Raw genomic sequence first — 112,191 nt, 5'->3', positions numbered from 1 at the left:
GGCTAATAACTAACCCCAAAGCAGTTATTGAGAGTCAAATGAGTCAGTAAAGTATTGGGATTGCTACTTGGCACAGTGACAACTTAAACATTTGCTTTTTTCCTTTCTATCATTCTTAATAGCACCATTTCCAGTTAAGTGCTGGGCAGTGAGTATACTGTGATGACGGACCAGGTCCCTCACAGAACCCATAGTCCCTTGGGGGACACCTAGCATCGCAGTTGGTAATAAAGGGGTGACTAGAGCCAATGCCCAGAGTGGTGGGGTGGTGACCTTGAGAACTGAGGAAAGTGGCCTTTAAGGAGCCTGCAATTCCACATCGACTGGAACAGTGTGCTAAGACGAGGGAACAGCCAGGGCACAAAGCCTGAGAAGGGAAGAAAAACGAGGGAGGCCTATGAGGCTGGAGGGGAGGGAGGGCGGAAGACAGCAGTGAATTTGGGAGGGGCCGAGTGCCTCAAGCAGAGTCCCTGTAGCCTTGGGATGGAATTTGGATTTTAGTCTCATTTAGCTGGGGCTTTTGGCAAGGGAATGGCAGTTTCATTTTTTTAAACAAAGCAGTCACAGAATGCACAGAGTCACACACAACATCTGTACGAATATACAGAAGGAGCTGGAATCCACAGTCACCGCCGAGGAGAGAAGGCAGCAGACTGGGGGCGGGGAGGGCAGTAGCGGGGGGGTGGGGAGCAGTGGAAAGGAGACGCAGTGTACTATTTTAAACTATTTGGAATTTGAACCATATGTAAGTGTTGCCTGTTGAAAAATAACTGGCAACATTTCAAACTTTTTTCAGGGCCCCCTCTGGCTGCTGTGTTGAAAATAAGATTATAGACAACAAGAGGAAGCAGGAAGGCAGAAAGCAGACAGGGGCAATAATCCAGGCAAGAGGCCTCATGGCTTGGGCCACAGGCAGGGTGGCCGCAGCAGGGGACATGGTCATTTTCACAATGTATTTTCAAGCTAGAGCTCAAAGGACTTACGTAGAGATGGGGGGGAGGGGTGAGGGATGATACCAAGGTTCTTGCCTGTTCACAGGTGCCATTTAGTGAGAGGGAGCTGACCAGAGGAGGAACAGGTTGAGGAGGCTGGGAGGCAGAGAGCCCTACTTCCGTTCAAGATGTTGATGAAGCAATGTAGCTAGAAGAGTGTGGAGAGAAAACTTCAGGAGTCCTCAGCTTTGCAATCAGTGGGAAAGCATGAGATTACGAAGAACGTGGGTGTGGATGGGGACTGGGACACTCCATCCCCTCAGGCCTTGAGGGGCCACCAGAAAATGAAACAGGGGTGACCAGTAAAAGTCAAGAAGACCTTCGCTGGGTCATATTTCCCATCTTTGTTCCATCAATTAAGCCGCGTGTCCAAGGACTTCCCGGGGCTGACTGGAGCCCAGCCCTGAGCCCCAGATGTGCCCCAGATCATGACCAAATAAGACGTCAGTGCTCTCTAGACCCCGGCTGCAGGTTAGATATCCACAGGTACCTCCAGAGCCCTGATAACCACCCCTGTCAGGACACCCAACTGCTGGCTGCAGGAAGGAGAAAACCACAGGGACAGAAGCCTCCGTACTCCAGAAACCCTCATTTCCCATCATTTTCTTTGGTCCAAGTCATCAAGATCTCTTGCCAGGAAGAATCTCCTAACTCTTGCCACCTTGTTTCTCGTTCCACTCACCAAAAGAATCCAATGGCTCCCCAGTGCCCTTAGATTTAAATACCTCACTGTGGCCTTGAATGCCAAGATCATGCAGCCCCTTCGGCTGTCTGCAGACTGATCACCTTCCTGTTCTCCACCTAGTCAATGCCTTTTCATCCTTCAGATCCCATCAGGACACATATGTGGGTATGAATTCCCAAGACCATCTAAGCATGGAGAAAGGTGGACCAGGATACGCTCCAGCATGAGCAAAATGAAAACATGTCAGAATGTGTAATGAACACGTAGGCTGAAATTCTATTAGGAACACTACAGTACAGCTCTCTGAGGACATCCTGCTAACCCAGTGTGCCAGTTGGTTCACAGGCCGGAGCTCAATCCAGTGAACCACACCAGCCAGGGCTTTGGTGTGCCAGCCGGAAAGACACCATTCATGTCCTCTGTGACACCTGCTGTCCAGGCTGGCAGGCTATTATGATGTGGTTCTGCTCCCATCTGTTAGGCTGCACACTTGCTCAGAAGTAGCTGTTACCAAACCTGTGTATGTCAGTTATTCCTAAGTTAATAACTTAGTCCTGCCAAACTAACGAAATATTAATGCAAGAGAGTTGCTTATATGCAAAGCAGGTGGCCTGCATTGGAAAAAATAAAGGTGAGCTGCTTTTAAAAAAAAAATGCTGCCACCCTGGCTGGTGTTGGTCAGTGGACTGACTGCCAGTCTGCAAACCAAAGGGTCGCTGGTTCAATCCCCAGTCAGGGCACATGCCCTGTAGGTACACCCTACAGTAGGAGGTGTATGAGAGGCAACCACACATTGATGTTTCTCTTCCTCTCTTTCTCCCTCCCTTCCCCTTTCTCTAAAAATAAATTTAAAAATCTTTTTTAAAAATGTTGCTAAATTAGTTGCAAGCAAAGCAACTGTAAATGATTGAACAGAAAAGTTCATAAAAACCTAGGAAGACCCGGTCTTTTGTTTGCTTCCTAAGTGTCTTTAGGTTTTCAGGTCACTTAAAAGTAAAACTGGAAATGATAGATGATTCGTTGTGATTTGTGAGTACAGTTTATATAAGAATATGTTGCATGATAACTGGGAAAAGTTCTTGATGTTCTTAGTGAAAATAAAAACACTTCCAGTGTGTAGCTAGTCACCAGCACTACCTGCCACATATTTCTAACTCCCCACTTGCTCAGCAACGGGCAGGATTCCACTTCCTGATGCCATTATGGGGGAGTAGGGTCATGTGATTCAACCTAGCCAGTGAGATCTGAGCAACAGTGACACGTGAATTCAATCTGGAGCATTTACCATGCTACTTGGCAATATTTGAGATCTTTGGGCATGAGTGAGATCTCTATTAAGCAAGAGTGAGAAAACCCTCCTTTGCCACTCCAAGCCACTGCAATGTGGGGGTTGTTATTGGAACATAACTCAGCCTACCCTGAGATAGATGTATGTCCTCAAATAATCCTGTTTAGCCAATCAACTACTGGCCTCACCAACTTCACTAAAAGGGCAAACCGGGAGTACGTATGGATTGGATGTGTATGTGACACAGACAAGGATGTGATAATACGGACTAAATGGGAATAAGGCAGTCTGTCTTGAGTTTTGTTTTTTGCAATGACAAAATAATGTCTACAAACAAAAATCTATCTGATGCAGGCTCTCCAAGTGCTATATAGCCTTTCTTCCACTTTCTCGTTGTAATTTGGAGTTGTGTGTCTCCCATATTAGACGGGAAGCAAGGGCCACGACGAGCTTCCTCACAGCTCTATCCCAAGAGGCCGGCACAGGACTCTGGAGGTCTAACCTACTCCACGCCTCGACAGAGGGCCTGGGATGCACTCACACCCCAGGAAAGCTCTTGCCCCCGCTCTCCCCGTAGGAGGCTGGGACGATGGACTTCTCCCTGCGGGGGAGCGAGCCTGAGCGTCCTACCTCACCAGCATCACTTCCGGTCCCAGGCAGCTGCGGGCCCTCGTGCGCTCCTTCCCAGCAATAGGGACCAAGGCCCCCTAAATGGAGGGGCTGTTTACAGGATGCAAGCACGAGACCCCTCCATCACTGCTGGAGGAGAGCTGGCAGGACACATCAGACTGTCACGTTGCAGGTGGGGCGAAGAAAGACAATCCTTTGTTAAGTCACTGAGATGTATGGATTTGTTAACACAATGATGGGACCACACACACACTCCCACCGCTTTAATCTACTCTATCTACCCCCTCTAGCTGGACCTGTCAAAGAACAAACTGCTGCCCTGGCTGGTGTGGCTCAGTGGATCGAGTGTCAGCCTGGGAACCAAAGGGTCGCCAGTTTGATCCCCAGTGCATACGCCTGGGTTGCAGGCCAGCTCCCCAGTAGGGGGCATACGCGAGGCAACCCCACATTGATGTTTCTCTCCCTCTCTTCTCCTCTGTCTAAAATAAATAAATAAGGAACTATTATGGGGAATACATGGACAAAACCAAGGGGTAAGGGGGAAGCAAGGGAGGGAGGTGGATTTGGAAGGGGTTGGAGGGGGTGGGGTGGGGAGAAAATACAGACAACTATAATTGAACAATAAAATAATTTAAATTAAATTAAATCTTTAAAAAATGAAAGAATGAATAAGAGAATGGCCTGTATAGTTGAGCGTGTAGTACTTATTAAGCATGAAACTGTGAGTCCTCATTTAATTCTCCAAGGCCCTTCAAGGTCTGCTCACCAGAGCTGAGCCAGGGGAGCTCAGTTCTCGATGGTGAGCTGTCTGGCCATGTCTTCCTTCTAGGGGGGCGGGAACCAAGCCCGCCTTTGCCCTGTTGGAAGCCCAGCCCCTATCAGGCGTCCAGTCAATATTTCCCAAACAAATGAACTGCAAACATGACCTCCCGGGCCACCTGGGCCCCTGCTGCTGTTTGCTGTTACTCTGTCAGTTTCCCTGACTACCTCCCAGAGATTGGTTCCACCTCCTCCACCCTACTCAAGGTTCCCAGCGAGGATCGCCTGGTTGCCCGCTGCCGCATGCACTAGAATGGGTCAGACTGGTCATGAAGAGTTGAAGTCAACCTGTATCACTTAATTTTAAAAGTTATCATTCTTGGACACTGACTCTGTGAATTGAGTGCTGGGCTTTGAAACAAAGGGTTGAAGTTCAATTCCCAGTCAGGCCATGTGCTTGGGTTGCGGGCCAGGTCCCCAGTAGGTGGCATATGAGAAGCAACCAGGCATTTGTGCTTCTCTCCTTCTTTTTCTCCCTCCCTTCCCCCTCTCTAAAAATAAATAAATAAATATTTTTTAAAAAGAAAAGAAATTGGTAGTTCCCAGAGGGAGCTGGGACTGTGTGTTGGGTCGATTTTGGAAACTCTTATTAAAGTGTGAACCATATGAAGGTTTTAAATATGCAAAAAATAAATTCCCTTTTCAAAGTCAAATAAACAACAATGAAATTGATGTACTCCTCAATCCTGAAAACTGGCTGCTGGGAATGCATCACATAGGAATTGCTGCACAAGGGAGGAGACTTTACATATCTCCTCGGCAGCATCTTTAATGACAGGGACGAATTGCACAGCTGGCCAAATGCCCACGCAGTGTGCAAGCCGTCTCCAAGATGGCCCATGGTCCCCACCTCCTGGCACCACACCCTTAACCCCTCGGCGTCCACGTGGGCCAGATCTGCACAGGATAAGGCCCAAGTGACGGCACTGCCCCTCCAAGACTTGGTCATGAAAAGCCTGGAGCTGCACCTTGGCTGCCCTGTCTGCCCTCCAGAGAAGCCAGCTTACCCAGAGAAGCCAGCTGTCCTTTGTGGAGGGGGGGGGGGGGGGCTCCTGTTGAGATCAGGAGGGAGGCCCTGAGGCCCTGAGTCCAGCTGGGAAAGAGGAAATGAACCCTGCCCACAAGCTGGTGGGTGAGCTTGGAAGTGGGCCCTCCCCCCAGTGGAGCTTCGACTGTAACCTTGAGAGACCTTGAACCAGAGGCACCCAGCGAAGCTGTGCCTGGCTTCCTGACCCAGAGCAACCAGGAGGTGATTCACACCGGTTGTTTTCAGCCACTGAGTGGTGGGGCCTGTTAAACAGCGACAGAGAGCTCATCCACTTGGGACGGTCTGTGCAACTGGAGCGTGTCCATGTGCCCATTTAATGGACGGTGGACGGCAACCGTTGAAAATCGGGACAGCCACACATCAGGAATGGTGTGGGCAGCTGGCCAGGACTCAAGCGAGAAAAAGCAGCAGGATGAGGGATGGCATATAGACACCAGCCCTGCCGATGCAAATATTTAAGAAACTGACATTCATTCCAGCAAATGTATTTGATGAATTGAAAAAAGAGACAATAAATGTGTCTACAACCACAGGCATGTAAATTCAAACGGCAAACTGATGTACCTGCCCCTGGGGGGAGGGCGGTTTGCTCCGTGTGTGTTTGCAGTGGGGGCAGGGCTGGGGGCAGGTGAGGGATGGGGCAAAGGGGTCCTTCACTTTTTTTTCTATACACTTCAGGGCTTTCTCACCTGTACAGAACTATAAAAGTGTGTGTAACTCTAATACGTTTTTAAAATTAATTTTATTTTTTAAAAGATTTTATTTATTTATTTATTAGAGAGGGGGGAGGGAGGGAGTAAGAGAGAGTAACATCAATGTGTGGTTGCTTCTCATGTGGCCCCCACTGGGGACCTGGCCTACAACCCAGGAATGTGCCCTGACTGGGAATCAAACCTGTGATGCTTTGGTTCACAGCCCAAGCTCAACCCGCTGAGCTATGCCAGCCTGGGCTAAAATTAATTTTAAAAGATGGTGGACTGCCCTGGCTGGTGTGAGTCAGTGGATTGAGCGCTGGCCTGTGAACCAAAGGGTCACAGGTTCGATTCCCAGTCAGGGCACGTGCCTGAGTCGCACGCCGGGTCCCCAGTAGGGACACTTGAGAAGCAACCACAGATTGATGGTTTTTTTTTTCTTTTCTTCTCCCTCCCTTCCTCTAAAAATAAATTTAAAAAAATAAAAGATAGTGGAAAACCTCTGTTGGCGAGTTTTGTGGACCTTGAGACAAACCCATTTTTTAGGTGTCACTTTCCTTCTAACTTTTCCTTAAAGAGGCCGTAGTGGGCATGTCTTCTCATCCCTGAGAGGCTCGCAACTATTCATGTGCTGGTGTTTTGACAGTTTTGTCTTAATTCTTTTTTTCATTTTATGTTCCGCCACTTTTGCCAGACCTGCTCTTTGGGGAGAAATCCCACGCACTGCCCAGTCTTGCTCCAGCTCCAGAAGCAAAGTCCGAAAGCCCACTGCTCAAAAATGAAGTATTTCCAACCGCTCACTCACCCTCCTACCACCCTCAGGGACACTGTGGTGATTTTGGCCAGTTTTGCTCACCACGCCCGCCTCCAGAGAGTCCGGGGCCAGAGAGGACGGCAGCGGCTAACAGCAGCGCTCTGGGTGGAGGGCTGTGCTGAGCCTGCCAGGTGCCCAGTCCCGTGGGGAAGCCACTCCACGACGTATGGGGACACTGGGGTTCAGAGATGCATGGGGACCCGCCTGCCCCAAGCCACAGAGCAAGTCAGCGCTGGGGCTGGAGTGTAGCGCCTGCTGTCCCGAGGTCTTCACTACGTGCTGCACTCACGCAGCTTCAACCTGGCACTCAGAGGGCAACGTCCCGAAGCTGCGCCTGGCTGGCATCAGCTGGTCCGTTTAACAGGCAGGCTAAGTGCTGCTGCCTGTCGCCTTTTACCTGGACTTGGCGGGGGGGTGAGTTCTGTGTCTAGATCTTTCCTCGCTCTTGGGGCAACCCAGACGCCCTGGGCTTTTCCTGCCTCACCTGTGAATAGGCAGGCACCTGCAAGCAACCAGAGCGTGGCAGGTTCTTAGGTTCTTCTACCTGGGTGTTGAGGTCAGGGAACCTCACTAGCCTACACCGGGCAAGCCAGCGGCTGGAAACACTGATTTTCCCGCCCGCCTGTCCCGGACCCAAGCAGTGTTTCCCCGAAGAGTCATTCCCACCCCGGTGGGACCAGCACTGGCTCCTTGCCCTTGCAGCAGCTTGGGACACAGTCGGCCACCCTCTCCTCAAAAACACTCTGGCTTCCAGAACACGCTTGCCGGGTCGTCCCCCACCCCCCCATCCTCTGGCTGCCTGCCCACCCAGCCCTCACATGCGGGGCTTTCCTCAGGACTCTGGACTGGTCCTCACTTCTTCTCCTCCTCCTTGAGGTCGCAAAATGGCAGCCCCAGGCCTCATCGGACCCACCAGTGGATTTTTGTTTGGTCCTCACGGTGTTTTGTCTTTAATTTGAACACCTTTGGGCGGGGCAAGCACTCTCCGAGTTCGCCACAGTCCCCATCACGCCCTGCTGTCTTACACCCGTCCGCTTCACACATTTCCATCACCTGCCTGGCCCGTGAAGCCATCTGAGTTTTCAGGAGGCCCTGCTGCGCTCGCTGCCCGAGAAACCCCGCCCGTGTCCCCTCCAGCTGCCGCCAGTGAGACCCGCTCCCTGTTCTGCTGGTGTGAGAATCACCCAGGGGGCTGTTTGAAGCTTCCCCCCGCCCCCAGACTGGACTCAACCACTGTAGGGCGGGAAGGACGGGAAACTCAAATGCCTCCAGGAGCCAGGCAGGCCACATAAATGAGTGAACTAGCCAGGTATGAGAAAAGTCGACGGCCAGAAACATCGTCAAACTGCATCTTTACTGAACTACGGTGAACGCACGGAACACAACAAGCATGGTTGGTACTGGAGTTCATATCTCAAATTCCAAGTTGAAAAAATACAAATTGAAAAATAGAGAGATTTCCTTATTAAAATTTTCTCTTTTCGTAATTTCTTGCGCTCCTCTGAGGTGGGACTGAGGGCATCCCGCGGCCCCCGAGACGTCAGCGTCGGGCCCGGGGGTGGGGGCTGCAGCAGGATGGGCACTTGAGAACTCAGCCTGGAATCCCGGGAGCGCTGTGGACTGTGACTCGGTTTCCCAACAGAGAGCTCCAGACTCGGAGGTTCCGGGCGACCACCGCAGAGCGCAGGGGTGAGACCCCCAGCAGGGCCCCGCGGGGAGAGAGCGCCCACTGCGCCGCAGTCAGTAACTACTCGGTGCGGTCTGTGCTCCCACTGCCGCCACCTGCCGACAAAGGCAAACTGGACAGTACTGGTGCGTCGTCATGGAGTCTGGACGCCGAAAGCCCTCGGGGGAACTTGGGTAAACACGGTCTGAGCCGTGAGTTCTGTTTGGGGAAACCAGCTGCGGCAAAGGAAATGGAGTCTGGATATTCCTTGCCAATGGCTTCCCGTTTTCGCCAGGTCTGGGCAAACTCGTACATTCAAGTAGCTGTTTGTGAGTGTCCTTGCGGAAAAACAACAGTGTTCGGAAGGGTCATAACCCTGACCTGAAGTCTTTGACCGACCATCTCAGGGGAACCAAGGAGTGGCTTTTGCCTCATGTGAAATGAACCCAGCAGATGGGTTTCAGCAGGTCCAACTTCTTCCACACCATCACGTGACAACCAGGTCACAGAGCTTCTGTGGGTCAAGTTCACCATTGACCTGCCCTTGATTCAAGTACAGAAGCCCATCCAGGATATTCACAGCGTGTTCCATGAACTTTCTCAGAACAGTGCAATTCCAGGCAATGGACACAATCACCAAACTTGTGTCCTCTCCAAATGCTGCCACCTAGGCTTGCGGCACACCAACAAGTTCCCCTGAGACAGATCACAGGGTCACAGAGACCGTCGGCAGCTGGGCTCCGGCATTCTGACCTATGCACAACGTTCTTGCCAGAGCACACACACACCGGTGCCGGGCCTGCCTGGGCACGGCATCACAGGCTGCTTCGGTCACATGGGAATCCTCAACCTCACAAATAAATAAAGCTAGCTGTGGGAATGGTTCGTGCTCAGGGACAGAAAAGGCCACGACCAACGTGCCGCTTCCGAGCAGCCGGCCTTGCCAGTCTCCTGCTCTCTCCTCCACACGCAGTGCAGCGCACAGCAGGCCTGAGGTCACAGCCTGAACAGGTGTGTGTCTGCATCCAGGGCCGCCGTTCTGCTGCTCTGTCAACTCCCCATCCTCGGGAGGTCTTAGCGCTGGGGAAGTCTCTCCGCGCCATCTCGAGACTGTGTGTGGCAGCTATGTGGCTTCCCCGCTGGCCACCGGGCCCTACTGAGCCTTCAGGTTCTTCTTCAGCTCATCTAGGAGCGCATCCCGCATCTGCTCCGTGTATTGGTCGAAGCTCTTACTGTGCTTTGATTCATAGTGGCGCTTCAGGTTGTACTCTTTCAACACAGACATGATTTTTCTGCATATTAAACACGTAGGCATGCTCTTCACTTCCACAAAGAAATAGTCTCGCTCCCATTTTTTCCGAAACACGGGGCCCTCTCGTTCTCTCTTTGGCTGTGCCACTTGTGGTAGAGACATAGGTACAAGAAAGGTTTCACTTTCCCCGCACGCCACTGCGAGGACAGAGGCGGGGGAGCGAGAGGGAGTGGTGGGGACTGTGGCGAACAACAGGGCAGGCGCCCCGTCAAAAGGGGCGGCTCCGGCCCGCTGCTGCGAGGCGCAAGGGGAGGCCCGGGAAGCCAGGTCTCCTGACTTGTCAAGAGAAGCCAGGAAGACAGGTTTTGTGTGTGTGCGAGCGTGAGAATTCTCCTGATTTTTACCACTAACTCATCAGGAAGAAACACCACGGAGGCTAACACAGAGAAGGCCAAACAAAACTCATCTGCAGCGTGGCCCATGGGCCACCACATTGCAACCTCTCTCCTGGGATGGGGCCTGCCCGGGATTCTGGTGTCAGCCACCGTCCCACCCACGAGGACGCTGGTGGTCTGGATGTGGACCACGCGGTGAGCAACACTGGTCTGCACTCTGACAGTAGACGGTTGACTCTCCGCCTCCAGGGAGCCCACCTGCAGGGCCCGCACCTGTGCCTGTATCCAGACAGCCATCCCCGGACAGCTCCCTGAGGACGTCCTTCAGGACCCCTGCTCCCCACACCCCCAACCCGCTCCCTGCAGGCTTTCCCATCTCAGGGACAGCCCCCCCACCACCCACTGATCCAAAGCCCCAGAAGGCAGGTCTCTTGAGTGGGACCTGGGCCCCCCACTTTCCAGGTGTGATGTTGTCCACTCATGACTTTGACTACCAAACATAAACCATCACCTAAGGATGCAGCGTGAGCTCGACACGGCAGCTGTCACTTGCACATACCTTGAACCATCAGCATCCACTACCGGCTCCTTCTCCCAGTTGCCTAAGTCAGGGAAGCCCCGCCATCTACCAGCACTCAGAACAGGCCCTGGGGGCCGACCTCAACGCCCCCACACCCCCAACTTCCTCCACGTGGTATACCAGTCCCAGCCTCGCCCCTCCTGTCCCCAACTCGACCCCAGCTCCCCCTCTGGACTCTCCTCTTCCCAGAGCCACCGCCTCAGCCTCCTCCCCATTTTTCCGACTCCTGGCAGACCAAGGTCAGCCCCCTGCTCGTGGCCTCCTGTGGTTCTGGTGTCCCCACGACAAACCTCGAGCTGCTGCTTGCAGCCCAAGCCCCTCCCTCACATTCACGCTCTAGAGGCACCCACCTGCTCCTTGAGCACCCCCACTCTCTCCTGCCCTCGCACGTTTCTGCTTTCTGCACACCGGGTGGCCTGCCTGGCTCAGAGGCCACTTCCGAGTCCCCTCAGCACCCTCTCTGCTTCCACGAGCACAGGGTCCTGTGAGCCCTGCCCGCCTGCCTTCATGTCTCCCTGGGCCAGGCTGCAGCAGACTGCCTGACTCCCTGCCGAGGCCCGGTGTCACCGGCCCAGGGCCTCGGGGATGTCTGCTGAGGCGAGAACAAGGACAGAGACATCTGTCTCCCCCGGCCTCCTCCTGCCTGGTCCTGGGGACGCCAGTGACGGGAGCCGGGGCGTGTGTTGAAAGGAACTTTATTGGGTGTCGGGGGTTCAGATGAGATCCATGAGGATGTCGTCCTCCATGACACTGGGCTGCAGGCCCGGCTGGGGGACCGGTCCCCGGGGACCCCCGCTCAGCAGCATCTGACCTGGGGGGCAGTGGGGAAGGGACTGCATCTCCCAGTAGCCCCTGGGGCCCTGAAGGGCCCTGGGGCTGCTTTCTTCCTCCTTCTCCGGGAGTCCAAGGCACTAAGCCCCCTGGGAAGTCCTGGGGGACCTATCAGAGGCCCCTTCTGGCCCCATCTGGATGTAAGTGTGTTGTCTCCCACAGACCTTTGGGAGCCCGTCCCCCCCCCAAGATACCTCTCTGGCCCTAAGACTCTGCTTCCCCGAGAACCCGGAGGTCAGGCAGGAAAGGAGTCGCAGGGACCAAGAGCTCCTGGGTCCTCGGTCCCCAGGCCCCCACAACCCCCCAAAGCCAAGGTGGGACCCGCTGCTCCTACACACCAGGACTTTACTTCCCAGGAGCCCTTGGTCTCAGCGCTCCAGCCCCGGGGATGCTGGGACCCTCTGTCCAGACCCCCAGCCCCTCCCAGACCTCCTTACCTGGCAGAGGCGCCCGCGGGGGAAGCTGAGCAGGCCAGGACTGGGTGGGTGGCGGGTGCAGGAGTGGGGGACCCAGCTGGGGCTGCCCCAGGCCCTGATGCGGTGGCGGCAGCAGTGGGGGGGCCCCTGGTGGCTGGAGGTGGTGGAGGGAGGTCTGTGGTGGGGGCACCCCGGTCTGGGGCTAGGGAAGCAAAACATACAGCTCAGAGGCCCCCAGCAGGAGCTCCGCCCTGCCCGGCAGCCTCTGGCACAGAAGCTGCTCAGAGGTCTGGTCTAGTCATTTATGTGGGGCCTTTCTTCAAAGGAGTCTTAGCAGAAGCCCACCCAGGGGGGACGCACAAGGAGCTGGTGGGCCTGGGGCCTTCGGTGGGGCTCCACTCCCACCCTCTGACCAAGCCAACGTCCCCCTCCCAGACAGATAGCCTAGAACTGCCACTGCCCAAGACCCGAGTTCTCAGCCGCCCTCGTCCCGGATCTCACCGGCGGTGGGTTGAGGAGGAGGCTCCGCAGTTGGGGGTTGGCCCCGGGATTCTGGGGCCGAAGGATGGATCCAGAAGGGGATGGGCCAGGAGGTGCTCCGGGAGGGCCTTGGGCAGCGCCCGGGGGGGCCTGGGCAGTGCCCTGGGGCTGGGGCTGCCCTGCTGCGGCAGGGGCCCCCACGGCACCCTGTGGCTGGGGCTGCGGTGGGCGGAGCTGGAGCTGGTAGGAAGAGATGGGGGCAAGGAACAGAGGCTCTAGACCGGGGGTCCCCCACCCCAGGCCACAAACCGGTATCAGTCCGTGACCTGCCAGGAACCAGCTGCACAGCAGGAGGTGAGTGGCGGGCAAGCAAGTGAAGCTTCACATGTATTTGCAAAAGCTTCTCAGTGCCCACAGCACCGCCCGAGCTCCGCCTCCTGTCAGATCAGGGGCAGCATTCGATTCTCAGAGGAGCCGAACCCCACTGCTACTGCGAACTACGCATGTGAGGGATCTGGGCTGCACTCCTTCTGAGAATGGAATGCCTGAAGATCCAAGAAGGAGCTAAGGCGGAGATGCTGGTGCTGGGGAGGGGCTGCAAACAGATTATCGTTAGCAGAGAGCCCTGACTGCACAGAGGCCAGAAGGAATCAGCTGTTGGCAGACCCGTATCAGAACCCTATCCGTGAGTGGCAAGTGACAATTAAGCTGCATCTGGTGGCAGGCTGTAAAGCCACTCCCCACACCCTGTCCCCGGTAAGTGGGAAAGCTGTCTTCCATGAAACCAATCCCTGGTACCGAAACGGTTGGGGACCCCCGCTCTAGACCCCTGGGCCTCCACGGCTGGGTCAGAACAACGGCATCTTCTGGGGCCTCCCCCGCCCTGGCCCTGACCCTGACCCTGCTGGCCTTGTCCTCACCAGATTCTGCGAGGGCCTTGCCGGGTCCTCCAGAATGGGGCCCAGCCCAGGGGGTGCCTGCTGTGGCCCCATCTGCACAGGGAGAGAGGGAGCAGGTCAGCGATGGGGTGTAGCTGGGCCTGAGAGGCTCTGAGCCCTGAAGGGGAACCTGTGAGGGGCTGGGAACACTTCCCTGGGGGCAGGGGATCGGGCGAGTACACTCTACACCCCCAGGTCCCCGAGCAGAAGAGGCTGTGTCTCAGAGAGCCTGTGAGGACGCCAAAAAGGGAAAGCGCGAGGACAGGTGGGGATGGGACTGAACCTGGGTGGCCACGCCTTAGGAAAGGAGCCCGTGCCTGGCACTGGAGCCCCGGGGGGGCCCCTGGGGCATCTGGCCGTGCATGCTGGGGTCCAGGTGGGCGGGTGCTAGGAGGGGCAGGGATGGTCGGGGGCCCACGTCACTCACCCCACGCTGCTGCTCCAGCTTCTGCTGCTGAACCTGCTTGTGGTTGGTGATGACCTGCCGGATGCCGTTGACAAAGCCGCTCTGGTCGTAGGGGATGAGGCCCATGAAGATCTTCTTCTTGGACGAGTACAGCAGCATGAGCACGCGCACCTCGCAGGGGGCCGTGTGGGGGAAGTGCACGCAGCCGGCCTGGGGGAGAACGTCAGACGGTCAAGTCCTGGGGGAGGACGCAGGATGCATCCCGCCCCACCTGGTTTAGATGACCCAGTCGAGAAGCAGCACCGAGGCTTCTGGGTGAAAGGTGGAGGAGGCTGAGGTTTTGCCCGAGGCTGCTCCAGAAACCACCTGAGGCCTTAGAAGAGAGCTCAGTGCCCAGAGAGACAGGGCAAGGCTGGAGCGCTCGCTGACGGTGGAGGGGAGTGGACAGGAAGTACCCCAAACAGAAGGTTCGATCTGGCTCTCCAACCTGGACCCTTCGCCCGCCCCCTGGGAGGCTGCCCTCCTAAGGGCTCTCACAGCTGAGGAGCGTCTTCAGCACTGAGCGGGTAGCTGAAGCATGTGATCAGTGGCATTGACGGTTACGACTGACCCGGGGGATCTGAGACCCTCAGGGGGCACTCACACCCTCCCTGGCCCCAGGGAGAACTGATGACAGGAGTGCTAACACCATGGGTTGCTATGACTACAGGACTCAGCGGTACACCTCCGGCACCTCGCCTGCACCTGGACACACGGTAGTGCCCAGGAAACGTCAGCAAACAATAAGCGGAGCCGTAGTACACGGTAGCTCGAACAGGAGCGCTTGAGAGAGCAGGGGCTGATGAGCCAAGGTCTCGCCTCTGGGACCTCGGCCAAGCGAGTTTACTACTCTAAGCCTTGGTTTCTCACAGGAGGCAGACCCTGCTAGCCGTCCCCTCAAGGTCCACCTGCCCTTCTCCCTTGTGTCGAGAACCCGACTCTGCTTGGGGTAGCCATGTCCCCAGTGCCCTGGACCGGGCCCAGGAGATGAAGGGGGAGCCTGTTTGGGGGTGTGGGGGAGCGTCTGCTCCCCCGAAAAGACAGAACTACGTGACGGACACTGCACTTCCTCCTTGCCTTCCTGCATCCGGCCCCACCAGAAGCCTGGGGCCTTGGTGGCTATCTTGCGAACACGAGTGTGTCTGGGAGGGTCCTGGCCCTGATGTCACTGAACTACAAAACCAACCCAACAGCGGCCCCTTGGGACAGCCCGTCGTGTCAAAAACAGATGTCTGCCACCCTGACCAGTGGAATTTGGGGGGCTGGGTGTCCTCTGGCACACCAAAGGGTCAGGGCACAGGTCTGGTCCAGGTCCCTAGTTGGGGTGCATCCGACAGGCACCTAATCGATGTTTCTCTTCCTTTGTTTTCCCACCCTTCCTGTCTCTCCAACAAATAATAAAATCTTTAAAAAAAAATAAGTAAATGCCTGCCAGCACAGCATTCACTTTGGGGACACACTGCTCAGAAGAGCTGCGGAGCCACCGCTCCTACGACCAGGCTGGGTGGAGCCCCGGCTGACAGCCCGCACCACCTGGCTCTGAGTCCTGAGAGTCCTGCACCTCCAGGCCATTCAGACTTTTAGACGACCAGTCTCAGCCGGCAGCCGACGGGCTACTCCCACAAAGGTTCCCAATCTAGACTAGCCCAGCTGGGCCCATCTGACCCACAAAACCTTGAGAGATAATAAATTGCTGCGTTAGGGCCTGGCTGGTGTGGCTCAGAGGATTGAGTGCCGGTCTGAGAAGCCAGGGGTCGCCGGTTCAATTCCCAGTCAGGACACATGCCTGGGTTGCAGCCAGGTCCCAGTGGGAAACGTGTGAGAGGCAATCACACATTGATGTTTCCCTCTCCTTCTCCCTCCCTTCACCTCTCTTGAAAAACAAATAAAATCTTTTTAAAAATTTAAATAAACTGCTGTTTTAAGCTCCCTCACTCCATCATCTATTTGTTCAAAAAAACTCTGCTGGTTGGGTTTATGTTACTTGCAGCCAAAAGCACTCCTGACTCTCAGGATCACTGTTCTCCGCAGAATGTCCCTGAGGACCCCACGAGGTGAGCCACGACTAGTCCCCTGTCCTAGAAAGGCGCCAGGCCCACAGGATGTCCTGCGTAACTGGACCTGTTCCTATTTGGGGAGACTCTGCCTCAGTGTGATGAGGTGAACTGTCTTGCCGTTATACACGTTGAAGTTCTAACCCCAGCATCTGGGAACGTGACTTCACTGGGGAGTAAGGTCCTTGCCGATGTACCAAGGTGTGATCAAGTCAGTTGAGGGACCCTGGTCCAATGACTGGCGGCCTCAGAAGCCAGCAGACACCCCACAGGGAGTAGAGTGCCTCGCCCTGTGGAGGTGCAGACATGGGGTCGGGGGGGGGGGTGGGGGCGGCCATGGGAGGAGAGAGGCGGAGACCACGTTTTACTGCCCGAAGCCCCAGCTCCAAGGCTGCCGGCTGCAGGAGGCCGCACCGGCCTTACCTGGTGTGTTCAGAGAGCTCGGCCCTGCTGGCCGGCCCCTGCTTTGGACTGCATGCTCCCAGAGCCGGGAGGGAGCGCCCTGCTGTTCTCAGTCCCAGAAAACCGATCCACCCGGTACACCTGGGTCACAGCCACCTCCTTCCCAAGTGCTCCCGTCACCCCAGTCACAGACGACCACAGAACAGACTTCCCTCTGATGTGCATTTTCACTACAAACCAAGCTAGAGCTCTGGGAGAAAGGGGAGGAGCCCAGGAGGACAGAGGAGACAGCTCCCCCAGGGTCCCGCCTGCCCAGGACTCACAAAACCGTTGCCCATGATGCGGTAGAGGCCTTTGAGGGACTCCAGGTCCTTGTTGGTAAAATGGAACTGGACCATCCTCGAGTTCCGGAACAAAGGGCCCAGTGTGGTCTGGGGAGACACAGAGGCCGGCCAGCGTGTTGAGTAGGGGAGTGAGGAGGGAAGGACTGAGGGGGAGGGGCAGGGAAGGAGTGAGGGAAGAGAGAAAGGTCAGGGGCTGGGGCTGCTCCCGCCTGCCGCTCACCAGCAGCTGCTGAGGGATGAGCTGCATGATCAGCTTCTGGGGCCACTGCTCCGTTTTCCTGGGGGCAATGAGGAGAGAGGTGTCAGGAGGAGGGGAGCCCGGACCCACCCCACCCCCGACAGTGACTTACAGGTTCTCGCCATGATTCACGTAGACCTGGCAAGGCAGTGACCGAGTCAGCTTGGTGTTGGCGTCCACAGAGGCAGGTTTGGGCTTCTGAGGGGGAAAAGGGGCTTATTACAAGAGGGGCCCGAGTCTCAGTCCTGTCGACCCCTCCTGCTCGACCCTGGGAACTCTAAAGCTCTGGATCTCCACCCCCGCTAGCACCCCTTTAAGTCTGAGAGCCCTCAGCCCCTCCTCCATAACACCAATCCCACAATCTTCTAATCTCCCATAATCGTTGAGCTCTTCCTCTTCCCCCCAAATCCTATAACCCTCTGTCTCCTAGATGCCCCAATCTCCTGGGCTGTCTGGACCCCGAGTCTGAGACTTGTGAGATCTTCACTGGCAATACAATTCTCACTACCTGCTCAGCCCCGAATCTGGGCTCACATCCCTGCTCCCTGCTCTGTGAGGCCCACACACCCAGCAGATCCTCCCACCGACTCACCTCCTGCCACTCAAGGACACCGCTCCAGGCCAAGAGTTTGTTGGAGACTGACTGCTGCCCACCCAGCGCCGAGGCCCCCAGCTGTGCAGCGGACGGGCCGCTCACCCCTCCCTGAGCCACAGTGCCTGCCTGTGAGCGGGGAGGAAAGAGAGCGCCAGGGCGGGTCGGGCCATCTCCTGGGAGAGAGGGCCAGGCCAGCAAGGAGAAGAGAAAGCCTCTTCCCCGAGACCAGAAAAGCCTGTCCCTGGGACACAGATGCTGTGATGCAGTCAGATTCCAGGACTCTCAGAACAGGAATCCATGGGCCCCACGGGCCCCACAGTCCCACCCCCACCCCCGGCTCCTAGCCTCAGGGTTGTCTGTAGCATCAGCCCCAGAGGACCCACAACCCCAAGACCCGTACCCGTGGGCCCTCTTTGTCCCCCACACAGTGCCACCCCAGGGCAGTCGGGGGAGCGGTGGGGCAGGGAGCGGGAGGCATGCAGGCACCTACCATGGACGGTGCCCCTGGCTGCGCAGTAGGGGCCAGGCCCTGACCGGGGGCCACTGTGGAGACCAGGCTGGGCTGGGAAGCGGGGGACGGCTTGGGGGCACCTGGGGGCCCCTGGGGCAGCGAAGGGGCCTGGGCCTGGCTGAAGGGAGGACCCACACCTGGAGGCGCTTGCTGGAGAGGGTTGATGGGCGAGACTGTGGGAGAGACCAGGGGAGGAGGTGGGGCAGGTATGCATGGGGAGAGGCCCGGCTGACCCCCGCTTGCCCTGTATCTTCGCCCTGGGACTCACAGCGAGGGCCCAGCCCGGCCTTCTGGTTCTTGGCAGCCTCCACTGCATTCTGGGCAGCCACCTGAGCTGCGCTCAGGTTCCCGGGGACCTGGAGACGGAGGGAAGGGGCCGATGAGGACCATGCCCCCAGCCCTGAGCCCTGGTGTGGCATGGGGCCGCACCACCCACACCCCTAACAAGGCACAGGCACCCTGACCCCGACACCATGGGGGCTCACGACTCCTACCGCCCCACAGGAACGTGGCTCCTGGGCCCCAGAGTCCCACCCTCCTCGAGTCTCAGCGGAGACACCCATCACGCCACAAGCCCGAGCACTGAACTAGGTCTCCTCCCAGGGGCCAGGGCCCCACCAGGCCGCAGGGGTGTGCCCCCTCCTGGTGATGTCTGCACCTGGTACTGCTGGGGCACGGGAGGCAGAGGCTGCTGGGGCGCTGCTGAGAGCGCAGTGCCTGAGGCTGGAGCTGGTGGCAGGGGGACAGGCTGCTTTGGCTGGAGAGGGCCTGGGGTGGAGCCACCCCCGACTAAGAGCCGAGGATGGACACCCGAGCCCCCGTGGGAAGGGGTTTGAGAAGGAAAGAAAATCTAGGTCAGAGGGCGGTAGCCGGAGAGAACCTCCCCCGCCACCCCCCACCACGCACCAGCGCGCGGGCCTCACCCGGCAGCACAAGCCCCCGCACCAGCACCATGTGCCGGGGGTCCTGGCTCACGTCGGCGGGCGGCTGCAGCGGCTCCAGCATGGCAGGGGGCGCAGCCTTTTCAAACAGAAGCCGCAGGGCAGGCAGCTTCCGAGGAGACACAATGGAGAAGTGGATGCCCCGCTGTAGGGGGCAGAGCGAGCAGTCAGAACGGGCCACAGGGGCCGCCACCCCCCCCCCCCGGCCCCCACCCCTATTGGACCCATCTGCTTGGCAGCTAGGCCCCAAACCCAGTTCCCATCAGACTCTGGTCAGGGGACTCCAAGACCTGCATTAGCTGCCCTAGAGGGGCTCTGGGTTACAATTTTTCCTGCAGGAGGAAGCAGATCTAGCCGCCAAGCCTGTGCCCGCTCTGTGACCGGAAGCCCAGCCCACCCCCGGCCCTCAGAGCTGGAGCCCTCACCTCCCCGATCTTCTGCACGAGGCTCTCCGTTGTGCACCCGGAGTAGGTAGTGCTCTCAACCGCTGGCAGCAGGTACGGCGGCGAGTTGCAGATGAGGAGGCACACGCGGTGGGTCTGGCCTCTGCAGGGACGAGGGAAGTTGCAGAGCGGGGGGGGGGGGGGGGGGGGGGGGAGCACAGCCCTGAAAGGGGACCCAGACCCGGCACAGCAGGGGTGCAAGTCCTGGGCCCCAACGGGAAACCAGAGGAGGAAGGGGCCCATTTTGCAGCTGAGAACACCGAGGCCCTGTGGTTCCTCACACACTCCAAGCCGCCCAGCAGGCAGGTGAGACAGGAGCCAGACACCCCTTCCTGGTGAGGGCGCCGCCTGACCCCCGCCCCAATTCCCCAGAGTGAGGCAGCAGGCGGGACCCCACGACAGGCAAAGTGGGGTCTGAGCCCACTCCCCCCAGGAGCCCCCCGCCCCCGGGGGCCGCACTCACATCTGCTCCCGCATCTTCTTGAAGTCGTCGAACAGCTGCAGGGCCGTGCTGAGGCCTTCCGCGATGAGGCTGCAGCTCTCGCCGCCGCCACCCATGAACCTGCACCAGGCCAGGCTGGCTGTCAGCCCCTGGGGGTCCCCGTGGCTCCCTGCGCTGCTACCTCCCAGTCCCCCGGTGACATCGGAAGAACCTGCACCCATGCCACCCCCTACCCTGCCCTGGACGCTGTGCCTTGGGGTGCAGGGACACTGCCGAGTTCCCCACTGTATCCCAGTGCTGGTGTGGTGAGGGGCCCAGAGAACGAGGACAGGGGACATTTGTCATCTCCTGCGAGGGAGTCCCTCAGGTACGAGGCCCCACGAGAGCACGGAACAGGGAAGGGCCTGGGATCCTGGGCTGTGTCCCAGTCCCTGTGTCCCTCCCTCCTCTGGGCCACCTCGGCCTCACCTTCCCAGCCTGGTGCAGGGACCTCCTCTCCTTCCAGTGTGGTGGGCTGCACTGCGTCCCCAAGAAAAGATACATCGAAGACCTATCCCCTAGCACCTCAGAACGCAAACTTACTGGAAATCGGACCTTTACAGAGGCAACCGGGCTACAGTGAGGCCATTGGGATGGGCCCTCAGCCAACATGACCCATGTCCTTGGAATACAAGGGGGACGTGGGACACGGGGGCAGATACGCTCAGGGGAAAAGACGGCACGGAGACCAGGGTGCTGATGCCGCCAAGCAAGGATTCTCCAGGCGACAAGAACTTGGAAGGGGCAGGAAAACTCCTCCCCTCCAGGTTCCAGAGGAGCCAGGCCCTGCCCGCCCCGGAGCTGGGCCTCTCGGGTGCTGGCCTGCGTGACACCACAGTCCTGCTGTCCCGGGCTGCTCTGTTGGTATGGCTTTGCAATGGCAGCCCCCGGGGAAGGCCACCAAGTGGTCTGAGCCACCATTAGGATGTGCCTGAGGACACCCAGGGTCCGAGAAACACCTGCTGGACATGGGAGCACGCTGGCAGCCTGGCCGGGGGTCACCACAGCCGAGCTCTTCCAAGTTTTTCCCACTTGCAGAATTTTGCCCTCTGCTCCCAATCCACCCTGCGAGCTCAGTGCCCCTGTCCCCTCAGGGCACTCAGCCACCCCACTGCTCACCACTCCCAGCCTTCCTCTTCGGCACCATGAGGAAGACCCTGTTTTACACGGGAGCTTTATCACTGCCCAGCTGGGGCAGACCAGAGTGAATGAGCTGACTCTGAGTCCAGCTAACTGCCAGCTTGCTGTTCTGAAAGTAGCCACACCAGGTAGCTCCGCTGCTTAGAGCATGGTCCCAATACGCTAAGATTGTGGGCTCGGTCCCTGGTCAGGACCCATACAAGAATCAACCAGTGAGTGTATAATCAAGTGGAACAATGTTTCTCTCTCCCTCTCATTCCCTAAAATAATCAATCAATATATATATTTTTAAATTAAAGTAGTCACACCACTGTTTCGTAGGTCTGAGACTTCAGCCAAAATTGCCCTGGCTGGCGCTGGGGGAAAGGGTGGGAGTTGGAGGAAGACCTAGGAAATGACCCCTTTCTGCGCATGGGCTCTCCTTTCATGTGATGAAAATGTTCTGGAACTAGATAGAGGCAGAGGTTGCGCATGATGAATGCGCTTCAATGTCACTGAATTGTTCACTTTAAAGTGATTACTTTTGCCCTGGCTGGTGTGGCTCAGTGGATTGAGTGTTGGCCTATGAACCAAAGAGTCACTGGTTCGATCCCCAGTCAGAGCACATGCCTGGGATGTGGGCCAGGTCCCCAGAAGGGAATGCACATGAGGCAACTACACACTGGTGTTTCTCTCCCTCTCTCCTTCCCTTCCCCTCTCTCTGAAAACAAATAAAATCTTAAAAAATAGTTACTTTTGTAATATGAATTTCACCTCTAGTCAAAAAGGTCAGTTATGCAGGAAAGTGGGGCTGACCCACCGCACTGAGATCCTAAAACTTGCTCCTTCCTGAACACCGAGCATCAGCCATCTGTCACCAGCTCAGAGAGAGACATGTAACAAATATTTTGTCCGAGAAGTGCAAAAAACTTGAAAACGAAGATGAGGGAAAACCATATGGTCAGAAGAAAAATATGGTTTAAATGTCTTAAAACTAACGATACACCTTGGCTCCAAGCAAGCCCTTTGACGTCACGAAGTAAAACAAAGATGACTGCAAAGTGGTCTGGCTGCTCTGACCCCCGTTTGTCCAGCCCGGCGTCACACCCTCCCACCTTCATTGCCCACCGTCCTGGGCTCATAGGTCCCTGGAGGCCCTGAGGGACTGGCCCGATGAGTGAATGGTGAATGTGATCAGCAGCCAGCCCCAACGGGAGGGGGGGGGCTGTCCTGTGCCACGTCCCTGGCCTGCCTATCACCCCAGCTGCCAGGGGGTGGGGACCTTGCCCATCTTGTGTTCCTGACTCCTCCATGCCTAGGACACTTTGCTCCACAAATGCCTGTTCAGTGAATGAATGAATGAATGAATGGACTGCCACAATGCCATGAGGAAGGCTCACTGGGCCCTCTTCCCTCTACCTTCGATTTCTGACCCGAGTCACTAGACTTGGGGGTAGGGGAGCGGGGCGGGGGGGGGGGGGGTTTTTTTTTTTTTGTAAGACAGGAAAGGTAAAGTCAGAAGTGAACCTTCCCTAAGCAAGGCCGTTTCGCAAGCCACACTGCCTGCTCTGTTCTCTAATCCCGGACATTCCCGGGGAAGCTGAGATTTCTGCAAGTGTGAACAGAACTTGCTGATGTGCTTTTTGATCTGTTACAGGCCTGCCTGGCACGTCACAGGAACTAAGTTTAGATGGTTACACAGGACTTGATAAAATCAAGGACAACCATGGATGTAAAACAGTAGCTAAAATGTTTATCAGCTGACTGGGAGGATTCCACAGCCTGCACACAGCTTACACACTGTTTCAGCTGCTTAAAGACACAGTGTATGAGGAGGAGGGTAAACATGTGACAAAGGTATTCACAAAGCATTTCCCTCTCAGCCTCCTACTGCTGCTGAAATGACTTGCTGAGGGGATTTGATGGCTTCTCCCAGTATTCCCAGCTTCTCCCAATACCCCCATTGGATGATTTGTTTTTTTGGTGATTACCTCCCCTATAGCTTTCACTCCTTCATTTACTTGGCCAAGGTTTCTGGAGGCCTCCTGGGTGCCAGGCCCCAGCTGGAGCAAACATCCAGGGTCTGGACATTCAAGTCCAAAGGTGTGGGGCTGTGACAGGCAAAAACCCTGGAGTGACGGGGGCAGAGCAGGGAACACCTAGCTGCATGCCGGGGCAGGGAAGGGACCCTGGAGCCGGGTCCTGAAGCGTACACAGGGGCTCACCGGGGGAATTAGAGTGTGAAGTGCCTCCTGGGCATTCGCTCACTGACTGGTTCAACGAAGTTTTCCTTCTGCCTTCTTTGTGCCGGACCTCCCCCGAGGGGTGCCTGGGATTGAGGGACGTCGGCCCTGGACCTGGACCTCAGGGAGCCCCCACTCAACACTGTTCAAGCCGACCAATCACCGTCTATCCCAGCCAGTCTCAACTTGGGTTGATTCTGGCCCCCCGCACCCTGTTAGGGGACATCTAACACCGTCTGGTGGCATTTGTGTTTGTCACCATTTGGGAGGGAAGTGGCTACTGACATCTGGTGGGTAGAGGCCAAGGATGCTACTGACCTACGCACAGGACAGCGCCGTCACAAAGAGTTCTCTTTTGCAACGGTGCAGAGCTTGAGAAACCCTGCTCTCCGCTGACCACTAATTATAATGATCGCGAGGGGGACACTGGGTGTCACCTTTCCACTGGACCTTCAGCACCCAGGGCAGCACACACAGCTGGAACACGGCAGGCACTCAACAAACACTCTCGGAGGGAGCGGACAAAGGTAACAGCTGTCAGGAAAGGGCACTGTTTAGCGAGCTCTGACCACCCAACAGACCCGCGCTTCACACAGGGTGAAGGTCAGCTTCTGTGACCCCCCACCCCCACCAGAGCACTGACAGAGGGACCCCCGTCTTCCATTTGTGCAGACCAAGAAATGGAAACAGGAAATAACAGCAAACACTCAGGGAGCACTTAACACATGCCAGGCACTGTGTCAGATCGTCAGCTCATTTAACTCCCATGACGCCATGGCAGCCGGGCCCCCAACCCCCACCTCCTGCTCTTTGTGCCCCTGCAAACAGAGCACGACTGGCCTGTGTACCAAGCAGGAGGAGGCAGAAGTGAGGACGTGTGCCTTCCAAGACTTAACAGCCTGTGGTTTCCTCTTTGCTCCTTCTCTTGGATTGCCCAGTTTGAGGAAAGCTGGCTGCCATGTTGGGCGGACACTCAAGCAGCCCCATGGGGAGCCCTTGTGGAGAACAGCCAGCAAGCCACTGAGCCCTCCTGCCTCAGCCACAGCACGTGCCGCCTTGGAGAGGAGTCCTCTGAAGACCCCATGGAACCCCTGGATAACTGCAGCCCTGGTCCCGGTGACTGCCACTGCTGAGAGGCCCTGAGTCGGAACCACCCAGCAAAGCTGCTCCTGAATTCCTTACAGAGACTGCCTGAGACAATACATGAGCTGTTTTTTTTTCAAGGTTGTGCGTTTTGGGGTTTTTTAGAAAGTATTTTATTTATTTACTTTTTTAAAAGAAGGAAGGGATAAAGAGAGGAAGAAAAACATTGATGTGTGAGAGATACATTGATTGGTTGCCTCTTCAAGACCCCCCCAGCTGGGGAACCTGGGCCCCAACCCAGGCATGTGCCCTGACTGAGAATCAAACCGATGACCTTTTGGTTTACAGGCCGGCTCAATCCACTGGGCCACACCAGCCAGGGCAATATATGTGTATTTTTTAAGCCACCCAGTTTTGGAGTAAACTCTCACGTCACAGTGGATAAGTAATACAGTAAACAAGTAACTAATACAGATACAAATGCTCCTCAACTTACAACCAATAAACCCATCGTAAATTGAAAAGATCACAAGCTGAAAATGCATTTAACCTACTAAACATTACAGCTTTACCTAAACGATGTTTATGATATGCCTATTGCTTTTGCACTCTCATAAAGTCAAAAAAATCTGAGGTCAGGGACTGCCTGTACTATTACCTCACCTCCTTTGGAGGTGTTATATTAGGCACAGAGGGGACAGGGACTCCTGGGTCTGGGACTTCTGCTGCAGCACTGCTGCGGTTTGGCACCAGGCTGCGTGTACCTGGCAAGAACCCGGGATGTGAACGAAGAAAATTCCATCCAGAGAACAGAGGGATCCACCCTGGCCTCGCCCTCCACCCCTCACCCCCACCCCGCGCCGCCCCGCTTTGCACTCGGGCTTCCTTGTGCCCGTCTGAAAAACGAAGACTGGAGTAGAGATAAAAAAGACAGCAGACAGAAAGCGGAGAACCGCACACGGGGTACCAAGTGGGTACCGGAGCTCAAGGCCGGTTTGCAAGTTTCTTCTATTTCCAAACCGAATGGCGAACTCGCTGAGCAAGCACAAGGAACCCACCACAGAAGTGACATCGGGACAACACCAGAGTCCTCCATAGTCCTTTCAGCCACCCAGTGCGACCCCAGCCACCAGACGTTCACAGTCCATCACAGGGTTCCCCCCGCATGCACGCATACACACAAAAAAAACTCACTTAATGCCATCGAGCCAGGTGACAAACTCATAGGCACTGCTGGTGGGAGCGTGGCACTGGACGTAGGACTCGGGAGCGCAGTCCACCGTGTTGAACACCACGAGGCTGTACTGGGTGCCCCCATACTGGAAGGGGAGGGCAGAGAAACTTTTCTTCTGCAGCCCCGGAGGCAGAGCAGCTACCAGCTCCCGCCTCCCTCGGATCCAGGAGTCGCCCCCCCCACCCCGTCCCTCCGCCCTCGGACTCAACAGTCCCAAGACTCACGTCTCCCCCGAAGTCCGTCTCGGCAGGAGGCCCACCGTTAAAATACCTACGAGGAACGGAGGTAAAAAGTTGGGGTCAGGCAAGAGGTTGCGGCAAACTCCAGTCGGAAGGCGGGGCCGGGATCGCGGAAACGGCACTCACTCGATGGCCGGCAGCAGGTAGTGTTTGCGCAGCCCCTCGAAGTAGGGTCCCAGGTTGGCCGTGCCCTCAATCACAAACACCACGTCAGCCACCAAGCCCCCGGCGCGGGCCGGGCCCTCGGACCCGGGGACCATGCCCCGCGAAGAAGACGCCACCGCGGCCACTGCCTCCGCGGGATAGGCGGAAGTGCGCCTGCGCTGCGCATGCGCAGTGTCCTAAGGCTGGAGGCGCTGCTGACGCGCCCGCGGCCATGTTGGTGAGGGGCATCCACGGTGCGCAGGTTCTGTCACCATCCGCGTTCTGGCTCGCCGCGTGCAAGTAAGAAGGAGCATGGCGAACGCCTTCGAAGTCTGATGTGAAAGAGTGTTATTGGCAGGACTGTCGAGAGCGAAGTTTGTGGAAGGCGGCGCTGTCGGCGGTCATCTTTGAGCCCGGCGCTTGTTCCGACTCTGGTATTAATGGAAGGGTCAGGAGACCGGGTTGCTATGCAACGTGCACGCTGCCGGGTGTTTTGTTTTGTTTTGTTTTGTAACAGAAAGAAGAGGTTTCCAGTTAAGTTCTTTCTGGAATAGTGGGATGGGGAGTATGAAGGGTCCAATCACTGCGTCCGAAACGGGTTAACTGGGCAATACTTGAAGGTTGCTGTCAACTTGGCAGTGCAGCTGTTCTGTTTTTCCACCCCCGCCCCCCAGTGGAGGCTGCTAGGTAACACAGGCTGGTTGTGTTCTGGGAGAGGGGCCAGAAACTGGCCTGGAACCCAAAGGCGTTCCAGGTGGATTAAAAATGTAAATACAACAAATGGAACCATGCATACAAATATCTGGAGGCATAAAGAAACATACTGCATAGTCGTGAAGACTTCAAAGAAGTTTCCTATTACAGCAAAGCCAGAAAACGTAAAATATTGATTTGTCTGCAAAAGACTCCATAAACCAAGTTGAAAAAAAAAAAAATCCACTGGGAAAGTCATCTTAACGCGTGTTGACAGAAATTTACTACACAAATACACCTTACTCATTAATAAAAACTTAGGAAAGTAGAAATATTTTAGTTTGCTTTAATGGGGATGATTCTAAGCAGGCTTTTTTTCACACACACCAATTAAAATGGCAAAGGGACATCTGAAAACTCGTGTTTATCAGGTAGAAAGGGCAAATCACAAATCCAATACCTTTGTCATGTTAATATTGGAAAGAGTAATGTCCATGAGGGTGGGTGAAATGAGAAGGCTCAGACATGGTCTAGTGGGGACATAAATCAGAACAATTTGTTCCAATGCAGTTGGCAATATTTGGTAAAAAGGGTGCATATCCTTGCACACTGCAGTGTCACCATTTTCTCACATTTACATTATCCATTGTTTCTTTTTTTAAAGATTTTATTTTTAGAGAGAAGGAGAAGGATGGGAGAGAAACATAGATTGGTTGTCTCTTGCACACCCCCAACTGGGGACCTGGCCTGCAACCCAGGCATGTGCCCTGACTGGGAATCGAACCAGCGACCCTTTGGTTCACAGCTCATGCTCAGTCCACTGAGCTACACCAGCCATGGCCAATTAGATATTGTAAACAGGACTTCAGCTTCTGACATTATCATAAAGGTGGTCCTCAAGAACTTGTTCATCCCCCAAGATAGACACAGAATCATAACAAAAAAAAGAGAGGGTCAGAGTACAACTGCCTACCCGGCCAAGGGGTTACATCAGCGTTACCAAGAGCCCAAAGGCAACTGTGCACTGAAGAACTGAGACTGCTTCTCCAGCCAAGTGAGGGCCTTCCAGGGAAACAGAGTTATGGTTATGCTCCTGACAGCCTGCGGAAATAGAACCAAATGTTCCCACAGGACTCAGATCGATATCAGAACAGTGATCCTATTTGTGAAAACATGTTATGATTCTGTTAGGTTGCCAACTTTTTATTTTAGAGAAAGGATTTGGGGAGGACTATTTGCACATTCTGCATGATACACTATCATGTATAAATTCACTACAAAATCATATTTTTGTGATTCCGTTAAATAAAGGATTTCATCTTTTTTTTCTCTTAACAGAAACAACCATCTCATTTGGTGGTTACTTGGCAACGCTCGCTGGACCGAACCATCCTCCAGGGTGAGGGGGAAGCTGCTGTTTCTCTCGATGTTGCTCTAAGAAAGGGCGCTCCACATTCTTCAAGAGGCTAGCTTTGCGCGGCACACAGCTGTTCACAGCTTTAGGATGGAAATTAAGACTGAAGGGTAGTTGCTAGGCAACCCTTGGCACCGTGGCCACATTGGAGTGGAACACAGCTGTTTATCAGTTTACCTACCTGCAGGTTGCTAGGCAACGCCATGGCCTGGTCACTACCCTGGAGCCCTGCTCTTCCTACTCTTCTGTACGTTCACGAAGTCAAACCGTCACCTAAGGGACGGAAGTCCCCTTTTCCAGGACACTGTGAGAGGTTCCCTTTCGATTGGTGTCCTAAAGCCAATTAGGAAGCTGAAAGTATGAACAGCGCAAACTTGATTCAGTGAAGCCGGTGCCTAGCTCTCAAATCTGCCCACGACTGACACAAACTCCTCCACACCCGAAACAGTCTTCCAGTCTGCTCTTTTTTAAAAATTGATTTTAAAAAGGAAGGAGAACAGGAGAGAGAGGGGAAAAAAAACAGGTTGATTTGTTGTTCCACTTTTATGCATTCATTGGCTGCTTCTTGTGTGTGCCCTAACCTGGGATTGAACCCACGGCCTTGGTGTATCGGGGTGACACCCTAACCAACCAGAGTGCCAGCCAGGGCCCACTCTGTGCGCTTTTAACACCATTGGTGTCTCCAGGGGTCAGGGAGCAGATGCTGCTTATGGGCCAGTTGGTACTTCCAGGGCAGGGGTGGAGGGGCGCGGTGAGGAAGTACACATCCATTTCCAACCACAAAACCAATGTTTGTGGATAGTGGGGAAGGCACACATGGGTGGCGGTTCTTTGTTTTTTGGGTGGTTTAGGGGAAGGCAAGCCCAGGTTCCCTGGCCTGGAAGGTTCACACAGCAAAGAAGGATCTTGGTCCGATGGGACACACAGAGGCAGGCAGGGTGGATCCCAAGGGGCAGAGGTCAGATTGAGAGCGGGGTGGTTTGGAGCTACTGGCTGAGAAGGGGATGTCTGGGGCTACTGACGACACACCCAGCGATGTTTTAGATTTCCTTCTGCAGCCGTCCTTTGGGGGGGATGTGAACCAAACCATTGCTCTTTGCTCACCCTAGGCAGGGGATCGAAACTGGCTGGTGGAAGACAGGAAAGGAGGAGGAGGAGCTAGCTGCACAATAGCAACCTCTGATTTTCTCATTCAAGTTCAGCGCAAGGAAGTATTCAAGCCTTAGAATTGGGGTCTGCTTATGAGGCGCCAGGGGTTACCTATCCTTCAGAACCATGGCTGGAGGTCCAACACAGGCCCACAGGAGCGTTGTGAGTTCTGGACAGCCTCAGGTTCTGGGCCTGTCACGTATTTTATCCTTGTGTGACGGACCCCAGGGATTATTCCTGGTAACTTACGGGCAGAGTCGGTAGTTGGAATTACTACCGAAGGCCCTTTCTGTTTGTACCCTAAGTGGCCTTGGGGCCTGTTCTCCCTCCTCTGGAGTTTTTAGATGATCCCAACTGCAGATTGGAAGGGACGTAAATTTAGATCAGAGTGAAGGTAGTTCCTGGTTTCTAAAGGTCTTAAGGACTTTGGCTACTTCCCTGATGTCAGTGGTGAACTTCGGCTTCTTCGGGCAGCAGGGGTTTGCTAGACAAGTAGGCTCGGATGGGATGGAGCTGCCATACAGTGATTCACATGGACTTAGTTGAGGTTTCCCCTTTGGGGTCTGCCTGGTGTGGCTCAGTGGATTGAGTATTGGCCTGCAACCCAGGCATGTGTCCTGACTAGGAATCGAACCAGCGACCCTTTGGTTCACAGGCCGGCACTCGATCCACTGAGCCACACCAGCCAGGGCTCAGTGCGGTTTTTAATGTGTTTATTCCCAGAGGATAACACACCAATTTCTTTCCATATATCCCCATAATAGATGCATTTGGAGTCAGTACACACTAGTATATTAAGGATTTACCTTTTCCCAGTTCTAGGGCAAGGGCTACAGCAATCGGTTCACCTCTTTGGGTGGAACTCCCAATGGTCCTGCTCTAGCTTCCTCCATCTCGCAGAGGGAGCCCACAGTGCGCCCTGCCTTTCCCACTCCCTCCTGTGTGAAGCTGCTCCCATCTGTAAACTGGGTGACTTCTGCGTTATCAAAAGCATCGCATTCGAGGTCTCACCCACCGACTATATTTCCTCTGATAGCTCTGGGCAGTTATGGGTTATACTGCCTTATCCTGTGGGAAGGGGTGACACAGCATTCAGAATATTGCAGACCTAGGCAACCCACACTGGGGTTGTCTAGAAGTGAAAGTGGTAACTAGAGCATTCTCCCCAGAGACGGCCATTTTGCCCCCCTTTCTTTGATGAGGGACTGAGTGTGATGGGGGTCAGAGAGTAGGGAGTTGTCAGAAAGGTAATTTTTCTGTCTCTTTAAGGAAGAGAACAATGGCTGCTACTGACCTAAGGCAAGAAAAGCCGCCCCTTAGCTTCCCTGCTAGGGCAACTAGCAGTCTAGTTGTTTGGAGAAATACCCCAGGGAGGGGACCAAGCCTCTGGGGACTCCTAGGGCTAGTGCCTTCCTCCAGGTACGCAGCGGTGCAAAGGCTTGCTCAGACCTGGGAGGGCCAAGGCCAGAGCTGGAGCATTCCATACGTAAGGTCTTGTGCTCTCAGAACGATGAATCATCTGGGACTCCATTCAAAAGGGAATGGAGTCCTTTCCCTTCAATTGCTCACATGGGGGTCAGGCTAGAAGGCCAAAATTGGGAATGCACATCCCCCCATCCCTAGAAACCCCTAATAGGCTTTTGGAACCTGGAGTTGACATATTAATCCCCATCTTATTGGTGAGGAATTTTGAGCCTTCTCTCAAGACACCTTGTAGCACCTCTCAGATAAAAGACTGAATCCGCTATTTTGATCCGCGGTTTCCTTGGTGGGCCTAGCATCGAGGATTTCATCTGCAGGTCGGAGTAGGGTACGTCGCTCCAGAGACACTTCCTTAAGGTCTTTAGCTAAGGTAGCCCTAAGTAGGGGTGGTGAGTTTTTGACCCCTCGTGGCAGGGCTAGCATAATTGTCATTTTCTGTCTGTCCTGGGATCCTGCCACTCAAAGGTGAGAAGGTGGTGAGACCCTGGGGTGAGCAGCATGCAAAAGTAATTGTCTGTAGAATCTAGGGCAGAGCACCACATTTGGTCTGTTGGGAGAGAAGACAACAAAGAACAGTATTTGGGCGCCACCGGGTGGACATCCTCGGTGGCCTCGCTGATTGCTCTCTGACCCTGGACCAGTAGGTTCTTGCCATTTGGCTTTTGTACAGAGAGGTTAGGGGTGTCACAGGGAGACTGACACGGTTGGAGTCCTTGGCTTAGTAACTCATCTACTGAGTTTAATTCCTCCAAGGCCTTCTGACTTGACTCGCTACTGTGTCTTATTGTAACAAGCCTGTCGGGCTTTAGTTTGACTCCGCCCACCTGCCTGTCAGCCCAGAGGCAAGGTTCTACCCCTGCTTGGTGTGCTGTGGGGTCTGCAGATTTGGCTTCTGATCAAGGGTGGGCGGGAGCCAGGAGGTGTCCTGTCCTTGGGAATGTCAACTTCGAGAGCTTTGTCTGTTACACAGATGGCGGCTTCTAATTTATATAAAGGGTCTCTCCCCAGTAAAGGAACAGGGCACTCAGGCGTATATGTCAATGGGTTAACCTTATGGGCCTCCTACCTCAGCTTCCGGATGCAAGCTGTTCAGCACCTAGCAGGCCAGTTCCTTCAGGCTTGAAGAGGGAGTGCTTAGCTCTGACTCTCAGTTTTTGTCCTTTTCTCCGGATATCCGGGCCCCTTTGGGATATAAAGTGGGATGGTGGGGGAGTGCTGCCCCTTCTACGGAGTCAGGGTCTGTGTTAGTATGAACTCACAGGCATTCCTGGAGCCTCTCCATGAAGGTGTAGAGGTTTTCCTTGGGCCCTTGTGTCGTTTCCTGGATTTTACTCTGGTTTATGGGCCTTCGCCCTGCCACCTGAATCCCCTTTGGGATCACAGCTCTAAAACAGGGGAGGCGCGCTGGCTGGTGTGACTCAGTGGATTGAGCGTGGGCCTGCAAACCAAAGGGTCGCTGGTTCGATTCCCAGCCAGGGTTGTGGACCAGGTCCCCAGCAGGGGGTGTGCAACCACATATTGATGCTTCTCTCCTTCTCTTCCTTGCCTTCCCTTTCTCTAATAAATAAATAAATAAATAAAATCTTTAAAAATAAAATAAAATGGGGAAGGCAATGGGATTCTTTCTCATCTCCAACCAGGGTCTGCATCCGGACTGCCTGGACACCACCAGGCTAATATGTTTGTTGTCTACCGTTATTGCAGTTTACTTTATCGCTTCTTCTCTAGCCTTTGTAAGGACTAGGACCTTTGCTTCCCCGGCCAGGACGATGTTTGAAAGAGTCTGGATGTCTCCCGAGGTGGGACTATGGGCTTGGGAGATGCCTCTTGCTAGATTAAGGAACCCCTCAGGATTTTCTCTCAGCATGCTGGAGTGGCCCTTCCACTTGTAGAGGTCCAAGGAGGAAAAGGGGATGTAAATGGTAATCAAGACATCCCTATTTCCAGTGGGTACCTCCCCAAGGTGGAAAAGCCCTTTCCAGCTGTGGGATGGGAGCTAACACCACCCTGGGGCTCACTGGCTTGGTGCCTGATGGATGGATACGGGGATGAGTTGTGGGGGAAGTGGTGTGGGAGTAAGGGGGGGACCAGGAGGGTGTTGGGACAAGGGGCAAGGGAAGAGACAAGGGAGTAGGTGGAACCCACAGGTTCAGGTGGATACTGGTGAACAGGGGAGGGGCTATTGGCTATAGAGGAGGGATTAAGGTTAGGGGGTCCTCAGCAGATTCCAAAACCAGAAGGGCTTTGGTTCCATTAAAGTAGGCCTTCGCTCTGACAGAGGACCATGAAAAACTGGCCATATGGAACCTCATCCCTTTTAATTAGTCTTTGGCAAGATAAATCTAATTGGAGTATAGTAATTGAGGGAGTTCTTAACCTGCCAACTTTCTCTGTCCTCCAATTCATACTGGGGCCAGGCTGTTTTACAAAAAAGGTCATCTTTTTTTTTAAAAGGTGGTACCCAAATTATTTACAGTTCTGAAGGATGTATCCCAATAGGGCACCCTCCCAGATGGAGGTCTAGTTGCCCATACCTTGGATCTGTGATCTCAGCTAGTTCCTAGTCAATGAGTGGTTGGAAAGATGGTCGGTAGGAACACAGATCTCACAACTTTCTGCCCAAATAAAGTTGTAAAACTTCTCAGCTAAATCCTGGCCCCTGAGGGCAAAGTGGGTTGTATGATTGGCCTGGCTAGGACGTTCTGGGGAGAATTCCTATGGAATATGGGACTGGACAGAGTCGAGGACTCCAAGGAAATGGAAGATTTGGCAAAGGTCAGAGAGGGCAGGCAGGGGTGTGATCCCAGGATGGAAGGGCGACCAGCCAGAAGAAATCTTGGCTGATGAGAGAAATTAAAGCCCGGGGGAATTGAAAAATGTGGGAAGGGTGGCGATGGGAATTTAGTCAAGGTAGCCTCGACTTGAGAGGGTGTCTGAAAGCAGGAAGAGAGAGGGTAGACGTCTAAACACAGGCGGCTAAGACATTTCTTTGAGGTAAAAAGAAGGCCCAGGATTTCCCAGATTATAAACTGACATGGCCCCAGAGACAAAACGCCTAACTTCACGTCCAGGATGAGGGCCAGAGTCTGAGATGTGAGGTCTGCGCGAGCGATAGAGGAGGTGGCAGAGAAGGGAGTTACCTTACAGTCGACCAGAACGAAATGCAGGACAAGAGAATGTGAAGCAACCGAGTTGGAAGAAGAGTAAGAAATGACGCATTATAAGAGGAACAAAGTATTCCTTAGACTGGGTATCTTACCCGAGAGTTGCCCGTTATCGTGGTTCCTCTCTCACCTTTTCTGGAGCCCCCCAGTGAGCCCCTTACTCCGGATGGGGCCAGAGCCAGTGACTTGACTCCGCGCGTCCCCTAACTACTTAGTCCAGGGGGTTTTCTCGGTACCCACTCCCTCTTTTACCCGTGCACAGCTGTTAGAGACAACCAGTTTTGTATTTTGTGTTTCTGACCCCTCCACCCCCATCTTCCCTCCCCGCCCTGCGCTCAGCAGCCGAGGATCTAAACCACTCCTGGGACAGACTGGGAACATTTACCGACGCAGTGGGCCACCATCTTTGTTAGGGGTATTGTGACTTCCGGCCAGGCCGGAAGAGAACCCAAGCGGCTTGGGGGGAGGGGCTGGAATAGGGGTCGATGATAGGCCTGAGTTGGATTCTTCCCATCAGTTTCCCATCTCGCCCACTGGCGGTTTCGGATGGCAGCCCGAGTTAGTGTGACTACGGTCATTCTCCAAGACGGACACTGACCGTTTTCACGAAGGGACTGGGGTGGATTCCAAATGGGGGAGGAGGGGACGGAGGGCACCGTGCATCTGCTGTGCCTCGCGGCCTCCAGCGGAGTCCCGCTGTTCTGCAGAAGCAGCCGCGGCGGCGCCCCCGCCCGCCAGCAGGTGGGGCCCTGGAGGTCTGGATCTCCGAAATTGGAGGGGGTTAGGAGCTTGGACTCTGGATCTTCAAGGGAATAGGGGCTGGAGAGTTGAGTTCCAAGGGCTGAGGGCGCAATGGACCAATAATCCTCGTTCCCTGACTAGGAGGTGCCCTGGGGATCTAGAGAGGAGGGGACTAGGCGCCCCTGTCTAATGTCCTCAACTTTTCCCCAGCTCCCGTTCTCCGTCATCGGCTCCCTCAATGGAGTCCACATGTTTGGGCAGAATCTCGAGGTGCAGCTGAGCTCCGCGAGGACCGAGGACACCACCGTGGTGTGGAAAAGCTTCCATGACAGGTCTCCAAGTGGTGGCTTGCAGCAGGGCCAGGGCCAGGGCCCGGGTGATAGGCTCTGTTGAAGATTTCCTCTGGGCTTTCCAGCTCTCCAGGGCCAGCTGTTAATACTTGGCTGTGGGATCTCTGACAAGCCAATGACCCTCTCTGGTCCCTGAGAGTCTCTGTATGAGAAGCGGGCTGTGCTGGGGGAGGATATAGCTGGCGGCTGGGATCCAGAACAAACTCGAACTCTTCTCACAGCCCCGTTTCCCTGGCCTGGACTTATTCTTTCTCCTCGCCTTCCTTTCCCATAGCATCACCCTGATTGTCCTGTCATCCGAGGCGGGCACCTCGGAGCTGCGCCTAGAGAGACTACTCCAGATGGTTTTTGGGGCCATGGTGAGACTCCTCCCATCTTTTTTGCAAACCAAGGAATCTGAACTCTCAGCATCCTTCTCCATTAGACCCAGCAGTCTAGGCCCCCAAACCCAGGGATCCTGCCCCTCCCTCAGACTCAGGAGTCCAGTTCCCCAGCTCCCTCCTTCCTTGGTCTGAGTCCCAGCCCCTCCTTTCTTCTGAGATGTCCAGGACCCCTACATTCTTATATGGTTCTTCTAGGTTCTTCTTGTGGGACTTGAAGAACTGACCAACATCAGCAACATAGAGAGACTGAAGAAGGAGTTGAGGGTGAGGCTACTGATATTTGGGGACTACAGTTCCCAGCAGCCCACTCTGAGTGTTCTTGGGGCAGCTCAGTTGTCTGCCCCTGGGCCACTCTTCTGATGGGGAGGCAGAAGATCCAGGACCCACCTAGGTCCTAGGCACCTCCCTTCTCCCTCTGCTAGGCCAGTTACGGCCTCATTGACAGCCTCCTGGGGGACTCCGAGCTCATCGGGGACCTGACCCAGTGTGTGGATTGCGTGGTTCCTCCAGAGGGGTCCCTCCTGCAGGTACTGGGGAAGCCTTGGGAACTCAAACCTGTCCTTATGGCCTTGTCTCAGTCCTCATCCTCTTACCCTGAGACCCTTGCCTCTACCTCTTCCCATCCTCTGGGATCCCAGCCCAACCCCCACTTGGCCCCAGGAAGACCTCTTTACAGCCAGAGCAGACCCTGCCTCTCCTGGATCACAGCCCTCTCGTGGCTCCTACTGCCCCCAGGACGAGGTCCCTGCCCCTCACCCAGCTGTCACCTCAGGGGCCTCACAAATCCCAGCAACTTCCCAGCTTCCCTGCCTTAGCACATGCTGTTCCTTCTGTCTGGTGGATCCCTGTTTAGCCTTTTTAAAACACTGCTCTTGTGGATTCACCAGGCACTGGCACCTCCCAGCAGGGTACTTGACCTCTCTGAGCCTCATTAGGTGGTTGACTCCACCTACTTGGCACACAGTAGGACTCAATAAACCACAGGTGCTGCTGTCGTGATTGTTAGCTTCAGTAGCACCTGCTGGCAGGGTGGCAGGCACCTTACCTGTTCAATCTGACTTCACGATGTGCCTTGGGATCATAACCGTATGTGAAGGTGAGGAAGCCCAGGCTCAGGGAGGGTGAGACACTCGAGCATGGCCTCTAGGCAAACTGTGAATTGTTTCCTGGTTCGTGTCACACTCCTTGCCCACCCGGGAAGTCACTGCCCCTCATGCTCCTATCTCCTGACTCGCTGTCAGCCTCTCTCCGGTACCCAGGAAGCCCTCTCTGGGTTTGCCGAGGCTGCAGGCACCAACTTCGCCAGCCTAGTCGTGTCGGGCCGGGTGGTGGTAGCAACAGAGAGCTGGTGGCGGCTGGGGACGCCAGAGGCCGTTCTGCTCCCCTGGCTGGTGGGATCCCTGCCGCCGCAGGCCGCTCGCGACTACCCCGTGTACCTGCCGCATGGGAGTCCTACGGTGAGTGGGTGGGTGGGGCCGGCAGGCGTAAGGTGAAGGCACCTGGGCACGAAAGGGTGGGACCTAGAGACCGAGTCGCAGGAGGCGGGGCTTGTGATGGAAGGGCCCGAACTCCTTCCTGCATCCCGCTTCAGGTTCCGCACCGGCTTCTGACCCTGACGCTGCTGCCCGGCTTAGAGCTGTGTCTGGTCTGCGGGCCGCGCCCTCCCCTCAGCCAGCTGGATCCACAGGTGAATTCGGGCTGTGTCCCGCTTTCCCCCCATTACACTCTACCCACGCGCCCGCGCATTCGTCTGGTCACCTTGCCCTGCTAAGTGCTCTCTACTTTGCTCGAGCCCTTGGTCAGCCCGCCCCTTCTCGGATTGCACCCCAATCACCTTCACCCCAGCCAGGCCCCCTTTCACTCTTAGGCCATCCTTCCAGGCTTCGCCGTAGCCACCCCTCTGCCTACTGCCCCCCACCCCCTGGTGGGACCCTCTCGGTCTTCCATGGCCACGCCTCCTTCCCTTGATGCTTCCCACCTCACCCACGCCCCCCCACCCCCCGCTGACCACACCCCTTACAGCTTCTGGAGCGCTGGTGGCAGCCAATGCTGGACCCGCTGCGGGCCTGCCTGCCACTGGGACCCCGAGCCCTGCCCGCCGGCTTCCCCCTGCACACGGACATCCTCGGGTAGGGCTCTGATGGAACAGTGGGTTGGGGTCCTCATCCCCTCTTCCCTGACCATGACACCCACCCCCTTCCCTACAGGCTGCTGCTCCTCCATCTGGAGCTGAAGCGTTGTCTCTTCACCGTGGAGCCTTCAGGGGATAAAGGTGACCAAGAGCCAGTGGGAGGGTCCTGGGCCCCAGAGGGGCTTTCCATCACCATCTTCCTATCCCTTCCAGATCCTTCTCCTGAGCAGCGTCGGTGTGTCCTCCGTTCCTTCTATACCCTGGTCACCGCAGTGCACTTCCCACCAGGTCAGTGGGGGGCGGTGCCCCCCCCCCCTCCCCGCACACAGGTCGGGCTGTAGAACTGGGCGAGCTCAGCAGACACTGGGTGTCCACACTGATGGAAATGGAGGGGCAAGGAGGCCCCAGCCTGGAAAGGACAGTGTCCTGAGTGACCCTAATACCTATCATTGAGACTTCCCCTCTTGCCATGCGCTTTGTATGTAGAGGCACTTCAGCCTTGCAGGTGAGGGTGATCTCCTTTTATGCCATCGTTCCCACATTACAGATGAGCAGACTGAGGCTCAGCTCAGAAGCAGCAGAGCCACCAGTCACCCACAGGTGTCCCCCACACCAAAATATCCCATTCTACTGCTTCCATACAGACTTTACCCCGAGTCGGGTGTGGCGGGGAGTGGGGGGGCTGCTACCACAGAGCCCAAGTTAGTTAGAAAAAGTTGTTCTAGAACCCAAGAGGCCCCAGAGTGACAAAGGAAGGGACCTAGCGTGACCTCCGATGCCACTGAAGACCCTGATGAATGTAGCAAAATAGGAAAGAGCTGCACCTGGGAGGGGCGGAGGACAGTCCATTCTGTCCACCCCCACCCCCACCCCCCATGTGTAAAGTGGGGTGGGGTCCTTGAGGGGCTCCCAGTCCTGGATCCCAGTGCCTGGTGCCTGGTAAGTGTCACTGGCATGCCTTGCCATTTGTGTTGCCACGTGGATTGCTTGGGGCTGCTCCCAGTGTCCCCAGGAACGGAGGAGACGGAGGCTGCGAGGGAAGAGGGGCAGCCGAGTGAGAGGCCGGGAGCCTTCAGGTCACTGACAACCGACTGGATGGAGCCCTGGCCTCTCCCGAGTCAGGCCCTGCAGATTGGCATCCTAGTGGCCCCGAGCCCCACCGGTCCCCTCAACCTTTCCTGTCCTTCCTCCAGAGCCCGGGCAGCAGGAAGATAAGGCGGAGGACGCAGCCCAGCAGCCCCAAGTGCCAAAAGCCTGCTACCTGGTGTCAGGGACTGAGGAGCCAGGGACGGGGTGGCGTCTGGTGGCCCTGCAGTCGGGGCCTCGGCGGCTGCTGCTGCTGTTGTCTGCTCAGAGTCCCGTCCACGGGCTGCGGGGCCTGGCCACCCGCACTCTGCACGCGCTCACCCCACTCCTCTGACAGACAGGGCCCCAGGGCTGTTAGCGTCTCTCTGTTTATTTGATCACAATAATACACAGCCCCTGGATGGGGAGGGGGCAGGAGGGGCCACAACGGGGTGGGGTGGGAGGGGAGGGGGCACCTGCTTCCCTGGCCCCTCTCCCCTCTGTGCTTGGGGGGGAAAGGGAGGGAGGGGGCTCCCCCTTACCCCCCAGAATGTAAACAGCAGCAGATGAACAAAAATAAAAATACAAAAGGCCGGAGGAAGGTCCCAGGCATCCCCCTATCCCGGGGTCTTGCCTGTCACCAGCGGAAGTCCCCTCACTGCCCCATCCACCAAAGCTCCCTCAGTCCTGGGGGCTTCCCGGTGCCGGCCACGTCCCCGGGGGCAGAGAGTCCAGGTCTCAGAACTGCTGGGCCAGCAGCTCGCACAGGTGACGGGAGACAGGCTCCTTGCTGGTGCGCAGGGTCAGCCGGTACATCTGGGCGGGACGAGGGGAAGGCACTCAGGGAGGAGGCGGAGGCATGGGGCAAGGCAAGGGAGGAAGGACGGGGACAGGAAGGGACAGGAAGGAGGAATACAAGTGACAGGAAACAGAGACACAGAATGAGAGATAATAGGCCAAGAAAGGTCAAAAGGACATAGAGACAAAAACCAGGGTGGGAGGGAAGGGGAGAGGAAGGTAACAGCCAGAGGACTGGGGGGTGGGGGTGACGCAGCGGGTTCAGGTGGGCCTCCCAGACCACCTCTCACCTGAGCCTGGGCATTGGGCTCCAGCCGGAGCAGACAGCCCACCTGCAGGGCCTTAGTCTGGATGATTCCAGCCCCCACAAAGTTCTCCGGGTTGGGGTCCACATTATCCAGGAGAGCAGAGCCAAACCCCAGGAGCTGGGGAGAAAGGCAGGGAGCCCTCAGAAGAGCCAGATCTGTTGCCTCCCAGAGTGGCACGCCAGCCCCCCAAACCCTCAGCAGTGGGAACTGACTGGGTTTTACACACGGGAAATCCAAGGCTCAGAGGACTCGAGCAGCCACTGCCCCCCAGCTCCCTGAGTTGGAGAAAGGCAGTGCTGAGCCCTGGCTGCTGTGGCTCAGTGGGTTGGGAGCGGCCTGCAAACCCAAAGGTCACAGGTTCGATCCCCAGTCAGGGGACATGCCTGAGTTGGGCCCCAGGTCCTTGGTTGGGGGCAAGTGAGAGGTAACTAATCGATGTTGCTCTCACATATCAGTGTTTCTCTCCCTCCCTTAAAAATAAAAATTGGGGGAAAAAAAAAAAGGCAGGGCTGGGATATTAGCCTGGGAGCTCCTCTCCTGATTCTCTCTCACCTTGGCCTTAGTGACTTCAGCGTCCATAGGGTGGTTGGCTTTGAAGATTTTCTGCGCCTCCTGTTGGGGACTGGGGCGGGTTTGCAGTCAGGGGCCGGGCAGCTCTGGCCCCGCCCACCCTGAAGGGCAGCGGTGGCTCGGCCCCCAACTACTCACAGGCTCAGCTGCTTCCAACGCTGGAAGAAGTCCTGGGCTGCCATCTCTGTTGGCTGGAAGAACTTGTTGATGGTCACTGGGAGCTTTAGGGTGAGGGACTGAGGGGCTCCCCCATACCTGGCGTTGGAGGAGAAAAGGCTCGATCAGGCTACACCCCTCACCCAGGAGGCCCCGCCCAGCTGGCAGCCCCACTGACTCACCGGAAGCGCACGGACAGGAGTGGGGGCGTCAGGAAGTCCCGCAGACACTCGATGTTGAGCACCTGCTGCACCTGTGCACCCCCGTCCACCTGCGCGGCCACACGCTTGGTCTGCACGGCCAGCTGTGCCCACCCGTGGTCAAGGAAACCAGAAACAGGAGGTGGCTCCTGGCAATGAATCTGAGGGGGCAGGCCCTACCACCCTGGATTCCTCCTATGCTTTACCGGCCTTTCCCAACCGGCTCAGAGACCTCTGTCACTACACGTCACCCCATGCTGAGGCCAAGAGCCTCGCTGGGTTTGAATCCCAGCACTTACCACCTCAGCGACTATGGCCAAGTTATTTAACCTCTCTTAGCCTCATCTACCAAACGGACAGTGCGTCCTGAGTGTTCAGTGACATGAGCCAGGAGGAGTACTCGTGTGCTTGGCATAAGCTAAGTGCACAGCAAATGGTGGCAACTGCTGTTTGCACCATCCACCCCACGTCAACCACCCACAGGTGAAGCCTGGGTCTTCTGTCCCTCTCACCCTGGCCCCACTCATGTCCAGCACGGAGCTGAGAATCCAAGAGGCCTCTGGGAATGATGATGAATGAAGCAAAGAACAATAAAAAGTTCTGGGGTCCAACCCCTAAAATTTCACAGGGGTGGAAACAGGACCAGAAAGCAGAAAGAGGGAGCTGACACCGCTTACGCACTTCCTTCGTGACAGCCACCCTTCCAGAGTTTTCCAGCCACTCCGATTTTCAAAACAACCCCGTGAGAAGGACGGGGAGGGTCTACACAGAAGGGCTAGGAATCAGAGAGGCAAGGCAACAGACCAGGTCACACAGGAGGTCGCTCTGGTCAGCATCAAGACCCCCAGGCCAGGCCCTCGAGTTCAGGAGGCACTAGAAACATGGGTGTGGAGCTGGCCAGAGGACAAAATCAGGCCAAGATCAGGAAGGGGCCGGAGTAGCAGGGGTTCTAGAATTAACGCCTCCCACATGTCTGTCATGTCGCTTCACAGTCACCTCCTGCCCTGGGGGAGAAAGGACTACCCTTTCTGACAGAAGACACTAAACCTCAGAGAATTAACAAACGCTCAGGCCCTCGAGTAAGGGGGCTGGACAGGAGTCCAGCGGAAGTGGGTCCAACTTCTCTTGGGGAAGGCAGACCCTCCTCATGGGGAAGGGGTGGAGCCAGGGGGCTGGGCCAGGTAGGAGGATATGAGTCTGGAGGTCCCCGGGGTGGACGACATTGGGCGTGAAATTCTGGAACTGTACCGAGGTCTTGTTGCCGAAGAAGAGATACATGCGGCCTGCAGCAACAGGGAGAGGCAAACCCCCCCGTCAGCGTCCCTCCTCCACCCCCGCGCAAGGGCCCCCGAGCCCCGCCCTCACAGCCCTCGGACACACCCAGGTTCTGCCGGAACTCCGACTTGACTCCGATCTGCAGCAGCTGGTTCTCAAACAGGACCCCGTTGTTCTTGCACACGAACCTGGCGGGGGGTGGCAGGGAGCTCAGGGCGAGAGCAGTGCGGGCCTGGGCCCCGGTCCTTGACCCTCGCCTGTCCTCACTTCCCTCCCTGCCCGCTCCCAGACTCACTTGTTCAGCAGTTCATCAGCTTCAGGGATGGGCGGGCTGATGTCCTCGGGACCCGGGCTGCAGGCGGGGAAAGGAGTGAGATGGGAGGAGACTGGCGGGAGGGAGGTGCGAGAGGTAAAGGCCCGGAGCCCCACAGTCCACATACCCAGACTCCCCAGAGAACCACAGAGACCCAGAATCAGTCCGGGGAATTGCCTCTAACGGGAACAGGACCCCAGCGTGTGCGGCCATCCGCCCCTGCAGCAGAGGACCCTGGCTTTCACTCCCTTCCAAGTCCTCGCCTCTACATTTGGCTCAACAGCAGCCCTCATGAGAGCTCCCAGTCCTCGAACCCTCCCTAGGGACACAAGAGTCTGCCCACCAACCCCCTGAGGCCACCCCTTACTCAGCAGCTGGAGCTGGGTCAGCCAGCAAAGCCATGGGGCTCTCAGGGGCAGGCGGCTCCAGCTCGCTGGGCCATCCAATCCCAGAGCAGACAGAGAAGACAGGCGTGGCAGGCAGCCAATCCCAGACAGGCAGCAAGAGGGCCGAAGAGAAAGACGGAGGAGGGAAGGAGAAAAGGGAAGAGCAGGCTGAGACACGGTGATGGGAGGACAACGAACAGTGGCCAGGGGCAGCCGAGAGTCCAGAGTGGCCAGAGGAAGTAGGCCAGGAGAGGCGGCAGCCAGGTGGGCAGAGGCACAGGGACAGGGAGGGAGGAGCGAGGGGGGGACAGACAGAAGACCAGTAGCCCCAAGCCCGTGGCGGATGGTACCTGAGGAAGGCCTCCTCAGGAGTGGGACCCAGGCTGGGCTGGGTGGCCGGGCCATCGGAGGAGACGTCCACCAGGAGGTTGCCTGCACCCGAGGGAGCCTGGGGTGCCGCTGGGGGAGGGGCTGCCCGCAGCCCCAGGAGGTCGGCGGAGGGTGAAGGAGTCGACTGCAAGAAGTACAGGGTGTATGTAGGTAAGAAGAGGCGACACCCCAGGCGGACCCTCCGGGTGGCCCAGTCCTGGGGGACTCACCACGGTGCTGGCGGTGGGCTCCACACCCCCGTTGATGTCATTGCTGCTCGGGTCCCTCCGGCCGTCATCCAGGGCGCTGCCAGCTCCAGGCCCCTTCTTGCGTTTCAGCTTGGCCAGGATGGACGACTCGCGCTCGGGGAAGGGCGGCATCTCCTCCAGCACGGTGGCCCTGCGGGGGGCGGGGCGGAGCAGGTCAGGCGGGGGGCGGTCAGGCACGGAGGGGAGGAGCAGCGCAGGAGGACCAGGAACGCTGACCAGGACGTCGGTGCTGGCCACCGAGCTGAGGGTGAGGTACTCCACGGCACGCTGCTGCAGCTCCACATCCGCGTTGCGCAGCTGGGAGCCGGCCCGCAGCACGCCCTGGATGGTGGCCTTGGTCTCCGGGAAGAGGTTGATGAACTTGATGTAGGTGGACAGCAGCAGGGCCCGCGTCGCCACGCTGCACAGGTGGAACTTGGAGTGCAGCAGCGAGAACTGCACCGGGGGGCTGTGGGGGGACAGGGGTCAGCGGGCGCCAGCTCTGCCGCCTCCCCGAGAAGTCCCCGCTCGAAGTGCCGCCTCCCTCGTAGGGACCCTTCCCAGGACCCCAGGCTGGCCCCCCAGCCTGGGGAAGGGGCCACTGCAACCCTCTGTCCCAGAGGCTCTTGAGAGTTGGGTTCTGCCTTCCCTCCCAAGGGAAGGCTGGGCGAGGGGCTGAGAAGCTTCCTTGGAGCTTCCCCATCATCATAGCCCTGAGACACCTGGGGTCCCCACACCCCAGGCCCTTCATATGTTCACCCCTCACCTGGAGCGTGGGTCCCCAGCAATCAGGTTCCCAAACTCCCCAAGGATATAGCCTCCGACCTTCACCATGTTCTCGTGACACGCTGGGGCCTGGAGCGCCTGGGAGGCAGAGACGGGGGCAGGGACACCGTGAGTCATGGCGCCCCGGATCAGGAGCGCTCAGGTGTGCCAGGCGGCGTGCTAACCCTTGGGACTCCGTGACATGTGTGGGTTATAGAGGGGGAAACTGAGGCACAGAGTAGTTAGGTGACAAGACTGAGTTCACACAGGCAGTAAAACGGACAGAGGGAGTGGCAAAATGCCAGGCCCCAGGGGCCCGTGAGTACACGCCGGGCTGATCCTCACAGGAGCCAGTGAAGGCGCGACCCCCGTGTCCCTTGGGGAACAGGGAGGCCAAGGCACTGCTCTGGGAAGGAGGAAGCAGGATGGCGGCCCCAGCTGGCTGCTCTCCCCTGGCCCAGCTGTCCTTGCTCTGCCTTGATGCCCCATGACGGGGTAGCCAGGGGTGCTGACCTCAAAGACGGTCTTGGCAGCATAGCCCTGGACGTCGTCTCGGTTGGTGACGATCTGCAGCACGCGGTACCACACCTCCTCACTCACGTAGTCCCCTGCGATGCGGATGAGGTTGAGGATGGTGTCCACGTACCAGCTGTAGTCCACTGCGTACTTCTCGGCCAGGATGGCCACCTTCAGGACCTGCCGGCCAGAAGGGAGGACGAGCACGAGTGTGAGCGTGAGCAGACTAGGAGCAGGGTTTGGACTCAGCCGAATCCAAGCTCACAACTGTCCCATCTGGAGACCTGGGGGTCCAACCCTCAGCCCCTCCTCCTTCAGACCCAGGAGTCCAGGCCCCCGGCCCCTCCTCCCGGGGACCTGGGAGTCCAGCCCTCAGCCCTCCCGAGACTCACAATCTCTTCGCGGATGGCATAGTCGGCTGTCTCCAGGTACCGCAGCATCTCCGACACGATCTGCTTGGCATTGCTCCGGTCGCACATGGCGTAAAGGAGGTCGGCCGCCCGTTGCCGCACGCTGACGTCCCGTTCCGTCTGAGGGAAAAGAACGGGGTGCGGTGTGTTCCAGGCTCCACGTGGCAAAGGCCCGGCCACCAGACGGCCTCTGAGCCCTGTGCCCCTCTGAGGAGGCAGGAGACAGTGGCCGGGAGGGCCAGGGGATCACACCTTGAGGGCGTTGATGACGGTGTCAATGTGGGTCTTGACGGCCTCGTGGGAGAACTCGGAGCTGGCCAGTGTGCACATGCTCTCCAGGGCCAGGTAGCGCAGGTTGGTTTCCCGGTGCTGCAGGAACTGGCCCAGCTGGTTACAGGCGCGGACCAGGAGGTTGGGCTCACTGCCAGCGAGAGGAAGAGAGACACAGGGACATGAGGAGGCCTGGGGCAGGGCTGGTGCACTCCGAGTCACCCTTGGGAGCCAGGTCTTAACTCCTGCCCTGCAGCCCTGGCATGACCACTCCCGGTGACCTCGCCTCCTGGGCCACTGAGCCCAAATAAAGACAGCCAGGAACTCTGCCCCCACTGGGAGGGGCCGCACCAACCTGGCAGGGTAACACTGCACAACCTCATCCTCCTTCTACCTCAAGTCAAGGTTCCCACACCCACTCCCCGGGGACTCAGAAGTCCGGGCCCTGGCCCCCTCCCTGGCCCCAAGGGGGCACCTGTCATAGTGGATGATGAGGCTGATGGTCTCGAAGAGGATGGCGTTCTTGGCGTTGGAGTGCTGGACCTTCTTGGACTTGGGCGGCTCCTGGGCCTTGTTGAGCACGGTCTCCAGACACTCTACCAGCCTCCCCTTCACAGCTGCATCCTCTGGGGAGAGGGAGGGCCCGCCCTGGGACTGAGTGCTCTGCCCGCCCAGCTCACAGGCCACAGGAAGGGAGTGGACCCTGAAGCCAGCGTCCCTGCTCCCTCAGCCCTGCCCGGGGCCCCAGGAGATCAGAGGAGGTGGGAGAAATGCCATCAGTGGGCCCAACTCCAGACCTGGGCTTGCCTCCTGCTCCTGTCTGACCCTGCTGGGCAGAAGACTCTGCCCCTGTGAGCCTGTTTCCCCTGCTATAGCACAGATGCTCTCTGGGCTTCTCACAGGCCAAGAAAGTCCCGGGAACCTCCCGCTGAGACGCCCTGAAACCTGCCTTCCCACGGAGCGGTCTGAGTGCCTGAGACAGATAGGCGCTAAGCAAAGGTTCACAGAGACCCGGGTCACCACCCTTCCAGGGGACATGCGGCAACTGCCCGTGGACGGAACAGCTGTCGAGGGTTCGGCAAAAGTGTCGCACACAAACCCATCAGGCATTCAGAAAGAGCACAAGGACACAGGACGGCCAACAGCCAAATCCAGAAGGAGGACAGCCTGCAGCGCAGAGCTCTCCCGCGTCCTTCAGAAGCCGGCAGTGGCGGGTGGGGCAGTGGGGAGGCTATTCCAGACATAATGACAAAGACAAAGTCAGATTTAATTTCTGGCCCTAGGGTGTACTGTATGTTTTTTAAAGATTTTATTTACTTATTTCTAGAGAGAGGGGAAGGGAGGGACAAAGAGAAAAATCAACGTGTGGTTGCCTCTTGAGCACCCCCTACTGGGAACCTGGCCTGCAACCCAGGCATGTGCCCCAACTGGGAATCAAACCGGCGACCCTTTGGGTCACAGGCCCGCACACAATCCACTGAGCCACACCAGCCAGGGTGTGTGTGCGTGGTTTTTAAGCCATAAAAAAATAATGCTATGGACAATCTGGGCAGTTTGGTGCCTGGACAGCAAACGACACGGTAAGGTTATTTCGAATCTTCTGAGGTACGACAGGGACACTGTGGGTCTACGCAGTGTTCTGGGACACATGTGCGGAAATATTTCAGGGTCGGGGAGTGTTATGATGTCCACAACCCGAGCAAGAAAAGATGCGAGTCCGGCCACTGTTAACAAGTTCCATCGGGTCTAGATACGCACGGATGGGCCATAAGGCACTGCTCGCAGAAGTTATCTTCACATTTGAAATTTTTATGATAAATGGCCAGGTGAAACTCAATGTTCTGGAATAAAGGGAGTTAATCTTCCAGATCAGGGAGGATTTCTCAGAAATAATAATCAAATTCGATACTAGTGTCTCGGTTAGGCCCTAGTTTGTACTTCCTGTGGAAGAATTTTGGGGAAATCAGGGTAAACCACAGTGGGTGTCAGAGTTCATTAGGGAATCATTGTTAGTTTGAAGCATGAGCTTTGAATAGCTGTTGGGAAGAAAAACTGCCATAGTTTTGAGAAACGGGTAACAAAATACTTAAGGCAAAACATTGTATCTGTAATGACCTCTTAAATGTCAGAAATATGTAACAAAATAAGAGCGTGCATACAAGAAACACGTGAAGTCCAGATGATAGGTATTCTCGACTTTTTTGCATGTTGGAAAACTTTTCATAATACCTATGAAAAATCTACTTGGATGCCTTGGCTGGTGGGGCTCAGTGGATTAAGCGCCGGCCTGCAAACCGAAAGGTTACTGGTTGGAGTCCCAGTCAGGACAAGTGCCTGGGCAGAGGGTCAGGTCCCCAGTAGGGGGCGCGCAAAAGGCAACCACACATTGATGTTCCTCTCCCTCTCTTTCTCCTCCCCTTTCCCTCTGTCTAAAAATAAATAAAATCTTTTTAAAAATCTGCTTAACTTTAAAATAAATACATACATAAATAATTACTTGGATGCCCTGGCTGGTGTAGCTCAGTGGATTGAGCACAGGCCTGTGAACTGAAAGGTCACCAGTTCAAGTCCCAGTCAGGACACATGCCTGACTTGTGAGCCAGGTCCCTGGCTGGGAGTGTGTGAAAGGCAACCACACCTTCATGTTTCTCTCTCCCTTCCCCTATCTTGGGAAATAAATAACATCTTTAAAAATAAATCACTTGGAAATGAATTGGAGACAGCCTCTCCCTGCTCAGCAGCCTCTGCTTGGGCCATGGCTGCAATTCCCACAACACAGAGCAGCAGAGTGAGTGAGGTGCCCGCCCTGGGCACATCCCAAAATTGTAAGCTGGGGTTTCTGAGATAAAAGGAGGGTTAGGTTCTACCTAAGCCCTTCTTTACTGCATGAGAAAGAGCCAGAGGGGACAGGAGAGTTCCCCAGGGCCAGACGGTAGAAGTCACCTCTAGCTTTCACAGGCTGGGAGGGGCCTTTGGAGCTGCCCAATCACACATGCAGTTCCAGTGTGTGCCCACACTCGCATGGACATACATGCACAGACATGCAGGCACACCGATGCATGTGTACACAGACACGCACACAGATACCCATGCACACAAGTGGCTGGCTATGAAGACTCAGGGCCACACACTAGCCCCGGGCCCACGGGTGCTGCTCAGCACCAAGTTGAATTCAAGTGAACTGCTCCACCAGGCACCTGCCCTGTGCTGAGCATCTCAGCACCGGGTCCCTCGATACTGCTCTGAGAGGTCAGACAGCGGAGGGAGCCCGCTGTGGGCGAGGAGCAGGGCCAGAGGCACAGGCTGCCTCTGAGAAACCCTGACACCAACCCCCGGGCACCAGCCCCGTGGGCTCGGTGGTACCTGGCGGGGGGTAGCACTGCAGCAGCCGCAGCAGCTTCACCGACAGCCAGGGCGCGGGGACGAAGTAGTAGGTGTAGTCCTGGAGGTCGGTGGACGCTGAGGAGACGATCTGGGGGCAGAAGAAGGGAGGTGAGGCTTGCGGGGGGGGGGGGGGGCGGTGAGGGCACCAGCAAGGTGTGGAGTGACGGCTGCCTTCCCGAGGCGGTGAGGAAAGCGGAGGCTGGGGTGAGAGGGAGCCTCGGGCACACAGTGAGCATCTGGGAGGCTCTAGGGCACAGCCGGGCTGTCGGGTGGGCAGAAGCCTCTGCCAATCCGAGTCTCTACTGAGAGCACCTGACTCCACCCCTGTGCTGCCCCCAAGCCCCGGCAGGTGCACCATGTGCACATCACAGACACGTGGGGAGACTGCTTCCCCGCAGTCCTCCTCCGAAACTGGAAGCTGCTCGGGGCAGGAGCTGGGACCCCGGGCCCAATACCAGGTCACACACGAGAAAGGCTGGGTCGACAGGTGGGAAGGTAGTAAAGGGCTGTGTCTTTGTTTCCTCATGGCAAACTCCTACTCAACCTTGGAAACCCCTCCTCCAAGAAGCATTCCCAGCACATTCTGCGCCACCTCCTTGGTGGTGTTGTGCCAATCTCCCATCAGCCGGGCCCACGGGCCTGCTCCGCTGCGCAGTGAATGAGTGAAAAAGTGACTGAACGAACGAGCCGCTGTGTTGTGCTCTTGCTTGAGAGTCCAGGCCTCTTCTTACCAGCCCAGAAAATGTTTGTATTTACTCCAAGTCTCAATTCAGGGATCAACTCTCCCAGGAAGCCTTTCTGGATTTCCAGGGCGGGGCTAAGTGCTTCCTTCAGGGCCTACAAAGCCCTATGCTGCCTCCACAACAACACAAACCTCCCCTTTTGTGACAATCTGTGACTGAGCCGGACTGCCCTGCCACATGCCTCTTCCTCCTCCAACAGGACAGGGAGTTTCTAGAAGACTGAGGCCTGATCCACCCACGCTCCCCGTCGGCCAAGTAGAGCCAGGCACACAGGAGGCCTCAGGGCACATCCCCAGGACACAGTACACAGGAAGAAAGAAGCAGAGGGAGGGAGATGCAGGGGGAAGGGGAGGAGGAAGGCAGAGAAAGCAGGAGGAAGAAAGCCAGAGCAGGCAGGAGGCTCAGGAGAGTGGCTCTCGCTTCCTGGGCGCTCAGCACGTTCTAGCAGCTTACACGGATTAATTCACAGCAGCTGTGTTGTGAGGTGGGTTCTGCTTCCATTCCTGCTGATTGAAAGGGACAACCGAGGCCCAGGAAGGTGGCACCACTCGTGGCCGAGCCAGAAGAGCCCAGCTGAGAGCCAGAGTTCATAACCACTGGTTGGGCTGACTCTCAGAGAGAGCAGTGGCGACCACAGCCATGCCCCAGGGGAGGGGGTGCCAGGGCCGCCACCCGAGAGGCCACACCCACCCTGCTCAGGCGAGACACCGCCAGGGAGATGCACGTCTTGAAGTCATCCGGGTTCTTTTTGCAGAGACAGGTGATGAGGCTGACCGCGGCCGTGACCACGCCCTGCAGCGACAGAGGAGCCGCAGGTCAGGACCCTGGGAGGAGGGCCGATGGGGACTTGAGTGCGGCGGGTGGCAGGGGACTGTAGAGGAACCGGGAGTACTGGGGTGGGGACAGAGGTCAGCGTCTCCGTGCAGGCTCAGCAGGCCATGGGCACAGGGGAACCTCTGTATGTCAGAGGCGGAGGCTGGGACTTTTCTGAGGGAATGGGTGGGTGTTGGGGACCCTGGATGGGACCCCTGCCTGCCAGCTGGATGTCATGAATAGAGGTGGGGGGTTCCAGGATCCTTGGATGAGTAATAAGCATGGGGGAGACCTGACCAGGGTGTCCAGGTCCTGCGTAAGGAGAGAGACAGAGGGCACGCTATGCAATCCAAGGCAGGGGTGGGACTCCCTGAGCCTCCGGGTGGACAGCAAGGGCAGGAACAGGTCTTGGGGATGGGTCGCCAGGCCTCACCATGTGCTGGTCGTTGAGAAGGTGCACCACGCGGGCTGTCCACTCGCCCATGGGCACCAGGTCGGGCGACGCCTTGTAGAGCCTCAGCAGACACAGGGCGGCGCTTTGCTTCACGCTGTCCATGCTGTCCCTGCAGGGGCACAGTGTGGGGTGGGCGGGCTCAGTGAGACCCAGCCCCCGAACCTCCCCTCCTCTCTCCCACCTCCCAGGCAGGCGGCCAATGAGAGGAAGAGAAAGCGGACCCTGCACTGAGAGGGCAGACCCGGATCCTGCCTGGTGCTGGATGGTAGCAGGGTCCACATCTCAGTAGCCTGGGGGGTCCCTGGCGGAGCAAAACGTCAAGCCTGGACCAGCACTTATTAAGCGCCTGCTGAGCCCCAGCGCTGCAGGCAGAATGGCGGATGCAGAGCTTACATTCTTGCTGGAGACATCGGTAACCGAGCACACACACCCAATACCGTTTGGGCTCGGTGTGACAGCGCAAACTAGAGCAGATATGAGCAAGACATGCTGGGCTCGCTCCTTTGGAGGAAGGCCTCTCTGATAAGGTGCCAGGGGAGTGGGAAACTGAGCAACTTAATAAGACAAAATCTCTGCACACAATGTCCCGCCCCACGGTGCTCCAGGCAACCGCCCCAGAACGTTCACTACCCGGCTGTCATCAGACCCACAGCAGACAGCGGCTGAAGATATGTCCGCAAGACGACGCTGGATGAACGCGCATCCTCCACCCGCATCATCCTGGGTCCCGCCTCCCAGGCCCTCACTCTGGGCGGCGCCTTGCACCAAGAGCTTCTATGTATCCACTTGTTCAGTCCTCGCCACAGTCCTCTCAGGAGGGGAGCTCTATTACGGTCTCCGGTTACAGGCAGGGAGGCGTCCAAATACCAAACCAAGGAGTAAGAGCTATTTATCAACTTGGTTAAGTTAAATGGAGACTGTGATACCATGTGCGTGAAGCTTAAAATTACATAATTTGGGGGGCTGAGCCCAGGTATAAATGGACAAAACATACATGAGAAGAATAACCACCAGATTTAGGGGATGGGGTGGGAGGGGGGAGGGGAAGATGGAGGGACAAGAGGGACCCAGCAGGAATTCAACTGCAACCGTTTCCTTTTAAATAAGACTCGGTCCAATATGACTCAGAGGTCCCTCACTGAGACATCTACAGGAGAGACCTGAAAACACAAATGTGTACATTACATGTAACAGCCAACAGGTGGATTCTTTTTTTACAAATAAATAAATAAAATGTGGTATATCCAACAACGGACTGTTATTACTCAGTCATGAAAAGGAATGAGCCCTGATTGGTGTGGCTCAGTGGACTGAGCGCCAGGCTGTGAATCAAAGCGTCGCCAGTTTGATCCCCAGTCAGGGCACATTCCTGGGTTGCAGGCCAGGTCCCCAGTAGGGGGCATGCGAGAGGCAACCACACATTGATGGCGCTCTCTTTCTCCCTTCCCCTCTCTCTAAAAATAAATAAAATCTTTAAAAAAAAAAAAAAAGAATGAAAATTCTGACCCATGCTACAACATGGGTGAAAGAAGCCAGACACAAAAAGCCAGTAGAACTCCACTGGATGAAATCCACTTATAGAAATGTCCAGAACAGGGACATCTGGACAGAAGCAGATTCACAGTTGCCAGGGGAGTGGAGAGGGAGGGCCTGTGGCATGAAGTGCTAACGGGCACAGGGCACACAACGCTGTGAATACACTAAAGACTGATGAATTGTGCCCTTTAAAACAGTTAAGACAATGAACTTTATGTTATGTGAATTATATCTCGGTTAAAAAAAATCTACCTAAAGAAAAGTTCCAGCCCTGGCTGGCATAGCTCAGTGGATTGAGCGTGGGCTGCGAACCAAAGTGTCGCAGGTTCAATACGCAGCCAGGGTACATGCCTGGGTTGCAGGCCATAACCCCCAGCACCCGCACATTGATGTTTCTCTCTCTCTCTCTATCTCCCTCCCTTCCCTCTCTAAAAATAAATAAATAAAATCTTAAAAAAAAAAAAAAGTTCCTGCAGGCCCAGTGATGGTCTAAGCGAGTGTCCAGCATGGAGCACCTGCTACACTCAGACAGCCCGGCCCGGCCCAGCCCCAGCTCTGGCAAGGCACGGCCGCTCGGCAGTCACCCCGCCCGTGAACCAGGGGCATTGCTTAGGCTCTTGTGTGTCTGGGGCCTCCTTTCCACCCTCAGGGGGTGCCAAATTCCCAGGCCCAGGGTGGCCAGTGACCTCTGTCTCGTCTAAGCCAGTGGAGACTGGTTACCCTTGTCTTAAAGAGAGTCACCCTGGCCCGTGTGACTCAGTGGATTAAGTGCTGGCCCGCTAATCGAAAGGTCGCTGATTCAATTCCTAGTCAGGGCACACACCTGGGTTGTGGGCCAGGTCTCTGGTTGGGGGCGTGCGAGGGACAACAGATGGATGTTTCTGTCTCATGCATCAGTGTTTCGCTCCCTCTCTTTCCCTCCCTCCCCCCTCTCTAAAAATAAATTAAATTAAAAAAAGAAACTGTCGGCAGCATTCACCACGCCTACCCCCTCCCTTCTCCGGGAAAGCTGCTTCTCCGAGTTCTGAGCCAGGGTCCAGGGCGCACTTTCCTCCTCTCCCCCGCCCCCAACCCCGTCCCAGACCCCAGCACGCTGGGCCATCCCTGCCATGTCCTCCCCGAGGGACTTTGTCAGACAGGAACTTTAATCGCCACCCACGTGCCCTGACTGGGAAGCAAACCAGCGACCCTGTGGTTCGCAGGCCGGCACTCAATCCACTGAGCCACACCAGCCAGGGCTGCAGTCCCTATTTCCTGGGCTACTTGAATCTGAGGATCAGCCTCTTTCATGGGCTCTGGAATATTCTCAGCTGTTACCTGTTCAAATGGTGCCTCTGACATGTTCTTTCCTTTCTCTCTTTCCAGAACTCTGAATAGCATTACCTTCCACGACTCTGAACTTCTCTTTTTACAAACTTTTATCTCTTTGCTTCTCTGGGCTGCATTCTCATTAATTAGTTTCTTCAGTTCTACCGCGTGTTTAATTCTGCTTTGACTGCATCTATTCTGCTGCCAAACCAACTGCTTAATTTTTTTAAAAAGTTCTGTGATATTTCCCATTTCTTTTCCAAATCTGTTTGCGTTTTGCTCCACTGTTTAAATCATTCTCATATTTTTTGGAACCTATTGCACATACTTATTTTACATCAGGTAATTTTGCTCAGAGTCCCTACGGAGGGTTATTTCTAGATCACGTTCACTTTGAGCTGCGGTCTCTGGAGCCTCTCCTCGGACAAACTCTTTTGTTCCCAAAGGCCGCAGTGCCTCTCCCCCCCACCCCCCGCAATGAACCCTGCTCACCCAGGCCAGCTGATGCCCTCTGAGCAAAACCCGGCTACCACGCTCCTCTCACCTCTCCGGGTCCTGGGCCGCTCTTAGCTCAAGGCCTGTCCTGACTTTGCTGCTAGTTCAGGAACACCTGCAAGGATATTTCCTTTCCTCTTTTATTTAATGTTGATAGCTAGGCTATAACAAGAGCATCAGGGAGGAATCTAGACCACACGCTGCCAGAAATACAAGCCCTACCTTTTCCCACACTAGACTGTATGATCTTTTAAAACTACAAAGCCGGCCCTGAGTGGTGTGGCACAGCGAGTTGGACATCATCCTGCAGACTGAAAGGTTGCAGATTCGATTCCAGGTCAGGGCACATGCCTGGGTTGTGGGCCAGGTGCCGGGTTGGGGGCGCGTGAGAGGCAACTGATCAACGTACCTCTCACACATTGATGTTTCTCTCCCTCCCTTCCCTGCTCTCTAACATAAATAAATAAACAAAATCTTTAAAACGACAAAGCTCGGGTCACCCGCCTGCCTCCCCCATCAATCACAATAAAATCCAAACCCCCTCTCTCTCCTGTTCGCCACACTCCGGCCATAAACACCATCACTTGGTTCCGTGAATGTATGAGGCTCTCGCCCACCTCAGGGCCTCTGTTTGCACTGCTGCTCCTTTTGATTGGGACTCTCTCCAAGGTGTCTGAATGACTACGCTCTCACCACTCTAGCGTCAAATCACACCAGCTCCTGGGAGACGCACCCCCCCACCCCCGATTTCATTTTCTCCGGAGCATTTGTCACTGTCGGGACTCATCTTACTTCTCCATGTGTTTGCTCTTTGGGTCCCCTGTATAACACAAGCTCCCCAAGGGTGGGCGCCACAGCCCTTGCCTGTTCACTCCCACCCCTCACGCCCACCACGTCGCAGGTGCTCCAGGAATATCTGCTGAGTGACCTCCCGACTCAGTGCGGCCACTGCCCCTCAAGCCTCTCCCCTTCCCACGGCCAATGATTCCTGCTCACTCAGGCCACAGCCTGATGCCACTTCCTCTGGGAAGCCCTCCCTGATCCCCTAGGCTAGGTCAGGTGCCCCTACTAAATGCCCTTAGGGGCTCCTATCCCCCACAGCAAGCTGCACCCCCTGGTTAGGAGACCTTGGGGAGGTGACAGAACTTCTCTGAGCCTCAAACTTGGCTGGGCCTCGCCTCCCCCATCCATCCCCTTCACGGGTCTCCAGCGCCTCACCCAGCCACCAGGATGCGGGGGATGTCGGCAGCGAAGGCCTCGCCCATCTCTCGGCTGCCCACGTTGGCGATGCAGTGCAGGGCCAGGCACATGAAGGTGGGGTTGCGGCTGGCCAGGTCATTTTTGATGGCGTTGTTGATGAGCCGGATCAGCTCAGAGTTGGAGTTCACCAGCACAGAGATGAACAGGTAACCCTGGACGGGGAGGGCGGGCGGGCAGGGAGGCCTATGGTTGATCGGTCCTAGGCCTCGACTCTTAGACCCCGGAGTCCATGAGGCCAGCCCCTCGGCCCACAGACTCAGGAACACAGCCCCCAGCCCCTCCCCCCCACACTCACTATCTGCTTCTCTGTGTACTTGTTGGAGCTCAGCAAGTTCACAGCTTCCATGTGTCCAAAGTCAATGTCGTGGCCAAGCAGGAAGATGAAGAGCAGTTTACACACATACTTTTTCTTACTGTAGCCATCCAAGGCTTTGTCCCCTGGTCCAGAGGGAAGAGGAAAGAAAAGGGAGGCCAGATGAGGCAGAATCACACCTGTGAGTCCCAAGTCCCGGGAGTCCCAGCACTTCTTCCCTTGGGCCCAGGAGCCCAGACTCCCACCTACCTTTGAACTTGGAGCGGATATTGGCCAGTTCCTTGTTGATTCTCTTAATCTCCGCCTCCTTGCTCTTACCTGTGGAGGAGAAGGCTGGTGATGAGGGTCCTGGAGAGCTGAGTGAGCCACCTGCCCTCGCTATCCTCGGGAAGGTCCCTCTCGGCTGGAAGGTCAAACTCTCTCCGTCCCTGAGACTCAGGACAGGCCTGGGCCCCATCTCCAGCTGCGGGAGCTGATGACGAAGGCCACTGATGTCTCCAGCCCCGTGAGTCCAGCACACACTTCGGGGCAAGCCTGGACTTCCACCTCTCACTGCGGCCCCTGAACTGCACTCTTCCTGGGAGCTCCTGTCCCCACACACAGCCCTGATTACCCCTGCCCCTGGCACTGGCCTGGCAAAAGACAGGTGACAAAGAAAGGACTGGACAAGCGAATGGCTAGGCTGCCTTCCAGCTGTCCCCCAGGGCCCTTACCCCGACCACAGCCCCACTGACTGCAGTGTCTCCCGAAAACCAGTCCTTCCCCAGCCGCCCAGCTCAATGAAGGCCCATTGCCACCCAGTTACCAGGCCAGACCCCTGGGTGCTGAGCTACCCCCTGCACTGCCCAACATAGCAGTCCCTCGCCAGGTGGCTGGTCCAGTCTCATCTGCACTCTAAGCCGCAAAGCCACACCAGATTTAGAAGACGGCCCTCGCTGGTGTAGCTCAGTGGACTGAGTGCTGGTCTGAGAACCAAAGGGTCGCTGGTTTGATTCCCAGTCAGGGCACATGCCTGGGTTGCAGGCCAGGTCCCCACTATGGGGCTCACCAGAGGCAACCACACTGATGTTTCTCTCCCTCTCTTTCTCCCTCCCTGTCCCTCTCTAAAAACAGATAAATAAAAATCTTAAAATAAAAAGTTAGAAGACGGAGTATGCAAGAAAAAGAGTGAATTATTTCAAAATTTTACAATATTGATTACAGGTTGAAATGACAATATTGAGGATGTATCAGGTGTCATAAATATGTCATTAAAATTATTTGTGCCTGTTTCTTTCTACTGTAAAAAAAAACGTGGTTGCTGGCAGAAGTTAAAACCACACGCAGGGCTCCTGTCATATGTCCACTGGGCGGCACTGCCCCAGGGCCTCCTCTGGGCTCCCACACCACCCGTGTCACCCCCGAGAGCACATGTGATGGGTGTCTGGGTCCACGTCTGTCCCCTAGACCAGACCAGACCCTGGCTGCAGACAGGGCCAGCACCTACCACTTTTCTGGGCCGCACCTCCAAGGGCTTAGGGAGTGCCTGAGCTGAGAAAAGGCATTCGGATGTGAAAAAGGCCCTCAGAAGTGGGCAGTGGCCCCCTCCCCCTCCTCGGGCAGGAGGTCTCTGGGGCCCAGGAGGTAAAGGGCCACACTTCCGTGGTGGCTCTGAACTCGCCTGTGTGGCCACAGAAGCCATCCGATCCTTCATTTATTAATTACACGTTTCCTCAGTCCCCAGGGGCCAGGCCTGAGTGGAGCTATGCCGGGCACCCAGAACCCAGCAGGGCCCGGGACTTCCGATCCACCTTGGGGAGTCTGGGCCTGCTGGGTTGCAGGCCAGGGGGCTCCACCCCAACACCTGGGCGGGGATAGCGGCTGCTGGCACCACCAGGGGCCTTGGTGCAAGCTGCAGAAGGCGGGGACATTTGAGGAAGGCCATGAAAGACGAGGAGGGTTGGGGAGCAGTTCCCCAGCCAGGGCAGCTGGAGGTTAGGACAGCTCCACCCTCTGGGGGCCGGGACGGGGGACGGTGACCAGCAGGCCCACTGTGCCTGCTGCGAGAATGACCACAGCTGCTCCAGATGCTTCCCTTAAAACTACTCTGTAGGGACCAGAAAAAAAAACTTTGATAAGCGGATCACGTATCACAAAGTAGCTGCCTAAGCTTTGTCCCAGAAAGACGGGTATTTGCGTGGCAATTCCATTTTCAAGGCTAGTGACCTCTCTGGACTTCACTCATACTTTGATCAAAAGCTTCCAGAAGCAGGCAAAACTAACCTATGGTATCGGATAGGCCAGCGGAGGTTATCGGTTACCCCTGGGGAGGGGTGGGGGCTGGGAGGGCAAGCGAAGGAGAGCCGTGGGAGAGGGGGGCGAGGGGCCAGGCAGGGGTGCTGGCTCCGCATCGGGGGCCAGTGACGTGGCTGTGTCCAACCAGGGAGAATGTATAGAGCTGGGCACTGATGATTGGTGGGCCTTTTAAATATATTCCCATAGATGTATATGTGTATGAAAATTAATATATTTATTAAAATTACATATCAAAATATTTTTATAGGAGATACTCAATTACATGGAAGACTATCAAATAGATATGGACAACTGAAAGACTACTTAAAGAATATATATGGATTTGTATTTTTTCTTTAAATAGCCTTTCAATTGTCCACGTCTACTTGGTACTGTCCTCTGCATAATGGAGATACTCCGAGAATTCACAGGAAGACAGAGTGTCAGGTCTCCCAAAGAGAAGGGGCTACAGGCCTGGGGGTGGAGTGTCCTGGCCGGGCGCACAACCCCTGCGAAGATCCAGAACAGCAATGTTGAACCAGTGTGCCTGAGGGATTTTTAAAACACGGCCCTGACTGGTGAGGCTCAGTGGGTTAGGTGTTGTCCTGCAAACTGAAAGGTCACAAGTTCGATTCCCAGTCGGGGCACATGCCTGGACTATGGGCCAGGCCCCCATCTGGGGACGTGCAAGAGGCAACCGATTGATGTTTCTCTCCTTTTCTTTCTCCCTCCCTGCCCCTTTCTCTGATTAATACATAAAATTCTTAACAGATGCAATTCCTGACTGTTTAGTCAGGGACACTGGCCTCTTTTCCCTTAGACTGTCAAGTTAAAAAATGACAACAGTCAACACAACAACAGCCATCTGGTGTGAACGAACCTGATCTTTTTGATGGTCAGATCAGCAAAAATATATATTTTTTGGTGTGTCACCCAATTTTAGTAGCTGCTTTATGTGTGCCATGAGATAAAAAAGAGTTGAAAATTGCTGATTTAGAGGAAAAAACAGCCTGAGTGTCCAGAGACAGCGTGTGGGTGCTACCTAGGGTCGCCGGTTCAATTCCCACTCAGGGCACATGCCTGGGTTGCCAGCCAGATCCCCAGCTGGGGGCGCACAAGAAACAATCGCACATTGTTGTTTCTCTCCCTCTCTTTCTCCCTCCCTTCCCCTCTCTCTAAAAATAAATAAATAAAATCTTTTTTAAAAAACCACCCACAAAAAAAAGAGATGGACCACACAGAGACAAGGGGACGCACGCTCTGGGAGGGCCTGTGCCAAGGCCCGCGGGCTACCACAGTGGGCACAGCCAGGCCACAGCCGCTTTGAGGTTTTCTGAGGGTCCTGAGGAGCCACAGGAGGGCGCAGGTCCCTCTGCTGCCTGAGGCTGGAAGGACCATGTGGGTGAAAACGAGGCCACTCCTCGCTGCAGGCCAGAGCAGAAAACTGCTGACTGTGCCGCAGACCTGCCCTACCTTGAGGCTTCTGGTTGGGGAAGATAAAGCCTTCCTTAAGGGTTGAAGCCAGGGGTGTCCAACCTTTTGGCGTCTCTAGGCCACGCTGGAAGAAGAGCTCTGTTGGGCCACACATTAAAGACACAAACACTAATGAAAACTGCTGAGCAAAAAAACAGGTCTGTGCATAATTTCCGTATTATCTGCCACCACAGAGAAGCGAGAAACTCCTCACATAATAACCCTAATTATGCTGTGGCCCTTTCGATAATCTTTTAAAAATCGTAGACCAGGTCCCAAGTTTGTGATCACTAAATACAGGAAATCTACGTATCTAAGGAATAAAACTTAGCATAAAACTAAGGAATGTTTTAAGTAAGTTTACGATTTTGTGTTGGGCTGCACCCACAGCCATCCTGGACATGCCTGATTGAAGCCGAAGAGGCACAGGGGTGGGTCTGTCACTGCCACCAAAGGCATCCGAGCCAACCCTGACGCCACAAGGCATTTTATGGAGGTAACGCGGGCACTGTCCGGTCCCTCGTTTAGAAAACTACCATTTACAATACAAGGGGGAAACACTCCCACTCATACAGTTCTGCCCTGATGGGTCTCCCACAGAAGCCCAAGCAGCCCTGGGTCCTCAGAGAGGATTCTGGGAGACGATGCCTGTGACTCTGGACCTCGGTCCAGCTCAGGACGCAGCGGTTCTGGGCTTCCCAGACAGGGAGCCACTGGCCACACCTGGCCACTGGAAATACGGCCAGGGTGACAGGGATTAAATTCCAAATTTTATTTGCTGTTAATAAATTTAAATTGAAAAACCAATCTTCAATGAATAAGTATGCTTGGAACAACTTGAGTGCCCCATGAATCTAAGTTTTCCGAATTCTATTTAATAAAGAGCAAGTATCTCCAATGCAAATGCAGCCTTTGAATTGTGAACGGAACATGGACTGTTTCACTAGCCATTTAAAAACTATTGATTACTCATGCAAATAATATTTAGCACATACTGGGAAAAATAAAATATATTAAAATTAATTACACTGCTTTGTTTTACTTTTTAGCCCGGGGTCAGACTGTGCTAATGAAGTCCTCACCATCTCCAAGGGAAAAAATTCTCCTTGAGCCACCAAGTCACACCCTGTCCTTCATTTCCCAGCACGAAGGCGGCTGCAGGGACCCTCCCACAGCTGCCCCCTGCCCTGCTGGGTGCCGCGCTAACCTGTAAACACTCAACACATCACAACACTGAGTACCACAGAGGGGGTGTGGCTGTTCCACTGCCGGAGGCATCCCAGCACAGGGGAGGGGTTGAATGTGACGGTGGCAGGTTGGGGGGTCTGCAGTGTAAACAGACAGGCCCTATTCCCTCAACTCTGAGGCCCTCTGCCTCACTGGACATGGAACAGCTACAGTACTTTCCTGCTTAATGTTGGAGAACTGCCAAAGGGGATTCAGTTCCTTCTGTTCTCTGCACAGTGGCCAGAGGGATCTACACAAATCTGAGTCAGATCCTGTCCCTTCTCTCCTCCAAATCCCTCCATGGCTACAACTGTGTTCAGAGGGAAATCCAAGTCCTCACTACAGCCCCCCCAGGCCCTGCACACCCCCTGGAGCACCTTCTCTGACTGAAACTCCCACCCCATCCCCCAACCTCCTTGAACTCCTCCTCTACTTCAAGCACAAGCCTGCCTCAGGGCCTTTGCACAAGCCTTTCCCTCTGCCAAGAATGCCCTCTTTCAAATTTATGCAGGCCCAACTCACCCATTAAGCTCAATTCTTTGCTCCAAGCATCACCCTTTCAGCAAGAAACTCTGACCAGATTATGTAAGAGCACCATCCCTAACCTTGTCCTCATGCCCCAGGTCCCTGCTTTATTTCCTTCCCACACCCACTGCCCCCTGTCTGAACACCTGAGTACTATCTATTCACTTGTGAATTGGTCCACCCCCTCCCTGGGATATGACCATCAGAGGGTACTTCAGTTCACCATTGTAGTCACATTACCTGGAACAGTGCCTGGTGTGTGACTGGTGCTCAGTAAAGGTTAGTTCACTCACTCACTCACTCATTCATTCATTCATTCATTCAATTCAATGAGCAAGCACCTCAGGACACCACTGGGCCAGGTCCTGCAGTGGGCAGAACCGGGGGCCCAGGGAAGGGTCGCCCAGGGCCATGCGCCAGGGGCTGCAGGAGGTGTCACAGGTGGAATGGGTCACAGTTGGGAGCGAGGTGTGCCCTAAGGGAGTTGCTCAGGGCACGGGGCAGCCCAGCACCCCTCGCCCCATTTACTCCCTCAGAAACTCTCCTCGGGCTGGCGGGGAGCTGGGCCCTGGGGAGCTCCCAGTCAGATAACACAACGCCTGTCCTGCGCCTGCACAGGCGATACATGGCCACGCCCCCGGGTTGCACCCAGCCCCAACCCCTCTCATCTACACGGAATTCGCACTTCTGGGCCCTCCTCAGAGCCTGTCCTTTACCTCCCTCTAGATCTTCCTCGCTGAACTCCCCTGGGATCTTCAGGTATTCCAGCAGGATGTCTCCGCCTCCTCCCTCTCCTCACCTGCCCGCCCCTGAGGTCAGCCTCATCCCTTCTTTCCCCTCATTCCTGCCTACAGCCTTCAGGACAAACACTCTGCCCACCTGCCCAAAGTCAGATCCGAGGCCTTAGCTCAGAGTCTTGCCTGGGCCTCAGGACCTTTGCACTGGCTGTCCCTGTGCCTTCACAGATCCTCTCCACCTCCCCAGGCCTGGCTAACTCCTCCACATTGAGCAATAGCCCCCATTCTCTCAACATTGAGGCTCTCTCCCTCAGTGGACCTAGGACAGCTACATTTTTTCCACTTAAAAAAAAAAAATAAGATCTAACCCTGGCTGGTGTGGCTCAGTGAATTGTGCATGGGCCTGCGAACCAAAGTGTTGCAGGTTCAATTCCTAGTCAGGGCACATACCTGGGTTGTGGGCCAGGTCCCCAGGAGGGGGGGTGTGCAAGAAGCAACCACATATTGGTGGTTAGCTCCCTCTCTCTTCCTTCCCCTCTGTCTAAAAATAAATACATTAAAAACCTTTAAAAAATTAAGTGTGCAGCTAAACAGTCTTTATTATAATTATAGTGCTGGGCACCCCTCACCACCATAGAATTCCGAAACATTTTCATCTCCCCAAAGAGAAACGCTGGCCCTGACTGGTGTGGCTCAGTTGGTTGGGTGTCACCCTGCAAAGGAAAGGTCGCAGGTTTGATTCCACCAGGGCACCTATCTAGGTTGCATGTTTGGTTCCCAGTCAGGGCGTGTATAAGAGGCAACTGATTAATGTCTCTCGCATTGATGTTTCTCTCCCTTCTTCTCCCTCGCTTCACCTCCCCTCGTAAAAAAATAAATAAAAATAAACCCTGTTCTCATTAGTAGTCACTCCACATTCCACCATCCCCTAGCCCCAGGCAACCACTAATCTACTTTCTGTCTCTATGGATTTGCTAATTCTGGACATTTCAGACAAATGAAATCATACATTTTTGTGCCTATGGCTTCTTTCACTTAGAATGATGTTTTTGCCCTGACTGGTGTGGCTCAGTGGATTGAATGCTGGCCTGCAAACCAAAGGGTCACTGGTTCGATTCCCAATCAGGGCAAATGCCTGGGTTGTAGGCCAGGTCCCCCGCAGGGGATGTACAAGAGGCAACCACACATTGATGTTTCTCTCCCTCTTTCTCTCTCCCTTCCCCTCCAAAAAAAAATTTTTAAGAAAAAAAGAATTACACTTTCAGGGTTCATCCATCCTGTAGCATCTATCAATACTTAATTCTTTTTAATGGCTGAGTAATATTCCATAGTGTGGGTGGAGTGCTTTTGCCTATCCGTTCCTCCATCAATGGGCATTTGGGTGGTTTGTTTCCACTTCCAGCTACTGTGAGTAACACTGCATGAACATCTGTATACAACTGTGTGTGTGTGTGTGTGGCAACAACAGCTGTGTTTTGTATGCAGTGCCTGTCTCCTTAACCAGGGCACAAACGAGTCTGTCCTATTGGCCACTGTATCCCCAGCCCCCATGAGAAGACTTGAAACATCCCAGCCAGTCCACACACGCTTGATGAGAAAAGGAAGGCCGAGAGGAAGCCCCGATTCTACAGCCCCTGTTCATTTGGCAAAATGACCTCCACTGCCCCAAGGTGGAATCTCCTCCCTGCCCTCTGGCTTCCCTCTGGGGTCCTACAGTGCCACCAGCCCAATTTCTCTGTCCTTCTCCGCCTCCATCAGCCGATCCCTTTGCAAATCCTTCAGAATTGATCCCAAATCCCACCACCTCTGCCCATTCCCTCCTCACCTCAGTCAGACCAACACCATTTATATGCCTGCGACAGCCCCCTGACTCTTTCCCTGCTCCTGTGCAGACCTACCTCCACCCTGTGCTCTTCCCGGCAGCCAGATGAATTATTTTAAAACATCAACTGGCTCACGTCCCTCCTGTGCTGAAAACGAACCCACCGAGTTCCTTTGACTCAGAGAAAGGCCAGAGTGCTCACAGTGACTCACAAAGCCCTGCACGATCCCTGTCCCCTCTCTGCCTTCAGCTCCCACCTTCTCCTCCTCCCTCCCTCGGCCCCAGTCACATGGGCTGCCTCACGCTGATGGGAACACGCACCAAGCATGTGCAGCCTCAGGGCCTTTGAACGCACCGTTCCCTCGAGGGGACCCCTCTTTCCTCCAAAATCCACAGGGCTCACTCCCTCACTGCTCTCAGATCTCCACTCAAGCATCACCTCAGAGGGGAGGCCTTCACCGAGCACCTTCTCAGTCCTGGCCCCTCCCCTCTTCCTTATTTTTTGTTCTCAGCATAGTGTGACACTGTATCATTTACGGCCACTTCTCTTTGTTTATTTTCTATCTCCCTCATGCCATGGTGCTCTCAAGGGCAGGAATTTTTGTTCACAGTTGTAGCCCCAGTCCCTGGGAAAAGCGCCTGGCACACCAGTCATCCAAAAGAACTTGTCAGATGAATGAATGAACCTCCCAAGGCAAGGTGCTGTTCTCCGTGGGGTTTGCAGACAAGAAAACTGAGCCCCAGAGAGGGTAAGTGACTTGCCAAGGGTCGTGTGGCTGACAGGGATCAGAGGCAATGCACACCTGCTTCCAAGAGCTGCCCCCCCACCCCCCCAGTTCACAACCTCTCATAGCTCCACCCCTTTTCGGAACAGTCATAACCTCTCCTCCACCTGATACCCAACAGTTTCCACCCGTCCTTGTCACAAGTGCCCAGTACATACTAGGTTCTTCCATATGCACTAAATTCCAAAACAATCACTGGGCACCCAAACGAGGCCACTCCTGAGATCTGGCAAAATAACAACAGCCAAGAGGGGTCTAGAACCTGGGGTGTGTGAAAGGCCTCCTTCACAAACAGTATCACAACAGCCTCATCAGGAAGGTGAGGTCAGCGGTCCCTACCGACAGATTAGGAAGCCCAGAGATGAAGTCCCTCATTCAAGGTCACACAGCTAGGGAGGGACAGCACTGGAACCCGGGTCTGGTGGACCGCAAAGCCCAGGTGGATATAGCCTCGGAGGCTCCTGACAGCTCCGCACACCGACACCCGCTCTGAAGAGCTGGGAGCTGACTTGGCACCAGGCCGTCCATCAACATGACAATTCCTTCGTTCTGGACATTGCTATCCCCATATTGGCGTGGTCAGGCTCCAGATTCAGAACTGTCTTGCTCCCTGACCCCTCTAGGAGACCAGGCTTTTCCCACTCCACCCGAGTTTTTCAGATCTCTTCTCTTCCCCACAAATTCCTAAGTCCCCCTGGCCTGTTCTTTGAGCTCTGGGATCTCCCATTTCTGGAACATCCCCCAAGCGCCCACTTTATAGAGTGTCTTCTCCTTTCCAGACCCTCAACTCCCTGTCTCGGGTTCTCCGAAGACTCTACCTGCAATGTCTCTCCTGTGTACCCCTTGAGAGCCCCTCCTTTCCCCTCAGTAACCCCTCTGGCCTCTTCTCCACAGCCCTCCGTATCTCCAAGGAATCCTTCATCCTGGAGCCTTTCTACTCCTCACGAGGCTCCCGCTGGAGTCCTCCACCTTCCCATCTCCCCTCGCCAAACCCTTGGGACTTTCTATCACTCCTCGGCCCTCTCTATGCACTAGCCAAGAGCCTCCGTGACCTATCTAGCCCCTTCCCTCTACGACACACCCTCGCCTAGACCCTCAAGCACCGCCCCGTTAGGCTGCCTCTGTTACACATCCTCCCAGTCCCCTCTGGGCTCTTCCCACTGTCACTCCACGGGGCACCAGCATCCCCCCCACCATACACAGACCCATGCACCTCCTTCCCTTTCTATCTACATCAGGGATTCCTCTAATACGACCCCCAAGTCTATCATTCCCAGGGACACCTCTATGGCCCCCTCCTCAGAACCTTACTAACCTCCTCGCCTTGAAGACCCTTTCGGACGCCTTTAGCCACTCCCGTGTCGACATCTCAAGAGGCACTCTAGGACACCCTAAGCCCCTTCATTCCCCCCACCCTAAAGTTCCTCCAGGACTCTCTCTATCCTTTCCCTCAACTGACTGCAATAGCTTTCTAACCCCCAGACCCCTCTGTAACCCCCAAACCCCTCAATTCCCCGCCCCCCCCCCCCCCGGGTCCCCGGCCGTGGTCTCACAGTTCCGGATGTCGGAGATGAATACTGCGAGCCCCCGCATCCCATCGCCCTTGGACACGGCCGGCATGATGGCGGTGGTGTCGGCTCCAGGCCTGGCCGAGTAGGGCACAACGCAGCGGGGGCTGGCAGGCGGGGACAGGGAGGAAAAGGACCCCAGGCAACGCCAAGGAGCGGAGCCGGCCGCGGGGGGAGGGCGGGCTGGCGGGCGGGCGGGCTAGAAGGCCGCAGGACCGCCCCCGGCCCCTCCCCTCTCTGCTGCCGCCTGAGCTCTCAATCCCCATTGGCACAGGTTACTGCCGCTCAGACTCGGTCTGTACTTCGCTCCCTCTCTCATTGGCCGCAGGACAAAGGCATGACGCTACGATTGGTCCTGCGCCCCGCTATTTCCGTTTGTGAGGGGGTGTTGCCCAAGAGCCGGGCGGAGTTCGATTACGTGCGGTTGTACTGGCCCCTCCGCGCGGCCGGGTCCTCTAGTGATTGGATTCGGACTCTGTCCGGCAAAGGAGAGATTGACGTGACAGAAGGCGGGGAGCGGGCTTGAGAAGGCGGGACTTGCGTTGACTGGGCCAATGGGTGGGGGAAACGCCCCCGCAGGCGTCGTGGACTCGCCGGGCCCGTCCTACTCCCGCCCGCGATTGGGCGGTTGTGTGGGCGAGGGCGAAGAAAGCTGGAGAAGGGAGGGTGTCACTCAGCTGGACTGGGATAGGTGGAGCGTCTCCTGCAATTCCCTGCTGCAGGGAAGGATATGGGAGGGGCAAGAAGGCGTGAGATGTTTACTGCGCAAGCGTCTCTCTGTTCCCCTTTCTCCCTACTCTCCTCCACCCCCGACTCTGACCAAGAATCCCGAGGCAGAGGAAACAGTAATTCTTATCTGATCCCATTAAACAAAGGTTAAAACTGAGGTCAAGAGAGGTTGAATGACTTGCCCAAGTTCACACAGCTAGGAAGTGTCAGCTGGGTTTAAACTATATTTTGGCTTTTAACCACTTTTCAATATACAATGCCTTTTTAAATTTTTTTGCAACCATAACGCCATGATACAGATATCAACTCAAATTGTGACTCCACCAGACTTGCAGCTTCTCAGCAACAGTGGGACCTGGTACTGAAGAGTGCTGATTAAAAGGGAGAAATAGGTGGATCTGTTGTGTTTGACCCGCCCACCATCCTTCGGCGCCCCACAGACCCGCTTTGGTTGACTGGCTTTTGGGAAAGCAAAGCATCCGGAACTGTACCGCCTCGAGCCATTGGGAAATTTGGGGCAAAGGGTACTGGAAGAGTCCATTTCTCACTAAAAGAGCTAAACCCCTCACCACCGTTTTCTAATCTCTGAAGCTTGGTATTCTTGGAATGAGCCTTGAGGGAGTGTCCTGGCTCCTGGGAACGTCCACTCTGAGTCCCGGGGGGGAATGGACTAAGAGCCCACCTTCCAGGGTCAATGGGTCCGTCCATTTGGGTTTTCAGGAAGGGGCTTGGAAAAGTCCATTCTGGATTCTAGGAGGACGGACATTCCTCAGCAGTTTTAGTAACCAAGAGTCCCTTCCTAATAAGGGTTGGCGGGGGGCGGGTGCTGTCTGTCCCTAAGAACGTAGACTGGCACCATTAAAAACAACAACAATTATTAGGACCAGGTGTTGGAAAGAGTCCTTTTTGTGGAAGATATAGGAAGCATCTTAAGGACTTGGAGGAACCTACTCGTGACATGGAAGAAAGTGCTTTCTCCCTGAGGATAACAGCATTACAAAAAATTATATATATATCAGTAGTGGGGTTTGAACTAGTCCGCCTTTAGACGGTTGTGAAGAGAGACGTCCGGAGTCCCAAGAGCAGGAAAGGTCTGCTATAAGGAAATGGGAAAAGCTACTCTCACCTCCTCAGCTCTCCTCCCCTCTCACCAAGCACTTGCAACCCTTCGCCCACTGCCCGCGTGGGACCAGATGGAGTTAACTCTGGGTTTTTGATGTGGGGAGATGGAGGAACTCGGTCCTTTCCCAACCCCCTTCAGAGTCCATACATTAGCCAAAGTTTAATTTTCAGGACCGGGCTAAAGGCAAGGGCATTCTGAATCCTGGGACTGTTTGACCCTGTGCGGGGCAGGAGGGGGGGGTGGGGGGGAGTGTCAGACGTGGCGCCACCTACAGGCGTAGGGGGACTTTACCCCTGAATCAGCAATGCTTACCAATGGAAATACTGTGGGAACCAGAAACATAATTTTCATTTTACTCCAGCGATGTTTAAAGAAAAAGAAAAGGTGAAGCAATTTTTAATAATATATTTTACCTAACCCAATATACCCAAATATAATAATTTCAACACATTTGACATTCTTATCTTTCTGTCTTTGAAATCTGGTGGTTTTCACTTATACCACGTGTTAGTTGAGATTCGCCACATTCAAAGCACTCAGTAGCCATAAGGCTATGACAGTGGCTGTGGCACCTAGACCATTCTGGGGCTTAGGGGGTGGCGCTTGTTCAGTTTTCAGACCGTGAACAGGTCCATGTTTGGGGGTCTAGGTTAGGTTTGGGCAAGTCCTTTTTGGTTTGAAGGCAGAGCATTAAGAGGGAACCACAGAAACCCCTCGAGGAGTTCAAGGGTTGAGCCAATCATAGATCCTAAGGCTTTGACCTGAGCAAATCAACTCTAGGTTTTCTCAACAACAAAACCTGAATTCGCCCCTCCAGCTCCTTTTTCCCATTTCTGCAAGTGGGCCAGAAAAAAACTCCAGAAAAGGAACTAAACAAAACTCCAGAAAAAGAACTGAACAAAATGGATACAAGCAATCTGCCGGATGCAGAGTTCAAAATACTGGTTATAACAATACTCACTGAATTTAGGTGAAGAGCAGAGGAACTTAGAAAGAACATAAACAAAGAGATAGGAAACATAAAGACAGGGAGAGAACATAAAGAAGAAACAGTCAGAAATGAAGCATACATCACTGGGAATCAGCAGTGGAGCACGTGAAGCAGAGGATCAAATCAGAATTGAAAGATAAGGAAGCAGAAAACACCCAATCAGAACAGCAAAAATAAAAAGAGTTAAAAAAAATCAGCATAGTATAAGGAGCCTCTGGGACAACTTCAAGTATACCAACATTCGTATCATCGGGGTGCCAGAAGAAGAGAGAGAGCAAGAAATTGAAAACCCATGTAAAAAAATAACGATGGAAAACTTCTCTAACCTGGTCAAGGAAATAGACACCCCAGTCCAGGAAGAACTGACAGTCCCAAACAAGATGAACCCAAAGAGGCCCACACCAAGACACATCATAATTAACATGGCAGAGGTTAAAGACAAAGAGAGACTCTTAAAAACAGCAAGAGAAAAGCAGTTAGTCGTCTATAAGGGAGCTCCCATAAGACCGTCAGCTGATTTATGAACAGAAAAATTGCAGGCAAGAAAGGATTGGCAAGGAATATTCAAAGTGATGAAAAGAAAGGAACGCCCTGGCTGATGTGGCTCACCTGACTGAAGCGTCATCCCATAAGCTGAAAGCTTGTGGGTTCATTTCCTGGTTGGGGCACATGCCTAAACTGCGGGTTTGATCCTAGTACAATAGGTCCCTGGTTGGGGCACTTATGAGAGGCAAACAATCAATGTTTCTCTCTCACATCAATGTTTCTCTCCCTCTCTCTCTCCTTTCCTTCTGCTTTCTCTAAAATCAATGGGCATGTCCTCAGGTGAGGTGGAGGAGAAGAAGAAGAAGAAAGCAAGGACCTACAACCAAGATTATGCTACCCAGTAAAACTACCATTTAGAACCCTGGCTGGCGTAGCTCAGTGGATTGAGCACGGGCTGGGAACCAAAGTGTCCCAGGTTCAATTCCCAGCTAGGGTACATTCCTGGGTTGCAGGCCATAACCCCCAGCAACCGCACATTGATGTTTCTCTTCTCTCTCTTTCTCTCTCTCTCTCCCTCTCTCTCTCTCTCTCTCCCCACCTCTTCCCTCCCTAAAAATAAATAAATAAAATCTTAAAAAAAAAACCAAAACCCAAAAACTACCATTTAGAATCAAAAGAGCTTCACAGACAAGAAAAAGCTGAAGGATTTCATCACCACCAAACCAGTATTATAAGAAATGTTAGCCCTGGCTGGTGTGGCTCAGTGGATTGAACACCAGCCTGCTAGCCAAAGGGTTGCTGGTTTGATTCCCAGTCTAGGGCACATGCCTGGGTTGTGGGCCAGGTCCCTAGTGGGAGGCACATGGGAGGCAACAACACATAAATGTTTCTCTCCCTCTCTTCTCTCTCTCTTCCCCTCTCTGAAAATAAAAAATAATAATAATATTTTTTGAAAAGAAGAAATGTTAAAGAAGAGTGTGTAATAAGCAATGTTTAAGAAGAAAAAGATAAATATATGAATAATAAATTGGCAATAAATATCTATCTATCAACAACTACTTTAAATGCACCCAGCTCCAACAACGATCAATACAGACCTTTATTGTTTCATCTATAAATCCATGACCCCCTCCATTTAATTTCCCCACCCCCCACTGGATTCTTTTAAGGCAAGCCTGCCTTTATCATTCCTTTTTTTTTTATTTTAATTGTTGTTCAGGTACAGTTTTCTGCCTTTTACCCCCATCCCAGCCCTCCCCACCTCCCTCCTGTTTCCACAACCCCCCTTTTTACTTGTTCCTGCAAACCCTTCCCCTTTTCCCCTGAAATTCCCTCCCCTCTCCCCTCTGGTCACTGTCAGCCTGTCCTCTATTTCAGTATCTTCTCATCACACCATTTTATCCCCATCACCCACTTTCTTCCCCAACATTTTTTTTTATGAAAAGATCTAAATATTCCAAAAGTCAAAATAACATAGAGTGAACACCCACATATGACCTTTCACCTCCGTTCCGCTGTTAACATTTCCTTCCACTTACTCTATTGCATATTTGTCCAGCCGGCCTCCCCTCTCTCCACCCTTCAACCCATTTTGTGTTTGTGATTCATTCAAAGTAAGCTGCAGACATTAGTGTATTTCATCCCTCCTCTGGGTGGAATCACGACCCCTGAAGACGGAGAGGTCCCAACCCCCAGGACCTGTGAATGTGACCTTTACTGGAATATGATCACGTTAAGACGAGGTCATTTGGGTGGGCCCTGACCGATATGACTGTGTCTTTAAAAAGGCGGAGACTTGCCCCAGCTGGTGAGGCTCAGTTGGTTGGAGCAGCATCCTGCAGCCCGAAGGGTCCCTGGTTCCATTTCCAGCCAGGGCATGTGCCCAGGCTGTGGGTTCAACCCCCCAGTGGGGTTGCATGCGAGAAGGCAACCAATCAATGTTTCTCTCTCTCCCTCTCTCTCCCATTCTCTCCTCTGCTTCTTCTCTCTGTAATGAAAAAATGTCCTCGGGTGAGGATAAAAATAAGTAAACAATTAAAAATCAAATAAAATCCTAATGAAATGGGGGAAATGTGGACACAGAGCGAGACAGGGCCGAGAGGAGACAGCACGAAGGCACCGGGGGAAGATGGCCATCTATAAGCCAAGGGGCGCCTGAGGCCACTAGGATCACGGGGAGAGGTTACCCATCACCATAGGTTCTCCTTCACAGCTTCAGGACGAACCAGCCCTGCTGACACTTTGACCTTGGACCTGTAGCCTTCAGAATGGGAAGTCAATACATTTCTGTGATTTACTCCCCTCCGTCTGTGGTACTTTGTTAGAGATCTCCTGAGAGACTAATATAAACCCAAACTCTTCACTGCTTACCATCAATTAGTGTTCCATGTTTGTTTAGATTTCTTTTTTTTTTTAATCATAGGCAAAATTCACACACTATAAAAGGCTCGAATCAGTCCTGGCTGGTGTGGTTCAGTGGATTGAGCCCTGGCCTGTGAACCAGAAGTCGCTGGTTCGATTCCCAGTCAGGGCACATGTCTGGGTTGCAGGCGGGGTCCCCAATAGGGGGTATGTGAGAGGCAACCACACATTGACATTTCCCTCCCTCTCGTTCTCCCTCCCTCCCCCTCTCTCTGAAAATAAATCTTAAAAAAGTCAAGTATGAGTGTGGGGGTGTTGGTGACCCTGAGGTTGCTCTCAGGGAGAGGGAAGTCAGACCCCTCCCAAGAACGGGTAGGCCCACCCGTGGTCAGTTCTGGTCTGGAATGAACGAGCTAGAACTAGAATCTGGACAAGAAGAGCTCACTGGGACACCCCCCTCCCCCGGGGGTACCTGCTGAGTGAGCACTTCACCCTCCCCCCCTTGAATGAGGCTCAGTGGTTGGGCCCTTTGTGAGGCAGGCTTGTGCAGACAGGAACTGGAGCGGAGGGTCAGTGGTCAGAATAGGTGGAGAGCCCCTGGGAGCAGGGCCCCCACCCGCCATGGCCAGCGTGGTGGTGAAGACGATCTGGCAGTCCAAAGAGATCCACGAGGCTGGGGACCCCCCTGCGGGGGTGGAGAGCCGCTCCCAGATCGTCCCCGAGGCTCCTGGGGTGGTGACCAGCCCAGCTAAAGGGGTCGCAAAGAAAAAGAAAGCCGTGTCGTTCCTCGGGTGAGTTTGTCACACCCTGTCAGGGGCAGTCCTAGCACCCAGTACCGCCTCCAACAGAGCATGAGTCCCACCGTGGGTGCTGCGGGAAGGGGAGCGGGCAGAGGAGGGGCAGGCGAGAGGGTGGTGGCAATGGAGAAATAAAGCGAGGGAGAGTAGGTTGAGAGGAAGAAGGGAGTGAGGACCGAGGGAAGGAGGTGAGAGTCAGTGGGGAAGGAATAATAAGTCAGCGGCAGGGTGGGGATTGGGGGAGAAAAGAAGAAGGCAGCCCTGGCTGGGTAGCTCAACTGGCTAGAACATCATCCTTATAGGCCAAGGTTGCGGGTTCGATCCCCATCAGGGCACATACAAGAATCAACCAATGATTGCATGAATAAGTGGAACAACAAATCGATGGTTCTCTCTGTCTCTGGTCTCTCTCAAATAAATATATGGATTTTTTTTTTAAAGGACAAAGTAGGCAGAGTAGATGATGAGTTTGGAGCCAGAGAGCAGGGGATGCGAGCACAGGAGGCAGGAGGGGCCACACCCCACATGACCCTCCTGACCCTCCTCCACAGGGTGGAGCCTCGGATGTCCCACGAGCCAATGCACTGGTGCCTGAACCTCAAACGGTCCTCGGCCTGCACCAACGTGTCGCTGCTCAACCTGGCCGCCGTGGAGCCCACCGACTCCTCCGCGACAGACTCCATCACGGACGACAGTGGCCTGCTGGCACTGCCCTCCGCCTCCCCCACCCCACCCTGGGCTCCGGAGGATCCAGACATCACGGAGTTACTGGTGAGGGGCCCCCAGCCAGGGGAGAGGGTCCCTGCCCCGGTGGCAGCCAGATACCGAGAAGGGAGGGCTGGCCATCTTCTTCGCTGGGGTCACTCTTCAAAGCCAGGAGGAAGTGTCCCCTCCTCCCCTGACTGCCAGCCATGTATCTGTTCCCGCTTTGCTGAGTGATGCTGCTGCCTGGCACTTGGTCTTTAGTTCATCCAGTCACTTCCCAACGTCCTGGGTTAGACCCGGGTTGTGGACAGGAGTCAGGCTGGATCCCAGGCCTGGAAAAGCTCCCAGTCTGATGGGAGTGACCGACAGCGACTGGGAGTGATCCAATCCCATAACGGAAGCAGGACTGGGGATCCCAGAAATGGGATCCTCAAACCAGGCTGAGGGTATCAGGGAAAGCTTCCTGGAGGAGACAGGGTCAGAACTGGGCTTTGACAGGTGAGTAGGAGTTCTCTGAGGGGTTCCCCGGAGAAGCCGGGGCCAAACTGGGAGGTGAGCAAGATCTATGAGCATTTAGAGACTTTCCTCCTACAGCACAGAGTACTGGAGCGTGGTCCTTTTAGCTCTCCCTCCAACTCCCACCCACCTGCCAGGGCTTGATGTGGACAAGGACAAACACTATCAAGTGACCGTGCTTATGGTAATGCTAACAGGATTCGCTGGCACTTACCAAGTACTTTCTGTGTTCCAGGAGCCACGGTTTCCTCTTCTGTAAAACGGAGATGCATGTGTGTGCTCTTACAACAATCATCTCTCTTTCGTAAATGCTTTTTTCCCTCATTTAATTCTTCTTTCCTCACTATCTATTTGTTTTTAGAGAGGGAAGGGAGCAGGGGGTGAGAAACATCGATAGGTTGCCTTTTGTACACACCCTGACTGGGGACCTGGCCCGCAACCCTGGCGTGCGCCCTGACCAGGCATCAAACCGGCGACCTTTCCCTTTGTCGGATGATGCCCAACCCACTGAGCCACGCTGGTCAGGGTTCAATAAATAGTTCTTAAATGCCTATAATGTTCCAGGCACTGGTCTAGGAGCAGAAATATGGCATTATCCAAGACAGAGTTCTGGATATAACCATACCCACTTCATGTGGTTGTCATGCCAACGAAGGGCAGTTTGTTCACATCAAGTGCTCAGCACAGGCCCCCGCAGTAGCCACGGAATAAGTGCTGGTTTTCATCATCGTTATTATCATTAGTATCATCTACTCCATTTCACACACGGACATAGAGCGGCCCCCAGAGGTTGAAGAGCCTGCCAAAGGTTAGGCAGCTGGTGAGCAGGGGAGCCAGGCTCCGAGTCAGGGGTCGGGGTGGGGCACCCTGCACTGAGGGGGACAGGGAGGCCACTGTGACAGCCCTGGGCAGGGAGGCCCTGGGCCAGCCGGCCACCGTCAGGGAAGGCTGCCCAGAAAAGGCAGGACACAAGCTGCATCTCCAAGGTAAGGAAGGTGTTCCCCAGGCAGAAGACAGGGAAGGCTGTTCCAGCTAGCAAAGGGACAGGGCTTCCAAAGACCCTGGGGAACGGGGGCAACGGCAAGCTGGTCCCGGCAGCTGGAGGGTGGAGTGTGAGGGAGATGAGGCTGGAGAGGGGCAGGGCACAGGCCACACAGGCTGAGAAATGTGCGTGTTCTCCTGAGGGCAGTGGGGACCCACTGAGGGTTCATAGGCAGGGGAAAGGAAGGAGCGGCTAGGATATTGGCTCCATTCCCATTTACTGAGCACCTGGTCTGTGCTGGGCACTGTGCCGCATCCCCACAGTGGGGCTCTTGTTTTCCTCCCTTAGGAGTCCTGTAAGGGTCCTGGCTGGTGTGGCTCAGTGGATTGAGTGCCGCCCTGTGAATAAAAGGGTTGCTGGTTCGATTCCCAGTCAGTGCACATGCCTGGGTTGCAGGTGGCGGGGGGCATTCAAGAGACAACCACACATTGATGTTTCTCTTCCTCTCTTTCTCCTTCCCTTCTCTCTAAAAATAAATAAGTAACATATTTTTAAAAAAATTAAGATGAGAACAAAAACAAAACTAACAAACAGGCCCAATGAGGTGGAAGGACCTCTGCAAGTTCAAGTTCAGAGAGCTTGAAAGAAACCAGGCCAGGATTAGAAGCCTAGGGGGACTGACACTAAAACAGAAGTCCGTCCTTTCCCTAGAAGACTCCTCTGGGGCTTCATGGGAGAGTTTTGAAGGGCAGAGATCGGAGACAGAGAGGCTGGAGAGGAGGCTGGGTTGGGCAAGAGTCCAGGGCAGGAGGACCGGGGGGCGGGAAGGGAACAGGGCAAGCAGAGTCCCCTGGTAGACATCCCCTCCCCCAGGCAGAACCCTTTCCTCCCTCCCCCTGTCTCTGCGCCTGGCTCAGGCAGCACGTGCAGAAGTTTGCCTCCCACCAGAGCTATTTCTGAGTCAAGTTCCCCAGCGGATCGTGATGCCTCAGAAAGAGCCCTGGGCAGCTGGGCTCAAGGCCTGATGCAGCCGCCAGCCAGCTCGCTGTGGGGCTGCAGGGGAGCGTCAGTCTATTATGCGGCTTCGGCTTCCTTCTCAGTAAAGTGGCAGGAGCCAGGACAGCTGAGACCTCGGGGTACGTGCAGGAGCAGTGAGAAGGTGTGGATGGGAAGAATACACAGTGGCATTCAGAATCCGAGCTACATCAGGAGAGAAGGCTGGAGACGGCAGGGAGTAGGAGGCAGAAACCCAGAGAGGGAGACAGAGAGACCCAGAGAGAGGGGGGACAGAGGTCCCGGAGAGTGGGACGGAGACTGAGGGAAGGGGAACAGAAATTCAGAAAGGACAGGGGCAGACCCCAGAGAGAGAGGTTAGAGAAACAGGGCATGCAGATGCTCGTTGAGTGACAAGTTCAGGCTGGACAGAGGCAATGGGAAAATGATGAAGCAGACAGCTTTGGCTTCTGTCTTAAGCCATGACATCTTTTATCATTTTTTAAATCAATTTTAGAGATAGAGAGAGGGAAAGGGAGAGAGGGAGGGAACGGGAGACACAGACAGACATCGATTTGTTGTTCCACTTATCTATGCATTCATTGGTTGATGCTTGTATGTGCCCTGACTGGGGATCGAACCTACAACCTTGACATATTGGGATGACATTCTGACCAATTGAGCTACCCAGCCAGTGCCAAGCTATGACATTTCTATGATTCTGAAGGGTGTGATGGAAAAGGCAGTATTGCTGCCCTGGTTGCTGTGGTTCAGTGGATGAAGCACAGGCCTGGGAACCGAAAGGTCTCTGGTTCCATCCTCAGTCAGGGCACACGCCCAGGTTGCGGGCTAGGTGCCTGGTTGGGGGTGCGCAAGAGGCAGCCAACTGATGTTTCTCTCTCACATAGATGTTTACCTCCCACTCTTTCTCTCTCTCTCTCTGAAAAAAAATAAAGAAATAATTTTAAAACAAAAAAAAATGCTTTTTGGGAAGGTCCATGAATCAAGGCAAAGAAGGACAGGTCATCGGACCTCTGCCCGGGAACTGTCCCGCTGTGTGCGTTCTTCCCCGAGGCTGCCACGTGGTGTTCGTTCCAAGCCCCTTCCTGGGAGATCCCATCCTGTGGGCCTTATTTTTAATGATGCTGATGCCAACCACTTCACTTGGCTTATTGATCATATCCGTGGATGCTTCCTCACTGCCATCTGATCCATGTATTATCATTCCCATTTTATAAGAAGGGACACGGAGGCAGGCTTAAAGTATGGAACTGGATTGCTAAGACACAAGGCGTGCGGGTAAACAAGGAGGCCTTTGTCCCCAGGTCTTGGGCTTCCTCCGTCATGCCCTTCAGGTCTTAGCCAAGGATGACAGGCTCTGCCTTTACCGTGCCCCTCAGTGAAGCTAAAACATACCCCCAGGGATCCCAGCTACCCTTTGTCAAAGAAGTATTGACCCAAGAACTTTTCTGTGCCAGCCTGAGTTCCTCCCAACAGCACTCCTGTGAAGGTGGCTAGTAGTCCCATCTCCTTTGTACAGGCAGGAAAACAGGCATGAGAGGTGGTGTCCCCTCACCGAGTCCCACAGCCAGTCAGCGGGAGGACCAAGTCGCCCAGAGCAGCTCCCTAGTGGGGGAACCCAAGACCTTCAGGGTCTTCATTTTTTTAAAAGATCACTTTGGGTATTAGTTAGCTATTGCTGCAAAACAAATGACCCCCAAAACTTAGAACCACAAATCTACAGTAGCTCAGTTGGCTGGTTCTGGCTTAGGGTCTCTCATGAGGTTGCAGTCAAGATCTCGGCAGGGCCCATGGCCATCTCAAGGCTCCACTGGGGCCGGAGGTCTTGCTTCCAGGATGGCGCACTCACGTGGCTCTTGGGTTGTGGCCTCAGCTCCTCACCACCCGGGTCCTCTCCGAAAGTGGCTCCTGCAGATGTGACAGCTGTCACTCTCCAGAGTACGAGAGAGCAAGCAGGAGGCCACAGTTCCTTTTAGGAACTAAGACACATACCATCTGTTCTGCCTTATTCTATTTACTAGGTATGAGTCTCTATGTCCAGCCCACACTCAAGTGGGGGGGGATAAGGCTCACACTTTAAAGGAGCATGGAAGAATGTATGGACATATTTTAAACTACCATAGTTTTTTATTTGTTTGTTTGTTTGTTTGTAGACACCCTTCATCAGGATGAGGAAGTTCCATCCTATTTCTAGCTTGAGTGTTTTTATCATGAACACTGGGGTCTGTCAAATATTTTTCCTGAATTGACGTGATCATGTGCTTTTTTCCCCTATTTTCTACTAATGTTATACATTGCATTGATTGATTTCTCCATGTAAAACCAACTTTGCATTCCTGGGATACATCCTACTTGATTATGGCATGTAATCCTTTTTTACATGCTGCTGGAATTGATGTGTTAGGATTTTATTCAAAATTTTTGTGACTGTCTTCAGAAGGGATATTGGTCTATAGTATTATTTTCTTGTGATGTCTTTGGTTTGGGTATCAGGGCAGTATTAACCTCATATAATCAATTAGAAACTGTTCCATCCTGTCTTTTTTTTTTTTTTTTTTTTTAGTCTGAGATGGATTGGTAGCAATTCTTTTTTAATGATTGGTCTAATTCATCAGTGAAACCATCTGGTACTGGGCTTTCCTTTGTTGGAAGCTTGATTATTAAGTTGATCTCTTTACTCATTGTAGATCTATACAGTTGTCCCAGTTCTTCCTGAGTCGGTTTCAGTTAGCATTTTCCTAGGAATTCTCCCACTTCATCTAGGTTATCAAACTCAATGGCATGCAAGTGGCCATAGTATTCCCTTATAATCCTTTTCTTAGCATTTTCCTAGGAATTCTCCCACTTCATCTAGGTTATCAAACTCAATGGCATGCAAGTGGCCATAGTATTCCCTTATAATCCTTTTCTTTTCCTTAAATCAGGAGTAATGCCCCCTTTCCTTCCTAATTTTAAATAGTGTGTCTCCTCCTTCTCATGATCAACATAGCTAAAGATTTGTCAATTATGTTGATTTTTTTACAAAAACCAACTTCTCATTTTGTGGATTTTACTACTGTTTTTCTATTCCCCATTTCATTTTTTACCATCCTAATCTTTACTGTTTCCTTCCCTGTGCTAGCCCTACATTTAGTATGTTCTTCTTTTTCTAGTTTCTTAAAGCAGCAGTTTAGGTTATTAATCTTGTGTTCTTTCTTTTTTGATGTAGGGGTTTAGAGCTCCAAATTTCCCGCCAAGTATTGTTTTCTGTGATCCCATAAGTTTTGGTTTACTGTGTTTTCATGCTTCTACATTCGAAAGCATTGTATGGTTTTTCTTGATTTCTTCTTCTTCCCACCGGTTGTTTCAGTGTATAGTACTTAGTTTCCATATATTTGTGACTTTGTCAAATTTCATTCTAGTGTTGATCTCTAAACTCATTCTACTGAGCTCACCGAGGTAAAAAAACATATTTTGTGAGAATTTTGGAGAACCTTTCATGTGCACTTGGGAAGAATGTGCATTCCACCATTGTTATGTGGCGTGTTCTACAGATGTCTATCAGGGCTGCTTGATTTATACTGTTGTTCAGATTTTCTATCTCCTTGCTGGTCTTCCGTCTAGTTATTCTATCCATCATTAAAAGTGAAGTATTGAAGTCAACAATTAAGGTTGAACTGTCAGTTTCTCCCTTCAATTCTGTCAGTTTTGATTTCATGTGTTTTGAAGTCCTGTTCAGTACATAGAGATTTATAATTGTTGCCCTGGCTGGTATGGCTCAGTGGATTGAGTGCCAGCCTGCCAACCAAAGGGTCGCCAGTTCGGTTCCCAGTCAGGGCACATCTGCCCAGTAAGGGGCACCCAAGAGGCAACCACACATTGATATTTCTCTCCCTCTTTCTCTCCCTGCTGTCCCCTCTGTCTAAAAACAAATAAATAAAATCTGTATATTTTTTAGAGATTTTACTTATTTTTAGAGAGAGGGGAAGGAAAGGAGAAAGAAAGGGAGAGAAACACCAGTGTGTGCTTGTCTCTCATGCACCCCTGGCCAGGGACCCAGCCCGCAACCCAAACATGTGCCCTGATTGGGAATCAAACCAGCAGCACTTTGGTTTACAGGCTGGCACTCAATCCACTCAGCCACACCAGCCAAGGCTAAAGAAAAACTAAAAAAAAAAAAAAGATTTATAATTGTTATAGCTTCTTGATGACTTAACTCTTACAGTTTTTGCCAGCTTTTTTCATTGATTTTATGGAGAGGTGGAATTTGGGGGGTTTTGACTCCTTCACTTTGCTGTCGCCTGAATACAATATTTCTTATCACACATGTTCACAGAAATCACGCGAGAAATGTAATGTTGTCCCCATCTTACAGTGTAGGAAACTTGTTCTCTCTTTTCTTTGTGTATCAGTTCAGCAAATGTGAAAGAAACCATGATTACCTGTTTAAGCAGGATGGTTTACTTCTCACATAAAAGCCTGAACAAGTAGCCCTGATCGGTGTGGCTCAGTTGGTTGGCCATCATCATCCCACGAAGTGAAAGGTCATCGGTTCAATTCCCAGTCAGAGCACATGCCTGGGTTGCGGGTTCGGTTCCCAGATGGGGTGCATACAAGAGGCCAGTGATAGGTGTTTCTCTTTCAAATCGATGTTTCTCTCCCTCTCTTTCTCCCTCCCTTTCCCTCTCTCTTAAAATAAATAAAATCTTTAAAAATGAAAGTCTCAACAAGTATAGCAGGCTTCTGTGTTCTGGTGGCTCAGCTATTAAGTCACAGGTTTGGCTGCTATAACAAAAAGACACAAAATAGCACAGCTTAAAGGAGATGGCAAGTGGTATCTCCTCTGTGTAAGTCTTCTTCAGTGGATGGAACTGTGCGTGATGGCTCCACAGTGTTGGGATTCAGGCTTCTTCTGTCTGGTTCTGTCTTCCATCGCACGGTCCAAGATAGCTGCTCTGGCTTTAGCCATCAATTTTGCATTCCTGCCAGTATGAACAAAGAAATGGGGCCATTCTCTCTCCTTTCTCTTGTGAAAGTCCTGACTTGGAAATTGTCTTCTTTTATCCCACTCACTTTTCATAATGCAAAACTTAGGCACCTGACCATACCTGGCTGCAAGGGAGCCTTGGAAATGTAGTCTTTGGCTAGGACATTATATGTTAGGCTAACTCTTATGTAAATGTGGAAGAGCTGAGAGTGGAACATGCTGTAGGCATCCCTTCTGAGCCACTTGGGCAGGAATCACAAAGCATTTTACAGTGACAAAAGGGAACAGAGATCATGCCCTGGCTGCTGTGGCTCAGTGGATTGAGCATCAGCCTGTGAACCAAAGAGTCCATCAGTTTGATTCCCAGTTGGGGCACGTGCCTGGGTTGCAGGCCAGGTCCCCAGGAGGAGGCACGTGAGAGGCAACCACACATTGATGTTTCCCTCCCTCTCTCCCCCTCCCTTCCCCTCTCTCTAAAAATAAATAATAAAATCTGGGGAAAAAAAAAGGTAGTGGTGATCAAAGGCCATATGGGGACATCCCTTGAACTCCCAGGTATACAGCACGTAAGGGGGCCTCGTTTAATTTTAAACCCAGAGCTTAGGCCACCTCATGTGCCATGTACCTGGGAGTGCAAGGGACATCTTCTCTCTGAGTCTCACTTGTCTCCCTAGCAGAATGGGCCAAATAACCTCAAGAGATGTGGTTATGAGGAAAAAAATGAGGGAATGTGTATAAGTATTTGGCCTGGTACATAGTGAGTGTTTGTTTCTAGAGAGTGAGTAATCTTTTCAATTCTCCAATGCCTGGAGAGAAAGTCAGAACATGTTTTAACAGTTTTTCTGCCCTGGCTGGTGTGGCTCAGTGGATTGAGTGTGGGCTTCGAATCAAAGGGTCACCAGTTCAATTTCCAGTCAGGGCACCTGTCTGGACTATGGGCCAGGTTCCCAGTAGGGGGAGTTTGAGAGGCAACTACACATGATGGTTCTCTCCCTCTCTCCTTCCCCTTTCTCTAAAAATAAATAAACAAAATATTTTTAAAAACAGTTTTTCTTATTTATGTGTGTGGATGCCAAAGGCTTTTTATTTCATTTTATTCATTTATTCTTAGAGAGGGGAGAAGGGAGGGAAAAAGAGAGGGAGTGAAACCAGACCAGGGACTAAACCCACAACCTAGGCATGTGCCCTGACCATGAATCGAACCTGCAAACTTTCGCTTTTCCAACTAACAGAGCCACAACAGTCCAGCTGACCCCAATGCTTTTTATCTGTGTTTGGTCGAGACCATCTTCCTTCCTCCACATATCTGAGTGCTCCCTGTAAACCCCACTCCCTCCTGGTCCTACTTATTTTTCTTCCTGCCCACCAAGCAGAAAACAAGTCCACCCCTGGTTTTCAGAGCATGAATACCAAGAACGACAGAGGCACAGCCCACACCCAAAGTCACACAGCCACTCTAGGGCAGGATCAAGGTGTAAACAGCATCCTCCCAGCTCCAGACTTTCTCACGGTTGGGGTGTGCTCCCACACACCCATGACCCACCTGTCTCCCATTCTTCCCCAGAGTGGGGTCAACAGTGGATTGGTTCGCGCCAAAGACTCCATCACCAGCTTGAAGGAAAAGACGACCCGGGTTAATCAGCACGTGCAGACGCTGCAGGTGTGAGGACCACCCTCCCCCAACGCCTCCTCTCCCTCCGGGGTCCCACTGCCTTCTTAGGCTCCTTCCCCAACTCGATGCACCCACAGCCCAGTTGGGGAGGTACACAGGCTGGGAAAGGGAGGCGACCTTCCCAGGCCCAGCCTCTCCTCCCCACGGGGTGTCCCCTTGCGGAGCTGGCTGACCCTGCCTCCCCTTCACACCCCAGAGTGAGTGCTCTGTGCTGAGTGAAAATCTAGAGAGGAGGCGGCAAGAGGCGGAAGAACTAGAAGGGTACTGTACTCAACTCAAGGTGAGCCACTGGGGGCAGGAACGGGTTGGGAGAAAGGAATGGACTTGGGAAGAGGGTGGGAGGAAGCTGGGGGGGAGTGGAGTGGGTGGGCAGGTGTCGGGGGAGCAGAAAAGGAGCTCAGGAGAGGCTGAAGGAGAAAGTCAAGGAACCTGGTTTCTACGGGGCAGGCCAATATGAAGAAGGCAGACGCTGGGTTGGGGGGCGAAAGGGGGTGGGATCGTGCCTCGCATCAGAGGTGGAGCCTGTAGGGAAATGGCGGGGAAGCACCGGGAGGCTGAGCTGGAATGGGAAGGCGGGGCCCCTGCCTTGGTGTCCTGACCCAGGAGAACTGCCGGAAGGTGACCCGGTCGGTGGAAGATGCGGAAATAAAAACCAACGTCCTGAAGCAGAACTCGGCCCTGTTGGAGGTAAGAGGAAGGGAGATCCCAGGGTCTGGGAGGAGGATCAGACACACAAGGAACTTGAGTAGGCTTCAGGTGGAACTTTCCCGCCCCACGCCCCCGCACCCCATCCCTTCCCGTTCTTGGTCAGACTTCTTCCTTCAGGTGCTGGACGGAGGGATTTGTGTCGGACTTTGAGTGGGAATGTCTGTGGGGCCCGCGTGCCCACACATTTCCCAACAAAATGTTGGAAGAGCTTCAGTTATTCTTGCAAAACAGGGGGGACAGGAATCTGACACCTTGGAGGACTGGATTGAGGGTGGAGGGCTGGATAGGGACAGGGGGGTCGGCCTTAGGAGGTTAAAGTAGTTGAACTTGAAATGGGAAAAAACGGCCCCAGGAACAGCAAGTGGGAGTCCATTTAGACTCTGAGCCAGTCTTGCCAACATCCTGCTCCCCACATCCATTAACTTTCTAATCTCAGGGATCCTTTGGGTGCATTTGGGGGTGGAGGTAGTGGTGGGAAGAGAAGGGCTAGACTAGTAACCATGCCCTCCTTGCCCGCCCAGGAGAAGCTGCGCTACCTGCAGCAGCAGCTGCAGGACGAGACGCCCCGGAGGCAGGAGGCCCAGCTGCAGGAGCTGGAGCAGAAGCTGGAGGCGGGTCTCTCCAGGCAGGGCCTGAGCCTGGCCGCCCAGCCCCCAGGCTGCTCTGGCCCCCCGGGCAGCCCTGATGAGCCCCCACGACAGCGGAGCCTGGCCCCAGGGGGCCGTGGACTGGGACCCCGAGCAGGGGAAGGCCTCATCTTGAGCGACCAGGAGTTGCAGAAGGTGTCTGCGGGCCTGGAGGAGCTCAGGTGAGTGGGGCTGGCGATGGGGTTGGGGCCTGGAAGATCTTAGGGGGCAAGGCCTAGGGGGTGGAGCCTTGAAGAACCTAGAAGGGAGTGGTGTGCGTGTGGTGACCCAGAAGGGCAGGAACTGGAAGAACTTAGCTTAGAGTACAGCTAAGGTGGGCGGGCTTTTTTGGGAGGGGCAGGGTTAAGTCCTTGGAGGAGATGATGTGGGGCTGAAGGGCAGGATGAGTGATGGCCAAGATCCCTGTTAAGAGGACAAAGGCAGGGTTGTAGAGGACACAGAAGGATTCCAAGAAATGGACAGGATGGGAGAATTTGGGGACTGAATGGGCCTGGAGCCATGGATGTGGTCCTGGTGGGGCGGGGTAGACCCGGCGAGTCTGAACCTATCCGTGATCTGTTCCTTACCTCTGCCCCTCCAGGAGGGAGGTGTCCTCCTTGACCGTCCGGTGGCATCAGGAGGAGGGGGCAGTGCAGGAGGCCCTGCGGCTGCTTGGGGGCCTGGGTGGCAGGCTCGATGGCTTCCTGGGCCAGTGGGAGCGGGCACAGCGTGAGCAGGCACAGACTGCGCGGGGCCTGCAAGAACTACGGGGCCGGACTGACGAACTGTGCACCATGTAAGGACCAAAGCATGAGGTGTGGCAAGGCGGGGCATGGAGGGAAAGGGTAGACCAATCCGCTGGGACCAAGAAGGCCAGACTAATTAGAGGAAGCTCCAATTAGAGCATAGGAAGGGGCCTGCGCTACCTAATAAGGACTGAGGGGTGGAGCCAGTTACAGAAGGGTTTTTTTCCACGCCTAAAAAGGACAAAGGGAGGAGCCAAGTAGGAACTGAGAAAGCCAATCAGAGAACAAGGAGGGGCATTCTAGACCTTAAAACAGAAAAGGAGGGCCCAATGAGAGCAGAGAGGGGCATGGCCTGGTGGGGTATCCCGCACAGCTTTGTTAGGAGAGGCGATGTTGCCGCACTGGTTATTATCACGCTTCAGGGTGGAGCGGTCAGCAGTGTCTGTGGCTTCACTGAGGAATGATCTGGAGGGGCTGGGCCCAATGAAACCGATTCTGGAGGAGCTGGGCCGGCAATTTCAGAGCTCTCGAAGAGGGTCTGACCTCACCATGAGCCTGGATCGGGTCCCCCAAGGCCCTTGCATGCGCTGTGCCAGGTAAGGGGCCCAGGCCTGGCAGTGAGTGCATTCCATGAAGATGAAGTATGGAGGGCGAGGGCACATTGACAAGTGTGGGAGGGAAGGCATCCCCATGCATGTATTGTAGGACCAGACATTTCCAGTGCATTATGGGAGCCACATTTCTTCCCTCCCCACAAGGTGGAGTCAATGTCTTGTGGAACACAAGAAAGACTTGATCTATGTCAAGCATCCTGGATTTCTAGTGCACTGTGGGAAGGTTGGGATGTGGTGCCTGGTGGGAGGCTGGGTTTCCCAGCTCATTGTGGGGAAGGTGAGACCTTGGTGTATCGAGAAGCCAAGGGATACCATGCTGGGTTCATGTTAGGAACGGGGAGGACTTCCGATCGAGTGTGGGACTGGGTTTAATTAGTCCACTGTGGGAAATAGGAGTTGTTGATGAACTGAGGGCCATCGGATGCCCTCTGGGAGTGAGAATCCCCAGGCATTGTGGGATTCTGCTGCTGTGGGAACCAGAAGCCATCTCATGCACTGCACATCGGCCCTGGTGCATGGTGGCGAGGTTGCGTGGGTGCATGGTGGAAAGGGGGTCTGGGCGGAGGCTGGGCAGGTGGGTATCCTGGGAATGGAGTGAGTGCTAGGCCTCTTGTCCCGGTGCCCACCCCTCCCCCAGCCAGGGGCAGCAGTTGTCCACGGAGTCCCTGCAGCAGCTGCTGGAGCGCGCACTGACCCCGCTCGTGGACGAAGTGAAGCAAAAGGGCCTGGCTCCTGCTTGCCCCAGCTGCCAGAGGCTCCACAAGAAGATTCTGGTACCAGGGACCATGGGCCATCATGCCCCACTTTCTTGCCTGGGCAGCGGGGGGGGGAGCCCTGGGCGTAAGGTGCCGCTGGTGTGCGGCAGGTTGGGCAGATCTGAGCCATGGGCAGCGGGTGTTGGGGGAGCGCTGGGCTTTAATGCCTGGGGTGGGGGGAGGGGCAAGCAGTTTGAAGCCTTGAATTTGCAGACATAGTTTGAAGGGCATGCCAATTTGCAGACCAGCATAGGATCCACTGGTCAATCATTTTGGGTACTTGAGTGATGGGCATTGCCCAAGGCATGATGGGACATTGGACAGAGGGCATTTGTGGGACACAGGAGACGGACCCATCCACAGCGTCGTGGAATACAGACCCGATGTTCTGTAGACCTTACAAGGGGCCAGGCACTGTGCCGGGTCACTGAGGTCAGACAGGGGGCCCAGCAAATTCAAGTCACCATAAGTTAGTGCATTTTGGGAAATGAAACCACAGCTCTTCATGGGGCATTGCATCACTCAAGCCCAACAGCTAATGAACTTGAGCTTGGTGGTGCGGGGTAGACGGGGCTAAACTTGAGGCCTGTGTACATTCTGAAACACAGAGATCTAATGTATTATGGGATATGGCCTAATGATGAGCTGCAAGTTGCAGTGGGTGAGTCAGACGAGTGAGGGGCACTGATGTGGCCGAGTCGTGGGGCTAAGACATGACAGGAGGTGGGGCCTGGTGCATTCTGGGATGCAGGGAGCCAGAGTACTAGGGACCCCTGAGGTGACTGGTCTACAGATAAGGAGATGTGAAGTCTTCTGGATTATTAGATGTAGAGGGGACCACATGATTGCCACGGGGGCCCAGACACACACCCAGTGCATGATGGTCCGTGGTCATGTGGGGGGGAAATATGACAGATGCTGACGTAGTGCCTGCTGGGACACAAAAGGCCAGTGCATTGGGAGACAGGCAGTGGGACAGACACAGGTTCAGCACACAACGGAATTTGGAAGGCCAGTGCATTGTGGGAAGCTGGGGTCAGGCTAGAGGCGCAACAGGACACCCTGGGGGAGGTACATGGGCCTCAGGGGACCCTGCCCCTTGCCCTCCGCGATCCAGCTCCCCCTCCACCCCCAGCCCAGTCAGGCAAGCCCAGCCGCGCCTACACTCCTCTCCCCAGGAGCTGGAGCGCCAGGCCTTGGCCAAACACGTCAGGGCAGAGGCCCTGAGCTCCACCCTTCGGATGGCCCAAGACGAGGCCTTGCGGGCCAAGAACCTGCTGCTGACGGACAAGATGAAGCCGGAGTGAGGAAGGAGGCTGAGGGCAAGGGAGGAGGGTGAGGTCTTGGGGATAGGGCCTGGGTCACCCCCTCCCCCAGCCCCCCTGGCGTCCGGCCCCACCAGCACCAGCTCCCTGCTCTGTCCTCACAGGGAGAAGGCGGCCTCTCTGGACTATCTGCACTTGAAGATGTGCTCCCTCCACGACCAGCTCAGCACCCTGCCACTTGAGGGGTCCACGGGGACAATGGGGGGAGGAGGAAGTGGTGGGGGAACTCCCCCGAAACGTGGGGGCCCCAACTCCTGAACAATACATGGCTCCTCGTGCTGGCATGAATTCTGTCTCCCTTTCGACCCCTGAAGAGGGCGAGTAAGGGGGCGGCACACCGCACCCCTGTCTCTGCGCTCACGGGACTCGGTCCTCAGCTCAGAGGCCGTCTCGGTTCCAGAGAGACGCCAATGCCGGTCCGGTTCGATGCCGGTCCAGTTGGTTGAAAGGTGGCTGGGAGTAAAAATAAGGTTCTGCAGTGCAGTGTGGGCCAGTCAGCCAACATTTTTAGGGTGATTGTTATTAGATAATTGTCTCTTGCTACATAAAAAATTCCCCCCCCAAATTAGCTGACATATATTATCTGACAATTTACTTTTTTTTTTTCAAGATTTTATTTATATATTTTTAGAGAGAGGGGAAGGAGAAAGAGAGGGAGAGAAACGTCAATGTGTGATTGCCTCTCATGTGCCCCCTGATGGGGACCTGGCCCACAACCCAGGCATGTGCCCAGACTGGGTATTGAACCAGCAACCCTTTGGTTCACAGCCCATGCTTAATCCACTGAGCCACACCAGCCAGAGCTATTATGTGACAATTTCTGAAGTTCAGGAGTCTGGGGGCGGCTTAGCTGGATGGTTCTGCCTCAGGGTCCTCATGAGTTTGCAGGACCTGAAGGCTTGACTGGGGCTGGAAGGTGTGCGTGCATCCAGGAAGGCTCACTCACAGGGCTGTTGGCTGGAGGCCTCGGTTGGTGGTTGCCTGTTATCTGGAGGCCTCAGCTGCTCACGGCAGCTAACCTTCCCCACGGTCCGTGAGAACAAGTGCCTTGATGACCTAGTCGCTCAAGGTGCACATTATCATTTCCTCCTTTTTTTTCCCCCAAAAGATGTTATTCATTTATTTTCAGATGGAGGGGAAGGGAGAAAGAGAAGCATCATCGGTTGCCTGTGGTACGCACCCATCCGGGAACAAACTCACAGCCCAGGCATGTGCCCTGACTGGGAATCGGAACTGGTGACCTTTTGCTTTGTGGGACGACACCACCCAACCAAATGTGCCACAGTGGTCAGGGCCATTTCCCCTTTTTATATTCCTTAGAATTGAGTCCAGATCTTTTTCAAGGGACATGTTAGAGAATTCACAGACATTTTGAAGAGAATGTCAATTTGTGGACATGTTTTAAACCACCACAGTAATGTTCTTTTAGCTTTTAATTGAAGTACAATATAAACAGAAACATTCACAAATCAAAAGCTCCATGAATTATCATATAATAGACATGTTCATTTAACCACCACCAAGATTTAAAAACTCAGCTTGGGCCCTGGCCCCGGTAGCTCAGTTGGTTAGAGTATCATCCTGATACACCAAGGTTGTGGGTTCAATTCCGAGTCAGGGCACATACAAGTAATAACCAACGAGTGTATAAATAACTGGAACAACAAGTTAATGTTTCCCTCTCCCCCTTTCTCTCAAGTTATAAATATTTTTTTAAATTTTAAAACATAAAATTTCAGCTTCTAGCACCCCCTGAGTCCCCTCTCATGTTCCCTCCCAATCACTACCCTTTCCTTCTGTCTCAAAGGTAATCCTGATTCTAACTTATTGCAATGAGTTAAGAAAAGAAAGAGTATAAGGATAGGGAAGGAGAAAACTATGGTTATTCTGAGATGGCATAATTATGAACATAACAAATCATAAAGCAGCCCTGGCTGGCGTGGCTCAATGGATTGAGTGCTGAACTGTGAAGCAAAGGGTCACCAGTTTGATTCCCAGCCAGGGCACATGCCTGGGTTGCAGGCCAGGTCCCCAGTAGGGGGTGCACGAGAGCCAATCACACATTGATGTTTCTCTTTCTCCTTCCCTTCCCTGTCTCTAAAAATAAATAAATAAATGAGTAAATAAAATCTTTTTTAAAAAGTCAGTGAGTTTAGCCAGGAAGCTGAATAAAAGATGAACACTGAAATATCAATTTATTTCTGTATACCAGTGATAAAAAGTTGGAAGATGAAAAATGTTAAGGTACTATTTCTAAGTAGCATAAAACGAAAGATTTTTTCAAGAATCTAAAAAATGATATGAGAGAAGTTAAAGACTTTAATGAATGGAAGTTATGCCATATTGATGGTCTATAAGATTTATTTTTAAAGATTTTTAAAATTCATTTTTAGTGAGTGGGGAAAGGTAAGAACAGAGAAAGAGAGGGAGAGAAACATCAATGTGCTGTTGCCTTCTGTGTGTAAGCCCAAGACTGGGGGCCCGGTCTGCAACCCAGGCATGTGCCCTGACCCAGAATTGAACTGAGAACCCCCTGGTTCACAGGCCAGTGCTCAATTCACTGAGCCACACCACCCAGGTCATGGTCTATAAGATATTATAAAGATGCTACTTCTTCCCAGTTGATTTATAGATTCAAAGCTAGCAGATTTGAGATTTATTCATGTGGCTTCATTTGTACCCACAAAGTAATGGGAACTGAGGCAGCAGATAAAACCCCTCAGAGGATGAATTATTGTCATTTTACAGAGTGCTATGGACTGTATGTTTTTGTGCCTCAAAATACATGTGTTGAAGCCTTAATCCCCAATGTGATAGTAGTTGGAAATGGAACCAACGAGAGGTAATTGGGTTCAGATGAGTTTGTGAGGGTTGGGCCCCATGACGGGATTAGTGCCCTTACAGGGAGAAACACACAGTCTTTCTCTCCCTACCATGTGAGGGCACAGAAAGGAGGCAGCCATCTGTAAACCAAGAACCAGGCTCTTTCTAGACACCAGATCTGCCAGCTCTTTGACCTTGGACTTCCTAGCCCCCGAAACTGTGAGAAAGAAGTGTTTGTTGTTTAAGTTGCCCAGTGTATGGTATGTTTAAATAGCATCCCAAACTAAGACACAGAGAAAGAAACACAGGCCCAGAGAGGTTAAATCACGTACATAAGGATACACAGTTAATGGGTCAAGATCCAGTATTGCAACATATTCATCTACCCCAAGCTGCTTGTACATTGCTCCTAGAGACAATGTATTCTGGGGATAACTAGTCTCATTTTCTACCTGCAAAGATATAATTTCATTAAAGCTCCAACAGATGGCCCTGACTGATATGTGTCAGCTGGCTGGGCATTGTTCCTCATACCAAAAGGTTGCCTGTTTGATCCATGGTCAGGGCACATGCCTGGGTTACGGGTTCGATCCCTGGTTGGGAGACATACGAGAGGCAACCGATTGATGTTTCTGTCACATTGATGTTTGTGTCCCTCTCTTTCTCCCTCCCCCCACTAACAATAAATACAATCTTTAAAAAAATAATTAAAAAGCTCAAACAGATGAACAACAAAGCCCCAGAATCCCATCTTAAGGATCTGTTTCCTGAGGCCACTCTTTGTACCAAGAACAACTATAAGCAGTCAAGGCCCAGCCAACAAACACCCACTTTGAACACTTCCATTCCAAAAGTAGAATGTGACTTAGTGGAATGGTCGCACAGGTGATGGAAGACCTGGGGGGCTGCAAGGGGATGGTGAGGGAAGCCAGTGATTAGCATCAGCAGGAAGCCTCCACCATCCCTGGGATGAAGGGCAGAGGAGGGGTGATGTCAGTCAAGGGACTGGGCTCACCCCATGGAAGCAAAAACCACAGCAGGTCTACCAAGAGCTGCAGCCACTTCCTAGCCCTGGCTGGTGTGGCTAGGAATTGAGTACTGCCCTGTGAGCCAAAGGGTCGCCGGTTCAATTCCCAGTCAGGGCATATGCCTGGGTTGCGGGCCAGGTCCCCAGTAGGGGGCACCCAAGAGGCAACCACATATTGATGTTTCTCTCCCTCTCTTTCTCCTTCCCTTCCCCATGAATAAAATAAAGAGCTACGGTCACTTCCAGAGAAGCTCTCTGAAGCAGAGGCAGTGGGAGGCACCCTGTCATGTCCCCACCACATCATCCCATCTCCAGCCAGTGTCTCAGAAGGAGCCACTGAATACCACTAACCTCATGGCCACTGTCAGTACCATAATGGTCGACTGCAGCCACTTGGACCCCCATCACTCACGTCAGTTGGAATTTCATCACTGTCCACACCGGTGATAACATATTGAGTATAACCACAACCCTACGGCATGCTGTGGGTTACTGCCATCCCATTTCTAGTTGGCAAGGAGCTCCTCCCCACTTTCAAAAGCCCATCCCCTCCAAACCCCACCTTTGACAATCTGCCTCCCGTTGCAAATATTGGTGTCAATCAAGGTACCTTCAGGTGACAAAAGTCACACCAGTTATTTTCAGAGATGATTTCACATAAACACTACAATAGTCCCCTCCCCTGCATTCACAGTTTCACTTTCCATCGTCAACCGCAAGGCAAAAATATTTAATGGAAAATTCCAGAAATAACTCACTAGTTTTAAATTGGGCACCATGTCAATGGCATGATGGTATCTCCTGCGGTCCAGTTCCATCCTGCTCAGGCCATGAATTACCCCTTCATCCAGTGTCTCCACGCCAGCCACTGAGTGGCAACTTGGTTATCAGGTCGACGGGGGTGGAATCTCAGTGCTTGTGTTCAATGAACCCTTCTTTTACTTTATAATGGCCCCGAGCCATTCACCTGACTTTTATTACAGTATGGGATGGGGCAAAAGTAGGCTTACAGTTGTGAATACACAAGACACAAAAGTTTATTCTTGTATTATTATATGTCAATTGTTATATGATTTCCCCTACGAACAACTGCAAACCCAGTTTTGTTCTATTATTACCTATATTTGTTCTCTTATTAATTACTGCCTAATTTATAAATTAAATTTTATCAGAGGTATGTATAGGAAAAAAACAGTATAAATAGGGTTTGGAATATATTTGGTATACATATGAGTATACCCAGGATTTCAGGCATTCATTGGGGATCTTGGAACACATCCCCAGTGGATAAGGAAGGACTACTTACTGTACTTGGGTATAAAGGGTTGGTAACTAGGTAACCGAAAAGGCAGAAAGAGAGCCCTATGGTAACATACTATGAGTCACTACAGGAAGTAGCTATCGATCGCCCTTGGGGCAAGAAAAACAAAAGGTAGACCTGACTGGTGTGACTTGGTTGGTTGTTGTTGAGCCAAAAGTTGCCAGTTCGATTCCCACTCAGGGCACGTGCCTGGTTTGGGGGTTCAGTCCGTGGTTGGCACACATACGAGAGGCAACCGATCCATGTTTCTCGCCCTCTTTCTCCCTCCCCTCTCCTCTCTTTAAAAAATAAAATGTCTGTTAAAAACCCAACGGATAAAATTTAGAATTATTGAAACTGAACCCTTGGAGGAGGCCCCCTCTGGAGATGAAACTCAGACGCTGCTCAGCGCTTGCCAGTGTGTCTGAGCTCAGAAGGCCTCCAGGCACTGGGACCTTCTCAGGAAGCAAGTGGGCGGAATGGCGCTGACGTTTCTGAGGATGCTCAAGACTTGGAAAAATTGCAAACTGGACTTACCAGCAGCTACAAGAAGGAACCGCCTCAGCAAGAGTAAAAAAGCTGTGCTGGGTGATGCTGATGGGAACAAGAAACTGGAAAGAAGCATTGAGCAAGCAGGAAGGAGGCGCCCTTTTACTTCCCCCAGGTGTCCGCGGTCTCTTTGGTGCCCCCTACTGGCAAAGGGTAGCATAGCTGGTGGGCGAAGCAGATGTGCGGGGGTTTTTTGAGTCCCAGCGTCAGACTCACAAAGCAGGGAAGAGGGGAGTGGATTTGAAACCAAGAGATAATGGCTTAATAACTGGTGCACAGTAGAGCGTGCCGGGGTCCAGCGACGATGGGTAATCCAGTTCTGCGCCCCTAAGTACTAAATATATTTTTAAAAGAGTGCTTGATGGCATGAAAGACTATTTTCCTATAAAGGTTGTTTGAATGTTGTGAGGATGTTTCGTCTATCCATGTGACATCTTTGATGCAAATTCAATCAAAATGCCGATTAGATTATTATTTTGCCATTGATTTTAAATTGAGAGAAGGGAGAGAAACATCTATTTTGTTGTTCACTTATTTATGAATTTATTGGTTGGTTCCAGGATGTGCCTTGGCCAGGAATTGAACCTGCAACCTTGGCGTATTGGAATGATGCTCTAACCAACTAAGCTACCAGCCCAGAGCCCCAATTAGTTTATCTTTCTTAGGATTTAACCCAATTATTTTTAAATTTTATTTCTTAAAAGATCGTATTTATTTATTTTTAGAGAGGGAAGAGAAGGAAAGAGAGAGGGAGAGAAACATCAATATGTGGCTGCCTCTCATGTGCTCCGCACCAGAGACCCGGCCTGCAACCCAGACACGTGCCCTGACTGGGAACTGAACTAGCAACCCCTTGGTTTCCAGGTCTGCGCTCAATCCACTGAGCTGCACCAGCCAGGGTTTAACCCCATTATTTTAAAGGTCTTCTGAAGAAATAAAGAAATGAGAGAAGCAAAGATTTTTGTTTCTAGAAAGAATAGGATAGGTCTAAAACCAACATATTAAAACATAAGTTAACACTAATCAGTGTGGCCCTGAAAGATTAAAAATATAATCAACATTAAAACTTCATATATATTTGACAAAAGTCATCATAAAGCAACCAAGAATAGTGAAATTAATCAATTACTTGGGGGATTAAAACCGTATAATTCAGTGTCATTAATGACACTCACGATATTGTATGACTATCACTACTATCCATTTCCAGAACTTTTCATCACCCCAATGAGGAACTGTGCCTGTTCAACAAAACCACCTCATTCCCATTCCTCCCTCCTCCCTCCTCCTGGCAACCAGCAGGCGCATCTTTTCATGTGCTTGCTGGCCATTTGTATATCTTCTTTGGAGAAATGTCTATTCAAATCCTCAGCCTGCTTTGTAATGAAATTGTTTGGCTTTGTTGTTGTTGTTCAGCTGTAGGCTTTCTGGATATTAACTCCTGGTGAGACAAACACTGTGTAAATATTTTCTCCCATTTTGTGGGTTTTCTTTTCACTCTGTTGATTGTCCTTTGATGCACAGCTTTTAGTTCTGATGTAGTCCCATTTATTTATTTTTCCTCTTGCTGCCATATGCAAGAAATCATTGCCAGATTCAATGGCATGAAGGTTTTCTCCTGTTTTAAGAGTGTGGTTTTAGCTCTTATGCTGAGGTCTGTGATCCATTTTGAGTTGATTTTTGCATTTGGGGTGAGGTAAGGGTCTAGCTTTGTTCATTAAAATGTGGGGTTCCAGTTTTCCCAGACTTTTGATCCAATTTTTCCACTGAGTGATCTTGGCACCCGTGTCAAAGTTCATCTCACCATATATATGAGGGTTTATTTCTGGGCTCTCTATTCTATTCCATTGGCCCATATGTCTGTCTTTTTAGGCCAGTATCACACAATTTTGCTTACAGTAATGTTAAAATAAGTTTTGAAATCAGGAAGTGTGACATCTCCAACTTTGTTCTTCTTTTTCAAGATTGTTTCAGCTCTTCAAAGTAGAGTGGGTTTTCCTACTTCTGCAAAAAATGCCAGTGGGATTTGGACAGGGACGGCACTGAATCTGTAGAACACTTTAGATAGTCCTGACATCTTCGCAACGTCAAGTTCTCCAGCCCAGGTTCACAGGACGTTAACAATTCTTAATTGCATTAAGTGGCTCACAGGGCGGGCTCACATATTCCTCACACCACCACATTCGTTCCCTCTATCGATAACAACACGTGAACTGGACAAGAATTGGTAAGTGCATTGGAGGTACTGATGAGACACATGCCTGCCAGAGTGCGGACCATTGGTGCCGGGGCTGGGCTGAGAGCACGTGGGATTGTTTCACTGGGATTGGCCTTGGATGGCTGGGTTAGCGAGGCTGGAGGTGGGAATGCAGTAAACCGGGCTGGTAGAAGGGCTTGTCACTGAAGTTGTGATTGTAACTCGGGGCTTGTGGTTGGGCCTGCAGATGGATGGGACCTTCGCTCCTCCTCCGCCCCTGCCCAGCCCCAGAGCAGAGCGATACCACACACCCAGTTCACACATCTTTATTGGACCGGATGTGGGATTTCCAAACCCAGACAGGCTACCTCTGCACAGCACCAGCCCAGCCGTAAGACCCTCCCACTAGGTCCTGGGGAGACCAGCTCCCCACTGGGAGGAATCAAACGTTGGTGGATGGCATGGGTGCCCCGGAGCCCCTAGTGTGGCAGGGCAGAGACCCACACCGGCTCCCCGAGTCCTCCTGCCCGAGCCCTCTGCGCCCTCGCTTCAGACGCTGCCCCTCCTGGAACAGGGAAGCCACATCCAACAGGGCGTCCTCAATGTGCTGCCCCAGCCGGTGGGAATCCTGGAAGGAGACACAGGTCACGTCCACGGGAAGCTGGGAGGGGGCTCATGCGGGCTGAAAAATGAGGGCTGGCGTCCCTGACTCTTGGGTCTGAGGGAGAAAGGGCTAGGCATTGGGAATCTGGGATTATGGGGCCCAGGAGGGAGTCTGGACTCTCGGGGTGTAGGAGAGGAGAGAGCTAGGAATCCAGACTCCTGGGTGCAGAGGAAGGAGGTGGCAGGGTGGTGGTGGTGGGTGTTCAAGTCTGTCTCACCGTTTTTGCGCTTGATTTTTTGCTGGAGATGTGGAAGGTGATTGCGTCATCCCCCATGAAGATGTAAGAAACACCATAACCATGGTCATCGACCTGAAAGGGGATGGAGTGAGTGAGGGGACCCACATATCCCCAGGTCCCCTCCTACACCACCACGCAGGCGTGCAAACCTCCCACCCTCAGCGCCGAGTTCAGGGAGCTGGGGTCAGGGCCCGGGCGCACTCACAGGCCCAAATCCACCCCCGGAGGAAACGTAGTCGGGGTAATTGTGGACGTCAAACAGGTGCGTCTGCTGAACAGGGATCTGACTGGTGGCCAGCTGCCACTGCTCCGAGTGAACCTGAGGGACAGGAGACGGTCACACACGCAATAAAGACAGACCTGCAAGTCTGCACCCCAGGGCTCCACTCCACTCCACAGAGCCCCATCCCCCGCTGACCTCCCGCCCTGGCTGCCCGTTTTTCTTAAATCTGCCCCATCTGCAGCTCTGCCCTTCCCCTTCCTGACCAACACCTCTGGGCTCTCCTCCCTGCACCGCCCTTCTCCCCCTGGCCCCGCCCACCTCATGCCCTCTGCCCCGCCCCTGTCGCCACGACTACCCCCCTTTCTTCTGGCTGAAGGTATCCTTCTCTTCTCTGAGCAGCTTCTCCTGTTTCTAAGACCACACCCCTCTCCCCTGCTCTTCCTCCTTTTCCATCTCTGCCTTCTCCCTTACTCTCCCATCCCGTCTCCCTAGCTGTCCGCTCTGCTGTTACTTCCTTTTTCCAACATCACCCTCCTTGCCCTCTCCCTGTAGCCCAACCTGGTCCAGAAAGGGCGACTGCCGGTGGAGGAATTGGGAGACAATGTAGAGGGCGAAGAGGTGGCGGTCGACCCCCTGTCCGCTCATTGCTGCCTTCAGCAAAGCCTGGTGCTTATCCACCGCCAAGCGGAACAGGGCAAGGCACTGTGGGTCCTGGCGTCCCCAGGGAGGGCACGGATCATGGAAAAACAGGAAGTGGGCTTATTGCTGGGGTCTGTCACACCCCTGGCCTCCACCCAGCTTGCAACATCCCTGCAAGGCAGAGACAGCAACTTTGTTTTACCGAGGGGGACACAGGTTCAGTGAGGGGGGATGCCACTTGCCCAGGGACATACAGGAAGGTGGAATGCCATGGGGTCCCAGGGCTGTCTGATTCTCCCCAACTCCTTCCATTGAACCACACAGGCAGTGGGGAGAGGGAGCAGCGGGGCCTGTGGGTCTGAGCAGTGAGGTTACACAGGGAGCATGCACCATGGCGCCAGTGGAAGTCACAAGGTCACGCAGAGGTTAAGTAATCAAAGAGAGCTGCCTGTGTGGCAAAAGGGCTCCCTCCAGGATGCTCCCCCGGGGCCCTGGGAGGCCCGCATTAAAGCGTGTATCACGCTGTGCTGGGCTGTGTCCGTTTCTCCCCGTCAGCCAGCTCCCTGAGCCCAGAGGCCAGGCCCGGTTCCTCCCCGTCCCTAGCGGCACTCATGGGGCCCTGGCCCTCCGAAGGTGCTCCAGAAGCGTCTGGGAATGTACGAGAGAGGACGTGGGAAGGACCGAAGCCTCCGCCGAGGCTCACACCCACTGTCTTCTCCTTGTCCGCCATGGCTCTCACGAAGAGGCAGGCTTCCCTGGTGCAGGGCCGCACCGTCTCCGTCCGGCCTTCCAGGAACAGGCGGGTCATGGTCGACTCGTAGGTCAGGCAGAACCGACCCCTGTCCTGGGGGAGAAGGAGAAGAGGAGCCTGTCACTGGGCCTCAGGCAGTCTGCACGGACTGGACCCACCTCTGGGCCCCGGGGCCCCTGCCGCCCAGGACTGCTTGGGGGAGAGAAGCCAAAACGGTGGACCCCCAGGGGCCAGGAAGAGTCACGAGGGGAGCTGACAAGGCTGGTCTCAGTGAGGGGGGGACCAGGGAACCGAGGTCCTGAGAGGAGATGCTGGGGTCCGGACACCCAACTGACCCGGAAGTGGGCCAGCTGCAAGGCCACCTGGAGGAAGCTGTTTGAAGACAGGTGGCAGCGTCTGATGAAGCTCTTGCCAAAGTGGGAGAAGGGAAAGACGTGGCAGTCGATGTCTCCAGACAAGGTCTTGGCTGCCCTCAGGGCGAGAGAGATGGAGCGATGGATCTGCCCGAGAAGGAGTTGGGGAGGGGTTAGAGGGCGGGGTAGGTAGGTTGGGAGTGGGGCTGGAAGAGGCCAGGGGAATGGAGTCAGGGTTGGGGTGGACAGTGGAAACTGGGAAAAGACAGGAACGGAGCTGAGGGGCTAGGCTAAAGATGGAGAAGGGGTGTCACTGAGGGTCGGGCTGGGGCTGGGGCTGGGACCGGGGCTGGGATGGAGTCAGGGGGAGGTTTCAGCGGGATCTGGTGGTGGGAGCAGGGCTGACTAGAGGTGAGGCGGTGGTGTTGGGTGGGGATGGAGTTGGGAAGGGCCTGACAGGGAGATGGGGCTGGGGTTGGGTTGGGGGTGGCATTGGTGGTGGGGCTGGGGTTAGCGTTGGGAATGGGGTTGACCTCGAGGTTGAGATTGGGGATGGGGATGAGTCAAAGCCAGGGATTTGGGGGCTCCAAAGATAGGCCTGGAACCCCAGACTCACCTTGTCTGGAAGGTCCCAGTGCAGCCGCTGGGGCTGGGGAAGCGAGGGGTCGGGGGGCCCCTTGCAGTGGCCGTCCACAGAGTAGCCCAGCTGAAAGCATTCTGTGGCCAGAGTGAACTGTGTGCAAACGGAGGCAGTCAGAGCCCCTTCCTCTCCCCGGTCCAAGGGCCATCTAACCAGGGACCTGTTTTATCAATCCTCTCTGGGCATGGGGCCAGTCCCTGAGAAGGAGAAACCCCTGATGTTCACAAGTGGGTTCTCAGGTTCAAGTTCACTGAGAGCAGGACCGACACTAACACCCAGCTGGTGCTTACTAACCCTTTCTTCCCCTCCAATTGAGCACCTACTACCTCCAGCCTTCCATTTCTCTTTATCTTACTACGGGACACCTCCTCATTTAAAGGAGATATGCAGATGCCCTGGCTGGTGTGGCTCAGTGGATTGAGTGCAGGTCTGCGAACCAAGGGGTCACCGGTTTGATTCCCAGTCATGGCACATGCCTGGGTTGCAGGCCCGGCCCTCAGTAGGGGTGTGTGAGAGGCAACCACACCTTGGTGTTTCTCTCCCTCTCTTTCTTTCTCTCTCCCTACCCCTCTCTAAAAATAAATAAAATCTAAAAAAAAAAAAAAAGACTAAATAAAATAGAGACATGAAGGCTCTCAGGACTGGACACGATTTAGAGATAAAAGAAAAACCAGCCCTTTCTTCTGATGAAGGGGACACATAGGCCCAGAGGAGGGGAGTAACTTGCCCAAGGTCACACAACCAGCCTGAGAGCTGAAAGGTGGTTCCGATTCAGTGTGCTGTGACTGAAAGGCCTCACATTCTGGTCCCAGAACATTCTGGATTCACATTCCCGCTCTGCAACTCCTGGCTCTGGGAGTCTGGGAAAATCACCTCCCTCCTTGGAGCCCCAACTACCCATGTGTCAAAGGAAGGTCATACTCCCGGACCCCCTTCTGTGCTGGGCGGCCCTGGTCCGCTCTCTGCCCCTCTCTGAGCCTCTGATTTTCCTCTCCCTAGAGAGCAAGGTCTTTGGAAACTGGGGTGGCGGTGCCCCAGGGCGGGGGGCGGGGGGGGCTGGCTGCCCTACCTCCCACATGTGCCCTGACGTGGGGCAATCTGCCCACGAGTGCTCCACGCTGAGGCCCAGCTTCCCATTGGAGAAGACGATGAGGGTGAAGGATTTGTCGTACCAGCTGCAGGCAGAGTTCAGAGGGGTCACCAAAAAGCTGGCCCCAGGAGGGAACCCAGCATGCTCCGAGGGACTTGTGGCGAGTTCAGGGTAGGTGGGTTTTTCCGGAATCAGGGCTGGTGTGGGGACCTCTAAGAGGGTGGGGTCCCCGCCTGGTGGTTCTGGATGGGTGCAGAGACGTGTCTGAGGTTTGAAGAGGTGGGGGATTTTGAGGGAATGCACTGAGAAAGGTTCCAGGCTTACAAGGTGCTGGAAGTTAGGGAGACTTTCCCAGGGGCCTCAGAGATCAGAGTGATGATGGGGGGGGCGGGCATCTGAGAAGTTATCTGAGGATCTCTAGGTCTGGGGGTCCCAGGTCTGGGGTCCTGGGTTTGGGGTGCCAGCATTTGGGCCTGAGGGTCCCGTGGTTCTGTGTCTGAGGTTCCCCAGACTTGAGGTTCTGCCTCTGGGGAGACTGGAACTGAGGGTCCAGGTCTGAGGTTTGGGGTCCCAGGGTCTGAGGTCCTGAGCCTCGGGATTCTCTGGATCAGAGATCCCCAGGTATCTGATCAGGGGCCCTCATATCAAGGAGGCCCCTGGATCTGGAGATGCCCCAGGTTCTGGGGCCCAGGGTCTGCTTGTCTAGTGTCCAGAGTCTCAGGTTGCAGGTCGGGATGAGGTCCCAGGGCTCACCCACCGGTCGTGACCGTTGCCGGCCAGCAGAGCATGCGCATAGGCATCCAGCGACGCTGCGGGGTCCTCCCTGGTGAGACCCGCAGGCTCAGAGTCCAGTGACACAAAGAACGCGGCCCCTTCCACAGCCTCCAGGGCATCCTCTGCCTGGCTCTCCAGGGACCGTCGCACCTGGGCCCACATGTCCCTGTTGGGGGACGCGCCTGAGCCCTTCACCCTGCCCAGCCTCCACTGGGCTCCCAACCCCGTAACCCCAGGGTGCTGGCTGGGCCTCTGAGCCCCCTGGCCTCCCATCCACACCTGGGAGCTGCGGTCAGGGCTGCCAGATGCTCCTCATGGGGGCAGGCAGGTGAGGGGTCATCCAGGATTCGCTGAAACTGCTGCTCCAGGGCCCGCGGGGAGAGCAGGCCGCTTTGGGAGTGGGTCCCCACACGGAAGAATCGGCCTCGGTGGAAGACGGCCACGTGTCGGCTGTCCTGGAGGTGGCGGATGTGGTCTTGGGGTGGCATGGGCAGATGTGTGGAGACCAGGAAGGTCAGAAACATTATAAGATAAAGAATAGCAACCACTTATTCTGAGGCACTTCCATGTGGTATGCACTGTTCTAAGCTCTCATTGATTCCACGCTCCCCTATGGTTCCTTATTATCTCAGTTTAGAGATGGAGTAACTGAGGCCCAGAGAGGGTAGTAATTTGCTCAGGGCCACACAGCTAGGGAGAGGGGCTGGGATTCAACCCAGGCAGGCTGGCTCCCGTGAATATACTCAGCTACAACACTGTTCCGCCTCAGTCAGGAGGGGAACAGGGCCTCACCTTTCTGGACCCCTGGAATACGCGTGGTGTTGAATATCCTTTCATACTGAGCAGAGCATAAGGGCCGCATTCCCATCAGCAAAGTCTGTAGGAGATGGACCATGGGCTCGTGAACTGGCCCCCAGGACCCACGTGTGTCCCCGGCTAGGGGACCACGGCCTCTGTCTGCAGCCCACGGAGGCGGCCCCCTTACCGGCAGGATCTCCTGGCGGTTCAGGCGGTGGCGGTAGAGGAGTAGGGCGTGGACAGCGTTCCCAGCGCGAGCAGCCTGCACTGGCGTGGGCGTGACGTACAGGAAGTCCTGGGGACCATTGGAGAGGACAGCAAAACACCTGGGGTCAGGTTTGTCCCAGGTGGGGACACTGACCCCCACACACAGGTCCTGACCCCAGTGGGAGGGCGGGTGGGGAATTCCGGACTGTGATCTGGGTCACTGACCCTACACCTCACATTCTACCCAGACATCCCAATCCTAGACCCAGGAAGTGCGACCCCCACCCCCTCCCCAGCTCCTAGCCCCCTTCTTCCCTTCTCACCATCATGTAATAGTTGCTATTCACCATCAGCGAGTTCCGGGAGCGGAGGTACACAAATTCTTCCCACCAGTCACTGACCTGGGAGGGGCCAGAGAGAGACACTGCAGAGGTGGCTGGGGCCAAGGTGCGGGGGAGGGGGTGGGAGACAGTGGGAGGGTTGGGTCACCCAAGACTGTGTTCACAGGCGTCAGTGAGATGGACAAGAAATAAAGGGAGTTGATCAACTCTGGCTGGTGTGGCTCAGTGGATTTAGTGCCAGTCTGTGAACCAAAGGGTCCCCGGTGCAATTCCCAGTCAGGGCACATGCCTGAGTTGTGGGTCAGGTGTCCAATAGGGGATGCGTGAGAGGCAACCACACACTGATGTTTCTCTCCTTCTCTTCCTCCCTCCCTTCCCCTCTCTCTAAAAATAAATAAATAAAATCTTTAAAAAAAATAAAGGCAACCATCCTTAGCAGAGCCCAGGCCTCTCCCACCACCCCACAACCACCTCTCATGACCAGCCCCCCTTCCATTCCCAGAGTAAAGCCTCCTTGCTTCCAGCCCACACCTATCAACTTCCCCACTTCCTCACCTTCGCTCAAGCCGTGCCTTCACCAACCTGACAGATTCAGATCCCCTTTGACCCTCAAGACAGCCCTCATACCCTCTCCTCCTGGAACCCCCTGGGTCCTCTCGCCCAGCCGCGGCCTCCTCTGACCCCAGACACTGACCCTTCCCTTGTCTGTCCTGTCATTGCCCCCGCCCCCCCACCTGCACACCCTGCCTGGCAGCGATTTCTGGCCATTTACGGGCGGGCACCTTGTGAGCGGAACTTTGGGGCTCTATGCCTCAGTTTTCCACGGTGCTCAATTCCTTGTGCCAATCAAGGGTCTAGCTCCTGCACTCAGAGTAGAATCCCATTTGAGGAAAGTGTTTCCTTGAACAGAGAGAGGGTAAAGGGAAACTATTCTGGGGGCGGGGCTTACAATGTTGGCTGGCCAGGGTCGGGCAAAATGTTTGGGTCCCGGAACTGTGGTTCAAATACTGGAGGGTTAAGGGCAGAGCTCCGAGTGTGGGCGGGTCCCGGAGGTGGAGTTTGGATTATTGGCAAGTCTATTAGAATGTGGGAGCATGGGGGGAGGGCACGAGACTGTTGGCAGATAAGAAGACTGCTCCGAATACTATGGAGTACAGAGGAGCTTGGAATATTGGAGCATCTAGGGCTGAATTTACATTATTGGAGTGTGGGGGCGGGGCTCAGAATATTGAGCATGGGCGGGGCTCAGAATGCTCCAATCGCTTCAGGGCCTGAGAGTTGTGGGTGGGACGTAGGGCGGGGCAAGGTCAGGCCAGGGGGCTCAGAACCTTTGCCTTCCCAAAGGGGGACTCACGTAATTGGACGCCCACCAGGATTTGAGCCGCAGGTACCACTGCAACAATGACGCCTGCAGCCTCAGGAATTCCTGCGCTAGGCCCGCCGTCCAGTCGAAGTCCTCGTCCGAAAGGACAGGCCGGACAGATTCCAGGTACTGAGGGAAGAGGCGGAGAAGGGGGTAGGTCAGACGCCCCTGCCCGCCGCGCCCACCTCGCCCGCCTCCCTTCCCATCCCCGGGTACCAGGCCCACCTTGCGCACGGTGTCCTGCACGGAGGGCACGGGCTGGCGTGGCAGGGAGCGCTGATAACTGAAGAGCATCGGGTGTCGGCCCGAGAAGATGCGGACCAGGGCCTGGAGGGATGTGGGAAGTACTGGGTCCTTAAACCCCTCACTGGGTCTGGGGACCCGGTGGGCGGGAGGTGTAGGGCAGCCCACAGAGACAATGGGACTGGGGAGGGACCCTGCACCTACCAGCCAAGTCTTGGTGGGTGAGGACATGGCTCCGTGGGGTTCAAGGAGCCAGCCGTGGTAGGACAGAAGCAGCCTCAGAGCCACGTGAAGCGTGAAGATCAGGGCTCCCCACAGACAGGAAGCAAACAGTGCGGCAGCTAGGAGCCCCCGAAGCCTGTGATGCTGTCCACCCCTGCGGGAGAGAAAGAGAGGATGGGTCTGTGTCTCCCCACCTCAGAATCCCCTCCCATCCAGCCTCTGCCCTTCCTCATATTCCCTGACTCTGGCTGCTGGAGGCTGAGCTGGTAGAATCAGGGTCCATCAGAGAAATCCACTCTCCTCATTTTGTGAAGTAGGCATGGTCCTCTCTGAGAACCCTCCTCCCAGGACTGTGGGGACACCCGGCTTCCAAAATCGCTTCTCGTGGAAATTGGTAGGTGCCCAATAAGTGGTACTTTTATTAAGGGGACACCTTTTCTTCCCAGTTAGCATGTTATACCCTTCAGTGTGGCCCTTGGACCTGCAGCACTGGCACCACCTGGGGGGCTGGCTGGAAATGCAAAGTCCTGGGCCCCACCCAGCCCTGGTAAGTCAGAATCTGTTGTTGTGGGGTCCAGCAATCTCTGTTGTTTAGTTTTTTTAATTTTTTATTTATTTATCTTATTTTTTAAAGATTTTTAATTAATTTACTTATGTTTAGATAGAGAAGGGAAGGAGAGAAACATCAGTGTGCGGTTGCCTCTTGTGCACACCCGTACTGGGGACCTGGCCCACAACCCAGGCATGTGCCCTGACTGGGAATTGAACCAGACACCCTCTGGTTCTCAAGCTGGCGCCCCATCCACTGAGCCACACCAGCTAGGGCTTATTCATTTATTATCAGAGGGAGGGAGAAAGAGAGGGAGAGAAACATGTGTGTGGATGCCTCTCAATTGCCCCCAATTGGGGACCTGGCCCACAACCCAACAATGTGCCCTGACTGGGAATCAACCGGTGACCCTGTGCTTTGCAAGCCAGCGCTCAATCCACTGAGACACACCAGCCAGGAAATCCATGTTTTAACAAGCCTTCCCAGGTGGTTCCCAATCAAACTCAAGTTTAGGCAACTCCTGTCTACAGAGAACCTACACGTCTGCAAGTTACGAAGAGACCAGGGAGCAAATCCCACCGGGAGGACTTAAGGCGAATCGCTCCCCTCTGCAGACTGGGGGAATCTAGCCTTCCTGGAAATGTCTACCTCTGTTCCAAGAGCTGCCCTCTGGGGCTGTCCGCACAAAATCTGCCCTCCTCCCCAGGGAGATTAATCCAAGGATTAGAACCTGTCGCTTCACTGCCTTCTGATTGCCGAAGCTCTCCCGAAGGTGACAGCGACAACTGCAATATTACAACCAGTCCCATGTAACGGCCTCCTGGCTCTGGACTGCATATGCCACATGCACGATTTTAATTTTTCCAACAACCCTAAGAAGCAATTATTATTATCCCCGTTTAGCAGATGAAGATGCTGACCCCTAGATTGAAGCCTCTCACCTGAGAGCACACCGGAGACTGGCAGAGTTCACACTTGCATTAGTCTCTATAACCATATCCGGACATTTTTTAGTTTGTCAGCATCCCTCTTAACAAAGAGCAGCCAGGATGGAAAGTGTACAGAGAGGAGAGAGGAAATCACCTCCTTTTTTACGGATGCTGTACCTTTGTTTATCTGTCCCAGAGTAGGTCTCATTGGCTGCTTTCCTTTAGCAGACACAGCACACCGACAGAGAAACTTGCTGGGAGAAGGGAAAGGGAGTAGGAAGGCTGCTGGGCTGAAGCGGGGAGCTCACCAGTCTGGCAGCAGCTCTTTAATCTTCTCCGTCAGTCCTAGGGAAGGGTCCAGTTGGAGGAACCAGGCAAGCTGGATGGCGCTGAAGAGGAAGAGCCAGCTGAGGGGGCTGGCAGGGAACACGCCAGTGAGAAAGTCGTTCTGTGGGGAAGAAAGGGCATCTGTTCAATCCCATCTCCTAAGCACACGCCTGAGGCATGGACTGAGCACCCAGCGCGAGCTGGGTCCCGAGCTGGGTGAAGTCGTGGGGCAGCCCGATGGGAGTCAGACCAACCAGAGACAGAAGCAAAGCATGCAACTGAGCAGAGAAGGATCCCAAACTCCCCCACAGTCTCCCTTTGGTGCCTCATCACATCACAGGACACACCTGGGGAGCTGGTGCATACTCTGTTGAGCCCTCCCACCGAGATCTCCCCTAAAACTCCTGCCTTTAGACAATAGATAAAAACCCTTAAGACAAAGGGCCCAGTGCACACTCCCCCTTAAGCACACCCACACCCCGACTTTCCTTGGCCATGTACTTTTTGCTTTTCCTAAACTCTAAGTGTCCCCATGAGACTTCCAACCAGGGGACCAGTGGGCAGCGGCAGCTCACCCCAAGCTTACCCTCGAATCTGTCTCCAAGGCCCTCCCTTTGCTTTGTGATTTGTCTCCTGTGCCCACACAGCAAGCATGCCTCACCGCCGCAACTGCAACTTGTCTCCTGAGTCCACGCAGCCCAGCATGGCTCACTCCTCTCTCTCTGTGACTCCCTCTCCTCCGTCTAGGCAGCCCAGCCTAGGCTCACCCCTGCTGCTATGATCTTGCTTCTTCTGTCTTAAGTCCTTCCTTTGTCTCACCGCCCCAAGCTTCCGTAAGTATAATCTCAACATCGCCTGGACTCGTGTTGTGAAATCTTTCCTATGTGAACTTAGGAACCCACACATTCCAGATCATGCCAGGACAGACCTGCCTCGGTTTTGATCCCTTTGTGGTGACAAAGAAACTGAGAAGGAATTTTGAAGAACTCACCCAAGGCCACACAACCAGGAAGTGGTGGAGCTAGGATTTGAACCTAGGTCCTCTGGCTCCAAACTCCACCATCAACCACTTAAACTGTTGGACGCCTTGGGACCCTAATGCAGCAGGATGCCCAGTCACTACAAGGTACCGACCTCTGGGGTCTGTTGTCTCCGCATCTGGAACCGTGTCCTCTTGCCGATGGACTACCTGTGTTGTGCTGGATACCATGCCACGTGCTTGGCCCACTTCACACAATTCACCCCAACCCGACAGTACCGGTACTGGGACCACATTCCAGAGAAGCAGCCCAGGACAATGGGCATCGTCATGGCTCTAGAACCAGACTGCTAAGTCGGGCTCTGCCTCTAGTTCTGCATCTTAACAGCTGTGTGACTTTGGTAAGGTGAAAGCACCTCTCTGGGATTCTATTTACTCATCTGTAAAATGGGACTAATGTAGGTCTACCTTAGAAGGCCCTAATAAGCAGTAGATTTAAAGGGCTTGGTTAGTATAGAAGAACCTGGGACACAGTGCAAGCCAATGTGATTGTAGATATGTGGAAGCAGCCCTGGCTGGTGCGGCTTCATTGGTTGGGGCATCATCCCGTAATTGAAAGGTTTCAGGTTTGATTCCCAGTCAGGGCACATGCCTAGGTTGTGAGTTCGATCCCTAGTCCAGGTGCAAACAGGAGGCAACTGATCATTGCTTTGTCTCACATCAATGTTCTCTCCCTTCCTCTCTCTCTAAAAGTAACAGATGTCCTATGGTGAGGAGGGAAGGAAGGACGGACAAGCCCAGAGAAGTCACTGTGCCAGAGGTGACACAGCACCTACGTGGCACATAAGAATGGCAACACTGGAGTGGTCACTTCTGTGAGCCAGGCCCTCTGCTTAGAAAACGAATGCTAAAAACACCCAGCATTCGGCAGCAATGGGCAACGTTCACATTTCATAGACGCAAACACTGAGGCTTGGCAAAGAGGCTGTAGAATCACAGCCCTGGTGTTGCAGAGGGCACAGCCCTCACCCTGGGACCACCCTGGGACCACAGCTTCAGGGTGGCTCCCGGGGTCCCAAAGGAACAGAGAGGAAGGACAGGAGAGCTCCAAGTGGCCATCGGGGAGACGGGTGGCTATGGGATAGAAAGGAAAGAGTGATCGTTATTACAATTATCATTTAATACTGATGTCAAGATGTGGTGCAGGCCGTTGGCCGTAGGAGACATTGGACTCTGCAAAGGGCTTCAGGTTTTTCCTCTTAGGCAGAGGCGCCAGTCAAAAATCCTCGACAATGCAATTCCAGTCCATCTATGAGCACAGAAATGAGAACAGTGGCTGCCTTGCAGTGATGGGGAGGTGGGAGGTGGGGTGTGGGGAACGCTGAATGGAAAAGAGCTGAAAGGAACATTCTCGAATGGTTGGTAATGCTATGTTTGTGGGGCGTTGTTTACAGAGGTATTGTGAAAATTCACTGCACACTTAAAAAATCTATGCATTGTCCTGGATGTAATTATGTTTTAGTTTAAATGTAATTGCTTATTTTTCTTCTTGTTTTTTGAGATTTTATTCATTTATTTTTAGAGAGTGGAAGGGAGGAATAGGACAGAAATATCAGTATGTGGTAGCCTTTTCTGCAGCCCCTACTGGGGACCTAGCTCGCAACCCAGGCATGTGCCCTGACTGGGAATTGAACCGGTGACCCTTTGGTTCGAAAGCCAGCACTCAGCCCACTAAGCCACACCAGCCAGGGCTGGTTTTTTTCTTCTTTCTTGCAAGCAGAACTCCATGAGTGAAGGACTCTGTCTTGCTCCCTGTGGTATCCTCTGTGTCAGGCCCCGAACAGTACTCCACAGGTATTTGAATAAAGAACGATGTTCTCAAACTCTAACACTGCCCTGGCCAGGTGGCTCAGTGGGTTGCAGCATTGTCCCCTACACCCAGAGGTTGCAAGTTCAATCCCAGTCAGGGCACATTCCTAGTTTGTGGGTTCCATCCCTGGTCCCCTATTGCGGCCCATGTTTTTCTGTCTCACTTCTCTCTTTCTCCTTTCTTCTCTCTCTAAAAAATCAATAAACATATCCTTGGGGGTGAGGATTGAATAAAAAACAAAAAACCTAACACTTACTTGGCACTTGCCATGGGCTAGGTACTTTGTCCAGTGCTTACCTGTAAGAATTCATTTAATCCTTGTGACTGTCCTGTGAGGAAGGGGCCGTCATTACCCCTGTTTTACATGTGGGAAAACTGAGGCTCAGAGAGGAGCACTTGCCCAAGGCCACACAGCTAGAAAGTGACAGAGCCTGGATTCACACCCAGTCCTGGCTGACCCCACGGGTGTTCAAAGAGGAGGCGGCCAGCAGGGAGACTCTGTGTGTAGACTGTTCCAGAGTTCTAGAGGCAGGCACCCAGGAGCAGACACGGGTTCTGGTTAGATGGTAGGCACCGGCTTTCTAGAGCCAGGTGGGAGCAGGAGTTGGGCGTCTCCAGAACGGGGTGGCAGGGTTTGTAGTGATGCAGAGCACAGAATACACATACTGGAGGCTCACAACCTGGAACAGGGGCCTTCGGGCGCCTTCTTGGGGTGTGGGCTACCTAGGATCTTGACTGGATCTTGGGGCTCTGGATGGGGGAGCACCTGGTTAAAGCCTGGAGATGAAAGGGAAAGATGAGAATTGTCCCATGGGAAGGGGACTGAGTTCTAGAGACTGGGGTGGAAGTTGTTTTGGGGGCGTGGAAAAAGCTGAGGGGGATGTCCCCGTACTGGGTGCAGGAGGCAGATAGGGGCTCCCTGTAGGTGAGGCTGAGAATCCCTGAAGTGAGCCACAGACCAAGAAATGGCTTTAAGTAGTCCTGGGAGTGGACATCAGAATTCCCAGGACTGGGTGATCCCAGAAGCGGGCCTCAGGCATCCCGGAAGCAGGTAGCTGGATTCCCAGAAGGAAACCAAGCCACAGTCCTCCTCACCCAGAACCGGGACAGATGCCTCTTCCAAGAGCGCAGTCCGGACAGGTAGATCTCTTGCAGCACCGGGCCGCCGGGCTCTGCTTCCGCCCCGTCAGAGGTCAGTGAGCGTCGGAAGCCCGCAGCTTGGCGCGCTTCAGCCATGTCCCCCTAGACCCCTGGGAGGACAGAGGGCCATTCTCTAAGTCCCCAGACCCCTCCTCCCGCAGACCGAGGAATATAGGATTCCAGCTCCCCCTTTCTGAAAAGCGCCTGAGGGAGCTTGTGGTCCAGGCCTTACACTCGTGTTGGGAAGGGACCTCAATTGGGGACCCCTGGGAACGCATACAGAGGCAGGAAGGATAACGCATGTTAACCCCTCTTGTGACTCTGCTCAGAATGTGGTGCGGGGCCAGCATCTCGCCTAAATACAGGACTTTCAAGATTGGGGGTGGAGGGTGAGTTCTGAGAAAAAGATTAGTCTTAGACCCGTTCGAATCGAACACCTGCCGGACGCTGGCACTGTCCACCCCATTTCCGTTTTCCATGCCAAGGCAGGAGTGGGGTGGGGGTGGGGGAGCTGTCTCTAAATTCATCCTCGCTGGGATGGCCCAGGGTCCCCTCCCCCTCAACCAGGGCTGGAGGGGATGGGGGAGGGAGCGCCCTACTGCGCATGCCTGGCAGTCAGGGATGCTGAGGCTGTGAGCCGAGGCAAGCTTCGAGAACAAGTGATGGAGAGGCTTCTGCGCCCACCCCAATACACAGGCCTCCAGCCCCCGCAATAGCTCGGGCCCCTCAGGTCCGGTACTTACTACGCTGAGTCAGGGGTCCGCCGGTCGGATCCTGGGACCAAGCCCCGGTACACCTCCCTGACCCTAGAATTTAGAGCTCCGGACCCGCCTCCCACTTGCGTCTGTCCAACCCAGTGCAAGGAGTCCAGGACTCGGTCGACGGGCCTCCGGAGCTCCTGCCTGTCCCGGATTATCCAGCATCCAGGAACCCCGGTATCTCGCTCGCGTGTGCCTCCCCTGGTATTCCAGTGCCTGGCTTTATCCCCGCCCCCTTCCAATCTCGGCCTTCCATCCCCTCCTCTTCCAATCCCTCCGCGCGCTACACCCGCCCCCTTCCAATCCCAGCGTCCAATCCGGCTCCTCTGTCCCTTCTCTAGCCTCGTCTCTGTCTACCCCGCCCTACTCTCCACCATTTGGCTTCCTCCGTTCTACGCAGCATCTGTCACTTGAGCCCCAGGTTCTTGGGCTCCCCAGTCCCCTTTTTTTCAAGGAGCCCGCCCCGCTCTCTTCAGGGACCGAGGCTCAGCTTGGAACTCACGGCCTACCTCTGGGTACACTAAAGTCACACCTGTGGGGTATCAAGCTGTAGCAGGAGCTGGAGCGAATCTCAGTCCTACCTTCCCAGGGAGGGAGGGGAGCTGCTCTGGGGCCGGATCGGTCCACAAAAACCACCTGCGGAAGGTCTAACTGCGTGGACTGAGTTGGTTCGAAGGAGGCGCTACAGCGGACTGGATTCGAGTTAGACAAAGGAACTTCCATAAGTGAAAACGTGCACGACAAAAGGCAAAAATATATTAGGGACCGGGTCCGGGATGGGGCAAAGACTGAAACACAGAAATCACATGGATTTCACTCAGGACGTTAATATTCTCTGTCCATGCTGGCCCGGTGGCAGGGAGGAAGGAGAGAGGTGATCTCTGGGTGAGCCCATGTGGAATTAGAGCCCCAAAAATAAATAGTTGAGATCACGGCCCCAATATATGGATGGGTAAACTGAGGCCAGGGAAAGCCCAGAGATGTGTCAACATCACACAGCAAGCTGGGTGGCCTCCTTTCCGCAGGCCGAGTTCCGGGAAACCAATCTGACTCGGGCCTCAGGCCAGCCATGTGCGTGGCTGTGGGGGGCTGGGCTTGTGAGGGGACTTCCCCTAGAGCTCCTTGGTGGAAGAACGGATACAGTATGTGATGTTGGGGAGGTGGTGCATTTGGCATGTGCCCTGGAAACGGGTCCCGCGGTGCTGGGGAACCTGGGTAAAGTGATAACAGGGTTCAGAAGCCACTGTAGAAATGGGGGTGGTAGGGTAGGGCACCCACAACTCAGAAACCAGCACAGCAAGAGCAGAGATTGCTGTCCCACTCCACCAGAACTGAAGACCCTGGGTCGCCCTCCGTGGCCCAGAGGCAACAGCAAGAGGGTGTGGGTGTCTGTGGGGTTCAGCAGGCCTGGCCAGTGCCCAGAAAACCTTGAGCAGAGCCAACCCTCTGTGGCGCGACCCGCCCCATTCTGGCTGGATATCCCTCTTCAGGGTCCAAGGTCGCTGTAGCTCAGGGGAGTCCAGGGCCAGTCCCCACTTTCCGAGGATACAACAGGACAGTCCCTGACGCCACACTACGCTGCAAGTACAAGGCAAGAACCCCAATTCCTCCTCCTACACCGCTCCTAGGGAGCCCTCACGGGTGTGCCGGAGTGGTGCAGACTATGGCACTCCTTTCCCCCTTCGGCACAGCTGATGCCCCCCAGTGGTGGGCGCGCACTTGGCTTCCAGGGGAAGCAGAAGGGGCAGACTCCTGGGTCAACCAGACCTCGCCTGCATCCCTGGAGACTCCAGATTCTTGGAGGCCAGGGGACTTGCGGAGAGGGGTCTGGACAATGTAGGACGCATGCAGACAGAGCTGCCTGGGGACAGGGACAGAAGGAATGTGAGCTTCAGCACAGCCACTGCAGACACCGTCGTGCAAGAACAGGCCAAGTGCAGGCAAGGTGCCCACCAGCCTGGCTCCAGCGGTAGAGAAGCAGGCGTAGTGAAGGCTGTGGAAACATAACGTGCTGAGTGACCCCGGTTGTGCCAGGCAGTGTCCTGAAGATGGACACACCACACCTGCAGTGGAGGCTGGGTAGAAGACCCTAGGGAGCTGGGAAGGTCAGGGGGGCCTTGTGTCCACCAGAGGGGCAGAGGCTCTGCTGCCCTGACATGAGACCC

The 112,191-nt window shown here is 54.2% G+C and overlaps 5 protein-coding genes across 21 annotated transcripts; 2 read left to right on the top strand and 3 right to left on the bottom strand.

Moving 5' to 3' along the window:
• Positions 1-8,304: 8,304 nt before the first annotated feature.
• MED25 (mediator complex subunit 25) lies at positions 8,305-26,223 on the bottom strand. Of its 5 annotated transcripts, none has more exons than XM_028530245.2 (18): positions 26,025-26,223; positions 25,884-25,929; positions 25,620-25,744; positions 19,963-20,061; positions 19,482-19,602; positions 19,039-19,201; positions 18,774-18,904; positions 18,384-18,471; positions 18,095-18,288; positions 17,602-17,730; positions 17,122-17,207; positions 16,992-17,049; positions 16,751-16,858; positions 13,954-14,142; positions 13,509-13,580; positions 12,610-12,828; positions 12,130-12,310; positions 8,305-10,032 (listed from the first exon to the last, which is right to left on the bottom strand). In XM_028530245.2, the coding sequence occupies exons 1-18, from the start codon at positions 26,156-26,158 to the stop codon at positions 9,788-9,790; spliced, it is 2,388 nt and encodes a 795-aa protein (XP_028386046.1). In that variant the 5' UTR covers positions 26,159-26,223; the 3' UTR covers positions 8,305-9,787. The 5 variants fall into 5 exon arrangements, with proteins under 5 accessions (XP_028386046.1, XP_035868478.1, XP_035868477.1 ...); XM_036012585.1 differs by having other exon boundaries at positions 8,305-9,903; XM_028530243.2 differs by lacking the exon at positions 8,305-10,032 and adding an exon at positions 11,540-11,672.
• Positions 26,224-34,339: 8,116 nt separating this feature from the next.
• FUZ (fuzzy planar cell polarity protein) lies at positions 34,340-39,211 on the top strand. Of its 6 annotated transcripts, none has more exons than XM_036012583.1 (11): positions 34,340-34,359; positions 34,896-35,017; positions 35,310-35,394; positions 35,614-35,682; positions 35,841-35,945; positions 36,678-36,875; positions 37,010-37,105; positions 37,441-37,547; positions 37,626-37,690; positions 37,763-37,837; positions 38,743-39,211. In XM_036012583.1, the coding sequence occupies exons 2-11, from the start codon at positions 34,935-34,937 to the stop codon at positions 38,967-38,969; spliced, it is 1,110 nt and encodes a 369-aa protein (XP_035868476.1). In that variant the 5' UTR covers positions 34,340-34,359; positions 34,896-34,934; the 3' UTR covers positions 38,970-39,211. The 6 variants fall into 6 exon arrangements, with proteins under 6 accessions (XP_035868476.1, XP_035868473.1, XP_035868472.1 ...); XM_036012579.1 differs by lacking the exon at positions 34,340-34,359 and adding an exon at positions 34,384-34,724; XM_028529356.2 differs by lacking the exon at positions 34,340-34,359 and adding an exon at positions 34,386-34,685.
• On the bottom strand, positions 38,988-66,117 carry AP2A1 (adaptor related protein complex 2 subunit alpha 1). Of its 2 annotated transcripts, XM_036012577.1 has the most exons (24): positions 65,901-66,117; positions 55,754-55,822; positions 55,487-55,629; positions 55,150-55,343; positions 50,572-50,701; positions 50,016-50,117; positions 48,562-48,670; positions 45,674-45,824; positions 45,181-45,349; positions 44,911-45,048; positions 44,516-44,698; positions 44,004-44,101; positions 43,475-43,706; positions 43,220-43,387; positions 42,971-43,134; positions 42,602-42,667; positions 42,217-42,273; positions 42,027-42,109; positions 41,840-41,929; positions 40,629-40,752; positions 40,429-40,545; positions 40,273-40,342; positions 39,703-39,837; positions 38,988-39,430 (listed from the first exon to the last, which is right to left on the bottom strand). In XM_036012577.1, exons 1-24 carry the CDS (start codon positions 65,965-65,967, stop codon positions 39,353-39,355), a joined length of 2,937 nt encoding a protein of 978 aa, XP_035868470.1. In that variant the 5' UTR covers positions 65,968-66,117; the 3' UTR covers positions 38,988-39,352. The 2 variants fall into 2 exon arrangements, with proteins under 2 accessions (XP_035868470.1, XP_035868471.1); XM_036012578.1 differs by lacking the exon at positions 42,602-42,667.
• Positions 66,118-72,178: 6,061 nt separating this feature from the next.
• Positions 72,179-87,395, top strand: TSKS (testis specific serine kinase substrate). Of its 5 annotated transcripts, XM_028529949.2 has the most exons (11): positions 72,179-72,396; positions 72,954-73,173; positions 82,150-82,245; positions 82,454-82,537; positions 82,861-82,944; positions 83,487-83,773; positions 84,193-84,387; positions 84,760-84,933; positions 85,589-85,724; positions 86,885-87,009; positions 87,136-87,315. In XM_028529949.2, exons 1-11 carry the CDS (start codon positions 72,227-72,229, stop codon positions 87,287-87,289), a joined length of 1,725 nt encoding a protein of 574 aa, XP_028385750.1. In that variant the 5' UTR covers positions 72,179-72,226; the 3' UTR covers positions 87,290-87,315. The 5 variants fall into 5 exon arrangements, with proteins under 5 accessions (XP_028385750.1, XP_028385751.2, XP_035868468.1 ...); XM_028529950.2 differs by lacking the exon at positions 72,179-72,396 and having other exon boundaries at positions 72,953-73,173; positions 86,842-87,009; positions 87,136-87,395; XM_036012575.1 differs by lacking the exon at positions 72,179-72,396 and having other exon boundaries at positions 72,953-73,173; positions 86,842-87,041.
• A 7,842-nt stretch (positions 87,396-95,237) lies between these two features.
• Positions 95,238-110,262, bottom strand: CPT1C (carnitine palmitoyltransferase 1C). Of its 3 annotated transcripts, none has more exons than XM_036012573.1 (19): positions 110,012-110,262; positions 109,224-109,378; positions 105,261-105,400; positions 103,456-103,627; positions 103,234-103,335; positions 103,000-103,137; positions 101,628-101,705; positions 101,285-101,392; positions 101,092-101,176; positions 100,579-100,774; positions 100,283-100,465; positions 99,505-99,610; positions 98,412-98,528; positions 97,778-97,942; positions 97,395-97,535; positions 96,611-96,763; positions 96,035-96,148; positions 95,809-95,901; positions 95,238-95,555 (listed from the first exon to the last, which is right to left on the bottom strand). In XM_036012573.1, the coding sequence occupies exons 2-19, from the start codon at positions 109,362-109,364 to the stop codon at positions 95,370-95,372; spliced, it is 2,418 nt and encodes an 805-aa protein (XP_035868466.1). In that variant the 5' UTR covers positions 109,365-109,378; positions 110,012-110,262; the 3' UTR covers positions 95,238-95,369. The 3 variants fall into 3 exon arrangements, with proteins under 3 accessions (XP_035868466.1, XP_028385622.1, XP_035868467.1); XM_028529821.2 differs by having other exon boundaries at positions 97,401-97,535; XM_036012574.1 differs by having other exon boundaries at positions 110,015-110,262.
• Positions 110,263-112,191: the final 1,929 nt, after the last annotated feature.

This window comes from Phyllostomus discolor, chromosome 12, assembly GCF_004126475.2.
Source record: "Phyllostomus discolor isolate MPI-MPIP mPhyDis1 chromosome 12, mPhyDis1.pri.v3, whole genome shotgun sequence".
Lineage (NCBI taxonomy): Eukaryota > Metazoa > Chordata > Mammalia > Chiroptera > Phyllostomidae > Phyllostomus > Phyllostomus discolor.
This window is presented reverse-complemented; position numbering and strand designations above follow the sequence as displayed.

What these genes read in the sequence shown, in the direction of transcription:
- TSKS (XM_028529949.2), top strand. Translation starts at nt 72,227, where the DNA reads ATGGCCAGCGTGGTGGTGAAGACGATCTGGCAGTCCAAAGAGATCCAC. An exon ending in AGAACTCGGCCCTGTTGGAG is followed by an intron (nt 82,945 to 83,486) that starts GTAAGAGGAAGG and finishes TTGCCCGCCCAG; the next exon opens with GAGAAGCTGCGCTACCTGCA. An exon ending in GGCTCCACAAGAAGATTCTG is followed by an intron (nt 85,725 to 86,884) that starts GTACCAGGGACC and finishes TCCTCTCCCCAG; the next exon opens with GAGCTGGAGCGCCAGGCCTT.
- FUZ (XM_036012579.1), top strand. Translation starts at nt 34,575, where the DNA reads ATGGGGGAGGAGGGGACGGAGGGCACCGTGCATCTGCTGTGCCTCGCG. An exon ending in AGATGGTTTTTGGGGCCATG is followed by an intron (nt 35,395 to 35,613) that starts GTGAGACTCCTC and finishes TGGTTCTTCTAG; the next exon opens with GTTCTTCTTGTGGGACTTGA. An exon ending in CAGAGGGGTCCCTCCTGCAG is followed by an intron (nt 35,946 to 36,677) that starts GTACTGGGGAAG and finishes TCCGGTACCCAG; the next exon opens with GAAGCCCTCTCTGGGTTTGC.
- MED25 (XM_028530245.2), bottom strand. Translation starts at nt 26,158, where the DNA reads ATGGTCCCCGGGTCCGAGGGCCCGGCCCGCGCCGGGGGCTTGGTGGCT. An exon ending in GCGGGGGCTTGTGCTGCCGG is followed by an intron (nt 18,905 to 19,038) that starts GTGAGGCCCGCG and finishes CTCGGCTCTTAG; the next exon opens with TCGGGGGTGGCTCCACCCCA. An exon ending in GTGTCCTTGAGTGGCAGGAG is followed by an intron (nt 17,208 to 17,601) that starts GTGAGTCGGTGG and finishes TTTCCCCCTCAG; the next exon opens with AAGCCCAAACCTGCCTCTGT.
- AP2A1 (XM_036012577.1), bottom strand. Translation starts at nt 65,967, where the DNA reads ATGCCGGCCGTGTCCAAGGGCGATGGGATGCGGGGGCTCGCAGTATTC. An exon ending in CCTGAGGAGGCCTTCCTCAG is followed by an intron (nt 42,668 to 42,970) that starts GTACCATCCGCC and finishes TGGATGGCCCAG; the next exon opens with CGAGCTGGAGCCGCCTGCCC. An exon ending in CGTTGGAAGCAGCTGAGCCT is followed by an intron (nt 40,343 to 40,428) that starts GTGAGTAGTTGG and finishes AACCCGCCCCAG; the next exon opens with TCCCCAACAGGAGGCGCAGA.
- CPT1C (XM_036012573.1), bottom strand. Translation starts at nt 109,364, where the DNA reads ATGGCTGAAGCGCGCCAAGCTGCGGGCTTCCGACGCTCACTGACCTCT. An exon ending in TGCAGGACACCGTGCGCAAG is followed by an intron (nt 103,138 to 103,233) that starts GTGGGCCTGGTA and finishes CTCTTCCCTCAG; the next exon opens with TACCTGGAATCTGTCCGGCC. An exon ending in GCCGGCAACGGTCACGACCG is followed by an intron (nt 99,611 to 100,282) that starts GTGGGTGAGCCC and finishes CTCTGCCTGCAG; the next exon opens with CTGGTACGACAAATCCTTCA.